The following is a 143331-nucleotide window of genomic DNA, read 5'->3' as shown; positions in this document are numbered from 1 at the left end:
GAGATGGTCATCCTCTGCATGACAATGTCCATGACACGACGCTCGAGGGTTTGCCACTTCTGGCGTGCTGACTTGGAGAAGGTGCTGGCTCTACCTGCCGCTCCAATGCTGCCCAGGCCTGCTGGCTTACGCTGCAACTTCTTCCTGCTTCTGGGAAGAGACAAAGAGATGTGATCAGGGGAGGTGATCAGAGATGGAAACCAGCAGCTATTACTGCCATTGACAAGGATGTGCTTTAAAATGGTTTTGCAATTCACTTGTATGCATTCTACTTTATCATATTGATATTATTTATTCTCTGATTCAATAAAAACTTCACAATGTATTTTTTGCCTGTGATATTGAATGAAACTTTATTCATTAAGTTTAAGGTCAACAAGAGAAGTCCATAGCTCCTATTCTGGCTGACTGGTTAACTGACCAGTGAATACAGTGTGTGATACAGTGTCATTCAATACAGTGTTAATACATGCATCCCAACCCATCTTACCCAATGACCCTGGTTCCATCCATGCTCCCTCGCTCTCTCCCAGGTATCCAAACGTATTGTTCTTGTTGTTCCACTGTCTCACCAGACCGCTCACAGTCCTCGCGGTCTCAGGTTCAGAGCTGCTCGCCGTAGTGCTGGCCGTTAACTCGGCTCCAGAGTCCGTGACCGGAGGAGTCTGGTTCCAGCGGGCAACGCGTCCTGCCACACGGTCGGACATGGGTTTGGCCAGGCGCCGCAGGGCCGTCACCTCCTGGGTCTTCCTGCGCAGCACCAGCTCCTGCTGCCGCTTCTGAGACTCAAGTGCCCGAATCTGGTACTGAAGGACAGAAGGGGGAGAGGGAGGAGAGAGTTCTTTAATCTGTTTATTACTGAGTCTACTCAATCGACATTTGCACAACGATCTTACAAGGTGTTGATCATTAAAGGATTTTAAGACTTAAGATGAAACCTTAAATAAAAGGATTACGAGTGAGGCTCACAGCATGACAGTATAATGTTTTCATGCTCATAAATAAGCTCTCTACACCAGGGGAAACAAATAAAGATGGATATTGATACAAGTATGTGCTGATCTTCCAAAACATAAAAGTGATACCAACAATCTGTGTGCAGTATGTACATAATATATAAATCAGGTTTTAATGTGCCAGGCTGACACACAGATGGTGACCTCACTGCGGATTTATCCACATGTCAGCATTATACGCAGCAGCATAAATCATTCTTTAAATATAGTAGTAAAATTTGAATTTGGACCATGGTCTCAGGGCAAACATATTCCCGCCCAACATCCAGCCTGACCTCCTGTCGTCGCTGCTCCTTCTTGAGCTGGGCGATCTCACGGTTCCTCTTCGCTTCCACCATCCTCCTCCTCTGCTGCTCCTCCTTCATTTGCTTCATCAGCGTCACCTGGAAAACAGCATTGAGTTCAAGCCTACCTACACGGCACCAGCGCTCCCGCTCAAAAAGTTACGTTTTATCCACAGTCTCCTTTCTCATCCCTTTACCTTGGCTTTCTTCATCTCGTTGACCTCAGCCTGGAAGTTTCTTCAGCTCCCGTTCGTACCTCCCCTGGTTTTTGAGAAGACGTGCGTGCTCCTTCTGTGCTGCCTGTAGCTTCAGCAGGTCACGGTTCATCTCCTTAAGACGCTTCTCGTACTCCTGCTTGATCCGGTTTGCCTTCTCCTCTGTGTAGTTCTCCATAGACACTGTGGAGCCATGCATAAAAATTAATGATACTTCACCTTAAATGACACCTTTTGCTTTTTCATTCGACCAACTGCTGTGTTTTCAACAACCCCAACTCGTATCTGTAAACTACAAATCCCATGGTGCTCACTGAGGTTCTGCAGCACGCGGTCTCTCTCCAGCTGAGTGTCTCTGATCTTGTTCTGCAGCAGGATGAGCTTCTCCTCGTACTGTAGCTTCAGCATCAGCAGCCTCCGCTGGCTGTTCTCCAGCTCGTCTATCAGCTTCTGTTTGATCTCGATCTCACAGGTCAGGTCAGCCAGGTCCGCCTGGAAGTTAGCTGCAGGTTGGGGGACAAAGGTCAGAAACACCCTCTACATTTTTATGTGTCAAAATGTCAAAAATGGCTTGCCGTCAGGCTGAAACTGACTTGTGTTTCTCTTAAAAGGTTGAAAAGGTGCCCAGACAGAAAAAGATGCAGAAAAGTATGACAAGCTGTCAGAAAACAGGACTTAAAAGGGAAAGATGCCTGATTCTGTTGAAGCAGCAGCTGTCAGAAACACACCTTTCTCATCCGAATCCGAGTCTGAATCCACCAGGCTCTCGTCACTGTCAAACTCGTCGTCCTCCTCCCTGCCCTCTTCCTCGTCCTCCCCCTCATCTTCATCACAACCACTCTCCTCCTGCAGCGGAGACATGATGTCCTACACACAAAACACAAACGCCAACATTAGACTTAAATCTGACCGCTTTGGGCTTTAACCGCTTGTGAATGTCGACAAAGTTGCACCTTACCTCAGTGTAATTGTCGTCTGAATCGATCTCTCCATTCTGTCCGTTTTGGCCATTTTCACCGTTCTGCCTGTGCTCCCCATTCTCGTGAGTGTGCAGCTTCACTCGTTTCTTCAAACCTTTCTCCAGCTCTGGACTGCAGGGGGGAGAGAAGCATGTTGGTCAAGCCAGATTAGAGTTGGTGGTGAAAAAAATGCACAAACCTTACCAGTTGTTACAGTGGGTTAGTATGGTTATGGGTATGTATGGGTATCCAGTTCACCTGCTGTACCATTCCAAATGGCTTTAGTCCATTACCCTGCAGAAACTCTCTCCATTATGCAAGTGAGGTGTCACACACTCCTAACAACCTGCCATTAGGGTTTTGGGAGTGTTGCCAAGTGATGTGCTCACAGTAAAATCAGCCTTCTAAAGTCATTAGCAAAGTCTTCCTCAGCTCATCTCACCCTTTTAGCTCTTTACATTTTATAACCAACTTTAAACTCCCCTTTGCTCCCTCCTTTACAACCTTCCTGCTCATCACCCATCCCATCTCTAAAATTCCCGTCCACCTCCATCACTATCCCATTAAACCTCAATTAGCCTGTTAGGCTGTGTACTCTTCTCTCTCATGACCCACTGGCCGACTGAATTAGACCTTTTTGTGTCCAAGCCAGCATTACTACTCAGCACTGGCTGCAACCCAATTCTGTTCTGAAGCTGGCCGTCCCAAAGCCCTAATCGACTATGTGATGAGCCTCTTAAGCTGGAGGAAAGAAGCAATGAGGAGCAAAGAGTACATGGGCAGGAACAATAATGAGCTCATAGTGGCTTGGAGGGAGCAATGAGGAATTAAAGTTACATAAAGCTGAGATGTTTGGAGACCTGAAGACATGACAGGTTCCTAGACATCTGTGAACACAACTTTTTTTGAGGGACTTGTGTTGTGATTTGTTTGCTATTGTAAATACTTTTTGGAATTAGCATTACCTCATCCTCCGCTGCCTCCTCTCCTTCTTCTTGAGCCTCTCGATGTCCAGCTTGGCTCGGCGCAACACGTCCGTCATCTCGGCCTCCATGGACATGGGGGCGGGGGAGGAGCCGGGTGGGTGGCCCGGGGCAGGGCTGAGAGAGGAGGAAGGGAACGGGGAACGGGAGGAAACCCGGGCCAACTGCCGTCGCAACGACTCGTTCATGGCCTCGCTCTCAAGAAGCTTGGTTCTGACAGAATAGGGAGAAAGAGACAGAGAAAGAAAAAATAACTAAAACAATAAATTCTATTAATTTATTCATGTTTTGATTTTGAGAAGAGGAAAAAAATTATTGAGAAATAAAAAATGCAAACAGACTTATCGCAAACTAACTAAAGGCACTAATTCTGATTATTTTGAATGTGTAAGATTATTTAATAGAAAGAAAATACACATTCTGTCTTTAACAAAAAAAGTTATTTGATATTGTTGATATTTGATTGGTTGCTGTGTAACTGACCTACCTCTGACCAAAACACCATTCTGACATGTTGGTTTTTGCACAGATTAAACCAACAAGATATAACATGTTAATTGTTATATTCCAGTATGTGGAATTTTTACCTACAGGCCTACCTGGTTCCCCCTGCTTACAGTCTTTTTGCTAAGCTTAGCTAACCGGCTTCAGCTACATACTGAACGGATATGAGAGTGGTATTGATTTTATTTTTTATTTCCCAAAATGTAAAACTAATGCCTTAAAAGCCAAAGAATGTCCTCAGTCAAGTCAAAAGAGTTTGTAAAGTAAGCTGATGCAGTTTCAGACTGACATTTGATTATTTCAGTGACAGCGTTTTTGAGTCCTTACCTAAGTTCTTCAACCTCTCGGATGTAGTTCTGGATTAAAGCCCCGATCTCTTCATTGCCCTCACCTAGAGGTCAAAGGTAAAAGGAGACTCACAGGTCACAGAAAGCTTTCAGTGAAATAAGGATGCAGTACTCATAATAATTTATCTTTGAAACAACAAACTGAAGAACAATTCAAGTAAAGGTAAACTTAAGAGACAGTTGTGTGGGGGGCGTTTCGACATTTAAAGTAATTCCACATCTCTCTCACGTACTTGACTTGGTCAGCAGAGCACTGATCTCATTGGCCAGCAGATGTGTCACACGGGTGTTGAGGTGGTCAATGGTCTCCTGCATGGCTTTCACCCTGAGGCGCAGGGTGTCATTTTCTCTCTGCAGCATGGCGTTCTCCTGATACAGGTCACTGAATCCCTCTGAACCATCCTCACATGCCACACGCTTCCCCTGCATGGAGAAGCAAACAGTCAGCATGTGTAAGGACAACCAGGCCACTGAAAACCACAAACATTTGGGGGGGGGAACTATTTTAGGGCCAAAAGTCAGACAAGAATAACAAACTAAATCTACACTCTTACATATACTTGATGTTGATGGTGCAGTCCAGCCAAACACAATGCCATTGTTTAAAATGAGCTGGTCAGTGTGTGGCTCTTCAAGTAACTATTGTTGCACTCTGAATGATTAACACTGAAAACATCCCATTGTGTAAGCCTCGAAACAGACAGCCACTATGAAATCCAGTCACGGCTCGCAGACATCATTACCTCCACCAGTCCAACACGCCATTACTTCCAGACTCCAGTCACATCACATCCCTTATTACCACATCGAGGTCAGCCCGCAGTCCCTCGTCACAGTCATACATTCACTTCCCTCTAGTAACCGTGGTTACACTCTTAATCGCATAATAGGCTGACAATTCCGCTAAACGACTGCTCATGTCTTGTAGCCCACAGAAGTAAAATATGATGAAAAAGTGGAGACTTTGCAAAGTTGCTTTGCATTTTTCCTCCTATTTCATGCCACTTTTTCTTGTGTCATACTTCCCTCAGTGTTTTTACTGTCTAATGGTCCACATTAGGTGATGAGCACATGCAGCACAATGAGCTGAAGGATCAGTTTATCCTTGTATTACAGTGTAAAATGCTGAGGTTGCAAAGATTAATCTCCTTCATGCTCAGGTTCTGTTTGCACTATAGTAAAAGACATAAATGGATGTGTATTCCACTAATGATCTTTAATTTGATATAGTAATAAGTTGCTGCTGCGGGCATGGCCTCTGCTTTTCCTTTAATGCCATCTTCTCTTACTCCAATTACTGTTGTCTTTTATCTTCTTGTGCTCAGTTACTATTCTCAGTTTCATCCATCTTGTCGCTCCATTTATCCCCCTCTTACGGGCTCATTGCATCAGTTACACTGACAGCCACGTGTTAGCTCCCCTCTTCAACCTGCCACATTTCATTCCTCATCTCTTCCCCCCCTTTCATTCATCCCCTCTTATCTTTTTCTCTGAGCTCCTCCCTGTCTATATTTTTGTCAAATCTTTTTTTTTTTTTTTTTTTTGCATTTCTGACTCCCTTCCACCACTTCGTCTCTCACCGCCTTGTACTCCATCAGCTCCATCTGAAGTCGGGCTATCTCAGCGCGCAGGGCGCTGATCTGCTGGCTGGTCTTGTCTTGGTTCACCACCACCTTGTTCTTGATGTTTCGGGCGCGGTTGGCGTACTTGAGCGTGTTCAGTGTCTCCATAAAGTCTCGGTCTGATGGACTGACGCAGGCTATCATCACTGTGCGGCTGGAGAGGAAGGAAAGATGGAGGTTGCAGGGAACTGATCGTGTTGGACAAGGAGAATGTTGAGGTTGTGCCTGAGTGTGAATGTCCTGTTGTTACCATGAGCGTAACAGAAGCACATTTAATGCTCATTGTGTATGCGTCTTATAACACTGAGGGCTTGAGAAAAAATTGTCACCAACTATTGCACATAACTAAACCTAAAAACTAGGGCTCATTTTCTTCATCAACTAACTGTCTTGTCAGTAAAATGTCCTGAAAACTCCTCCGTCACTTTGGAGGACTCTGGCACTTTGCTTGGAAAAATAAACATTTAATCGACTGTAGAAATAGTGTGCACATGTATGTGTGTATGTGTGTGTGTGTGTGTGTGTGTGTGTGTGTGTGTGTGTGTACCTGTTGCCTCCCAGTGAATCCTGCAGCAGACGAGTGAGTTTGGAGTCTCTGTAGGGGACGTGCCCCCCCTTCTTGGTCTGATCTCCTAAAGCACTGATCACATTTCCCAGGGCCAGCTACGACACACGCAAACACACATTCAGAAATTGATCAGTATTATTAACATGCTGACATTTAAAAAAGCAGAACAGAGTTCTGTGTGCAAGTGGCGTGTGTCATACAGGAGGACATACTGGAGGAACTGATGTATACTTTTTTTTAACATTTTCTTTCACACCGCTCACTTATAGACACAAATACACGCACTCACACAATCTATGTGTGTCTGTCTGTCTGTCTCACCAGTCCACAGTTAATAGAGATTCCCTCGCGGGCTCTGTCTCCGGTGGCTCCTGTGCGTTTGAGCCTCTCAGAGCCAGCCAGATCCACAAAATGAAACTTCGCCATTCAGCGTCTCATACTCTGGCTGGGCGATGGGGTTGGAATCCACACCATTCACCTCCCCATTCTCCCCTCCTCCGTTCTGCTAGCGGGGGATGGACAAAAAAATAAAAAAATAAAATAAAAACAAATATTACTTGAAAATTGCAATTATTTCATCACCTTGAATGCTGCTATGTTTCTAATACAAAATTAATTTTCTTTCCATTTCATGCTTGCTCCATCATCTGACATTTTCTTCTTGTTTTTCCCAAAATATATGTGTTTCTTTTTCACATTTTGACAGACTTTTGCTCAAAACGAGTTGTTAATGAAACTGTGATAACACCCACTTCACCCAACCTCCATCCTCAACCCCAGTCTCACCATTTGCAGCTGCTGGCAGACTCTCATCTGACAGAGGTGGATGGTGAAGATGGCGTGCGAACGGGAGCTTTGGGCATTCATCTGGGTGCTGGCTGTGGTGCGGGACAGAGCGCCGAGCTTCAGGCACTGCAGCAGCTGCAGTGCGCACGCACGCACACACACACACACACACACACACACACACACACACACACACACACACACACACACACACACACACACACACATACAGAAAACATGGAGGACATTTTGTCATGACTTTTGGCTTTGAACTGAAGAAGAGAATCAAAAAAAGATGTAGACTCAGTGACAAAAACAAGCAATAACTGTGGACACAAAGCTTTTTTTTTTTTTTTTGCATCATCCACAGCTGACCACATGCTGGTTTCTGAGAAGAACTTAATACCAGTGTCAGTGTATTTTATGAAGGTGAGAAACCACTCATTTAGATGACATGTTTTGAACTGCTTGTTCAAAAAGCTGTCCACCATTTAATTTCCTTCCCCCTCCTCTCCCCTTCCTCTCTCTCCCCTCTGTATCCATCACCTCCATACCTCTATCTCCTCCCTCACCCTCATTTGACATTTTCTCTCTTCTCTCCCACAGGAGTGTCCATCTGTCTCCACTTGTCTCTCAGCTGTCTGAAGTGCTGGGAACGTGACGCACCAGGCTTAATGCAGCTGAGAGGAGAGAGGCACAACCTGCCTTGAATCTCGCAGTTTCTTCTCCTCCCTCTCTGCTTCCATTCAACAATTTACACGCATCCTTCTCTCTACTCTGTCGCCTGTTTTAAAAAGAAATCTGATAGTACCTCAAAGTTGTCACTGTATCGCCACCTGTCTCCTCTGTTAACCTCTTTGCCACTGGCTCGTCACATCTCCACTAACAGACGTTCCTCCTGCCCTCTTGACCCTGTCACATCCTCCTCCTTCCACACTGTCACTGATGATCAGTTCCCCTTATTGACAACCATTACTCACCCCTGGTACGTGCCTGCATTTAAAGCCAAACTTCATGCATATGATGTCAAAAAGCAAACTGGCCTCATCATGTAGCAATGACAACTACAGATGTCATACATAACGGCACAAAGGCCAGCACATGAACAGACACCCACCTCTTCCTCTGAGTGTACCAGTCTGGATGTGACTCCAGTGGTGTAGATGCTGCCACTAGCATCCTCGTGGATCTTGATGTTGGACTTCCTGCTCCGGCTTTCTGGATCTCTGGCTCCATCGAATAAGTCCAGGATCTCTTCATTATACAACTATAATAAACAAGAGACACAATGCACATTAACAAATATACAATTTATACATCCCCAGCAACTGGGGCAATACTCAACTTTACTCACACCATCAACTTTTGAGCAGATTCTTATGTTCTCTGTTTCTCACAGTGCTGTGTCTTATTTACACACAGCTCTGTAGCCTGAGAGGTCAGCGAATGACCTCTCAAAAACCAATGAGGGCAAGGGTCACAGAGGTCAGCTGAAAGCTCAGCTGTTCCCACCTATTGCCAAACATACACAAACACACACAACCTCTCATACACACACATACACGCACACCCATCTGTTTACCATCAACAGAGATAACCTTTTGACCTGAAATTGTACAAAAACACACTAATAATAGAGACCAGGACAGACAGAAAAAAAGAGATAAAGCTAGAAAGAAAAATGACATTGGTTTTTGTATTAGAATTATTATAAAAGAATAATTTATTTAAGTAATCATATCTTACATACACCCACATATACAATCGCCTTCCCTCTAAAGACAGCCCAAACATTCGCCTGCCAGAAACCTCTGGAGGAAATCATTACTTGTCATATTATCTTATTGCTCCTACACAAGTATCCCACCCTCCCTCTTCCTCCCTCACTCTTATCCATCTTCTACCCCACAGTGATGAGGAATAATGTCAGAGGTAATGGCCAACATTAATCAGGTCCAACAAAGCACAAGCAGACATTCCTGCCCATCTGTCATCAGGTTGTCACTTCCTGTTTGTGGAAGAGGGGGCTGATCCCCTCGTCTCCCTGTTTTGCCCCATCTGGTTAGTGTTAATATGGACCAACATCCCAGCATACACACATGCGCGCACACACACACACACACACACACACACACACACACACACACACACACACATATACATACAGATGCACATTTGCAAGCAAGAATATCAATACAGTGCTGCAAAAACATGAGAACAAGCGAGAATATGTTGTAGCGTGGTTGTACATGTGCTGTACATCCCTACATATGTGTATGTTGCCCACCTCTAGAAACTGGGCGCTGACTTTGAACTCGGGTGGCTGGGTACCAGCCTCCTGGGCGCGGACCCTCTTGTTCTTGATTCCTTCAAACAGCTGGTGGACAGCCCGCGGGATGATACCCTGCTCCTGCTGGGTCAGGCTAACGTCGAAGCCTGTCCCCATGGTGTAGGTCTTTCCAGAACCCGTCTGCAACACATTTCATCTACCACAATCAGATCTTTGAACCTCTAAAGACTGTAAACTTAATAAACAAGAAGTAGTAAAGCTTATATATGCATATGAAAATTGCTTTGTCACAATCAGTTTTCCAGTAAGGACTAGACACACAGATGGCCAGCCTCCGAAAGGATAAGAGCTCACAACAAATGTAAAAACAGCAAATACAGCCACACAATATTTTACACAATTCTTAGAAAAGATTCAAGATGCATTACTAGAGTCAGGAACTACATCGATATGTGTTTTAATTTACTCTATTTATTTGTATTTTGAAGCTCCAAGCTTGACATCAGGAATAAAGAAAACATATATTGTTGTTTTTCCAAGATAGCTCTGGAAGTCTGGATTAAATGCCCACTGGGACTATCTTAACTGTTATGTTTACCATCTGTCAGATTCATCCAAATAATTTAGCATATACAGTATATCCCCTACAGCAGTGAGAGGGGAATTCAGGCTGCTTCTATGTTTGTCCGCCCCCCCCCAACCTCACTGTAAGCTTAAGCGTTTGTCTGCATTGCCCATGCTAACAGTGGCTGTGTAGTAACAGCAAAAACATACATATAGCACATTTAGAAAAAAAACAACAGATAAATAACCACAAAAACTATGCAACTCGATTTCATTAATTCATCATAAAGAAATCCCTTGTATTAGGATCCAAGCAACACTGTCATACCTGACCATAGGCAAACACAGTGGCGTTGTAGCCCTCGAAGCAGCCCTCGATGAGCTTGTACACACAGGCCTGGTAGATGTTGTGCTGCTCTGAGTCGATGTCAAACACAAAGTCATAGGTGAAGGCTTTGTCCTTTCCCAGCAGGACCTGTGGTTCTCCAGGTGTGACCATCGTGCACACGTGGCAGCCTTCTATCTTCTCCTTGGCCATCTGAGGACGAATCCTGTGAGGAGACGACAGAAGACGCAGACGTAAATGATACAATTATAAATTAAAATGTGTAAAATGAGTGCTGTCACACAACTCAGCAGATAAGCCACTAACTGTGACTGCCTGAAGTGTTTTAAGTTTATGCACTGTGTATATGAAGCATGACAATCTGATAATCTGATAATCTGATCCACAGGCTACACATGTTCCCCTTTGACCTCAACCAAGACTATGAAATAATAAATCTAAACATCTAAACATAACCTTAAAAAAAACACCATTTGCTTTATTCTAATAGACATTTAACCAAAAACAGCTCAGGAAAATTAAATCTCAACTAAACTGTATTGTGTTTTCTGACATCAAGGACATTCTGACATTCTTTCACTTCACCATGAAACTGGGTTGCCATGCCATTGTAGTTGTTGTGAAACCAAGCTTCCTACATGCTTTGAAAGTGTGATCCTCAAAACAGACATACCCTGCAAATTTAGCATGGCACTAATGCTGTTTAACACTATAAGACCATTTTTAAATAAGGAACAGAACAAAAGATTCTATCCTCTGTATTTCACGCATTCTTCTTATTCTTCTTCATATCAAAACCTGGAAAATGACATGATTTCTCTTTATTATTTGGTGAGCCTTAAAAACGTCTTCAGGATGGCTGAAATTAAAAGAAAATTAAGTGTCTCTGCCACTAAGAGGAGCAGAATGTGTGTGGTTGAGATGGCTAAAACTTCTACTTATTTTGATGATATATATTTTTTTCTTTTTGCCTTTATTAGATAGTAGACAGTAAAGAGGTAGACAGGAGGGGAGGGGGGTCCGGCCAGTTGGGAGTCAAACCGCAGACCTACTGTTTAAGGCATATGCACCCTAACCATTCTGCCATCGGGTTGCCCCCAATGCACACTTATTTCATAGTAACCCTATAATATTCTACATTTACTACAGTCAAGCATGAAAATATAAGTCATATAATGCACCACCCTCAGTCATGGGTTTATGCCAAGCCACCGAAAGGGTCAATAAAATGAAGCTTCCCTTTGACTGACTGGTAGAGGAAAGTGAAGCAGACTTGCTCAAATTTGTGGCCTGATACACAAAAGGCAAACAAAGCATTCAGACTACTTTGTGGGATGGAACTAAACAGAAATCTGTTAACAGAAGAACAGGCCCCGAGGACAAAACACATACATCAACAGCACCACACTTGTTTGTGCTACTGATTTAAAAAGTCACAGAACGTGTAGAAAATGAGCAATGAGGCATAAAAGGGGCAGTTCTGAGAAAAAGTAGTTCAAGTGCAAGTAGGGCCACTGATGATGATAAGGCAGGCTGTAGCTCATAAGTCATCATTACAGTGGCTGGTAATCCTGCTGCATGGGACTCACAGTTCTGATGGGCTTTCCATCCTGACAGGTAGTTCACTGCAGTTAATTGCTTTTCACCTGACATCCCAGTTGTAAAATAATCCCTGATTAGATGACTCCAAAGGAAAGCAGCCACTGCGCAACATCTCTGAACTCACTGACAGAATGAGGGCCAAGTGTTTAAATTTAGGATCATTTTAACTTGTTTGCCAGCAGAGAGGCAAAGCCTCGCAGGCAAGACGGATGGCTGATTAATGGAGATGTGGCTGTTAAAGAGGTGACACTTTTTACTTTGCTTGTGCTGCAGTGCTGGTTAATTGCGTGAAGACTGAGGGTCTGACGTTGCTCCCCCATAAAGCAATGTACATAAAGTAGAAGAACTGTCGCACAGCCCTGTGTTAATCTTAGGCTTTCAGAGGGACAATGTGGACATAGCGGGGAGGTAATCACTTTAAGCTGCGGAAAAAGCCATGAGCAAGCAGTATTGGAGCACCGGGTCCACCTCTCCACATGCTCAACCCCCCCCTGGTTCAATCTTCAGGGGATGCAAATCAACTCCCCCGCACACTGAGACCATAGTAGAAACTCCCTTTGGGATGCTGCAACAAAGACACACACAAGCATACTGAATAAAGCCATTACAAAGCAAGAGAAATCCCCAACAACCCCATACAGCTGCTGAAGGGATAGTGGGCACGCCACAAAGACACACACACAGTTCAAAAACAACCTACTGTACTATCTTCAATACACACATGGTTCCTCTCTCAAGCGTGCATTGAAAACCACACCCACCACAAACACTCACAGTAATCCCGTCACCACACATTGTTACGGTGCTACAGACACACACACACACACACACACACACACACACACTCACAGAACTGACGACAGCACTTTTTTTTACCCCTCTTTCAGGCCTTGATGGGGTCTTCCAGGAAAGAATTAAAAGACATTAGAGTAGTGCAATTCAGCAGCAGCACACACTAACACAGACCACCTAATGACAGACGGTGTGACACAGAAAGCAGCTTGCAGACAGATGACTCCCAGGTGTGACCCTGACACTGAGGTTAATGTATCTAAAACCACAGGTCCCATATGAGTGCTGTTTAAGCCAATTATTAACATAAATTTGATGTGGCAGAGGAGGAGTGTGTTGGCTCTGCACAATGGACTGTGTGTGTGTGTGTATGAGCTGCAGCTGTACCATGAAAAGGGTTCATGGTCATTCTTCTGTCCTTTTTTCTCTGTTTACACTCAACTTTCGAGAGCAATATTTATAGGTCAGATATGTCAGCTGTAACACCTGACAAGGGACATTGAAAAGCTTGAAAGAAAGAAAGAAAGAAAAACACTTATATACAGTATGTAGATTACATTAAGGGATGGCAATGGGTCAAATATACAGACTGGGAATATATAACACATTCATCACCTCCACTTATTCAGAACCTCTGGCTCTGAGACAACACATTTTTGCAATAGTCAGTGCTTCCCCCATTAAGATAATTAACTTTTCATCATCACTTACATTTAAAAAAAGAACATCCAAGCAAAACTTTGTATATTTCATCTTGCCAGGTCATCAGAGTACAGTAAGTGCATTTCTGTCTCTACCTCCCATTGTCTCACATTGACCAGTCACTCACTGACTCACTGGGCAGACACGTCTCTGCTGAGCCCGTCAGGATTAGTCTCTGCTGTCCAACCTCTGATAGAGTACACTCATTGTGCATTGTTTGTCAAATAACGTGTGGTTTACATTTGGTTTTATTTCTCAAGCACTCCATATAGAGAAGGACAAGGTCATTTTGGCGGCTTTGGTTTGGCTGTGATCACTTATTTTTGGTTTGTTTGCCGTGGTAGCCGTGGTAAACAGGGGTTATTAAGTGTCTTTCTTTGTATATTAAGAATTTGATGAAAACATTTCATGTGTGGTGCCTCTGGTAAGATTTTGTTCACTTTGCCATATTTCAACTTCTTCGGAAGAATCCACACATCCCATCTATATAAAGAAATATTTCTAGGGCTGATGAGCTGAACAACACAAATGGTAGCAAATCAACAAGTCTGATAATCAATTATTCTTTGAGGTAGTTTATCAAGAAACTTCCGAGCTTTAGTTGGTTACAATTTCTCAAATCTACAAAACTGTGATGGCACATTTTTCACAGTTTTCTAACATCTTATACATTAACAAATGAATCAATCAGTCAAAAGAGTTATAGAACGATTAAACAGTAATGAGGATACTTAATGGCTGCTGCCCAAAATGTTATATAACTGAACATCTGTGTTGAGATTTTATGCTCGACACGTTTCCTCTCAGTGTCCTCTCTGTCTTTTCCTCTACCGTCAGATAGAAGGAATAAACACTGCCAGAAAAAGACCAGTGTGGGTGAATGCAGGAAAGTCTTGACGAGATCCGCATCAAATGAGAAAAGATAAACATGTCTGACACACACAAGCAACACACACATATATACAAAGAGGACACAAAAACAACAATGACAGCCTATCACCATGGGGGGAAGAAATGGAACAGCTATAAATAATCAATCCACACACACACACACACACACACACACACACACATAATCACACCACAGCTCAGCTGGATGAACATTTAAGCCAGCTGCACCAACAAAAGATCAGATCTATAACATTGATCGGAGAAGCAAACACACACACACACACACACACACACACACACACTAAAAGACATTTAGCAGCTATAAATAGACCATGACACCATGATTAAATGTTTGAATGGGACAGAGGCATAGAGACAAACACAGAGGAGCAGGTTGTGGATCCCTGATGCGGCAAATTAAGGCGTCTATCTCTTCTCATCTTTGCACACTAATAGGAAAGTGGTTTAGATACCCTGGGGACTAAACACAGACTCTCATAGAACCAATACACACACACATACACACACACACACACTCTCTCTCACGCACCTGTACCACTAACCCTCTACACATAAATTCTTTATACACAGATAAATGTGAGGTACAAACATGAGGTCTTCAATGTTTTGTCAGAATCCCCAAACCTAGTTCTGTCAGACACAAACAAACAACGCCCAGAAACTCAGAAAACTCATTATCCACAAGCTCTGAGGGGATTCACTAAGTACAATAATTATCAGACCCAATAATACTAATTAGAACCAGACTCAGAAAAAAATAAAAAAAGCAAACAAACACACACGAGCGCAGAGCAATTGCCATATCAAACCCTGATAGCAGCAAAAGTCATTGATGCGTGACTTGAGAGTGAAGTAATCTGCAACACGAGGGAGGCAGAGGACAGAATACTGAGCACTGTCCTCAAGACCTTTCTGACATTTACAGCATCCTTCGTCAGATTCCTGCCTTTGAAATCATAAAAGGCTTTCATACTTATTTCAAAATGATTAAGAAGTGAACAAACAAAAGATGGATGGTGAAATCATCTGTTAGCCTCTGAAAGCTTAGTACACTGAAATGTGTAAAATGTGTCATATCAAGTGTAAAAAACTGTCACGCATCAAATGTTGGCATCAGATGCATCACATTTTGAAATGATCTAAATTCTTGTATGGTTGCTTACATCAATACAGTCTTAAAATTTTTGAGAAAAAAAGTTGTGTTATAATGAGAAAACCCATTATATTACAAATAAGTCAAAATCTTGTCTTTATGGAAAAAGTAACTGTAAGACATCAGTGTAAGTCATCTTAAAAAAAAAAAAAGTCCACACAAAATCTGAATTGTAAGATAAGAGTCCTAAAATTTTAAGAAACAAGTCATAAGAGAGGACAAAAAGCCTTGTGCTTAACAGCTTTGTCATGGTGCTCTCTCGCCATACAGTAAAAAAGTCTTTTGTGCAACAATATTTTCACTTTTCACACACTCTCTCACCCACAAACACACACACACTATGAATGCTCACAGAAATAGAGAGTCTTAGTCTAGGTTCCAGGTTTTTTCCCCCTCAGCTGGCACACTTTAGGAGGGCCCAGTTTCCTTGGGAACTGCACAAACTGCTCAGAGACTCCTAATGTGCAGTGACTGCATGTGTGTGTGAGCATATGTTTGTATTTACAACAGTATAATGGTATTCTTCTCTTGGAGTTCAAATGGCAGATTACAAATGCTAATACCCAATCATTATACAGTAATCTTCACCTGAAACCCAACTGCTGACCTGTTATCCAATCACGGACCAGGAAATAGCCTGGACCAAATGCCAAGTCTGTTACCAACGAGCCCAGAGAAGCAATAAAATCAGGCCGTTGTGATTGTTGCCAATGACAGTGAGAGCCAGTAATGCCTGTATGTGTGGGTGTGTGTGCATTAATGTGTGTTTGTGTGCATGTTCATGTTCAGTCAACCTTCAAAGAAAAGGCCGGTGATAGCCAAAGAGCTCATTTCCCTAATGTAAACACTTGAGTAAAGACACAGTGCACACATACACACACAGAGACACACATAAAGAGACAGAGTTAATCGTATTCTCTTGAGCTGCGAGTGTTTCAGAGCTCTGTTGTCTCTCCTCTGGCACCGAGCCAGTGGAGGAAGCCAGCCACTGCCTCCATGTTTCCTTTAACTCTCTCCATTTATCAGCAGGCAACATCTACTCTCATCAAATTTCTCAATCATTTGAACAAGACCTCCTTTCCATCATCACTCCTCCGTCTTTCCCTGTTATTTGTTATCTTTTTAGCTTCATCATCACTGCACAGGAAAACATCATTTAGGCTCCTCTTTTGTTTTGTGAGCTCTTGTTCTCATCCTCACACCTCTGCCTGTTTTGCAGCCCTCCCTCGGTTTGCTGCCAGTGAAAACAGACTAGCGGGACAAAAGCTTGAATGACAGAAGCAGTGGAGGGGGCCTGTTCCATTTCCTTTTTTTTCTTCCTGATAACAGCAGAGACTAATCGCCACTGTGGACTTTTCCTCGTTGCCGCACTTCCTCCCCCCTCTGGCTCTCTTTCTTTCTATCAATCAAATATCGCCTCCATAATGGAAAAACAAATATCCATCATTTGGTGTGAGACACCCACATATTGTGTCTGTTCCTTAACAACTGTTTTAACTGCAAACACACAGTCACCCCACCCCATCACAAAGCAGATCCAATAGGTGTTGAAAGACGACTCAACAATCAGTCTGCCATCCAGGAGAGGCGTGCTGACAGGTAGAAAACAGAAGCTCTACAGGTGACTTACGGTGCTGTAAAGACACTGATCAGTGGAAAAGGACAGAACATACTGTAGGAAACCATGTCACATACATATGGATGTGTGAAGCAGATGAATGCAATCAAGCAGCACTCTGTGTTGACGTAAGTGTGTCTGCATACAAAAGACTGATTTGCCAAAGCCAACTGCAGCGAGGATGACGGCATCGACATGTTTTTAAGCATTAAAGCTGCACATATTTTTTTTAAATTAGCATCCTTGTGGGTTTCCTCTGGTCTACATAGTGCTTTAGGGTCTTTCAGGTCATTGATTTAGTTTAACTGCCTACACCTTTATTGTTTTGGGTCAGTCTCTCAGCTGTCATCGGCATTGCTTCCATATTACAAACAGAACAAGCTATGACAAACCCACTGCACGCTACCTGCCAAGCACCAAAAAGCAAACGGTTTGTGACTAGCTAGTTAACATACTGGAGCATTTAGTAGCAAAAGACCCAAATGTTTCCCTCAGGAGCTAGCGGAGACTGAAAATACAGCTAAACAGTTTCGCCAAGTGAATAGACACATAACTATAAGTGAATTTTATTATTTACCCACATCTGCTGGGTGAATACAGGACTGACTGTTTGCCAAAATGTTAGCCATATGATAATTTTAGGGTGAAAATACTGTATGTCAGTGCTTGTTGCACTGCCCTCTACAAAAATCAATGAATTAAAGATTGTATGTACGATCTTTGTTTAAAAAGAATCTTGTTTGTTTAATCTCAAAAAGGCAAACTGCAGCCAAATGTTTGCATGAATTCAAAACAGATCTCTGTACCACTGCTTACAGGAATAACATTGTTTTGGTTCAAACATGTGTGGAACCAATGGTTTTTTTTCCCAGATTCACAGATGCACTGCTCCTGTAACCTAAAATCAAACCCTGCCCCATGTTGATGCCCTCCTCTACCCTGTCTTCTCCACATGGGCTGACAAAATAGGAGGTGGTAAGACTGATTGTAATATCCCCCTATTGTCATCACACTCATTAATAACCACTCAGGAGAGAGACCAGTGTAAAACCTGTCATCACATCCTCTGCTACTCTGCCTCTCACACACACCTCATTTCCTTTGTATAATGAGTGTTGGTTTGACGAGGTGCTCAAGCGGTGACCACTCTCTTCTAAATACAGAAGCTGCAGCAACCATTACACAATGCTGTCAGACAACTTATCATTGCTGCAAAACAAGGGAGGCAGAATGGACGACAAGCAGGAAAAAACTATGTACTTTGTATAGTCATCATTAAGTTAATGGATGTCAGCCTCAAGCACTTATGTTATTAAGTCCTCATGATTGAGGATCTTGATTGTCAGAGGAAAAAAATATTCTATTTCTCCACAAATACTTCTGAGAAAATGTGTTATGCGAGTTAAACAAGGATATCAAAGTCATCTTTAATTATTCTTCTAAAGAACATTAACTGAGCTAAAAGGTGTTGCCCTCTAATTCCAAGCCTGCCGGTGCATGTCAGTGGTATCCAAGTGGTTTTCCGAACTGCTTCAGGATGCATTCCCGCTGATTCCTCTACACAACAGCCCCACCACACTATGAGCTACCAGGGTGTTGTCTCCACAAACACGCACCACAGGCTCGATTTCTTGTAAAACCCTAACAGCACTTTGCCACGAAATAATGCACAAACATTTACAGCAGCCTCCTCCATTTATCAAACGAGCCACTCAAATTGATCCTACGATTAACGAGAATATGAAATTGCTGCTTGAGCTGCTGCCAAATTAAAAGCTGTGCATATTTCTAGGCGTTCAGCTCACTGTGCCCAGTTGTACATGAAAGCCATCTTAACAGACATTTAAAAGAGAAATTCTTGAATTAGTTTTTATCTGTTTTACCCCGATTTTTCATAATTTTCCCAGTTTTCTCTCAGTTTGAAATGCCTTGTTCAGCTTCTGTCACAACTAACTGCACCACTTGCCTGTTAAGCTTACAGACATGAGCTACCTCTGTGAACCATGGTGCCGCCAGCTGCATCTTTTCACCTGGGAGGACAGATCTCATCAGAGGTAAAACTATCAAGAATCGAAAAACAATACTAAAGTGATTAAATCACAATCATATTACACACAGCCAAATCATGTTAAATGCCAGTGGGTCATTGATTACCATCGTTTTTTTGTGATAAATACCAAAGTTCCTCTTATTTTACTTCTGTTTTCCAAACACACATAATGTTTACAACCTGATAAATACCAAATACAAGCCACACCTGTCAGAAACTTAATACAATAACAGCCTTGTAGCAGTATTTACTGAGCAGAACAAGCAGAAATGCCTTTCCCTTTCTGAGAGAGATTAACTTCACGCAATCAGCCCAACAGAGATTACATAAACAGGAGCACAGTGTCTCCATCTGGTTCTGTTCAGTTTGCTTGTACCAAACCTCCGATTAGTGCTTTGTCATTGTCGGAGTTCAGATTAGGATTAACCCAACTGACTCAGCCGAGCGTGCTTGCATGTGTGAGCTCACACAACAGACAGGGCTTTACCTAGCATCACCAGGTATGAGAATATGTCCTTTTCCTTACAGACAGAGGGAAACTGAAGCTAAAAATATGAGTAATACAAGCTGTCATAAAAAGAAGATAGAAAGGCGCACTGTCCTTGAAAGCATTTTATTCATTTCCAAGATTAGAAAGAGAAGGCAAATAGTCCAACTGAACTAAATGTCTAGTGCGTGTGTGTGTAACACACACACACTGTGCAGAGACAAACCCAGCTGTACTCTTATCACTGTCAGTGTGTGAGCACGTCCAGGTCATGTTCCCATAGCAACTGGGACAAGATAACTCAAGGCAGATCCCCAGAAAGAAGTTTACACCCATGAGGAAAATAATACTGTAAAAATAAAGAAACAGGAGCCATTTTTTTCCGTCTTTTTTTATCGGGAAACTACAGTTGCACTTCTTACTGGAAATGACCCCCAGTCTGGATCAATGGGCTAGAACCACTTTAGGACTCCCTTTATAATTTGCATTGTAGCAAATATCTTCTCTGTTAATGTAAGATAAGCCAGTAATTGAGGTGACTTTGCTGTCAGCAACAAATTTAAAGATCTCCTAATTCATTCAAGAGTTATGTTTTATTCTTTCAAATCCCTCATACATTTGGGAAAAGTGTAAGTGTTTGGTAGCTTTTGGAAGTGTCCTGGCAACACGTGATAGCAGCCTTTGTCGTACTATACACCTGATACACAACTTCTGAAAAGCTGTCGAGGTGGAGCTGATTAACGCTCTTTGAACCATTTATCTCTGGGTTTATCTCTCTTACTTTATCTGCCTTTTTCTTGTTCAGCTCTTAAAAGAGTCAAACAGAAAGACAGAGGGAGCAAGGGGGAAAGGGAAAATGAGAACAAGAACAAGAGAGGGGGGATAAAATGGCAATTCATGAAGATTGTCGCATGTTTGACATGAAAAGCCCTGAGAACTCAGGAAATTGGCTTGGCCTATTTTGGGTTAGGAGCTCTGGGCATATCAGTGACTGTGGGATGAAACGAGAGAGGCCCCCCCGAGGTGCAGCAGTATGGATGGAGGGGCAGCAGACCACTGGCTGCTAAGTTCAAAATTGGAAGAAAACCCACTTGACAAAATGAGTAACAAAAAAAAGTATGAACAAGAAGTGAAGAATGGAAGCACATTTTTTTGTGAAGATTATATGGCCAGTAGCACTCAAGAAAGGCTGATATTCACCCCTAGTTGACGATAATTTATCTTGTGGGAAACTCAAATATCTGAACCAAATTTCATGGCTGTAGTTGTGGAGACATTTCACAAATGTCAAAATGTCAACCTTCTGGTGGCATTAGTGGAAAATTCAGGATATCACCAAAGTCAGCAGAATTCATCCTCTGGAGACCATGAATTTCAGTACAAAATGGGAACCCATCTAATAATTACTGAGATATTAAAGTTATGAGCATGGCTTTAGGACACAAGCCCTATTGTGGCAAAGTCAAATCATAGTCTCTCCAACATTTTAAAATATCCCACCTAATTTATGTAATCACATACATCAAAAACAATTTTAGTACATAGTTAAGTGGTGCTTTGCATCCTAATTAGTCAGTGTACAGTAGTTTTGATGACATAGAGCTATCTTAAAACTCTCATTAAGCCTGTTAGTCAAAGTTATAATATTACCAACCACCTCTAATAAACAGAAGCACAATGCAACTGAAAGACACCACTTCTGATTATTGAGCTACATAGGCATTTCTGTCCTGCTGCCCATTTAATCAGTGCTCCCACTGATTCCCTGGATCAGCTGTCTGCACTGATTCCGCACATAAAACCGTCAACTGTCTCTCTCCCTCCGATCGATCTCATCTCTCCGTCTCCCTGTCCGCCCATCGCTCCATCCGTCACAATCTATCTAAGACACCTTTCCCATAACATCTATGCTCTTATAGTAATCAGCTGAGTATCTGTGCATGAGTGTTGTAACAACAGACACTCTCTCATAATGGGTTATGGAAGCAGGCCATTCCCTGCAAAATCTGTCTCTCGCTTCAGTCTCCAGTCCTCCACATGGGTCCGATATCACAGCAGGCTGACAGGCTGGTAGCCAAACACATACACACACACACATTCAGAAGGTCATATACTGGTCCAACACTCTCTAAGGGGATGGCAGGGATTAGCAACTGGCACCTGACTGTGCCTTGTCCCTGGCAAGGTAAGGTCATGTTAGCTCTGAATGAAATAATCTGGCATCATATAAAAGTGAATGAGGGGTAAGAAATGCCATTTAGCTAGCCCTGACCTTGGCATCTGAGGTAGGGCAGCAGAATAAAAAAAGAGACAAGTGGAGACAAAAGCAGCATGGTTATGACAGTAAGTGACTCAGGTGGGAGCACAGGAGGAGAAAGCACTAATATGGACCACTTGGAGAAGCTTGAGCAGTGATGCATGAAGTACAAGGGGGAGAGAGCTGACTAAATGTGGAATAAGTAGATGCGGAAAGCAAGGAAGACATCAAGCATTTCGAGCAAACATTCGTAAGCATGTGTAGAGGAAGTGGGGCAGTGGTCACAAGAGGATGGCGCTGGGCGTGGACAGCTGGCTCGCCCAGGTGGCAGCCCAGGCAGACTCAGAGCAGAAACCTTCTGCCACTCCCATTTGGCGCCTGCTTTGTCGCACTGATACACATGCTGATTCTCCCAGAGCACCATGCCTGGTGTGATTCAATGCCTCCACAAGGCCACTGTAAAGAAAATTTTGTCATGTGGGAATGAGCCTCATGTAGGTTTACCTATTTGCAAACTGCAGCTCAAACAATTAGTCAATTAGCAATCGCAAACTACTTTGATTCAGTGTTCGACATTTTTCAGTTCAAACATCCACCAGTTCATTCAGCTGCACATATCAGTCTGATAAACTGAAAGTATTCAATTGAGCTGCCCTGGAGCTTTCAATCATATCACATGTCCTTCATCAGAATGATATTGCAGATATTCAAATTTCGACTGGAAGCTGAGGTTAAAATATCTTTTAAGACTTTGGCCTTTAGAAAATATTGATGGGCATTTTTCACTTTTTTTCTGACATTTTGTAGACCACATAATGTAAATAATCGCTAGTTGTAAGGTGCATACATACATTCTGAACTCGCATGTAGTGTTGAAACAGTCAGCTTGAAGTAAATTAATCATTTAATGAATTTTTCATTTATCAAGCAAAAATGCCCAACATTAATGGATTCCACATTCTCAAATGTGAGGATTTATTATAATTATTATTACAGGGAAAATATACAAACTTTGAGGTTGTGAATATTACTGATCCCGTGCGACATGGAAACACAAATGAAACATCTTTCTCTTGTGGCACCATGGAGAACCAGAACTGAAAGCATACATGAAAAAAAAAAAATCTGATTTCTGAGCCTTTTTTTTTTTTTTAACCCAATCTTCCACTGTTTTACTGGTACTTTATTCATCACCACACCCAGACATGCAATACATGCAAGCCACTGTTTATAGCCTTCATATTAACCCTATCCATCGAACTAGCCCCAGAGACTGGCAACCCTGTAGCCCGAGGCACTGCTGCCAATTGGTAACCGGCGATAGGGGAGAGCAGGGCTCACATACTCTGTGCTCATTGGTTTGACTGGTTGTGTTAGCATGCAATGTCGCAGGCTGGAGCACGAATGAGCGAACTGGTTCATCGATGTTAACATGAGCGTTTTCTTAACCGAGCCAGACTTCAAGGACAGAGTTGTCCTACATTGTCTAGAGAGAGCGAGGTTGACTGTTCAAGAAAGATCAACTTACTGAGCTGTAATCTCTCACTTTGTCCATCAGGAATTTATTTTCAAAAGACACACACTGTCGTCCTAAGTTTAAGGCCTGTCTAAATACACCACTGTGGCCTCATTGCTTTCCGTTTGTCTATTGTCCTTTTAATTGATGGAATGAACAGATACCCTTGTCCCCTGACAACAGACCAGCACATCAAAGAGTTCAGAGTGGGATCTTTGGCAGTCTTAAAGGTTTCAAATATCACATTTTTATTCTGATAATATGAGGTAACATGGGACAGAGCAGTGTGGAAAGCTGAGCAGGCTATTCATGAAAAAGCATACGCCATCACAGACTGCATTTATTTGCCCTGCCCTCAGGCTTTTCACACAGACAAAACACTCCTCATTCTTAAAGGTGCTTGATGTACAAGGTCAGTCATTTACCTGAATATATGTATAATGCTATTACTGATAATAGTATTAATGCTATAAGGTTAAGAGAGGAATTATACAGTTATTGTAAAAATCAATGTCATTTCTTTATTGTTGATCAAAAAGCAATCAGCAAACTGTGCCACTCAATAAGATACTAACTTCACATCACTGTCAAAGATAACCAACCATCATTCAATTTCAGATGAGCATCTCTCATTGTTACAGGAGCACATCAGTCCGCATCATCGGAGATGATTCTGGGTCAATCCCCACCCCATTTCCTCATCATCCACCCCCTCCTCATTTCCCCTTCCTCCCTCCCCCTCCTTCGTCTGCTCTGTCTGCTGCTCCATGGGGGGAGGTGGAGGCACGAGAAAGAATCAAATTAGCTTCCTTTCCTACATTTTCATGACAGACGGCCTTGTCAAGGTCACAGAGGTGCTGCTTGATTCCAATTAACTTCAGCTGTCTGAAACAGGAAGCACAGGCCATTAAGATAACATTTGTTATTGTTGGGTTTTTTGTTTTGTTTTTTGATTAATACTAGATGCTTTTAGCCAAAGTGCTTCTTAGAACCATAACTGTGTACAATCTTAGTATGGGCCTCCATGTGAATATCTACAATCTAGACAGTGTTAGGGACATACTCAACTGGCTGACCACAAACTATGTCAGAAATTGATCTGGTGTGTCACTAAATTACCACTGTGGCTCAGTGGGGAGCTCATAAAAACAAGATATATAACCTATGTGTCTGTAACATGTGATTTGTTTAAATGTGAAATGCTGTTTTGCATGTGATAAACCACATGTCCTCATATGTAAATTTTTTCACATGTGAAACTGATGATTTCCCATGTGAGTTTCACATTGTTTTACATTTTCTTACCTCTAATGGTTTGGATTAAGAGGCTTAGAAAAGTTAAAAAGGACACCGCCTGCAGCATGCACAACCACAAAAAATATTAGGAAGCATACTCTGTATGTAGAAGTGGTATTATTTCAAGTATATAAAGGCCACAAGACAAACCTATACACAGCTGCCAAAATACATGTCTGTGTTCACCTTTTTCTTTCTCACACAGTGTACAACTAACACTGCTGAGCTGCAGACTGCTGCCATGACTCTGCTTGTCTGTCTGCCTCCCTGGAGGGCTGGTTAACATTACCACCAACCCAACCTCCCACTCTGTCAGATAGCATTTTAGCATGAGTGCTAATGTGGCCAGCCACCATGTCTGTCTGTCTGTAAGTGCAGGTACACATACATACACACATTTTCCTTAATGTATGAGCAGAGGTGTATGATATTAGGTGATATATCAAAAATAGCTTATAACCATGAGATGATCATTAGTATGATGAGGCAAATGGTGATGATGACAAGATAATGAGCTACAGCAAAGCTGTTGCTAGTGCCTCTTTCCTACCAGAAATGATGTTTAAGGCTAGTTTATCCTGCAACAGTTGTTTTAGCGACACTGCTCTTAGTCAGTCATTTTCCCTGAATACAATTTTTTATGTGACAGCATAGCACTGGCAACACAACCGGCCAGTGTTTCCAGGTGCTTGGTCCTTGCACTTAGTGCTTTTGTGCCTATTACAAACATCAGTCTGAGCTAATCAGTAAAATCAGATGATGCAATGTTGAGTTAGTTTTAAAAAACCTGCTGACACATGACTGATGTAAATGAACACTAAGTGCCAGTACTTTCTAAATAGCAGTGTGGCGTCAATTAGCAAATGCAGTTAATTAGCTTCTCAGCAACAGTGCACAGGGTTGGCAAATAGCTGGCGGCCTTACACAGTCGGTCAACTGTATCTCGCCACTGTCCAACTCCACCATCTCCACCATCAATTTTTAAAATTCATCATTAAAAACAAAGTCTTATTTCTATCTATCTTATTTTTTAAACAGAGTATCAACAAGACTAAGAGGCTACAGCTATGATAGAAGCTCTGCAGGGCTGTATTTGGCACAGTGGCACTGTGAGCTAAATGCTAACACAGTCACAATGACAATGCAAACATGCTGATATTCATTTCATTTTGTCTCATGTTTACCATCGTAGTTTAGTGTGTTAGCATACCAACACATGCAAATAAGCACTAAACGCAAAGTACAGCTGATGCTGATGAGAATGTCAGTAGTTTTGCAGGTGTCTGGTCTTAAACCAAAGTACTTGAGAAATTAAAATTATACTGAATCAGATAAATTACAGAGTAGATAAATTAGGTTCATCAGTTAGTTATTTCGTGCTGAATTCAGCAGTTTTAAAGCCTCGCCCTGCTGTCATCTCTCCCCATTCACACACAACAAAACAAACTCAGAGACACAAACTCTAGCAGTAATTAAGCTACTTAGCGCTGAAGGTGATTATGGGCCAGCTGGCTCTCAAACACACACACACACACACACACACACACACACACACACACACACACACACACTAACACCACTTCAGACACTGACTGCAGCTTGACTGAAGCATGGAAGCAAACACAAACACCCAGCACATATCTGGCACACATTCAGAGAACTACACATCTTTTGTTAAAGTCTACATTATCTATACTTCTTTACCGGGCAAAATCCAATTCTGCAGTTCATGAACAGCACACAAGGCTTAATAAAATTCACTGAAATTAATTCAGAGGGAAAACCACTGTGAATCTGAATAAATCCTTTTTAGATGGACAAAGACAGAAAGAGCACAGCAAAGCTCCTCCACAGAAATGCTGACCTGCTTACAATGTGCGGTGCTTCTGGAGACATTTCAGAGGCGGAGGAAAGATGTGTGCATTTAAGTGTATGTTTTAAAAACTGTAACACAGAAAGGTGATTAATGAGAATAGGAGGAAGTACAGTTCTTGAACTTCACACTGCCCTAGCTGATACATACTGGCAAGCCAGGTCATATTTCTAGTTCACTGATTAAAAAAGCAGAAGAGAATATCATTTTAGAACATTTAGGAGAACATTCATGATTAACATAGAGAAGTAAATAAACTCTTTACAGTCTAGACATGACCTGAGGCCTCATCTCTCTGCCTCTTCCCTCCGCGGGAATATGGCTAGCACATGCAGCTGCGCCCAAATTATTCATATACACAATGCTCTGACGTACACATGCACATGCGCCTGTACGCGCACATGGATGCACCCATGCAGATGCACACTGATTGCATGTTCAACTAAGAGCTCATATTTGCACGCTACAGTAGCCCTTTTGACAACAGACGAAAGACACTTGCTCCTTTTTTCCACCCCCTCCCACCCCCTTTCTGTCCACTACCCTCCTCTGTCTCTTTATCTTCTTTGATTTTTCTTTGTATTTGTTACGCTGAATTGCAGGAAGCATCAGTCTTTTCAAAACAAGGAGAGCAGTTTATAAAACAAAGACGACATCGGTATTTGACTCAACAAACCTCTCTCTCCTCTGTTTTTAGCCCCTTCCTCTCCACCACACTCTCTAAAAATATAGCCTGGACTTCATCCCCATTTACCCTCCAATTCTTTGCCCTTGCTTAGTGTGTCTTTAACTATGTGTGTGTGTGTGTGTGTGTGCAAGCTCAGCACAGAGCACAAAGACCTGCAGTGACATCAGACTCATTCACACTGTGTCCTCTGTCTACGCTCACCCGAGAGGTGCTCTGTTTAAAGGCCCTCTGCTACGCCTCATCCCCCCTCTCTCTCTCACACACACACACACACACACACACACACACACACTCAGAGATCCCCTGTGATTTCTGAGTGACCACAACAGTGTCAACACACACACACACAAATAGGTTATATGGTGTCAGTCAAACTATGCAGACTACAGAAGGTTTGAAGAGAAATGTATTTAATAATAAAGCCTGAGGAAATTAATTATTTTCTCTACAGCACATTCAGTTTGAAACAGTGGTTTTCTTGTGTCTATGCAGCATAAATGATAATAGGACTGTTTAGAAGGCCTGCTCCAGCTGATATATGATGAGACCCTGATAACAGAGAAATGCAAATGTTCAGACTGAAGCGCCTTTCATTCCTTACTGGATTCAAATGGATGAATTCAAATAAAAACAGATCTATGTGTGTGTGTGTGTGTGTGTGTCTATGTCTGTGTGTCTACATTGCGAGAGTGGGCGAAGAGGAGGTGGAAGGAGCTGGAGGGGGAGCTGGTGACATTCCAGCATTTTGGTCACAGTTCCACACTTTATTTTGCTCACAGTGCGGACGAGCTTGAGCAAGAGAAAATAAAAGGATGAGGCAAATATCTAGAGGGAAGTTTGAGATGACGTGTCGCGATCAGAGAACGCAGTTAGCACACTCTGGATCAATGTGAATTTTCCATTTTTTCAGCGGCCCTCTTGGTCACAGAGGACCAGCAGAAAAACGTTTTTTTCATAAAGCAGGACTTCAGTCGATGCTGCAACTCAGGCTACAGAGACTGATTCCTGGAAGGTAGGCAAATATAGGCCAGAGGCTAAACTCTTGAGTCGATTTTCTTCCAGATTCATGCTTTTGCCGAGAATCCAGTCTTAACTTAATCATGTCAACGGGCTCATCAGCAGCTCACGAAGCAGGAAGTGAACAGGAAGTGTGGACAGTCCAGCAGCAACCCCACAGGAAGTCATTCTGCAACGGCAGCACACCATTCGGGAGTGCTGATGCACTTCACAGGGAGAAGTTCATCAACAGACCAGTTGCACAACGCGTGTTAACACCAAATATTCAGGACGCCCATGCCCCATCCTGAATATTTTCTCATCTATTTGTTTAAACACATAATCTGGGGGGTAATAAATCCAACTCTGTCGGGACCCAAACACTCATCTCAGCATCTCAGAAACACAATCAAACTGCTCTACTATTCACCTGTCATAAGATGTGTCATTAAGAAGAGTTCTATTGTTTGGAAACCAGGATTAAGAAGTGCAGCTTGGCAACCTAACCAACTTTTTTCACCTCCTCAGGCAACTACAGTCTGCTGGTAAAGCCCTTGAGCCTGATTATGCAATAGGTCTACTGATAGAGAACAAATCATGAACAAAACCCTTTTTAAGTCTGTTATGGCCATGAAATGTTCTGATGCCACAATGTCATACTGTTTAAACATTTATCCATGTTGTTACCACCGACGTCCTTCTTCTTCACAGCTTTGGCAGAGGCACACACACACACACTGCTGAGAAATGTTAGACAGGCAGCACCTTTAGCACTCCTGCCACAAAAGACATTCACACAGAACTGTTAGGGCTAATAGGTTCATAGGGCAACAACAACAAAAAAAATAATAAAAAGCATGTGACCAGCGAGCCAGCGTGAGGAGGAAACGGTGCACGGCTGTGGACGGCCAGCTTGGGCGTGTGCTCTGTCACACTTCCTGCTCCTCTGCCCTCGGTTGAAGCCAAATCAGTGATCAGAAAGAACTTCAGCGGCGACTCCCACCAACAAAGCAAAACTGCACTTTCACTTGAAGGGTAGATGAATGTTGAGACCAAGTGTAAGAATGCACTCATGAGGAGATTACAATGCAACACTACTCCATGACCAGTACGTACAGAACCATATAAACTGCTGTAGCTGCACACACGCAAACAAACACACAGTTTCCCACCAAAGTCCAGCCATTTTAAAGGCAACCCCCTAGGGAGGTGTGTAACCCAGACAGAGCCTGTGTGGCAAACTATTAACACACACAGGAAACAGGCGAGACTGGTAGCCTACACAGGACATACGTCCAACAACAAAACACCACTTTTTTTTACTCCCATTTAAAGCCTTTGTGTATCAGCTGTGAGGGGCCTCTTCCGCAGTTGTATTCCGCTTACTCCTGTTTTGTTTTGAAGCCAGTGTTTTGGTCATATTGTGGCAGATTTCTGCAGTGCATTTATGTATCTGTGAGAAACTTTGTGTGTTCTGCACTGTTTTGGAATTTCTTGATCAACACATCAGCAGAGGACCAAAGAGATGAAAGCTTATATTTTTCTCAGCTGAGCTCTCGTCACCCTTAAGCCAAAACGCCCTGCGTCACAACTGTTAAAAATACCCCCAATCATCCACCTGTGGGGTCTGTGACAGAACATTGAATATATTGTGCTCTATTTGAAGAGCTTTTTTTCCCATTCAACCATATTAGTGTCATCATCTTTAACCGCAAACGCATGAAACACGGAGGACTGGAAAAATCACCGCAGTGGTGAATCCTCAGGTCATTGTTCTGGCGACACAACTGAAATTAACAGAGAGGGAAGCCTTGAGGAGAAGTCTGTTATGATGAGAACATCTAACGGCAATCACAAGGTCAAAGACCACCACAGCACTAAACAGATTTGCCTTTGTGTCTATTTATAAACAGCGATGGAGGCTGACTTAGCACTTAGGTGCGAGACAAGTCACTTGCTAGTCTGAGATGAGTAAGTGGCAGAGCCGCAGAGAGGGAGCGGGATCGATATGCAAATGGAACATTTACACACTGCTCATAACTCTCATGTCAAGTTACACCCCGCATGCATGCATACACACAAAAGGTGAATTATTGACATTTATAGTATCTCAGAGGCAGCACCAAACATAAAGCTATCAGTCTGTGGCAAATGCAGCACTCAACATGAGATCAACGGAGGAGGAGGAGGAAGAGGCAACCTCGTGGTGAAGTGAAACTGCATGTATGTCTAAGTGTGATTGTGATTGTGTGTGTGGGGGGGTTCAAATGGGTCAAATGTAGGACTCGACTTATAGCCGGTTTGCATCAGACTAAGCTTATCTCATAAGTTAATGCAGCTGTATAAAGATGCAACTGCCAGGCCAGAAGCAATTTAACTAGGGCCACTTAGTAGAGAGTTACATTACATGCATCTCGTCGTGTTTGGCTTAGGTAGGTGTGTGTATGTGTGTGTGTGCATGTGCGTGCATGCGTGTCCAATCCATTCTTCAGGCAGTCAGGTCTGGGTGCAGGATTGTAGGTCATGTCACTATGTGGACATTGTTTAGGGGAGGCAGCACAGACATTCAGGAAATGGATGCTGGCGACTCAGACTACGTGTGTGTTGGTTGGCCCTCACTGCAACCTCATTGCCCTCTAAATGCATACTCACACACGCGCACGCTCATACTACTTAGAGAGGGGCGCTTTGTGCAGCCTGCCCGAGAGGGCAGCACAACATGGGAGCAATTAAACACCATCCTCTCTTATCAGCGGCTGACTTTCTCTGGGAAAAAAGAAAAAAAAAAGGCGGTCATTGGGAAAAGCGCTGCTGTACGGCAGGAAGTTATCCCTCTCTGTGCGTTTATTTGTGTGTTTCCCATTTCCTGTCAAACACACAGACACTTTAGGTGACACTCACAGGGCATGTAAATACACACAGACACACACACACAAATCATGCATGATGAAAAGAAGTAGTGCGAGCTCGCCCACCAACATAGCCATGTAATTAGACAAACTCTGTTTCACTGTAATGTGAAGTTCAAGCTAATAAAACTGGATTAAACTGTTACTGTTGATCTGACCCTCTTTAAATGTGAGTTTAGCAGGTGATAACACACACACACATGCTCAGTGTAGAGATATCTGTCACCTTCACTCACTCAGTTACACCCCATCAAAGAGCCCCTGAGCTGCTCTCCAGACTTAAATAAATCAATAACTTCAGTTGAGCAGCAGCCACCAGCTGTCTCTCTGTGGCTTCTCTTTTCACCTTTTTTTTTCTTTTTTGTCAACACCCTCCTGCCCCACTTCCTGTTACAGTTGTCGCTGTGAACAAGCACAAAAGAGATTCACTCAGCGGCTGATTGACAAGTCACTCTGAAACCTCCCCTGAGGAAATGAGGCCATCGGTTGCAAGGTACTCTACTGGGCCAACCCCCCATCCTCAACCCCCACTAAGTTCAATCAATGGATGCCAAAGTGGGGTCTGAGGACCTAAAAGGAGTCCGTGGTGAAGAATGGTTCAATTTTACTATTACTTTGTCACAACTGCTTATCATTTGCACAATAAGAGAGGGTGTAAAGATGCCCAGTTTGATCCAAGTGTCAACCTTTGCACGACAATCTCTATAGAGGACTCTCATACAGGACACAGTGCGGCCAATTGGGATTCATTAGCTGATGGGACTGAGTTTGGGTGGTGCTGAGTTAAACAAACAGTGGGTCTGTCGGACCACCGCCTCAGCTCAGCGCACTGTAAAATAAGCATGATTACAGACGCAGCCCCAGCCACACTCAACTCATGCCTTCCAATTTCAGAGGCTGCCACCCAGCAAGTGTCAGCACATGCAATTTTACACGCCCTCTTTACACGATCTGCATTTAGTCTTGCCTCACACAATCGATACAGGCTGCTTATGTCTCCTCATATGAATCCAAAAAGCTGCTGTGCTGTGCCTGAGCTTTGTAGGGTGCATTTCCAACAAAGGCAGTGAATGACACAGCTCTGAAGGAGAGCATCTCTTTGTGCTCGATTCATTTGCAGAGGAAGGATGAAAAAAAAAACCATCCCAACCCTGTGCTTTCAAAACCTGTTAATATACATCCACCTCGGCCGTGCACATGTGAGGTGTTGACTAGACTCTGTTAGATTAGGATAAGGTGAGACTGCAGGTAGCTGCAAGTGAGAATAATGATACAAAAATTGATTTGGGGAGAAACGCCCATTCCCCTCCCTGCACCTGGCTGCAGCTGTCCTTGTCACTTCACCCAATGTTAAATCCTGATTGCAAACCGCTGCTTCTCATAAAGCAGACTACTGCTGTGAAGAACTTGTGCCCCCCCACTCCAGCATGTAAAGAGTCATATGGAGATAGCGTGGCACAGACACACATGCTTTGCCTTATCAAGACTGTGCAGAGCACCACCCATGCATTACAAAACAAGGTGAATACTCTGCTCTGCAGCTCTACAACCAACTGAGGCTCACAATGAGCAGAGACATTAAGGAGCGTTAATGGTAAAATTAGGCTCTAAGTGTGCAGGATGCATTTAATTGATCGCCAGGAGGCACAGACACAATGTGGTCTGCTAAGGTCGGCAGATTTCCAGCAGACAGACGTCGGAGGCTTACCTCAACGCAACCTTCACACAGCAGTCGCCCTGGCTCGCCATTATCGCTTTCAAGGTTTGCCGGCGGGATGTAGAGTATTTCGGCTATGTTGGGTTTTCAGAGTGTGTAAAACCGTGCGGTACTGCAGCTGGTGCTGGGCGTCTCAGGTCAGCGGGAGCAGCCGTCAAGACCTGCCGGCGGTGAGCTGCCTCATCGGGACTCCTCCTGTCTTCTCCTTCTTCTTCTTCTTTACCTCCACTGTGGCGGTCATTTCTTGCTCACCGGTATTTGTCACATCGCAGTGTTACAGCCTCTTTTTCTCTTTCCGTAGTCTGTCTCAGTCGCTACATCCTGTTTAAAGTGCGTATGAGCGAAGCGTATGAGCGCTGCCCAGAAACCACAGCGCTGCTCTGAGAGAGACGCGATCACGCTGAATGAGCCGAGACCGTAAACTGTAGGGGGTGGTGCTGCCTTCAGGGACCGTCGGAAACTTTACATGCACAGCTGAGGCTGTGTTGCAGTAGGCTATGGACCCTCCCACACCAGTATTTGCCCTCTAGCTATTCACTCCAAAGATGTATAAAGGATAATTCTACCCATAAATAATATAAAAAGATAAAATGGTGAGTGAAAACATTTTACCACTGGCTGCACTCAACCGCAAACTTGTTACCATGGATACTAATGGATGCAGTGCTTGCTCTGCAAATGAGATGTCTTATGCACCCAACCCTCAACAATTTTTTTTTTTTAAAAGATCCATCCTTCCATATTGGCACAAAAAGGTAGTGATGAAAGAAGTATTCATATCCTTTACTTAAAAATGTATTGCAATGATTTAGTGTGTCACGTTCATAAAGACATGGTCAAAAGCGATGCAGCAGAGACTAAGATATCCTGACTTTTTGTCCCCAGGTGCAAGTCAAGCTCCACAGACACCAAATCCAACAGGCAGGCAACTGTGAGAGTCATACTCCTTGTATGCATAATATTTGGCCAGCAAAGCTTATTGAAGTTCTATAGCAGACAAATAAATGTAGAGGAGCACTAAAAAGTATAATGTTTGCATTTGAAAAGTAGTGGAGTAGAAATAACACGAAGTGGAAATAGTTAAGTAAAGCACAAGTACCCTAAAATTTTACTTAAACACATTACTTCACAAAGTTCAAATGAACGAGAAACGAAGTGTTGTTTCATAACTTAACTGCACTTTCTGTGATAATACCTTAATACGAGCAGTCCCTGAAGGCAGCATAATCGCATCCGATTGACAGGGGCGAAGGCCAACAGCTAAATCAGCCCCGCCTTCATTGTATATTACAGACCAATCAGGGGGCTCAATGGGCCTGTGTGGCCCCGCCTAGCGACACACCCACACCGGGCTGTAAAGATCACAAACCTATAGCACCCCGACTGCCAACGGCGACATCTGAGGTCCGTTAAACCGCCATAAACAGAGGCCGGTTGTTCCCATGACGGAGAGGAGGGGCCACCGTTTGAACACCTTGAGGTCAAAGGTTGAAACTAATTCACAGGTTATAATGTTCCGGCAGAGGAGGCAGTGGATTTGCTCTGGTTTAGATGGGAAGTTACATTCTGTTCACTTCCCCCTCCTGCTGAGAAACTGAAACCATAGTTCTAGTAGCTGACTCAGACATGATGCTCCTTCAGTGTTCCTCCTCAGTTTGACTCTCTCTCCCTTTGTCTTCATGTCTATATTTATTCTGTATCTATATCACCATCTTTTGTCAATCCCATTTCCTCGAACATGCTGATACAGCCAGACTACTTAAAATGCTGTATGCAGAGACTTCACCACATGTCCACTGCCACTACAGCTGTCAGTGATGTTGGCAGTGTTTTTTATTGGCAGGCTTCAGATCTACAGTTGCAGGGGAAAAACTCCAATCTTTCCAAACCCTCATCCTCAACATTAACTATGACTCATGTTCCTATGTGAACGGATACAAACTTACAAACAGTTTGCCAGCAACAGTCATGCCTGAACTGCACTGTTATTTCCCAATAATATAGCACAAACATAGCAGTTAACTATTTCCCAATTCCACATACATGCAGCTTTATCTAGGCAGCTTTGCAGGGTAATTATATCAGTACTGCACTGCTTGACCATGTAGAAACTCTCCCTGCCTTTTGTATACTAGTTAAAACAAACAGTTTTCTATTTGAATACAGAAAAAAAGTCCCTGCACAGTCACAGACAACAATCGCTTTCATGTTATGAAACGCAGTGCGCAAATGGTTGCACAAACTATAAACCCATTCTGTGTGTGTGTGTAGTACTCTGTACAGAGGAGCTTATGACTCTAACCATGTGTGTGTGTGTGTGTGTGTGTGTGTGTGTGTGTGTGTGTGTGTGTGTTGGTATCCCGAGAACCAGGTGGCGATGTTAGTGCTGCGCAGGCTACGTTCCCCAGAAGCAGTGCTGGATTCCACACAAGATTATCATCCAGTTTTGAGGATAAAGCTAAAATCCTCCTAGATCTGCTGGGAACGGGCCACCAGCCGCTGCAACTGGGGCGACAAAACACACAAACAAGGGTGGTGTACACGCAAGAACACACACCGGCAAACTTATAAGACCATCACATATGAGCGATTACATAATTAGGCTGCACTGTTTTCCAAAGCATATGTTAAGACCATAGCATTCCTCTTCAGGCATGTTTACAGTCTTCAAATCCACTCTTGCTGATTTGCACCCCTGTGTGCCACCTCCTCCTCAGCACTTTCCAATGTTAAAAAGCCTATTTTATAATCAGACTGTGTGGGTTATAAAACCCTGAAGATATTTTAATATTGCAATTGCCAAACTGCAGCATAATCCCTATATTTAGGGCCATGTATTCAAAATAACAGCACCCTAATTGCATAAGAGGTATTCAAATACAATCACGCCAGCCTCCCTCAGGTTCTGTCAGTCAGCAATTCATTCTCCTACTTGGATTTGACACTTTGCTTCTTCCAGGAAAACACACACACTCTTGCACGCATACCAACACACACAGTCTTGTCCCCATTACTTCAGGGGACATTACATTGACTTACATTAATTTCTTGGAGACTTACTCTAACCATAACTACTACTTGCCTTACCCTAACCCTTATACACAACCTTATCCTGACCTTAAACATTTCATCTTACAGTTTAATGAATTCAGTAATGGGGACTTACTTTTGTCCTCATAAGGAAGACGAGTCACCATAATGTGTAAACAGATTTAGGTTCCCACAACATAAGGAATACATAGACCACACACAAATCTTCTTCATGATGGTCCCTCTTCTCATTTCTGCAGAATGTGTTTATATCCATTTGGCACAATCTTTTTGAGGTTATTTTTGTCCTAAGTTTAATATAGTGTTTTGAAATAAAACATATTTTATTGCCACAGTGATTGAAAATAATATAAGAAACACTCATATGCATGGAAACAAATATCATCCACTGCCAAATTTCCAACACATATGCTACCACATATATTGCATATTAAATTAAGCAAACATTAAAACTGGATTTAACACCAAAGGAGTTCAATGTCCTATTTAACTGTTCCAACCTAAATATCATATGGCTTCCCTCAGTGAAAAAGAGTAGAAGCAAGACGGAGTGTGTGAGATGGAAAATGAAGCCGTGTCTTAATGTATTCTCCATCCTTATTCTTTGATGTGTCTATAATCCCTCACATGCATTTTCTATATTTGGCTTTGAAGCTCCATAAGATAATCCTCCATTCTTTACCGTAACAAAACTGTTTGAATTGGCCAGGATTACGCAAGCATACATTTGACGAATCACTGGCTGGCAGAGAAAGAGGTGCCGCGCCAAAAGGAAAAGTCAGGCATTTGAATTTTGCACAGCTCTTTCACGTTTATTTATTTGTTTATTTGTGCACCCCACCCCCCATTTCTTAATCAATGGGAATACATAGCTAGCTCTAATAAGTGTGCATGGATGTTTTGATGGTGTCTGTGTTTTATGTTTGCATGTGTGTGACAAAGGAGCTGCTTATGTGCTATAGATTTATGTGTGTCAGGCAGTGGCATACAGCAGAGCAGGTCCTTGCCAGTTCTTGGCAGTGCAGGACCCCCCATAGCGCTTTGTCCCATCACCCCTGCAGAGCTCAGCTCTCACCACTAACAGTGGAGGTATTGAAAGGATGCCTTTACTGCCAGCTGAGTGATATTAAAAATGTAATTCTTGATTCTTGATGTTGATAACATGATGACAGTTTGGATATACTTTGTGAGGCCTGCACACATGCAGTATTTATAGGAACAGTTTTTAGAATCAGGGGAAAATGGCTTCGTCTGAAGGTAACAAAATCCAGATATTGGCACCCCTACGACTTTTAACATTTTATATCCTATTTGTTTAATCCTGGAGTGTAGCTGAGGTTAACAGGCAACCAGAGGAGACTTTAGCCAGGACAACAAATAGTCCCACAGAAAGCATGCCGGAAAATCACAAATTGTTAGTTTTACACTACAGGTTTTGAACAGATTTACTGTACAACTATACATATACATATAGAAAGTGGTGTCGATCTTTTCATCTTACACTTGGCAAGAAAGCAAATAAGTCAATTTCCTAACATTTCTTGTTTTGTTTTTTTGTTTGTGGGGAGAGAAAGTGGTATGACATGCAATAAAGTTCTGAACTGTGGATGTTGATGTTAGACCATTGTTTTAATCTAAAGTTCTTAAGAAAAATTTGTATGTTCACTGCTGTTTTTGTTTGTTTGTTTATTTGTCTTTTTTGTTTTGTTTTTATAGGCACAACAATTCAGTTAGAGGAGCACTCAACCAGTTTGGTGTTGCACCTCAACAACATTGTTGAACTCACAATGGAAAGTTTGTAAAAAAGTTCAAATTTCAAAATTGCATTGAGCAATCAGAAATAATGTCTTTTTCATTCCACAGATTCAGGTGTGTTATGCTAGTGGCGGCTAATGTAGCCTCAAACAGAGGAATGAGCTACAGTGGTCTTGTTGCTCACTTCTTTCTAACTCCAAACCACCAGATCTTTTTCACTTTCAGGCTTGAAGTCTTCAGGCCCTGATACCTCAAGTGATGCGACAATTATGGGCTTTTTTCACATATGCAGTAGTGCTCCCCACTGGCAAACTTCACCTTTAAAAATTTTATCACTTAAAGGAAGCAAACAATAACTATGTCGAGATTTTCCAGGTTTACCAACCCTTCATGTGACTTTTGTGCTTAACACATTAGGGAAAGCAATGTACTGTACTTTAAGGATGAATATTCTTGAGCCTAGAGGAGGCTGACTATTGATCATATACTGTATGTATTCACACAAAGATCACCAGTCATCGAGGGATGTATCAGTGGTGAGCGATCAGTGATTAGTCATGAACACAATCCACTGTAGAGCAGACCTACATTCCAGCTTCCATCCTCAGGGCACATACTGACCCACACTTTGCTCGATCCTTACCCAGGCTCTGATGCTTCCTGCTGGGCTGTGACCAGGCAGCAGCAGGGGTGGAGGCTGGAGGGTGGCTCACAGTGGCTGCTGCAGCCCTGGGGTGTTTCAGAGAGGTAGTGACTCTCATTGACAGAGTTACTACTGCTTCAGAGGGCATGACAGGCCGGAGTGTGTGTGAGAGAGTGGGAGAGAGAGAAAGATGAGAGAGGAGGTCAACAAGGAGTGGTTGTTCTGTGGTCCCCTGCCCCAAGCTCATTGCATGCTTTTACTCACACACACACACACATTCACAAAAGACTAATAGAGTCCATCTGTGTCAGCTGAGAAGAGAGGAGGTAGAGACCTCCCCTCCACCCCCTCACTCACCCCCAGCTCCAGGAACAACTTGCCTTGACTTCTGTAGTAAGTAACAATTAAATATTTAGAGGATACTACATCCATTCTGTAAGTCCATTCTCTAAGTGTATCAGGGTGGAGCATATTACCCATAATACCTGTGTGTGGATGCTTGTGATGATGCACACTGGTATAAATAGTCAAAATAATAATAATAATAATAATTCAGGAAGAAAAAAAGACTGTTCCTGAAATAAAACTAAACAAAATTTGAATTGAATCCAGTTGTGATTTTAATAGTTCATAAAATTAAGATCACCAGTTAGTTTTACTGACTCATCATAGTAATCTGTCAATAAATTAGTGTAAGTGCTCATCTTCTCTGTCATCTTACCCCATCACCTACCTTCTCTTCTCTCTAGGGGCATCCAGCACCTTGTTTCTATGGAAACAGCCTCTGAAGAAGGCAGACAGAAAGGGACAGGAAGAGATGCTGAAATAGCAGAAAAGCTTCTTTGTGCTCTCTGAGGCTCACAGAGTAAATAGGCCTAAAGAGAGGATAAAGGGTTAATCACACACACACTCACACAAATTTGCGCAGCTATCCTTGTTAGGACACTGCATTGATCTCCATTCACTGTGGGCAGCCTAACCCAAACCCTAACCCCATGCATAACCAAGGACCTCAGAAATGACATTTGGTCTCATTAGGACCAGGTTTTGGTCCCCATGAAGACTACTTATCCCGACAAAGTTGGTGTTTATACTGGAAAACGTCCCGAGAGGTTACAAAAATATGTATACACACACACAAACTGATCTCAATTACTTTAGGGGACAAAATATAGACCTAACCCTAACCCTAAACCTTAACTACTGACCCACAAATTTGCTTTTTTCCAATTGGTGGCACTACTTTTGTCTCTAGTTGGAAAAACCGTCCACAATTAACTGGTCTTGAGTTTGAAATTTGCCCCCAAAAGAAGGCTATGGCAGACACACACACACACACACACACACACACACACACACACTCACAACTTCCACCATAGGCAAAATGGGAGATAAGGAGCATCATCAGATTCTTGAATTCCTCTTGAAGCCATACAATCTGTTCTCTATAGATAACTTTAACTAGGACACTGTCTTGTTTTTAATTCAGCACTTTTTGACTGCAGCTTCTGTGTGAGTCTCCATTAAAATAGATTCATTTCTTTTATTTACAGCATTTACTATGCATTAAAAGTCTGTCTGTGAGGTGTTGTTTATGATTTGCTGTCTGTTCGCTTTTTGGACTATTATAGTTGGTGTATCCACTTACAGAGCTGCGACTAACATGTTAGATCATATTATGTATTCACAGAGCAAATGCAGGCATGCGTGCACACAATAACATCCTCACACACACAGGCTATAAAAACACACATGCAAAGAAAGCATGAAATCCTGAGCTTTTTCTTGTCTGCCAACATCGCACTAAAACACACACACACACATATGCACACACAAACACATGAAATCTCACTCCATTCTGTATCTGAAAATTGGATTTCTGCTCCCAACTAACTTGATTATAATGAGCCTCCCTCTCACACTGGGGCAGTATCACTTAATAAACCTAAGTGCTTTGACACGCCTGTGCCCACACTTGTACACACAGAGACACATGTACACGCACACACACACATACCACTGGAGATCTATATATCAATCTATAAATGTGCCAGTCTCATTGAAAGATCAACAGTAGAGATGAAGAGTGAACAAACACCACAGAGTCAGACCCTAGGTCAAAAATCAGGCTTCAATAACCCATTACTTATTCATCTAAGTCCTTTGTGCATACAGTTATTGGCTTATTAGGACCTGAAAGTTACCAAAAGCTCAAATATGTCAGCAATAGGAAAGCTTGAAAGGGCTCCTTTAAGTCAATACATTAATGTGTTTTCACAGCACAGCGGTATGCAGGTCAATACTGAGAACAAACACTAGAAACACTAAATGATGATGGAATGTGTTACATTACATACAACACAACTTTTATTGTAGATATGCATTGTGGAAATTACAACCCACATGTGACTGTACATAAGCATGACTTTTCACACTATTTTTTCTTGACACAATAATTCAGCTTTGTTTAAATAAAAGCAGTTTATGTGCGATATCATGTGTTTTTATGATTGATGACGAAGATCATTTTTGTGAGAAGGACACCAAACACATCTTATACAAATAATGGGTGAATACACAGCATCAAAAAAGTGTACCATCCCCTACCAAAACATATGATCCACTTATAAAATATAATTCATTCTTATATATTGAACTACCCCACCCTACTACTACGGTTCAAATCCCACCAGTTTCTTCTGAATTTATAACACTGCTCTTTTTATTTTGTCTCAGGATGTGTTACCAATAACGTATGAACAGACTAATAGTTTGGTGATCTACAGTAGTTAGACTACAGCTCTGTAGCACCATCTAGTGTTTAACTGTATAACATGCAAGTATGTTACTCTGAACTCTATAGTGTCTTTCCATCAGTGACCCAGCAGCCTCTTAAAATGACCACATCCCTAGCTAATCTGTCATCATTCATCTCAAGGAATCTGTGTCAACTTCAGAATATTTATCATAAATATTCAGGGTAATTATAAATAGATTTGATATCTAGGACTCTATACATCTGGATCTGTATAATCACAGTCTTTACTTTTAACTTAGAGGATAAGTTCATTTAAAAGAAAATCAATTATTACCTGCCTGTATGTACATTTTAAAAAAAGAATTAATGTTTAGATTGTTCCACCAGTTTATACTGGCTATCAAAGAGACCACTTCTTTACAAGATGAAAGTGAAAGTAATGGGGAACAAAATCTGTAGCCTGTAATTCTGAGCAAAAATGCATTTTGAAGTCCAGTAAAAGTTCATACGAGGGTGTAGCTGTATGAATTAAATAAATCAAGTGGGTATTTATCAAGGATACAGTCTTTTCGATATAAAATTCCCTCTGTTTTTTCACAGACAGGGTTTCTGTAGTGAGCCACTGCAGAGGGACAGTGACACAAAGAGGGAATTTCCTATCAAAAAGACAGCAAGTTCAGAAGATATCCACTTGATTTGATGAACTCAGAAGACTCCAGCATCATATTAAATTCAGCTGAACTTCATAATTCATGTCAGCACAGAACAAGGACAGTGCCCCACCACACTGAAGCCACAAGTCTCAATATACATTTGGGCAGATACTGATTTGAGACGTACTTGAAAAATGTGAAGCTCTCTTTTAAAGCCTTATTCTGAATTAAACACTGAACTTGATTTACATTTTCAGAAGTAATGTAATGTAATGAAACCATGAAGTAGGATTGACAGAATACCTGACTCAATTTACTGCCTTCTAATTTATCTGAATGACAATATTTGAACATTTTGAAAAGACATAAAGGAAAATCTGAAATAATATAACTCAGTGTGAATAAGTAGGCTAACCTATGCCCTTAAAAGTGAGAGTGGAACAGACTTGCTTGCCATCTGGAAGGCCCAGCACTGTGTTACTCTATTCTGTGGATCTTTTAACCATTAATCATTCATTATCTGCAGACCACAGCCTTCCCCTGGAGAGGAAACACTCTGCCAGTTGATAAAGAGAGGAGAGATAAGCATCCACAATATAAACACGCTGGAGAAAAAAACATACCGCTGCTGCTATAATATCCAAGTATAGAGACGATTGACTTCTGTGAGGCAGTGACAGGTGCGCCACATTGTTCCAACAGGTGTGTTTTCATCAGTGGAGGCTGAGAAACGTCTTGATCCAGCACTCGGTAAAGAGGATTTAGAGAAATGTGTACTTTGGCAGCAGATCTTTTTAAAGAGGAAAGTAAAGGCTGTCACTTGTTCACGCTTTAACAGCCACACAGAAGAAAGGAAATCACTTTTGAAACAGCAGAGAAGGCCTCCCCCTCTCCGCCATGCTTCCCGCTCAGGAGGCAGCCAAAATCTACCACACCAACTACGTGCGTAACGCCCGGGCCGTGGGCGTGCTGTGGACGGTGTTCACCATCACCTTCGCCGTCATCACCGTGGTGGTATTCATCCAGCCGTACTGGATCGGGGACAGCGTCAACACGCCGCAGGCCGGATACTTCGGCCTCTTCCACTACTGCATCGGGAACGCGCTCACCTCGGAGCTCACCTGCAAAGGGAGCGCGCTGGACTTCGGCTCCATCCCGTCCGGCGCCTTCAAGACGGCCATGTTCTTCGTGGGGATCTCCATGCTGCTCGTGGTGGGCAGCATCGTCTGCTTCAGCCTCTTCTTCTTCTGCAACGCGGGGAGCGTGTACAAGATCTGCGCCTGGATGCAGCTGGCCTCCAGTGAGCACCTGGGTTTGACCACAGTTTGTCAAAAGCTGCGCATAGAGAAGTTACTGTGAAAAGTTTAGATGATTCACATTAAATACATGCATTTTCTCACCCATATTACCTCACAATCACATGCACAATATATTGGCATCAAGTGCATACTTACCCCTGATGACCTTTTATGCCACATTAGTTTACTTAACCTTTGCCATTTGACATATTTTACACCCAAAAGCATGAGCCCAAGCAGATTTCAGCTTCTGGGTTCAAAGTGATTTTTATTTTTCATGTTAATTTTATATATTTATTTTTGTATTTACCAGCTCTTTATTATTTAAGCAAGTCTTGACCTCACTCAGTCCAACAAAAATTGGGGTAGGGTTTCCTTAACAATGTATCATTATAAAAAAACAGGTTTTCTGTGTAAAAGTAACTATAGCTGTTATAGGTGGAGTAAAAAGTACAATATTTTCCTCTGAAATGTTGTGAATTTGAAGTATGAAGTAGCATAAAATGGAAATACTCAGGTAAAGCACATAATTACTACTTTGGTAAATACACTCAGTTACTTTCCACCACTAACTAGAAAGATACAACAGCAAAACAAGCTGATCTCAGGACAGCTGACACCAAGTATGATTGCCAATAGAAAAAAGATGAGTACATCTGGGCCTCATACACAAAGTAGACTGTCAGGGCAGACCAGGATATCTCTTAAAGGTCATGTTTAAATGAAAAATTTAAGCTGGTTAATTATAATGAATGATTATAAACAGCATCATAGATTCAGCAGCTCTTTGCAGCACACAGACAGAAGTGAAACACGATTCTGTTTTTGCAACATGAAGCAGCCTGTGAAGCGATGTAGCTGCAAGTGAGAGAACAAGCCGGTAATGAAGGAAATAATGAGATTAACCTGGAGGTGTGCTGTTACACTTTCTCCTCTCCCTCTCCATGCCCGACACACCTGCCGTTCAGTGTCAGAGTGTGTGTGTGTGTGTGTGTGTGTGTGTGTGGTGCGTGCGTGCGTGCATGCGTGCTTATACTTCTACCTTTGTGAGGTCCTTTGTAGAGTTACGGATTGTACATTTTAAGTTTTATTAACACTTAACTTGCAGATGTGTTAGTAAGCCAATGAGAAGTTGCAGTTTAAAATTCTTGGCATTGAGACTTGAGAAAGTGAAAGAAATGTGAGAGTCAGTGAAAGTGTGTGTGTGTGAGCCTCAGAAAGTGAAAGTGAGGTGTGTGTGTGTGTGCGTGCTAATGTTTCACCTCGTCACCTGATAGTCCACATAGCTCCTCAAGCAGAGGCAGGGACGACATGAAGCCGCCTTTCCATCTGCAGAGTCAATAATGAATGAGCGTGTTCATCTTTCTAGAGCTGAGATGCTCTGGAGTTGCTAGGCAACTCAACCTGTGCACATGTGTGTATGGGCATGTATACCTGAATGAACGGAGGGTATACACTTAATTTCTCTGGTGGCTTCTCTGTCTTCTTGTTTGTTGTTTCAGTTCTGGAGGTGGAGAAGGTGGTTTGTGATACTGCCCGTCAACAGCAGCAAGATGCTCTTTTCCCAGTGAACATGTCATATAAAAATACATACTGCCCACAGATATCCCACATTAGAACCATTTAAAGTTTGTGTATTTGAATCAATCAGCGACTAAGAAATGTCAAAATGAACCAGATTTTTCCCAAAAAAGCACCCATACCCTCCTGTGCCTCCCTCCTCTCTCTCTCTCTCAGGTACATGCATGGTGATTGGCTGTATGATCTATCCTGACGGCTGGGATTCAGAGGAGGTGAAGCGCATGTGTGGCCAGCGGACCGACAAATACACCCTGGGCAACTGCACGGTGCGCTGGGCCTACATTCTGGCCATCATCAGCATCATGGACTCACTCATCCTCTCCTTCCTGGCCTTCAGCCTGGGCAGCCGGCAGGACAAGCTGCTGCCCGAGGACTTCCAGGTGGAGGAGAAAGGTACTGGGGCGAAGGGAGGGTGGAGAGACACTAGGATGGGGGCGGGAGGAAAGAAGACGATGATGATATTCAGCTGGAGAGAAGAAGAAGAGGAGATAGATATTTAGATGAGAGGACAAGATGCAGGACAAAGGAAAATACTGGAGTTAACAGGTAGAAAGTTGAAGGTGGTGAAGGGTTAGATGCTTTGCCTGGAGGGAAAATGGAAAGAGGTGAAGCAGAGGCTGGGCAGCCATGAAACTTGAAGGATGTCTGTGTTAAGTGTTGAATCACTGAGGTCTGAATAAGCACAAGGTGATAAAGAATTTCACCATGTCCTTGCTTTCCTTTCAATCTTAACTGAGATTCATATTTGTGGCTTTTGTCATTTCTTCCCACTCTCTATTTGCCATCAGAAGAATCAGAAAAACTTTTGCTATTCACACTGCTATTGTATTTTTGTACCAATGGTTTTTTAACTTGGTTGATATGTGTGATTCAGAGTGAAATATCTTGACATCAGTGGGATTGCTGTGAAACTTGCTACAGATATTCAAGGTCCCATGAAGAAATGTATCTCCATGTGTCTGATGGATTGATACCATATTTTGCTGATTTGTTTCCTAAATGATGAAGTTGACATTTTTGTTTCCTTATTTAAAACTCAACAGCTATTGGATGGATTCCTCCAAAATGGCATTCATGGCCCCCCAGAGGATAAATTGTAAAAACCCTTCATCTAACACTACATCAATGTTTTTTATTTCTTTTAACACAACACTGGACTCCTCGTCTTGTTACATGTACATTAGCTATGAGCTGAAAACCCAGCTGAGCTGCTGACATATTGACACAATGTTATGTCATTGTCTGAACTGATGATTTCATCTCATCTTTTCAGTAACGCTGCCTCTCTCTCAACTACAGATAACGCATAGACCCGCCTGAGGAAAACAGGGACCAGAAATGGACAGGAACTGAAAAGGAGCACTGCTGACTCGGGGGGATTCAAATGTATCCTAAGGCTTCAGGACTGTTAATTAAAATCAAAAATTAACTAAGGAGGAGCTCATCTTGTCCTCAAAATTGCCACAGCTTATCAACAGACATTTTAAAACATGGGAGAGTCACTGGCCATCTCTCCCTCTAACCTTATCGCTTTAGGTTTTCCACATTAAGTGCTACTTTTGGTTAAAGTCATTTCAATGAATATGTGGACTGTGCTCTCAAGATTACAGGTAAATGTAAAGCTGCACATAACTTACTTATGGATTCTCCAAAGTGCTGAGTTTTCTAAGCTACAACATTAATCCATTTGAAATGTTAAAATGAACATCTTGTGGTACTGAAAATAAAATACACATCTTGCTTCTGGATGTCAGTGTAATGTAATTCATATGGATCATTGTGGAGTCTTAAGAGACACGTTGATACAAATCTGTTTCATAACAGTAAAATCAATGACTGCTATCCTCATCACAGTGGTGATGCATGAGGAAAAGCAGGCAAGGTAGATTTTGAAAAATGTTTATTCTTATTACCTACAGAAAAAACTGACAACAAAATGAAGAGGGAAGACATGGACAGAAGAGATTTTGTAGAAAAATAAGCAAAATGGTTCTGAGGAGATTCAAAGCATTATTACAGCATCTGTATTTAGTACAATCCAACACCTCCACGCACAGTGGAAACACTTGAAACAAAACTTTCAAACAACTGGAAATCGTGAACATTCTTTGAGACATTTCTAAAAAGTGTAAAAAGAAAAAAAAAAAAGCTCAACCCTTAGAGCTTCTGCCTTCAATCTTACGGAAACTGTGCAAAGCTAATGTTGCAGAGAGGGAGAGATAGAAGGCCAACTCTTTGGTACACTGTACTGTACACACAGGAAGTGGATTCACATATACTTTGACTGTTAATATGGGCGATGGTGTATGAGGCCATTAACAGGTAAAAAGTGATCCAGGTATGAAACAGCATTCAATAAGAATCTTTTGCCAACTTGCACATGAAGTAAAGGAATCTGAAATATTGTTCACATTATATTGTACCAAGTGCTTTTTTTCAAGACAACATGAAACAATGCTTAAACTTAATATAATAACTATAACACGAAAAATCTGAGATCACACAGTTTGGTTCTCCTGAAAACAAATCAAAAATACAAAAACAACAGTGTGATTTTGGATGAAAGACTTGGTGCACAATGCTGAGATGTACGACGCATATGTTTCCTAATCCCGTAGTGCTGTCTGTATACAAATGTACAAAAGTTTTTATGGATAAAGCTATAAAGCTAAACTTAACAGTGCTAAGAAGGTTACTACTTGCTCTTCATGCCTGTTAGCATTATGCAGTTATTAATTCTGAGCACTTTGCAAACAGCCAAAGGCATAAAAGTTGGCACAGCTAATATGATGACTGGCAAACAGACAGGTTTGGCTAATCACTGACTGAAATGAACAGTATGTTGTTTTGATGGCAATCTTAACATTTCTATTAACATCCTGCCTTTTTCTGCATTTGTACACGAGTGCAATTTCCTTTTAAATCTGACAGAGTCCATTGTCTATAGCTAAAGGTACAGAGAGTAATGTGCTGCAGAGAAAGAGCTGGAGTCAGAGGGGAAAAAAGAGAAAGCAAAATCACTAAGTTCTATGCAGCAAATAAAAAAGAGCCAGAAATACAGGGAGAAGACCTTGAGTTCCTTCTATAACCAGTGTAATCCATAAAAGGACAAAGACTCAGCAGCAGTCTCTCTTTTTATTGTTGAGATGTTTGCGAGTGTGTGTAGGTAGCCTCACAGAGCCATGATAGGAGGATGCAGGCACAATGCAGTCATGGGCTCTTTGCAGACATGAATGTGTATGTTTTCAAGCCCAGGATCTTCAAAACTAATGTATCCCTTTCACAAAATGAGGGTGGGGTGAGGTGCACGAGTGGCCTCTAGGATGCAAGCCATGGGTGGGACAGGCACTGGGCCGCTGTGGCCCTCCTTTCAGGCACCAGGTCCAGCATGGGCAGGAGGAAGGTGCTGAAGCAGTGGGCCTCCTCTTTGGACCACTCATACTTTTCTACCAAGACGTCAAACAGACCCCATGGCTTCAGCTTGGTGATGTGACGCAAGTCACCTGGGAGAAAATAACAAGAGGAAATCATTAGTATTACATTAGTTAAAGGTATTGCATAGGACATGAAATTATGGTACACTTAAGTTTAACAGTGGTTGGGATAAATCCACTGCATCATTTCTATGATCTTGAAATAGCTGCATTGAATTTAATTTGCATGTTCTGCCCTCAACCGAGCAGATGGCTGTTCCCTTGAGCCATTAGGTGCTCTATCTGAAATAGTAACTTTTGCACCAGATACCTGAGCATATTTTAAGGATGAACTGGATTTAGCTACAGCAGGCAGCTGGCGGCAGGGGTGGGTGTGTTTACCTTTCTTGGTGAAAAACTCCTTGGAGTATTTGCCCGCTAAGATCAGCTTCCGTGGAACTTTACCTAGCAGCTCGATGATCAGGGCTATGTGATCTACAGGGACGTGGAGAAACAAACACAAACACAGATGATGAAACACCAAGGTAAACACAATTACTGGACTGGACTAGATTTTCAAATTTCACCACATAAGTAGGAGAACTTAATTACAAAACAGCTTCTCTCTGTAGATTTCACAGTCTCCCTTTCCTCAAATAGGTCTGGCATTCACACTTTAGCCTGTCTCATGCAGTTGATTTAACCCGTAATTAATTAAACCCTGATGTCTCACATTTTGTGGACAGACATCTCAGGGGAATTGGATACTAACCTTCATCTCTGGAGTAGTCCTCTCCAGAGTGGGGTTCAAACAAATAATCTCCAGTGGCAAGTTCAAAGGCCTACAGAAACAATAAATCAAATATAAGCAGATGGATGGGTTTAATTTAATACAAAGACATCTGAACCCTCCCTTGCTTATTTTGCTTTGCTTTGTTTAAAGTGCATCTTCTCTGTGGATTCATTAAGCAACCTCTGTTCTTTAAAACCAATGGCTTCTCTTTTGTGTTGGTGTATTTCTCTCCAGCAATAGCTGTGTAGGCTGTCTTTTAAAAAGAGGTTTATTGTAGTGTTAGAAATAGATAGCAATGAGCCGATAAAAGAACAGGAGGAGGCTGAGTAATAAAAACCACCGCCACAGCCACCAACAACAACAACAAACGCTGTGCCAATATTTTTTGGTGTAGGACATGCATTCAACCTGCCTGAAATGAACCGAGGATACACAAACACAGGCTTGATAATGACTGCATTTGATTATAATAAAACTCTACAGACATAATTTTACAGTTTGATTTTCACTCAGTGTTTGTGGTATCAATGCTTTACAGTTTTACTGGGCACTTTTTGTTTCAAAGGGTGTTTTTGTGTGTTTTACCATGCAGGCTGTGCTCCAGATGTCTGCTGGTGTGCTGTAGCCGGCTCCTATCAGCACCTCAAGAGAACGATACTGCCTTGTCTGGATGTCATCTGTGAAATGTTTATGCTGTGAGAAGAAGAGAGAAACTGTGAATGTTAACACTTAAAATAACAATTGAGCTGGTGTTTATAATTTTAGTTAAATTCTCCAGTCTGTTTTTGACTCTTAAGAAGTCAGATTTAAAACACAGGGAAACTTTACAGCAGACAAATCTTTCAAGTACCCAATAAGAGTCCTCTACTGAAACATTAAAAAAGCGTTGTATATTTTCACTCACCACCCAGCAGGCGTTGCCAAGGTCAGCGATCTTAACCTGCAGCTTGTCAGCATTGTGAGGCTCTAGGGGGTTTACTAACATATTGCCTGATGCTCCTGTTAAAGAGAGGAGAGAAGGATGAAGAGAAGACAGAGAAAGAATAACCAAAAAAAAAAAAAAAAAAAAGGAAAGAGGAAGAATTAGTTGAATTGAAGATTGAAGAATTTTTTGGATAACAGACTCAAACTCAGAGAGGAGTATTAACTATATGTTACATTACATGGCCTCACCCAGGTAATTGTTTATTAGACGTGGTTATTGTTGTGCTGGGATTAAAAAAAAAAAAGCATCCATATGTGTCAGCTGGCCCACCATGACCTTTTTTTCTGCAGCCTGCTCAAATCCAGCTCTCACTGAAAACCGTGAAGCCCACGCTCCCTGAGCCACTCCAGCTAAAGCTATACTGAAGTTTCTCTTCCCTTGCCATAATACATGTTGCATTAATGTGTGTGTTAAAGCAAATTCTGACTACAATTACAGATCCTTGCGTAAGTTTGAGAACATATACATTTTAACAAAACAATTGGCATCAAAAAAGTGCTGGAGCAAGAGGATACAAAATTTATAATGGGGGCATTCTGGGTTTCAGTTTTTACTAACCATTCTGGCTGTCGTCTTCTTCATCCCCTCTTTTGGACTCCCCTTGAGTGTCCATCTCCTCCTCCTTCTTCTCCTCCCTATCTCCCTCTCCCTTTAGCTCGACAGTGACAGAGTCTGGGCTGAGGGAGGTGGGCAGCTGCTGCCGGTCGGTGTCTGGGTCCCCAGTCGAACCGTTACAGGTCTGACTTTGCTCTTCTTTGTTATTTAATGTGTTGTGGCTGTCTGTGTTGTTTTCTGGTTGGTTTGCATTCTGTTGGTCCTCCTGCTCCTCTTTTGACTGCATGGTCCTGTGTACCAGGCTCTCCGGGCTGGCCTCGCTCTCCGGTGTAGAGGCGTGGCCATTGAAGTTCACCTCCATCGTGTTCTCCTCCTCGGCTGCCTCCTTCCTTCCTTCGTTTCCTTCTGGCATCTGCTGAGGCTGCTCGTCAGGAGATGTATCTGTGGAAAATGTTGATTATTCAACTATATATCAAATTTCTGAAACCATAAATTCAATAACATTTTTTAATTATCTACTGTCCTCCATCTGAATAGGGAATAGGATCTGGTTGTTCACCTGTGATAGTATGGTTAGCGATGTCTTGCAGCGTGGCGGACATAGACAGGGTGGTAGAGGAAGTTGTATCCTCAGTGGTTTCTGTTGTCGTCTCTTCGTCATCTTCGTCTTCACCTCCTTCTGGTGTCGCTCCGCCCTCCATCTCCTGGATCCTCTTCTCCAACAGCTCTGCCTGCTTCTTTTGCTTCTTCTTCATCTTCTTCTTTTTGTTCTTTGACATTTTGGCCATCTGAGGAAAGAGGACAAGACCAAAGTTTGTCCTGTGACTTGACTCAAAAAGTATATTGCACAAAGCCTCATATTACAAAATCTAATTCAAAAACATAACTTACTGGTTTGGGTGGTGGAGCCGTACTCACTGCGGGAAACAGGAAAAATCAGAGGATTACACTGGTGAACGACATATGTGGCATATCACTCGCCTCGCTATAATTAGTATTCTGTTCAAATGGCTGAGTTGTTTCACACCAAGCTGTACTAATAGACTGTCTCTGCAGAGGCACCCGGCTCAGCAGTAGTCACACACTCCTCTGAGCAAGCTGGTAATTTCCATAACCAATCCAGTGGTGACTCATTCTGACACACAGCTAAGCGCTCCTCTTTTATTAGAAACTTCCACATGCTTTAAAATCAAAAGCTTTTAGTTTTTGAACACTTGCATCACACACACACTGATGAAAAATCATCTCACTCCCAAAACGCAGCTTGTCTGTGACTCTAATAATACAGATGTGAAATCAAGTCCAGTTAATTGACCCATTTAAGTAGTGTCACATTTAGTTATATTAAGTAGCACATCAATCAAAAACCAAAAGGCATCTGACATGCTGAGAAATCTAAACGGCAAATCTCTTGGTTGTCAGCAACATGCCCATCAAACCCACAAAAGTTGCTTAGTGGAGAGCTGAGGAAAAGAAAGGTTGTGACCTGCAGAGCCCGAGGGAGGTGCAGCGCCAGTCCTCTGCCACTGCGTAGCTTCGGCAGCCATTTTCTTGACGTAGGGCTCGTTGACAGTCAGCAGAATGTTCTCTGGTTTGATGTCTGTGTGGATGATCTTACACTTGGTGTGGAGGTAGTCTAAACCTTGTAGAACCTGCAGTACAGCAGAGAAAGCATTATCAGTTTACACCAGAATGAGCCAAAGCTTTTGTTCACTGTTTCAATAGTACTGTCCAGAATCTAACTGACAGTGTATCCAAAAAAATATGGACAGATATTATTCCTAAAACAATATTTTAAAGACAATTTGTTTTCGTGTTGCTATGCAGTACCTGTCGTATGATGCTTTTAACACAGGGCAAGGGCAGACCTTGATAATTTGATTTGATAATCCACTTCAGCAGGTGATATCCCAGCACCTCGAATACCATGCACACATCTGAGAGGATGCATGGTTAAGGACTAATATGAATCACAAATGAGTTATCATACACATAACTACACATTCTTCTTGATCAAAAACCAAATAATTTCCATTTTCTGAGGGACAGTGGTTACAAAAGTACACAACCTTGTATTTGAGACACATAACTAGATTTCCCAGCAGCCGAGCCTGGCACCGACAGCACCTTAATGAGTCTCAATGGACACAAATCATGGCCCACACCTTCTCCAGGCACATGCTTTGACTTCCATGACCTTTCAGGGTTTTCTATGACTGGAGACATGCTTTCCACATACACCACAAAAGTTAACTTTAGTTTCTAGAGGATGTCTGGGCATGCTGCTTGAATGCACAGCTGCAGACTGGATGGCGTGGGAGAGAAAGGGATGAGACGAGTGTCACTGCATCAGAGACTCTGACACTTTAAGACGGGCCACAGCACACAGCCCAGTGTCAGATGAACATCTGTGAACCATGAATAGCAGTGCAAAGTGTGAATCTGGGGGTGTGATAAAATTGCCGGAGAATTCAAACTGCCAAATGACTGGCACTCAAACTGTATCTTGTCACTACTGTTTGCACTCAAACACAATGATTCTGCTAGACCTGAGACGTGTTCATCTTTGGAAATGACGCAGAGAAACACAGGCTTTTCGAGCACAATAACAAGGATGAGCTAAATTAATGCGTAGCCTGAGGTGATGTGGTCTTGCCCTTGGATGTTCAACACTAAAGTAGCTATTTGGCCCTGAATAAGTGTAATTAGTACGTCCAAGCCATCAAACTGAGACAGCAACAGTAGGGAAGGGAAAATGGAAGAACGCCAAGCAATTAAGTTGACAGTTGTTGCTGTGCTCCCTTCCTTCAAAGAATGACAGCACCGGAAACAGCTGGCACACTCAGAAAACTGGTCAGCAGGCACCACTTTAGCAACACTTAATTTTATATATATATTTTTAAAACACTGTAAATGTAATTTTTGTTCACTTGAACACATGAACTGTTACTCCTTAGAAAGTTTCTTTCTCAACAGAGGATACGAGTGCCATTCATGCCAGAAATTTTGAAGTCATCTAGAAGCTGCACCACTTTCTCTCTGCTGGGGTCGCTGGGATCTGTGTTTCTCACCTGGAACACATACACACAGCAGCAATAGGAGTTACAGGCATTGGCATAACTGGAGTATGAGCCAGGGTGAAAATATTTATGCCATGATGACTGCGGGCCTCACAGATTTGAGCAGCTTGATCTCATCCAGAGCCGTCTCTGTGTAATGCTCAGCACTTTTTACAACCTTCATGGCCACAAAACGCTTCTCCCTGAAAAACACAGTCATTTTACTCATCACAACATGTAAGACAAACCTTATCACTACATAATCCATATGATACTCAGTGTCCTCTTGGCTACTGTTCGAGATGAAGACACTATTACAATATTATGAAAGCAAACTTAAGTGAAAAGTAGCAGCAGCTGTGGCTTGGTGAAATCCACTCATGACTCATGACCTCTGTAAATCTGTACATGACCGTCTCAGTTTCACATAGTGAAAGGTGTAGAGCCAACTTACTGGATGTCCCAGGCCAGCCACACCGTGGAGAAGTGGCCCCAGCCCAGCTTACGGATGACATGGTACCTCCCATTGAACAGATCTCCAATTTTAACATGGTGATATCCACCTATCCACAGACAAACACAGAGTATGTATGCAGACAATTTGAAGCAATGTTGCTTTAATATTGCATGATGAGATATTAAGGTCTGATATCTGAAGAATGAGCAAGAGTGAGAGAAGGCCTACCCCTGCAGTAGTCATTGGGGTCCTCCTGCTCGTCGTCATCAGAGCCCAGGATCTCCTCATCCTGCTCTGGGAGGGGAGAGTCTGCCTGACCCGGCTGAGAACCGCCTCCACGACCATGAGGCTCTGGTCTGAGGATTGGAGAAGAGAAACAGAGAGATGGGGATGGTAAGAGAGAGATGAAAATTCAAAATGACAGACAGGGAGGAGGGAAGTGACTCTGAAACGAAGGAGTTAACATATAAATCTGTAGTTTCTGTAATAACTCACTTCCGCAGGCAAGACATTTGATCACAGCGCTTACAGCGTGCTGTAATCCAGAAAAAAAGAACTCACAAGTTGTAATAGTAGATGAGGATAAATTCTTAGTTCATCAAAAAGTACAAGCAAGCAAAGATCAGGAGCCCGTTTAATATTTCTGTAACAACAGAACAGTGGCATAAGCACTAAGGGACAGAGAGGAAAGCAGGGAGATTTGCTTTTTTAAAAGACTGCAGTATAAAGAGTGTGACACATACAAAAGATGCTTTTAAGGATATGAGGTGACTCTGAGCTTTGTTTAGGAAGCAAAATATCACTCTTAAGTTATAGTGACACTTTTTGCATTTCTAGTGTTGTTACCTCAAGATATTTCAAGCAGCTGACCAACCAACTAACAAACCTGACTGGAGCATCTCTATTTAGCCACTTTTACAAACGAATCAGCATTTAGGGTAAATGTGTTACAATGACGCATTAGTCGATGTATATTTTAAAAACAGAACTGAAGCGTCAACATGGGTGCATGGTTTAAAAAATATATTGGTACAACAATGGTGTACATTATGCACTGCAGTGTACAGGCTGATAAAGAGACATTGGTCGTCTGTGAAGGACACAGAAACACGGGAGTACGAAAGTGGATCAGACCAGCCAAGTGGCCTGGTTAGAAGAACTGCTGCAGAACTACTCATAAATGCTCTGCAGCTCTTCGCCTGTCCAAACTTGAGATCCATACTCATGAAACCATATATTAAAACACTAGCTCTCTTCTTCTATATGTTTGCTTAAAGAAGTATTTTTCCTTTATTATGGTTCTGAATTATTTAGGATCTTAGTATTTCCATCTGAGTCACACCTCTCCATTACAGCACATTTCTGGAGTGGAACTGAATTCAGCTAAAACAGCACAACTGCATAGGACAGTGTCTATAACAAAGATTTAAGTCAATTCTGAACCCTGAGGCTTGTGAATCTGTGTTGTCAATTAGCTACACAATAAGTACTAATGGTAGGGTAGGAAAGGAAGAAAAGAGTGCCTCATTTTTCTTCAAATTCCTCTCCAGAGGTTGGAGCATCACCACAAAACCAAACAGCATTAAACAGTGAGTCTCCTTCAACCAAGACCTTATATCATTAAACATTAAATGTATTGTTGAATAACTGATGTTGATTCTACAGGGCTTAAATGAGCAGGCTGTGTTGTGTGAATCCGAACATGGCGGAATAAATTATTAAAACCAATCCTCCGTTTGCTCATACAGGACAGCTCATTGGAGAGTTGACAGGAGACCATGTTTGTTTCCATGAAAAGAACACACACAGGAACTCAAACAAGTAAAAACAAGCAGGCCTCCACGGCTGGTGAAGGTGCAGCATGTAAAAACAGACAATACCTTTGGAGGACAGCATCTCTTGGTGCTGACCGTGGTGCTGAAAGAAGAGACAGCACTGTCACTACTGTCTCTTGCTACATCTACACATCAAGCGGTCACAGACACATATCACCAATAAACGCTGACACCCTTCAACCTGTCAGTAACAGCTAAGGAAATTCACCAACATCCTCTGTAGGCAAGTCAGTCCATCATATAGTCATACTGTGCAGTCCCTACACAAGATACTGTACTGGTGCCAGTACAGTATCTTGTTTTGGTACTAATACCTAATATACACAGTTTAAAACACCTCGCTCTTCTAATTTTTACAAATTTCTTTTAGGAGAAATATCTGTTTGGCTAGTTGCTTGCTCTGTAACACTGCCTTAACATAGAAAACTGTACAAACTAAATAAAGCCTAAATAAAATTCAAATTCCTGTGCAAAAGCTCAGAGCATTATTATCTAATCATTGTAATTCATTACAATGTTCTTATAATGTGTTACTGTAATACTGCAAAGAGCTGATCATGGTACACTGTGGAGGTAAGTAAGGTAACAGCCTACAGCTTCCAGCAAGAAAAATCCTGTTCTCTGCATGCAGCGCAGACACACAAGCAACACTGTTTTTCCTTCCACCGCTACATGCCTCATATAAACACACAGTGGTCTCGTATACAAAGTCATTTACAAAGCACAGCAGTCCTGCGTGCTTTGCATTTGGACATGGCGTTTCAGCTTAAGCTACTGAGTCAAACAGAAACCACTGGTGATGGTGGTGAGAAGGATTGGGAGCTAATTAAAGCAAGTCACATATTATCTCCTGAGCTATGAGAGCGTCTAAGCAGCTGACTTTGCCTCATATCCTCTGAGAAAAAGAGTTTACTGGGAACTGTTATGGCTTCTATAATTATAATTTGATGGTGGAGGCTAATAAAAAAACAAAAAATAAAAACCAACTGATTTGATCTTGATTGCTATGGTTGATGGTACTTTATTGTGATCTGCTTGCAAACAATGTTAAAGTCATTAGGATTAGCATGCCTAGCTAATCAGTTCATTGGCTTAGGTCTGAGCAGGAGGACCACTTTGGTTGCATCTTAGTGAAACCATATTTAGCCACTTGATGAACTCAGCTGTTTCTTACTGCTCGGGGGGGGGGGGGGGCAATTACAATGTTGAACTGAAGTCAGAGGTGCAGAGATTAATTAATAAATTAGGTCCTTCTGCTTCTGTGACATCAGTGGACCAGGAGTTTTCAAATTATCATCAGATTCTAGTAATTTATTTTACTTTGTGTCTGACTGATACAGGAATGTATCAACAATATTAACATTTGAGAGTAAAATAGTATCGGCCTGCTGATATATCTGTCTGGCTCATGTGAGTAGGAGGCATCCTCCTAGGAGAAAAAGCTGAGACAAAAAAGATTTTGATTATGCTTCTACATCTTCACCCATCTGCTGTGAAAATCTTCTCTCAGTTGTTCAAAAGGAAAAGGTGTCACTGGAGTGAGCATACTCACAATTCTTCATTCTGCTCTTCTTGCTCAGACTGTTTTCAACCACAAAAAATGTTTGAGTGTCTTTATGTTTGACTGCAGAGTTAAAGTGAGTAGACATCAATACTGCTTTATGTTTTTAGGTTTGAAAAATATAAATATGTTGTCATTACTTAGGTTATTACGATCACTTAAAGACGAATGTGCTGCCTCAGTTTGTCTGGTTCGACAGCGACTGTGGCTCAACCAATTTCGGCACTTGCAAGAATTTTGTCAGCCCACACACAGTGCAGCAAAGGCAAAACAACACTACACCTCTTCAATTACTTGCATTGAAATATAGTGTGCAGGTTTATCAGAACATTACCTGGGTCTATCTCTTCTCATCTCTCACCCCTAGTGTTTAAGAAGTCAAAGCACAGTAACACCGCTTTGAAGTAACAATAACTGCTATGAACAATACGAGACAGTGGCTTCAGTATAGTTGTAATTTGGAGAGGTGAAATGATGCCAAGATGAAATTAATATAAGTAAACAAAAACTGATCTCTTTGTGTTACAGATGAGAAGACATAAAAAGTTTTGAAAAACTGAAGACAAAAACTGACAAACTTTCTTCACATTACTGTCCTTTCTGTAGAACCCATGTGAGTGAGAGAACATGGCTTTTATGACCTTCCTAGACTAGAGCAGAACACGCTGGGTCTTGAGTAAAACTAGACCAAAATGTCCAGAAAGTTTTTATTTATCAAAACAAGACTAAAACTATTTCACTGACTATAAACAGACTGAATTTTCATGATTTTGTCAGTTATTATTTATTACAAAATATGAAGCATGAAGTTTAAAAACCTGACACACAGACCTTTAATCCAAGGACAAGGACTAGATCTAAATATCATTCCCAAAATTACCACTACATTGGGTGAGTGGAGAGCAGGAAATGAAATGGAAAGACAGAATGGTGGGGGTTAGAGGAGCAAATGTTTACATGAGAGAAAAAATGAGAAATGCAGGAATATTTAGCAAACATGCATGACATAAAAATGACATAATTTGAACCCAACAAGAGCCTTTCCACATTTAATGCCAAAGGAAAGCAGATGATTGTGCTTTTCAAAATCAGTGTGCGCAAGTTTTTTTTCTCCTCACTGCAGTACATCGAGACAGTTCAATGCCCTCTGATCACCAGACAAGAACGTGAACAACAGCCGGGTTACTTCAAGGACTTCTGCAACACGCGAGACACCTGGACCTGTTCTCAAGATACCTCAAACTGTCTACGGTTGTAGCCTGCACACACACACACACACACACACACACACACACAAACACACATATCCTGCTCTTACCTGCAAGATGCACGGATGCCCATGGGATGTGATGCAGGGAGGAGGACAGGAGAGGAGAGGAGAGTGTGCAGGTGTTAAAAGAACCTCTCACTCCATCCGCGAGGAGAAAAAGGACAAAAAGAGGGAGATGGAGAGGGATGAAAAGTGAAAAGTATAGTGGAGGAGAAGAGGAGAGCAATCCGATGTTGATAACTGAAAAGCAGAGATTATAGAGGAAGTGGGGCAGTGAGAATGAGGAGGGAGAGAGAAGAGGATGAAAGGGAGCAGAGTTTTTGGGGGGGAGAGAGAGAGATGAGCGCAGAGAGGAGAGGAAGAAGAGGAAGAGGAGGAGAAATGTAGAGTCTCTGCTACAAGCTGAGCACTGAGGCTTAGTCCTGGAGCACAGGGCACCGCTGCACGCTCGCCGGCTCTCTCGCTCACTTTCTCTCACACGTTCGTTCACTTGCTCTCTCTTTCTCTCTCCCTCTCGCTCTATCTCACTCTCTCTGTCTGACCGAGAACTCTCCTTGGCTGTCGTCAGCCTCTGGCCCGGCCCCCTTCACTGACAGCTGGGACATGATTGGGTGATGCAGCCTAGCACTGCATTGCAGGTGAGGGACGACATCAGCACCCCTCTCCTCCTCCTCCTCCTCCTCCTCCTTGTCTAACCAAAACAACACCTCTTTCTCCTCTTCCTCTGTCCATCATCATCATCATCACCACCACCACCACCCCCACCCCCATCTCGTATGCCTGCCATTCCAACAATGTTTCAGTCATCTTTTTTTCTTCTTTTTTTTGCACTGAAACAGCACTGCTACTGAGACTGATTGTTGTGCATCCACGATGCCCTCGTGTCTGCAAGGTTTGATCTTCAAACTGTGAGATGGCCCGTGTTATAAACCCTTAAATGTAGGTGAGAAACCAGCAGGACACCCACAAAAAGAAAGATTTCCTCAATCCTACTCTATTTCTTCTTACCCCCTGCTTAAAACCCCCAAAAAATAAAAATAAATAAATAAATAAATAAATAAATCAAGAATGAATCATTTATCAGGTCAAAAACCAGTGAAACTCTGAAAAACAAGGCTCCAGTCATTTTTTTTAACAAACATGTGCCAGATGTGTCTTGTTTTTCAATCTGTACTCCATCCCTAACTGACAAATTAAGCTGCAGAGAAGCCAGAGGCCTGTGCCCAAATGTTCGACTGGCCTCGCCACTGAATCACTCTGATGTCTCTCATGGCTTCATTTACACAGTGATTTATTACATAAAACATTCATTTTTGCCCCTATATTTATCATTTGGCCTTTAAACAACTGGAAAGAGTTTGTGACTTCCCTCTTCAGCAATGACCTAGACTTACCCTCGTTTTAGTTTTCCCATCAGTGATTTAGCAATGTAATCCTTTTTAGTGATCATATTCCTACTCTGATGATTACACAGAGCCCCCCCCCCCCTTTTTTAAACAATGATGAATGATGCTCTGGTCTGCTGATCAGTATGTCCATTGATCCAACATTTTAGTTCATAGCATTGAATATAATTAACTTTGGTGTTGTCAAGAATATCCAAGACAGCAAATTAGACACACCCATGAAATAATAAATCAATTCATCAGATTGAATTTTTATGGTGTTAAACACCCGATCTGGACTGGACTGCTCTGAGTGTCCTCAGCTCTGTAGATAAGCAACACCTGAGCACCAAATGACCCGGGGCGCAGGTGCAAACATGATCTGGCACACTCTGGGAACTACAGTGCTTAGTTAATGCAGTCCCCTTTTTGGATATTCTGACATGTCACAGTAGGAAAAGCATAGGTGTAAATAAATAAATAAATAAATAAATGAAAATAATGACACACAATGATACACATGTTCACAGTGTCACAACACTTTTGCAGCATTTTTTTTTTCTGGTTACTTTCCAAAAACTACATGGAAAATTTGTAAGCCTACGTTCCAATTTTATCTCAACTGATTTGTTTCTTAATTGAGTTGACATATTTGCACGGCACCCCTGAACACGTCTTTAAAGGCTGTTCATTTTTATCATTTACTATCAATACTATGTGACAGCAACAGAAGTGCATCAGAGCACCTGTTAATGTTAATTTTTTTAACATCGCATTTCTTTTGGCTTATATTTTGTTAAGAGGAAAGACAAAAACAAAACATCAATTTAAAGACAGCATAAAAAGTGGAGCAGTTTCAAGGTCCTGCTATTGTGCATGCTGGCTCACTAGAGTGGCTTATTGAGATGCTGCACATAACTGAGCCTTCACTAATGTGATTAGTAACATCTGAGCTTTTCCTGGTGTGACAACTCAAAATGTCTGCTGTGAAGAAGGTATAACTGGTATCAGATGGAAGGTTTTTTTCCCCCCGTCAGAGAATGGAAGCAGTTTTTATCATTTTCAAATAGTGACATGAAGTACTGAAATTAACTATGTGCTGTTTTAACAGGCTCACAAGCTAATTCCTCACCCAGTGTTAACTGTCTTCATCAGACTACTGAGACACAATTAACAGAGGAGAATTTTTGTAATTTAGTATTTTCATATGCACTAAGATATTAACTGCAGCCTCACAGAGTCCAAAAATGACTCAACTGCCAAAATTTCACATAGCCCCTGCTTTATTTTAACATAACTGATCAAACATTTACACCCCTTTAAAACCTTTTTCATTAGCTGATGCTTAAAACTGTCTTGCCCACAGAGAGCTTCATAAATGGCCCGTCTAAGTGAGGCCTGGACCACATTTCCCTACAGGCATGAGTGATTGTGCCACTGAGGGCTGAAATGTAATATAGAACCGCCGCCGCCACGGCCGCTAGACATCTCCATCACTCCTGCGCACACATCTGACATGACAGAGTGTGTCAGTGTCCCCTGGTTTCTCTTGGCTGTGTTGTTTCCACCCATCCAGCCCTATCAGATCTCTGAAGCAAAATAAACAAGGATGCAGAGGAAAAAAGAAAGAAGGCTCTTGGGCATGGAGTGCAGCCAAAAAGTTTAGAGTCTTCCCCTCCCTCCAGATAAAAATCAATGCAAAGTGCCTGGGCAGCACAATGAAACAGCAGCACTAGGTAACTGTACTGAGGGTGCAATGCACACAAAGTGTAAGATGAGTGTGCTGCAGTGCTTTGAGTGCTCCGACACCTGCTGACAGCATGCATATTAATGTATGCACTCAAATGTGTTGCTGATGTCTTATTTACATGTTAGATAAAGTCATTAAGATATTAAATTAGTAATGTTCTTTTAATAGGGTTTCATGGTTCATATTAGGATACTGAGAGAAAGAGACACTCAGAGAGGGGATACTACAGCTTTGTATACTACACCACCAGTTAAGCCACTGCAGGTTTCCTTAGTTCACAAATCAAATCTTTCTGCACAAAAAGCTGAAAACCCAACATTTTCATGGCTCACTATCAACAAACAGAAACACACACATATTTACATAATTCTGCCATTGATGTGATTTGGGGGGGGGGGTGTTTATAACCTGCAGGGTGAGGACAAAGAGCAAGAGAGAGAAATAGAGGCACACAGAGCTGTAATGGGCTGCAGATGATAAAAGATTTGATGGGTTATGTAATGAGCTGCAGCAATGGCTGTGAGAAAAGAGGGAGAGATGAAAGCAAACAGAACAGAGAGCAGTGGAGCTGGTAAATACTCCACAACACTGACTATTCCCATTCCCCTGAGTGCACGTGTAGTCCTAAAAATTTCATCTGAGGCGCAGAAAGTTACAGAAACAAGTGGTTTCATGTCTGAAGTGATTGCAATGTAAAGCAGAAATAAACTGAAGGAAAAAAAATGGGAGTGGGCAATGAGCTCTTTCAAAAGCTGGCAGCAAAAACCCACCAGGGACATCATCAGTCCCGTTTCTCGCTTGCTTGCACACAGGCAAGGCAAAGCACATAAGCAGGTAGTCAGGTACCTGGGAGTCAGCATCTGCTTCTTAATGAAAAAATGGATCAGCCCATCAATAAGTCAGCCAAGCTCTGTGCAAGCACTACTACCCCTGACTCTCAACACCACCCATTCAACAAGCAGTGCAGACATGAGCACAAGACTTTTCACAGCTCTTTCCCTTAATCTTGCCTCCCTCAAACACACACAGAAATCGCTGCGCTACTCACTTGCATGTGAGACCGCTGGCAAGCTTCACCACAGCTGTATTGATGGAGAAGATCCAGTCCAGGAGCCACATGACCCAGAGGACACTAGGGCTGAAGCTACGTTACACCAGTCTGTGCTGCGGGAAACTTAGTGAGTTTAAAGCGAGACCTAAGTCTGCTGTGACCTGGAACCAGGTCTGCTTTCCTCCTCTCTCCTGGCTCTACAACTGCACAGTGGCTGCTCCGTCCTCTCAGCACAGCAGCCACAACAGAGCGACTGACACAAGAAAGTGGGAGGGAAGGAGCATGTTAGGTGCAAGGGCAGAGAGAGAGAGAGAGAGAGAGAGAGAGAGAGTTGAGGAGTTGATTTATGCTTGGATGCTTGCCACTTGCTTGACAGTTACAGACAGAAATGATGCATTTTCTACTGAAAGCCGTGGCACTGCATCACTGCCACTGTTGTTAAATGTGTAGAATTTTGTAGTGTTGCAGAAAATGTCAGTGACTGTCGCATAGGAAAGTTTGCTGAGTAGGGCAATAATCCAAAAATGGGCCATACTGTTACAGAACATTTATACTTTATATGTCAAAACTCGTTGCATTGATGCTCTGAGTCAGGCCACGGCGGGGAGGGAGGGATGTGAGGCAAAGAAACTAGAGAAGAGGAAAGGGACAGGTGATAAAGGAGTGCTGACGGATGAAATAAGGGAAGAGGACTAATGAAATGGAGGAGATATTGTAATCTCACAAAACAAAATCACATCATAACCTGCAGGTCGTGTCAAATATGTGCAGATGTAGAACATGTAGGTGACTTCGGGACACACACCACAGTGACTTTATATTAATTCTGTTTATCTGGTACTTGGATATTTCTCACCACATTTATCCTTGGGTTACAGTGACACATCAATAATGAGTAACCATACAACAGAATGTCAAAAGATAAATAAACAGGTTAAAAAGTATATTGTTGGGTTTTTTTTTACTGTAATTTAATCATCCATACTGTCTGTTGAAAACATTTAAGCAAGCAAAGAGCTCCAAAGCTCCAAAGATGGAGTGGAATACTGCTCTATGGGGTGCTGCATCAGCATGGTCACCTCTGATGTCTAACCAATACATGTTTATTCTAAAAAGCTACTTCAAGTTGAGAGAATGGCAAATTGCTGACCTTAACAATGCAATGACTGTTACGGAAGAAACTTGTTCATTTTTTTACCACAGAAATTCCAAGCAACTATAGTGAAGAAGAAAAAGACCGTTTTTGACATTTCCTACAGTTCTCGAACACAGCCCAGGGTGTTTTGTTTAACTGACATTTCAGACAGGTAAACAAAGCACCCTGTCCTTGTTAAGTGACTTTGCACATGATGCAGTATGTCAACTGGTGATGCAGAAATTAACAAAATGACCTCTGCCTCAAATACATACTGTGCATGAAGTGATTTGCATTATTTACATCTGTTTCTTTCATTTAATTTGTAACAGAGAGGCTCCTGTCATCATGGTGTAAAAGTCAGAATTAAGTATTAGTTGATGGGTTATAGCGCTTCAGATGATTTTCACAGTACATTATGTTTTAAAAAATTAATTCACAGTGCATTTTTCCTTTAAGTGCTCACGTCATAAATGTCAAGCCCACTTCAGAGACCCATCATGAAGAATTTGTACTGAAACTACTTGCATTATAGTACTCTCAAATAGACTTAAATGACTCTTTTACTTCGCTCCAGTGCTTGAATGTCAAAGTCCTCTCTGTGTATTTGTGTAGTTATTTTTATCATCACTTAAATGTCAAAGTAGCAGGTACACTGTGATGCAGCATCCACCAAAACATCTGTTCTTACAACACACAATGACAGTTACCTGCTTTGCCACAACTCAATATCACGTCATTTCCAGTTAGGCAAATAATGAATAAAAAATACCAAAGTTTTACTTCAAAGTGAGAAAAGGCAGCTTAACAGATCTCATGAGACCTCCTGTTCTGTGAAAGAAAGTAAAGTGCAGGGTGCTTTTTCAACTTACTTCTTGCCAGGTTTCCTGGGCTTTGCCCTCTTCTTCCTTGCTTGCATTGCGAGCACTAAAGGGCAGAGAGAAAACATTAAGTAACACAAAAACTCAACTCCAAACCTCGCAGCTGTGGTCCTAACACGGCACTGCTTTGTTATTCAAATTGTATTACGGCTACATCGTGAGAAAAAGAGTACCTGCGTGCCACCCGGGCTGTAGGTGTAGTAACAGGTTATATTAGCAGCTCTAAGTGGCTAAAAGTTAGCAGGTCTCTAAGCTGAAATAAATAGCTTGGTAAACCGGCCTCGGTGGTGTGTTGCCACATACAAGAGGCATTTTAAGTTAGCTGCTAACAGTAACTTGGTGCTTCCCATTGCGAATATCACACGTGTTTTGTTCGTGTATCACGCGGAGTCCTGGTAAATCTGTTAATAATTCTGGGGACTCTGTGGCTCACTTTTTACTCTAAGCTGGATCAACATTTTGGCGCATACTTGTCTACAACCAGATGCTAGTCTAAAGGCTATAGCTAGCTTACTGTTAACAGCCACATACACACACAGCAGAGCGCATGGTCCACTTTTACTTTTCATCAACTGTTACGTGACTTATTATAACGTTACTTATTACAATCCTCATGACAATTAATTGGTCAAATAAACAACCAGACGAAAAGTGTGCGTGTCACATGTGCTGGGTGTAAAAAGCGTTTTGGTTAAGTTAGCGACGTTACCTTTTCTTTCCATGCTGGTTACCAGTCAAGGGATAAGCGGTGTTCAGGGACTGTCGGAAATGTCGTAACTCTAAAGTGCGCGAAATTGAACAAACAGATTGAGTGGTACGACCTGGGGTGCGTGGGTGGAGGGAGGGAGAGTGTAAAGAAAATGTTTGCGGTATGTAAGGCATCTTGTAAGAAGTAAATCGAAACATTTACCAAACGAATATAACTAATTTTGAGGCTGCAGCACATCATACAGGCTCTGAGACATTCACGTCCCAAAAGAGGATGTAGGAATTGGCATGGCCAGAGTGATCAGTGAATGGGCGCCAAGGCAAAAATCTGCTGTTGGGACTCCAGTGAGTTTCTTGACAACATAAACTTAAATATTAAACATCTTGCAACTACATGTTAACAATGTGCCACACGATTTGCTGCTCCTGCGGTAGTTGATTTTGTGTTGACTGGCTTGTGGTGGGCCCCAGGACAATATTAACATTCATTGTTGTCACAGGGGCTATTTCTCTGTTATTGCAAGTTAAAGTACTAGCTAAATCTGGACCATTTCTGAGACAAGTCCAGAGGGTAAAATCAATAGATAATCCAGAACTCCAGAAGATCAACTCACAGTTTTTCATGTAGATTATTCAGATTTGTGTCTAATTTCTATCAGAATCTGTTGTCACGCAGGTGAAATTAAAGTGTAACAGAGACCTCTACCACAAACACAAGATGCACAAACCATACGCTACTGATCATACCAGACCAAGGTAACAGACACAACCCCTGCTCATACTCAACTGAACAAAGGTGCATTTTGTTGATTATGAATCAAACTTTCCATTAATTATTATTTCATCTTTCAACAGACTCACTTTAATAATTTCAATTTATGAAATTTTTTGAAATCTTTTTTTTGACCACAAGAGGCCTGCTGTTTTCATTTCTGAAGTGTGCAGAGACATAATGGACAATTTTGTCACATAAATAAACTGAAGTTGAAATATTACTTAGATCAGTAAGATCTTTACTTCGGATTTGTTTCACCGTCTTTCCCCTCAGTTTTGGTCATCCTCGTCGTTTCCCTTTATGGGGCTATGCTGCCGCCCAGTGGTGATATACTGACAACTAAAACTCACCACAATATGCAGTACACTGTTACAGGTTTGAAAAATAGTAGTCTTTATTTTCTAATGGTGGTATTTACAGGTGGCGTGGCCTGCTGTCTAGGTACATGTGATAAAGAACAAAGTAAAAAGATATGAACACATCTCAGGCAAAGAAAGCATAACCAATAACCAAATTAACTGCTGACAATGGGATATGGAGAGGATAAGATAAACATCCTATCCAACAGATGCAGTTGTTTTAAAATGACATGACAAAGTATGAGGCTTCAGCATCCAGTGAGTAAACGTACACTCTTTTCCACAAACATGTGCCCTACTAAATTATTCAAATGCATGACAAATATGGTTCTAGCATTGCTCATAAAAACAATCAATATTACAGAATTACCAAATAACATCAAATCTTGATTTAACACACAAAATAATAAAATAATACATTAGAAAAAGGACTACATGAAAACGCAGTTACATGAAAGTTGTTGCGAATGAAATTGTGAAGACACTGATAACATTTGGTTGATATTAGCCAGAGCAACTGTGGATATAGCTTGTATGTCACATGTGAGTGTTGTTTGATTTCTAAAATGGTTCACACAGAGGAAATTATATTTTGTTAAGTCTACAGTTGAATGGTTTGTCAGTCAATTTATGCTGACTTACTTATAATACTTAATTTTCTTGGATTTCTGGATGCATTTTCTATTGCCTTTTTTTTAAATAGGATAATTTTGGAAGGCAGTACCTTAGGGAACACAATAAGATAAATACATTTTCAGCAAGTCTTTAAAAAGTCAGAACTAAAGAGAAACGAGATGATCAGAGTTTGACAAATTGATTTAAACTGATATGGTCACCAACAACAAGTTAATAACATTGTTGGCTCTGATACACAAGCTGTAACTGCAGTCACCGTGGCTCGACTGACGTATGAGATTATTGATGATACATTTGGTTTCTGATACAGTAAGCTGTCCATAAATAATAAAAAGAACCTTAAATTCTGACAAATAATATTCTCTTTTACATTGATATACAAACAACATAACAAAAGATCATAAATACAGGGCAAACCAATGCCCCAAACATTCAATAAACATTAATAGTACTGTGTTTTATAAATGCAATATGATTAAATTACATTGTCAGTTGATGTTGTAATGGAAAACATCAAATTTCAATAAACTACTAAGCCTAATCTGGCTTCATCATGCTGAAGTGGTCCTGTAGGTGACTATCTTGCTAAAACATTCTTCTGAAACAACAAAACAGAAGTGCTAAAAGAAGATATGGAGGAAAGGAGTGGAAATCAAACAAAATGTTAAATGGGTGATACATAAGCCATACTCCTCACACTCATATTTCTGGCAATTCTGGACACAAAGTTTCATATTTCAATAAGAAACACGAAGCTTTGAATGTTCCTTTAGAGGTGAATATTTTACATTTGATAGTCTATTCTGTACATACTTGTAATAATTTACATATTGTATCTTTTTATACGCCATTTCAGGCTAAATTATAGTAATAAAATTTATACTGTCAGAGGGGTCAACTGAGGTGTGTCTCAGCAAATGATGACTATTACACACATATGGTAACTGTTTTGCCTAAAGTTCTTCTATACAAATACTGTTTTCTGCCATATTTACACAGTTCTGTGCACCGATAGAAATAACATTTAATTTAATGTGTGGAGAAAAGATTAACTTTGGACACATCATGGTTTCAGACTTTTCCTATAGTACTAATTACTGCTAAGTAATAGAATTTTATAAAATACATATCAGCAGTTCAGTTTCTCCAATTTGCTTTAAGATACTGACATGTAATTTCTAGTTTTCTGAATGACAGAAGGGGCACAATATAAACAATAAATGTCTGTAGAGGTAAAAACTCACTAAAAATAAAAGGAGGAATAAAGTCTGCCTCAGCACATTTGGGTTGCAAGGTAACAAAAACAGCAAAGTGGGGGGACGGGATGAACAGGATGTAGACTTTTCTCCCTGATATCAAAGCGTCCCCCAGAGATGAATGACGGCAGGCACTTGAATGTCATGGTTGTGCGCGTGTGTGAGGATAGTGGAGGATAGTCACATTAGACTGATAGTCCTTAAAGAGTGTCTCTTGGAAAACAAAAGATGGAAGAAAAGGTGCCTTCTCCTCAGGACTCCATCTCGTCTCCGTCAAACGATGGCGGCACAAAGCTGAGTACCTCCTCGTAGGTTAATTCTGAGAAAAATAAAGGGGCATTTATATTAATTATTTACCAATATATTAAAAACATAACTTAAATCCACCTGTTTTCTACCCAATGAGCCAACTCACTCTTCCACTCCTCAATCTCCAGCTCACGGCTTTCAAAGCTCTGGTCATACGGCTCTGCTTCGGGTTCGTCGTCTGGATCGTGGTACTGGGCAAAATACGGGTGGGCGAGAGCCTCAGATGCTGTGATCCGCTTGTCTGTGTCCAACACCAGCATTTTCTCCAGCAAGTCCACCGCTTAAACACAGCAGCAATGACATGAACAATGGTGAGTATAGGAGAAAGTACCAGACAAAGCAAAAAAAAAAAGAAAAAAAAAAAGAAAGGAAATAAAAAGTTGTTCAGTGGGTGAGCAAATTTTGTTTAATCATCCAAAAATATCCACTGTCAATCAAACCCTGGTGGAGACAAAACAATCAGAAGATCTGAGCCCACTTTCAAGGTAACGTGGTTTTAACATGATTCAAAAACCTCAACTATATACAAATCCATCTGATGATTAAATGATCATATAATCAATCTGTATAAACCATGTGTATATTTATTAATGTAAAACCTCCTCTATGTAAAACCTCCTCTAACATTGCACAGTGCCTCTTTTTCATCCTGTTTCTACCTAGTTGTCATTATTCACAACTAGGTGTGTAATGTTTCTCCAAATCCATATCACATTACCAAATTGTGGACGTTTGTATTGTGGTGTCAGTCTCGGTTTCAGAATCGTCACACCCCTATTCATGACACACTGTCACGTTGCAGCCTGGTGACATCAGTGGTACTTACAATTAAAGTATTAAAAGTATTTAAAGCATTAAGTGCTGCATAACCTGCTGCCAGTCATCTAAATGTGATTTCCCCACAAAGGTCCTGATGATGCAGGATGACACAACAAAACTGACCAGCCAGTGATTTACCGTCTGTATGACTTCACGTTAACGCCTCTTGATCCGTTTGTAAAAAGTGAGCGTGAACATAAACGGAACTAAAATCCATCGATATATAATTTTTTCCCCATGGTTTGGGCCAGAATGCATAAATGATACATATGATACCACTAGAGGGACTCAGTAAGCCAGGAGTAGTGTAAGCCAGAACCTGGTAGTGAAAAGGGAACTTACCAAGAGGGTTGGCACCAATAAACACATCAGCAAAGTTTCTCTTGGGCATGTGTTGAAGTGAATTTATGTAGTTCCTCGCCTGTGAGAAATGATGAACAAAATTCATGAAAGGTCTTACAGAAACCAGGATAGTTAAAGGCTTTTATAACACCACAGCGGATTTGAATTTGAAATTGAATTTGGAATTGAAATCCCCTAACACACATTGACAATGAATTACTAAATCTACCTGAGGCAAGCATGGCCTTTACTTGTACATCCTTCCATGCCTCCAGTGTTTAATTAGCACCTAAATCACACACATTAACAAACATCGTGCCCTATTTTTCAGAATCAAGATGTGTTACCAATGCAACAGACAGCTCATCAGAATACACTGGCTGCACTGGCAAAGCACTCTCGGAAGCCTTGCTGTGACAAGCACGGTGAGTCAGAGAGGAAACAGGGAATAAGTGAAGTGAGAGCAGAGGCTAATATGCAGAAAAGGACTGCTAGGAAATATTTTCACACATCGATTCTAACGGTGTTTGTCTGTAAACAGGAATGTAGGTATAGGCTGATGGACAGCTGCTGCTGGGCCCCGATTCCAGCTGTTGAGAGGGGAGGGGGGAGACGGAGGGCATGTGTCTCACCTCATGGCTGGGCATCCTGCTTATGAGGGAGGCTGGGGGTGTCCCCGTCAGGCGCATTATCTGCTGCAGCTGGTTTATATCTACAGCTTCTGAGTCAAGGGGCATCATAACATGGAGGTCAGCAGGTCAAAGAGCATGGGCAGTTAGGGTAAGTGTGTGTATAGTGGGGTGGAAAGGGGAGGGGGGACACACAAGGAGTGAGAATGAAGAGGAAGGAAGAGGGAGGAAAACAGTTTCTGAGCGTTGATATGCAGCAACCCTTGACTGATTATAACCTAATAAGAGATTTATGGAAATTGTAACCCAGCGCTGCTACCAGAGGCCTCTTACTCTGTCATATAAAGAGATTAGTAGACTGTAAGAAGTCACAGTACATGCCAGAAACAAGTGGGAATCAAAGCCTTGTGCTAAAGTGCAAATGAAGCCATCAAGAAAAACACACACTTTCAGAGTGCAGCTTAGAGGTGGGAGCATCAATAAAAAGTAGTAGAGTAGACTGTCTTTTATCTCTTGCCAGGGCAACACGGAGGCAACACAAACACAGGCAGGAGGGGCAGTGCAACAACAACAACAACAAAAAAAAAAAACTGGGTGGGATGATGCTTGACACTCACTGACTCCGAAGAGATTTTCATCAAGAGCTCGGGCCCTGGGGTTCCGACGAGCATCATTATAAGCTTCAACTGATCAATGTCTACCACACTCACATGAAGGAAAACAGGAGGGATGGAGGGTGTTGGATAAGGAGAGAGGAGCGAGAGGCACAACAGTCAAAGCCGTCATCTGTGCCGGATGCGGCCTTTTCATTCATTCGACATTCAAAAGAACGAAAATGTTAACAAAAGTATTAACAACTAAAATGTATCGTATACTGTGATGCACGACTGATGATTACAATGGTGAATTTTGAATTAAGACTGAAAAAACAAAAATTCAAAACAAGAAGTTTGCAAGCACTATATAATTTATCACTTGGGCTTAGATTGTGCTGTTTTATTAGGAAAAACTAAGTCGTATGACATGCAACATTAGGTCATTTTGCAGGGTTTCGGGGGGGAAAATAGCAAAATGCAACAAAAGATGCAATTAATGATTTTTGTTTTTTAACATTGGGACTATTAAATATCAAAAGCAGTAAAAAAAATCTAAACCCAAAGATATTTTATCTATCAATGATATACTGTGAAAAGCAGCAAGCCCTTACATTAGAGAAGCTGAGACCAGAGAAAACTCCTTAAACTATTAATGGATTATCAGAACAGTTGCCTAATAACTTTCTGTCAACTGACTAATCGATTAATCAATTGTTTTCAGAGTCAGTGAACTGCTCACTAACAATTTGAAGTCATCTGGTCTTACTAGTGTGTCTGCTTCTCACATATACCATACCAAACCAGATGAAAAGTATCAGCAATCATTAGTTAATTAATATAGGTGTGTTTTTTTTAGTACCTTGATTATCTTTAATACTACAAGACACATAACACTATGTACAGCTCCTGCACGCTGTACCTGTAATAACACTGTGTGGGAGCTTATACGATGCCAGAGCTCATTTTGGATTTCTTGCTCTGTCAGAATTTCCTCCAACGTACCTGTAAAAAGCTCACCTTTCATTGAAGCAGGTAAAATGAGATGGATCAGAAAGACTACTGCATAGTCAAGTAAGCTTTGTAGGTGTGTAGCTCCAACACCTCTCTCAGAAACTCAGATTTGCTGAGGGGGCACACATTAAAAAAAAACACACACACACACATGCACGCATGCACGCACACATCCACCCACCCAACCACCCACAGGGCACGCAGTGAAGGAGTGAAGGTTTGATTGATCATTTAGAGCGGGAATCACAAACACATTATGTAACAGCCGGCTCATGATTCTTCTTTTTAACAAGACCACAGCAGTGTGTGTGCCAACTTGTGCAAATTTAAAATGTGTGTGTGTGTCCTAGTTACACTGTGTCTTCCTGTGAGTTTTTTTTTTTCTGTTAAAACATCTGAATGCTCTGCTGCTGTGCATGGGAAGCTTTGTGGGAGGGAAACAGGAAGGTGTACTGTATCGTGGAGAAACAGCAGAGACAACAGTGGGCAGCGCTGAATCATAATCCACAGGGGACTCTAACTTCGATCTCTCACACACACACACACACACAAACACATACATATACACACACACACACACACACACACACACACTTCCTTGACTATTCTGGTATGCAGCTCACAAAATTCGATACTCAGCAATGCTTTTGGGTCAGCTTAAAGTGGGTAAAATTGTGTGTGTGTGTGTGGTGTGTGTGTGTGTGTGTGTGTGTGTGTGTGTGTGTGTGTGTGTGTGTGTGTGTGTGTGTGTTCAAAACCTTGCTGTGTTCGCAACAAAGCAACAGCTTGTGTGAGAGCCCGGTAGTGCAGTACACAATGCAACTTCTGTAAATCTAATCACAAGTACATACAGAGGAGAGCACATTGCATCCATCTACTGCATCTTCAAGATCTACACAATACATACAAGTTGACTCCAAAAAGCCATTTTAATTTTTGCATGGCTGTGACAGCGGTGGAAGGATACGGTCTGTACCAGGGAAGAGCGTCCGTCCAGTGAGTAGTTCAGCCATGATGCAGCCCACTGACCAGATATCCACTGTTAAAAAGAAAAAAACCACACACAGCATGGTGAATACTTTAGTGCAAGATACGTAAGTAGTTAAGTTCCTGCTTCATATTCAGTATGAGTTGCATGACATTTATCTGTCACTTTTGCTGTTGATAAAAGTGCTTCTCCTGCTAATGGGAAGTATTATATTCTTATAATTATGCGGTTGAGTAAAAACAGGTAGTCCATCAACCGACTCTTACAGCTCTCGGCACAGCAAAAGGCAACATAACTAATTTATTTGACCATTTATGCCAACGCCACAATGCCATGTAAGACAAGTGCAAAGCAGAATCAAATGCCATCCACCAAGGTAAATTTCTGCTTTGGGTGCTTTGGCCAGTGTTGCAACTTAATGTCATGTCGAGTCAATCAGAAAAACTGAAAAGCTGTCCTAGTTCCTCTAAAAATCACCCTCATCATTTCTTGTGTAATAAATAGTTAACAAGCGACACCAGAAAAGAAAAAGCTACATATACCCGCTGAAATTGTGTGTTTTTTTAGCAACAGTGTGCTACTGCAAACAACCATACAGGATGTTATCTTGCATTCAGTTACTTTATGACTCAAAGTATGTGTGTGTGTACCTGTCATGTTGTAGTGCATCCAGTTGAGCATGATTTCTGGGGCTCGGTACCACCGAGTGGCTACGTAGCCTGTCATCTCATCATCTGTGTGCCGTGCCAAACCGAAAGTCCAGGATCTGACAGACAAAGGGACGTGTTCATAAAAGAGTAAGAGAATTAAAGGAACAACATACTTTAATGAGCACCTAACTAAATCATATACAGTGAACATTGTTTTAAGTTGACTACTTCTCACCTTGAGCTCACAGTCTTCATTCACAGCCAGATTACTGGGCTTCAAGTCCTGAGAAGAAAGACAAAATCGGAGAAGTAAACACTGGAGCGTCCTCCTGACATATCCTGATATCATGCACATCAATTTCTCCCTGTCCATGTTTGTCAAACACGTTAGAACTGATTTCAAGATGTTTGATCAGAAAAGGACATGTATTCTCAGGGCAAAATATAATTTGTTCAACTTCAAGGCCATGCAACAAGCCGATCACTTACTCTGTGGATGATATCTGCAGAATGGATGTACTGTGGGAGAGAAGAAGAAAATAATTTGGATTTCATTATGTAATACAACCATGTGACACAGATACAGGAGTTAACAAAACCATAAAATGTGCTGTATAAAATGTTGGACAGTTCATTACTTATTCTTCAATATGTTTCCCCATCTACTCAATGAAATTTGAAAAAAAAAGAAAAAAGAAAGAAGAATATTCAAATTTTTTTACTATACTGACAAAAGGAGAAGTTAATATCTTAACTTAGAATCAGGCAAAGTAAAACAGCATAAGGGTGTCAGGGAGTCATCTGAGGGGCCAGTGTCGAAAGTGTCTGAAAAAGTGTGTTACGCTGGGAACTTCACTGACCTTTAAGCCTCTGAGAATCTGGTAGATGAGGAACTGAACGTGGTCGTCGGTCAGCTTCTGACACTTGACAATGTTGTTGAGGTCTGCCCCCATTAGGTGGGTCACCAAGTACCTGCAAATCATACAGCCAATCAGATGTGGTTTCCAAATGCCAGCATGTCTGTCTCTGTCTTCTGTAGCTTTCATGTTTGGTGCTCTCACTGTCCCTATTACAGACTATTATTACTTGTGTGACTTACAAAGCACTTTCTTTGGTGTTGATAAAACAACTTACTGTTTTCTGCTATAATAATGTAACTTGTTTTAAGTTGTTTACATCACTATCTTGTGCAACTTTTTATTTAAAGAAAAGTTGGTGGTTCATGCATAATTCATGAACTTTAAGAAAGCAAGAAAGGAATGGTGAAGGAAGGAACATAAAAAGGGTGGGAACAGCAGAATTGTTTCACTTATCTTCTCCTGATAGTGGAATGTTTATACAGCCAACAGATCAGCTACAGAAGGCCAATTACGGCAGAAGTGTATGAGTGAAGTGTGTGCATTATATATCTGCTTGATCTGACCTCAATCCACAAAGAGGGATTGGCCTGTGAGCGTTGTGCATGCATCTGCCTCTTGCAGTTCACTATAAGGATTCATGTCAGCATATTTCTGATTGTATAACTGGTAACTGGAAAGAGAAATGCCAGTCTTTATTGTGCCACTTCAGTGCTGGGTATCTGTGTGTATGCATGTGTAGGTACATCTCACATTTCCACAAATGTGCAACATGCTGATGACGCCACACCATGCAGAGAATTCAAGGACACTGATTGAGTATTCTGCGCGCGCACACCACACACACACACACACACACACACACACACACACTGTACCCCCAGAGACTGCCAGATGGCTGTTACCATGGAGACTAGCTGTGATGTGCATAGCGCACATGTTCACCCTACATTCACCTTGGTACGACCCACCACATGCTGGACTCACACGAAGTTATTAGCTGCACGATCATAATGTGTTTGTGACTCTAGTTTCAGGAGTGTGTTAATCTTACAATCATCTGCTGATGTGAATGGTTTCATTGTGTGGGAATGAGGGAAACTAAAGCTATAGAAGCGGGGACAGGAGGGAGGCAGACAAATAGACAAAGGAAAAGTAAAAGACAGGCGTGAAGAGGAGAGGAAAAAAGTGACTTACACATCATTGAACTCTTCTAAGCTTGTTGCCGGTGTGAAAACATCTAATAGGCCGATCACCTGAAGGCAAAAAGAGAGGTTAAAAAACATTTACAAAACTGTGATAGTGACACAAATTTCTCATGAACAAAAATGCAGTTTCCATTAAGTGTTCAACAAACAACTGCTAGAGTACTTGGAATATCAGCCTGCATGACTTCATTGTAAAAACAAGTGTTGTTTCCTTTTTGATACCAGTCACCACAGTTGCTGTTTGCTGGTGAGGACAACAAACTCACAGTGGACAAGTGTGTGACATTTCTACCATTTCTATATAATTAAAGTACATGACATTATCCTGCTCTGCAATATCTCAAATTTAATTTAATTTGGTCATAGCCATGATAAATTACTCAAGTGTCAAGGACTTATACCAGCTTTTATATTTAGTGACGTATATTAGGTTATCCTTGCACCCTGTTTTGGTTGCCGAGAGGTTGAATCACATAAATGGGGCTGATAACAACCACAACAGATATGATTTCAGAGGAAGTAGCAAACATTATCTGATAAAGTCTGTGCATCGAGCTGACAGGACAGACAGGACTAAGTGTGAACAAAGGAAAAAAAAAAAAAAAAAAAAAAAAAAAAATATATATATATATATATATATATATATATATATGAGGTTTGCACAAAAGGAATGTGTCTTATTAGACTGAGTTAAAACAAACCTAACTGGTTTAACATGTTTGTTCCAACAATGGTTTCTAATATCAGTTAAATTCTGAATGTGTTGTACCTGTTTTTATTCACAGACATGATAAAGGATTTGGATATTATAGGTATTGGTGTGACTTTCAATTGCTGTACATGCCATTTGCAGGATATGCGAGTTGGTGACTGCATGACAGGAAAACCAAAAATAAAGTATAAGAGACAGAAAATACGATAGGCTGCACATAAATCACACTCAATTATCAATGATTATATGGACATAGCAGCTACTTTTAAGCAATGTCCCAGTTTGAACAAAGCACAGGAGAAAAAGAACAAAGAGAGAACCAATTAGAGGATAATCATACGTGTTTGTGTGTGTTTCTCTACAGTAATTGCATATGCACACGTTCATGCATGCACGTATGCATGCAGGCACAGTGGCAGAGAACAGCCCTGAATGCCAACCCTGCCCCCACCCCCTGGAGAGAGAGACTGAGGTGGATATAGGTAATGTAAAAACACAGGAGCAGCCCACCCACACAGGGCACAAACCCACAGCTGATTGGTGAACCAGAGCCACAACAAACAGCTGATTGGTCCACTCAGGCTTTCCAAAAACTCCAAACCCGGGGAGTCTCCTGGCAACAGCGTGAGCAAAACACAGAATCCCTCTCTATGTAAAGCATAGGTAGGATCAAAACACTTTGATGCTTTAAGAGCAAAAAATTACAGCCTTATGCAATTTTTCCTGTTACGAAGAAACAGAGTCTTACATCACCATACTCATTAACGATCACAAATGGCAAAATAAATTAAGCTTTCTGGGCCACTACAACACAAACAAAGAAGATTATATTCTGATTTTGTAACAAAAACTGACATCTTGCATTGAGCACAATGATACAGGCACTGATTCTGAATAATCCTGAGTAATCCTTGTGCCATGTAAAACCTGTTTGTCAAATTAATGCGCTGAGGTATTTTACCAGTGGTACCAGTGCACCATGCAACACTGACTCCCAAACCACCAAACAAGAGCATTCAAGCTGTTCCAGCAGTGAACTAAGGGCTTGTACAGAAAACAAGATCCAGGAAAACATAATTTTGTGTGAGTGTTGAGCTGAGCATGCAAGGACTGAACCACAGCTAGTTTAAATTATGTTTTGGCAGGAGATGTACTGTTGCATATGGAAGTTTTTCACAACAAAAGGAGGCCTGGGTTTTTTTTCTGTATGTCTTGGCTTCGTTTCATATAATGTGCGTTACGTAAATTCCTTCCTCTTGGCCATTTACCTAAACACATGCAAGCAAGCAAAACACTGTTCATTTAAATAACAACACAGCATGCAGAAGTAGTTATAAAGTTACTTCTGCATGCTATGAATAGCAGCTATCCCAAAACAGGTCTTTTGTTAATAACTTCTCAGTCATTTATTGGGCTTATGAGACACCAGCATATGTTGCAATGGCATCTAAAGTCACTGAATAGTCTATGCATGAATTCCAGGGTGGGTGTGTGTAATGAGTTCTTCAAGGCAATTAAACCATGTAAAATAATGCTCATATGAAATTGAATTAACTTCCACGGTGAGACCTGCTGTACTGTTGGTCTGTAACTGCTGCTGGTGGGTTTTCCCCTTTGAGACTTTCCAGAATTCTTCAAGCTGCAGTTTCTTTTTTCCTCTGCGAGTGCGTCATCATAAACTGCTTCATTTCACTGTGCCTGCGGGCAGATGACACCGGAGAGAGCAGCAGTCCACCCTGTCACTCATCAGTAAGCTCTGATAACAAGTCATTTCTGCCTATTACAATAGCTAACAGGAAACCACAGAGCAAACTTTCTACAATGCAAATCCCCCTTTTTCTCCCGCTAAAAAGACCCCAGCACCAACAGAAACCTCAAGTCTTACTCACGCACTATTACACACCATTCACCAGCTGACTCGCTCCCACACGGCAAACAGAAACCCATCACTCCCACTTCAGATTGAGGAATTATAACGACTGCCATTACATAACACATAAGGATCCACTTTATGTTTGCTGGATGCAGTAGTAGCAAACAGGAACTGGGAACTGTGTTTGTGTTTGGTATGTGCGCATGTGTGTGTGTGTATGTATGGTAACCTTAACATGCATACAAAGTCAGAAAACCAAAACCATAGCAGTGATTGCTGGAGAGTAACTAAAGCGACTACCCCAAATAATTAAAAGCAAAATGGCAGAAATCTAAACTGCTGCAGCAACAAAATGAGATGAAACCACAGGAGGTGATGGGACTGCAGCTGTTAACCTGACTGGTGACTTGCCTCTCACTGAGTGGTGCAAGTTGCTTTGATCACTTGCAGGGAAAACCTCCTGCCCTAACAGGACATCACATCAACCACAGCAGCAACCCCCACCCCATGTTATTATGTGTGTGTTTACACTGTCACACATGAAACTTAGACAAGAAACCACTTTATGCTTCCTAACAGGTTGTTGTTGTTTCATAAATCCACCTATACTGTTCAGCTCCTGTTGTTTGTGGCAGGAGCAGGAGGGCTTTTACAGTAAGCTGGAGGGAGAGTGAAGGGCAAAAACCCAGCGCTGCTCTACAGTTTACCCCTCTGTTCATGTATACATTACATTAAACTGTCTTCAAATGGGATTTCTTTTCAACTTTGTTCACAAAAGGAGTCTGCAATTACATGTGTTTACCAGTTTTAGTTTCTAGTTTTAGTTCCCTGTCAACTGCCATGTCATGTGGGTGTCCGTACACAAAGCCACATTCTTGGGAGTTGAGCTAAATAAGCTTCAACAATCATTACACATTGCAAGTCAACAAGGACACACAACATAACATTATAAGCAGCTGGGAGAAGTTTGTACTCATTCTGCAAACCCCCATGTGCAAGTTCATGTGCACAAACATGCAGTCTTTTGTTCAGATTTAGACTACAGAACAACGCGTATATGTAAGAGTCAGACTCTGGCCAGAGATTTAAGGCTGGAGGGTAGACGACACAGTGGAGGTGGGTTGATTGCAGGTGACTTACATTCTCGTGCTTCATGTGCTTGAGCAGCCGCAGCTCTCTGTAGGTTCTCTTTGCGTGGATGATGGACTGGAAGGGTCTGGACAACTTCTTCACTGCTACCTTCAGGCCCGTCTTCACATCATACGCTGAACTGAAAGAAAAGTATTAGAAAGTGGTTAACTGTAAAAAGTAAACTCATTACATCAGGCTAATAACAACCGTCATTCAAAACCTGAATAAAGAGGCACTTCACTAGACTGTGTAGGTGGCCATAACCCAGTAAACAAAGCAAATAATTGCATAAGACTGAGCTCTTGGTTTCACTTCTTATTATACTCTGGGCTGTATGGGGAACATGACTGAACGTGTTGCAAAATCAACAACAGCCTTGTGTAGAACACAGGAGTGTGAAAACCCACCAGTCATTTATGGAAAAATTAACAGGGCAACATGTTGATCAGTGAATATTTGCTTACGCAAATCAGTGTTCAGCCAGAGTTAGACAATCTTTTTTTATATTGATGTTGTTTACATGTTCATGGCCGTTGGCTCCGTAAATGTGACCCAACGTCAACTGTCTGGCTTAGTACATGATGTCCGAGACCACTCGACACTGAGTACTGAAAACCTGTTATTACAGCTCCATTTGAGAACTTCCTATTCTTAATTCATTCAATAAATGCCCTGCTGACTGCTACAAGTGTGCCTGTAAACCAATCCATCAAAACATTGGTATTAGTGATTTTACAACAGGAACACCAAGGACATAACAACTGAGGTATGACATCATATTGAAACAGGAACAAACAAATGCATAAAAAACTTGTCAGGTAATTAGTTGTGTGACCCAGTTTGCCCCTGGTAACTAAATAACTGCTAACATCTTGTAAATGCAATAAGTGATTTTAACACCCTGGTTTAATGAGAACCACATTGAAGTTAACTTCAATCACAGTCAGCACCCGCCCTGTGATTCTGCTACAGCTGTCCACTGTGAGTGTGCATGGCGGTGTTTGCTCTGGTCCTCATTCATCCCTTCATTCATTATTTTACTCATTCCATTATAACGGTGTAACATAATACCTCATTGTCGGCAAAGAACTGGTGCAAAAGAAAGAAAAAATTAGGTGTGGCAAAAAAGAACATAGACAAAGAAAGCGTTACGTAAAAGCTGAGGGCGAAATACGCTCCTGGTGTATTGCGGTAAATTAAGCCTCAAGTGAGCACTGTTACTAAAAACTGCAGGAGATGTTCTAAGGATAGATAGTCACCATGCTTTTGCCAGGATATAAAAAATAAAAAATTCAAGACACAGACAGACACAAAGACGCTGTGAGGGTGGTAGAGAGAGAGGCAGATGGGCCTTGCCTCCCCGAGAAGCGTGACATTGCTGCATTTCCTGTACTGTGAGGGAACACAACCCACTTACAATAAACCACATTCCTTCCAGGTCAATCACTTAAGCTGCATCACAAATGGATGATTGCAAAATCAGAAAGAAAAAAAAAATCTGAGCACAGTTTTTGTGCAGACACATATTGTTTCCTCACTGTGGTCTGACCTTGTGGGGAGTGAAAACTTAAAATGGGGGCGCAGGGTTTCATTCTGCAGGGAGTAGTTAAGACTTCTTCACACAAAGAAGCAAGCCTGTATCTGAACTATGTGAACTACTGACCCAGTCTGAGTTTAGTTCAAAGTCATGTCAACACTACTTGTTAAGAGTGATGAGAATCATTTCCTCTGGAGATATATCACAAACTGATTAAGAGATCTGTACTGTTGACCTTTTCAACGCACATAACTGGGAGCTCCTACGTTACAGCGTATAATTCCATATAGTAGCCTTAAAGTCGTGTTTCTGAATTCCACGCATCCATAATAAGAACATTAAGATAAGCAGTGTGTTTTTTCCAGTAAGTCAGAGATAATCTCCCACACCCAATGTACTCTGTGTTCCTGGCTTGCAGAGCAACTTTTATGTGTGTCACTTGCGAGGGAAAACCCAGACTCAGTAAACATGGAGTATACCAAAGCAAAAATGGCAAAACAAAGACACATGCACACTGTCTTTAAAACTGCTGCTAATCTGCAGGACAAACAACAGCGGCTCTAAGCATACACCATCCAATTAGTCTGTAATAAATGGAAGCGCAATAACAAATGGCCATAAACATGTGGGCTGTAAAAGAAGCATGGGTTTGAGGCCGGCATGATGGGGAAGTAGCGATCATCGACAGAATGTTGAGGAACAGAAAGAGGGTGAGTGCATGGGCAGATGTGTACTGTAAATGACTGGTTGAGATGGTCCACAAGACATTCAAGAAAGGAGTGGATAAAATGCTGTTACATAAAACAGTCATCAATTACCTACAGCTGGAGAAGTACACTTTATCAGAGTGACGAGTTAAGATTAACCAGTGCATGAATGCTGTTTTTCTCTACCTTGTCTAATCTGCACACACTTATATACATAACCTTCCTTAAAAGAGTCTGACACATCATTATGCGGATGAGTATGAGTGGCGCTATAAAATCTCAGCACACACGCCACAACATCAAAGTGTTACCATGAGCCTATGACTTATGTCATATGTCATCTGCACACTGATGAGTAATGTTAAAAAAAAAAAAAACTCAGTGAACTGCATTTTTTTATCCATTTAATCATCATCACTCTTTTCGCAATTAAGTCATAGGTCAAAGTCAGGACCATATTGCGAGTACGCACCGGACTGATGATGAAGACATGCAGCACTACAGGGAGAAAATGTAACTGAAACATCTGCATGCATGCTAAAATGATTAATAGTGAGATGAAGCAGTGATCAGTTCCACATTCTCTGTAGTCATCTCGCTTTCCTGTAGCTGGGGACACTTCATGATGATGCACTCTGTGAGATCAAAATCTTCAACAGTAAACATTTTGTTATGCACACAATGACCCGGAGCATGGTAATGCTTCTTACATGACCTCATTTGATCGGTGCCACTGACTCATTAATGTTAAATGGGTTTTACTGATCTCTTGTCAACGTACATACAGTATAACAGACAAATACTGATTTAATAATCCACTTCTAATAAAGCAACCATGCTTACAGTGATTATGACCTTAGTGCAAGTAAGATAACCTGGTTAAAGTGTTTACATGGCAGAAGCAATAATCTCAGTATTTCCATACTCCAGCTGTAATCTAATTATTACAGGGCATGTAAACACACTAATTTTCCAATCTGCTCTGCTAATAGAGCTACCAATTAAAGTAAACCCCTCAACCATACATCCTTCATTTCCCGGATAAATTGGTTCCCAGAACCATGTGGTCTTGGCAGTTCTGGTAAGTCTTTTAATGCAGTGTCCACCTGATCTTCAAAACTAAGTTGACTGACAACAAGTTACCTCTGCCCGACGTAACCTCTGACGTAACTAAAACATGAATTTCCTCTTTTTTCTGCGACTAGTTCAGATGCAGAGGTTAAACTTTTACACAACACTTAAATCATTTATTTATTAAATAAGAACGAGTCCTCCAGTTTAACCACATTAGATGTGTTTTTTAAATCTTCTTTAAATCTTTAATATTTTATGCAATAAAACTACATATAACTGCATGTTCCCCCTCACTTTATATTATACCTGTGAGGCTGATACCAATATCCATATTTGAGAGTTTGAAACCTCAGTTGATTATTTATCAGCTGATAGCTTTTTTTGAAAAAACACATACACACACACACATTCATATGTGCAATATACTACAATCAGCCAATAAATCAGTCTAGCTCTGTGTTTTATGTCAAAACGCAGGATTCAATGAGAACAATCATGTTTTGGACACAACAGGCTGGATGATGTTGCATGCATGCCAATTTTGAGGCTCAAAAACCTGATCCATGACTTTATACCAAATGAATGGTTTTACTTCTCTGACATCACACGTGCATTCAGTCATGTATGTCATATGACTGAATGCTGGTGCTAAAGTCGTGTAAAATTGCTGGTTTCAAGCGTAAGCCTCCTGTTTGTTTGGAGAGCTGACAAGTCAGTGCACATTTCTCTGAGGTTAAAACCAAGTGCATCAGCTACAGCGTGCCTCAATATTGCAACTTCTCAACAAATAAGTTTCATTATACAATCCTTTCTTAATATGCAAAATATGTAAAGTTGCATATGATCTCTAAAGGCAACACGTAAAGTGGGCTATGGGACATGCAGGCATGAGACCGAGAAAAAAAGCTTCAAAGCTTAGACTAACTGGTGAAGAAATGCATGTGCTGCTGGGTGCTGAAACCACTGAGGGAGACCTCAGAGCAAACTGAGCGTAAGCACCAAACACACCCTGAAAGCTTGCAAAACAAACACTTGCTGGACATGTAGCAAAAAAAAGGGTAGAATCACTTACAAGTCATAGTCAAGTACAAGTAATTTAAGTATACAGAGCACTTAAGCACTGCACCTGTTTTTACCAGGGTGCCTTCAGCTGGGGCTGCGGACAGAGAACTTTCTGTGCTCTAAAATTGCAGAAAACTGCTGTCTACAAAAATCAATAGCAGTTTTAAATGTCACTGTGCTCTGAGAATGAGGGAACACCAAAAGCAAAACAATTATATGAATGTCTGATGGAAAGCAGGAAAATATCATGTTCCTATATGAGTTCCATATTCTAGTTATCAATAACAGCTTTTGATGCAGAAAACAAAGTTTATCAATTGCTTGACTGGAGCGTTTCCCTGCTGAATATGGACAATAAACACTGATTTTTAATGACTTCTACTACACTTCTACTTTCTACTTTCACTAACTGATCTACAGTTTGGCATTACTCTTTAAGTTGCTGGGCCGGATTCCAGCTGTTTAATCTGCTACCTGTTGCTCAGTTAGCAGGAGATGGTACCCATTGCACCCGGTTGCATAGTGCAAGAAAAGGCATGACATGATTTTGAAGCTGTTATTTTAAAGTAAACTAGCTGCATTATGTTGTTTTATTATAGAACCAGACAAGTTAGAATTAAAGGAGAATGTGAATAAACGAGAGCAGAAAGGAATGAATGCATATGCTTCCATACAGGGCACAAGTGTGTCTAAATGGATTGAATGATATGAATCATGTGCTGTGGCCTTCACAGTCACCAGATCTCAACCCAACTGATGGCCTGTGGTTGATTTTGAGGACTGATGCCACCCCCCCACCCCCCAGAGGTGCTGAAGCCACCCTGGAGGCTCGTGGTGGCACTTTGGTTTTTCCTTTAATCTGTCACCCATCTGTGCATGTCCTGCGGGCCTGCATGGTCTTTCATGCTTGTTTTTGCTAGGTTGAGAAACCTAAACTAAAAAACATGAGGCACTCATACACACAGTCCATGCAGTAAGCCCCACCAGCAGCATTCACACTCAGCTCTCTTTCCACACACTAACCCTGGCTGTCCTCCAAGTCCCATTTAGAAAAATAGAACAAAGGTCAGAAATAAAGAGAAAGTGGATGGGTATTTTTCTTAGAAGTGCTGTATCAGAGTGACAGGTTTGATGAGGAAAATAATTTAAAACCCCATATAGTGCATGCTTTCCATATTTAAACATTGGGAAGAATTCAAGCTGAGAATCTGAAGATCATTATGGCACCAACAACAAAGACTCTGCCGGCTGTGCGACTCAGAGCATGTGCCCAGCTGACCAACAGCCGTGACATGCTGGAGTAGGTGCTGCATGGTTATTTATACTTCACAGATACCTTCTGAAGGGTTTTAATGACACCCTGCTGTTTGGACCACTTTGCCTGCAGATTTTATTGTAAGCTACAGCACTCACAAAGGCTTTGTGACCACGTTTCCACGAGATAAGCTGACAGCTCCTGGCTCTGGACGGGGAAATACAGAGGAAAACAGAGGAATTTCCTCAAAGGCAACTTCAGAGCAGAGAAAGAATGATGCAGTCGACATTTGTTGTGCAAACTCTGAAGCATAGAGGCCAGACATGAAGTTAATAACCAACAGTGAACTTATTTAAGAGAAGATAAACACAGCATTATCATTCTGAAGCAGGCTATTGGGCCTCACACATATTATTCTTACACTTCAGAGTCTCATACAGATTTCTATTATGAGTATATTGTATATATTAGTGCTTTTCATTTGCACTCCAGTGATTGTCTTAAGGACCAAATGACGCCATGGTTTACCTTTTATCTACCAGTAACTAACTGCAAAAAAAAACCCTCGAGAACACAGCAGCTGAAGGTGTGAAAGTGCCATCCATGACTTTGAGATGACTAAAAAGGCGTCACAGCTGAGGCCACTACCTAACCTCGGGACTGTGAGTCATGGGTGTACCACAACGGGAGAAAGGGTGACATCATTCTAGAGTCATCATCGTCGTTGGATGGGCTCCTATAGAAAAGCTCTCACTATGCACGAGGGGGGCCTACTTTCTGAAAACCACGTGACCTTCTGGTACTCTGCAGGCTGCACCCAACTGGAAAAATGCATAATGCATGCAATGTGCGGATGTGCAAAGAGCCAGGTCGTATGTGCAGGATCACGGTACTATTCCTGTGGAAGGCGATTGTTTCACTAACCCTGTGTGTATCATAAGCCCGGATCACTTCTCCATGAGGAGCCACCACTTTGGCAGATGATGCAAGCATGGACATGCCACTCATCAGCCTTCTTCCACAAGAAAGACTGATAAACCATTTTTAAAAAGCAGTTCGCCTGCACATTTAATGCTGGGGATGTAGTTAAACTTGCTTCTTGAGCTGCCAGCGTGTTTACTGAAAGCTAGCTGTATGTACAGGTGTTTACAGGACAGGAGAAAAGTAAAGGCAGCAAGGCGAAAATGTGCACAAAAACAAAAATAATCCCCACCCGCCCGCCCGCCGAAGAAATGCGAGCCTCCCCGAAGCGTGCACGGTGTGCCCTCAATTCATACCAGCCAAAGTATGAAAATGTAAACAAGTCATATTTTCCCCTTCTACCGCTGGCACCCCTCGACTGATAAGCGGCCCGTGGGGAGACAGCTCTGATGGGCCTCAGTGGGTGGTGGGAACCCGTTTTACTGTTGTGCAATCGTGCTGTGTACAGTGCTCTCTCGGTAGTACTCTGCAACAACTGCTTACCATACGGATCCGTAAGCGCCGGAGCCGACGGGAGATAAGTTCTGGTACCGCTCCGGGACCTCCCACACGGTTTTGTTGAGCTCCTGTCGATAGAAAGTGGGTCTCTCCTTCTGCGACATTCCTGCGGATTTAACCAGCCCCGCAGTGACAAAACAAGCCAGCGGAAACTTCTGCCCTCTCTCCTCTCCTCCCCGTGTGGCACGACGTGGTGTGGTTACTGCTGCTCCCCGCTGCAACTCACAACGGAGACGGTCCCGAATTACACAAAACTTCAGCCGCCTAGCCGTGCAAATACGGTGCAGTTGTGCAAAAAAAGAAAAAAAAATCCCACCTCTCCGTGCACGTCGGTCTGTTAGGAGACAACTTCCTCTACTAAATGCGTTCGGGTCAGGAAGCTCAGTCTGGACTAGCTTTCGCTGGATTTTTCGCCCTGCTCTGTTCTCGCTGTGCTGGGTGCGCGGCAGCGCGAACGCGCACGTCGCTGCCCGCTCTCGGCAATAATTATTATATCGCGAGAGTTGAGTCGGTCGGTGTTGGGAAACCAGGGAATGTCCCGTCCTTTACGTGGACGCTAAGTGGGAATCACCCTTTGTCAGTGACTGACTATGTTTTACCTGTTTACATGTACCTGAGGTATTATGACGCAATGGCAGTTTATAATCACACAAGTGAAAGATCTGATCTGACTGGAAAGTGATTCTGTCGTCACAATACAGCGTTAATACACTGAAATTACACTAATGTACAGATCCTTAAATATTAACCACAGTGGAGTTTATGTTTTACTTCTAACTTACAATGATGCAATTAGAGATTTTTCATTCTGATCAACAGATAAGCCTCTTAAGTGTCAAGGTAAAAAAAAAAAAAGCAATAAAAATAGAATGAATTTTAATGATTGCACAAGTGCAACCTTCATCCATTGGTTATTGCATACACCTACGTGTGGCAAGAGTCATCTTTTCTTCATATCAGATGCATTATTAGTTGAACAGAAATCACGTGTGATCAAGGTGTGACAAGTTACTGTAAGGTGATCACACTGGAAGGTCCAAGTAGTTGATGAGTCAATTTGTAAAACTACATCAGGAAAAAGAAACAATAAACAATAGAGTTAATGATGGCTGCTTTAGCTGCTTCGGTTCAATGGTCCCGGGATTGTTCATGCTGGCTTTCTGTCACACTGTCATGGTCGATTGGGACACTTGTGCTTTTCCGTACTATGGCAGGTCAAAATGTCTGCTGTGGAAAAAGGCCTATCCCAAAACAGTGACATGGCAGAGAACCAGTCAGGGGATGGATACAAGACAATTTCCAGACTACAGTAAGGTTGATTATAGACAATGGAAATATGGCATAGTTGTAAATCTGCTCAGAGTATGTTGTTTTCCAAAACTGAGAATGTTTGTGTAAAGGGCGCAAGTAGCAGAAGACACCAGAAGGCTTACACGTATAAAGGAGGTACAAGGTTCACTGGGTAAGATGGGAGACATGCATACTAATACTCTTGGTGCTTCACCAGTCGCAGCCTAATAAAAAATGACTTGCATGACTTGATGATCTGCAGGTGGGAGAATGAAAAAACCTTTTCTGTGCTTATAGCTCAAAAATAACAATTTTGACCTTTATGCTACATGCTGTGTTTGTTGGAGGTCCAACACTGCACATCAGCAGAAATACAAAATGCCCACTATGATGCATGGTGGGGGGGAATTCTCGGGGATTTTTCTGAAACAAGCATGTGAGGGGAGAGCAAATGCAGCAAAATACAGAGACATCTTGGAGGAAAACCTGAGATGAGATGATGAGAGATTATTTATTTTACATCAGGACAATGCCAAACATGAAGTCAAAGCTGCACATGGATGACTGTAAAAAGAACTACATTAATGTCCAGGAATGACCACTGGTTGGTGGCAGACTTGAAACCTGCTGTTCATTCAGCTCTAATGTGACTTGACATACATCTATCCATGTACGACAGACTCAAGACAATTACTTTTGATCTGTACTTCATTTGAATTGACTTGGAGGATGTTTTGTGTGTTTTGTTGATTAGTACCAAAAGAAAGGAATTACATCCACTGTGATTGAGGGTGGAAAGGGACTAAGGTGAATGCATCATATAGGCACTGTGCGTCACTTGAAAAGTAACATTTGTTTTATGAAGACAACAAACACAGAAATTGTCTGATCAAGGTTTTACTGAAAATTGCATTGTATCCCCTCCCAAAACATTTTCCTCTATTAGTAATAAAAAATAAGGTGGCAGAATTAAACAGAGTAACAGTATGCAGTTAAGATGGCATGAGAAGCACCATCTCTATTTGGCATTGCATTTAAATCTTCAGGCAAGTCTGATATAGCCATCCAATTTTTTACAACATGTTGAGATATGCCTGCTGTCTGCAACAGTCTACCATTGTGACAGAACTTTGACTCCTAAGTGACTTAAAGTCCAACTATTTATGACAGTCAAAACAACATACACCAGTGTAAAATGTGTAATTCAAACCTAAAAAAGAAGCAGGAGATGCCAAACAGCACAGTTAGGAAAAGATAAGAGATCCAAAAAGTCAAATATAGTGTATACAAGAACATCTTTATATATTAACTTTGTTTATCTTCCCCTCCACCCTTGACAGAAGAAGTGATAAAGAAAAAATGGCATAGCTGGAAGCAAGCAGAATCATCATTTTCAGTTTGATCAGACATAACCTCTGATGAATCTCTACTGGTCATATGTTTTTCCAAATATATACAGCTAGGTTAATTTTAGGTTGTGCACAGGTATAAGGTAGAACGCACACACTGTCATTTGATCCTGCATCCTTCATATATAAATAATTATGTGGTGTGGATGGAGACAACAAACAGCGTTACCCGACAACAGCATGACACCATGTGACCAAATAGGCTCTCTCCTCTGTAATAACTGTGGAGTAGATTCAGGATGCCTTTAATGTCTGTAGTGCACACATATTATTAAGGGAGGAGTTATGTACCCAGTCACCAGAAGAGGGCACCACTGGCTATTTTTCACATGGGTCCACAGGGCAATGGGGTCTCATCGGTCACTTAATCCCAGAAGTGTCCGGCAACAAGGATTAGCAGGTGACCACTGAGGTGAGTCTGTCCCCATCCTGTCCAGTCCTTTCCAATCCGGTCCGACTCTTATCATTTCAAGAAGACAACGTAGAAAGCCATGGCCAGACAGGAAATTGCCACAGCAATGTGAAGCCGCGTCCCAATTACTGCAGCTGAGAAAAGAGACGGAGGATCAAGAGGATGATTTAAGACAACTGCAGGTCAAGTACAAACATAAAGAACAAGGAAGGCATAGTAAACAATATAAACAGATGTGTATCAAAGGTACTGTAAGTGGTGATGAGTAACTCTCCCCAAGTGACACATTTCCTTTTGTTTTGACACAACACTCGGCATATCAAATTAGAAAAAAAAAAACAAAACAAAACAAAAAAAAAAACGCAGAGGTTAAAGTTTACATCCATACAGTATCAAATTTTCTTCACTAGCAAAGTCAATCATCTGACATTAAATAAATTGACGAGGTGTTTAAATGCTGAACATAGACTTAAGACACCAGTCCCAAATGCAAGCAATAAGTGAAGACAGCTCCAGTACAGGGCTAGCAGGGCATCACCAGAGAAGATCATTGGTCACTGACTGTAAAGGACCAACCAAATATTGAATAGTACATCTTTATCTAGGATTATGTTAAATGATTTCTGGTTGACTATGAGTTCGACACTCTTCACTGAGTACGAATGTACATGCTCAAATTGAGGGTGGGTGAGCAATAGACATAAAATTGTCTATCATGGTGTACATAAAAGGATTTCTGTCAAAATATCACTATATATATACCAACAAATCTTAGATTTGTTGTGTCTACTTTACAGGGATATTTTGTGTGCTGAATCAGCACATTGTTTATTCATTATATATCTACCTTTGTAGAAGACGCCCCACACTCCTTTCTTTTCTGACAGTAACCAGCTGTTGAGGCGAGGCACCTTTTTGAGGTATGCACAAGTGCAGATGAACAGCAGCCCAAACACCAGGATGCCGTCGAAAGAGTACACTGCAGAGGAAGAGAGGATAACATCACAGAGTCTGCCTAACATGCCGGTTAGTTGGATGCTGAGCTTAATAAACTTATTCATGCAGTATTCCTCTTGATCATGAAAATGTCATGTGAAAGTTTTCATCCACGTTATCTTAGCATCTACAAATCTAAACACTTCCTGACTACAGTCAGTGATGAAAAAATAGTATGTAGAAACCACTACTGCTACTGCAGTAGTGACGATACTGCTAAAGGACACTATAAGGACACTGAAGAATTTACAAGGATATTGGTGCCGATCATCATGAGTAAGTTTAGTAAATGCAGTTTTAATGAACCATCTCCACAACTTGTCACCTAATGGCATGATCTTCAGTATAAAAGGTATTTACTGCTTTATATGTAATACTGCTTTTAACATTTGAAGTCATTCAAACAGCAACATAAACTCTTTATCTGTAGTGTTGTTTTTCCCTTTAAACTACATGTGCAAGCTGTGTTGCTGACTTTAAGTCCAGAGTTTCCTGCAGTTTCGTCAACGTTAATGACCTTTGTTTGTGCATCTAGCAATGGACGAGCACACAGAAAAAGGTTAAGTTAGGAAATAAAACGAGTTCATATTTCCATGTTTTTCTTGCCTGGTGGGTTATTGTAGTAGTCTTGCTAGCTCTCTGGATTTTTAAGAATTAGCCAGATACATTGCTGGTTAGCAAGTTGCTTAGTAGCCAAACAAAAATACGATGTTTCCGGCACTGAGAGGTTTGAGGACAAGGACTTTTTCACTAAAGACAGTAAACTGAGTACTGAATCTATAAATGTCATAAACTAGCGATGCAACATAGTTAAAATGAGAAAAGAAGAATCCGTTTTGGTGCTAACAGACTGACAGTGCTGCCCAGGGCCACGTCTACAGCTAACCTAGCTTTAGCCTCCTTTCCTACAAGTAGCCTAACTTACATGACCCGTTCTGCTGCCGACACCTCTTAGCTAGTTTAACAGCACAGTGGACTTACCATTTGTCATATTCGCAGTTTGCTCTTTGACGATGTTATATGACTGTTTCTTCCTATAAATTAGCAATCCATCATGTATTATAAAGTGGAGATATGAAGCAGTCTACTTCGCAGTCACTGGGTTGACATTTCCGGTTTCACTAAATTCTTTTTCTACATTTTATGTTTGTTGTTGTCGAGCCAGTGTTACTGCCACCTACTGGTGTGTATGAGTTACAGCACCCACCCACCTCACCCATAAAATTGAATTCCATCCATAGAATAGCTTCTTTGATATATACAATAAATCTTCACATTTCAAATCTCAAACATCTGGTACGTAATACTTAAACTAACTACTTAAAAATCTGTTCTTCTCATTCTTTTATTTTACCAGCAGGACAACCTTCATTTCAGCCTTTAGGCTACACATGGACGAAGTATGAGGAAATGAGCCCCTGGGCACAGACATGTAAAAGGGCCCTCACTCAAAGACTGAGAGTGTCTTTTTGTGGACATTTTCCATCTCTTTCTAGTTGTTTTGCATATCTGTGTAGTTATTCTGTATCTGTTTGTGGTTGTTTTGTGTCTTTTTGTGGTTGTTTTGCATATCATTTTGTCTTTTTGTGTCTTTTAACTGAGCTCTCTGACTTGCAAACAAGTAATATTGATGGAAGAATGTGTCACTAACAAATAAACAGGCCTGGAAATACAGACATAGTGCACATGAGAAGGCACAAAACATATATGTGGCACTCAGGTCCGTCATTGCTCACAACAACATTTCTTACAGGAGGTGGCTGCTGCATTTCTCTCTGAAGTAGGGTGACATGGAGGCAGCATCTACAGTAGAAGACAGGATTAACAAACTGGTGAAAAATGCTGGCTCTGCTGCAGCTCTGAACCTGGACACACCTCGGGCAGCATGGCAGAGGAAAGTAGGAGGATTAAACTGAGCTTCTACCCACACTACTGTGAGCTGACACCACAAAAAAAAATAGAACAGTTTTTGCAGGATAGCCACCTGCCACCCCAGAGTGCAGTCTGTCCAAAACAACCTCAGTCTCAGTCAGTCAAGAGGGAACTGAGTCAGGGAAACCGCACTGTACTTAAGATCCACTCAAACCACCTTTTGTTGTACAACTTCCTCCAAAAAAATAAGTCTATACAGTTTATTGCATGTTTCAGTAAATATCTTAATATCTGTTATATTGTGTGCATGTGTGCTTTAGTTATTACTGGAGAGAAAACTCATGTAACAGTTTCTATGCTCTTTTGTGGTTTAACAAAAAGTAACACCTCTTACACAGCGTCTCAAACCCATTAGTCTATGTGCAGGCTTAAAAATCAACAGTTTCTATGACAACATGATACCTGCAAGCACAAAAAGACTATAACAAACACCTGGTTAACCTTTGTCACACTTAGTTGTGTAATGCTTAAACTGACACATTCTGCTCATTTTTAACTACATTTATATTTCTTACATTACATGTCTGTTATACCGTATATCACATATGTACTGATTACTCCTAGATTAATATTTTCATTACTGCTCCGCATCACAGTCAAATTCACTGTTAATATTTGGAGTATCTTCTAACCACTGTCATTTGCACTTTGTTCATACTTAATTCCTTCACTTCAATTTAATTTGTTGCTGTAGGGTTGAAATTGTCAGCTCAGTGTCTTCATATAGTGTTCAGTTGTTTGATATTGCTGCACTGAAATGTTATCTTATCCCTGAAGACAACTGAACTACACTGGAGAAAACATATACATGATTCATAGAATGTGCACAGTGAAATTCAGTGAATTTGATGTGAATCTGGACCATACTTATCTCCCCTCCGTGCCCCTGGTAACAACTGGATTCACAAAGTGGTTATACAAAGCTGTACTTGTTTTGTTATTTTTTCCCACAATGCATTATCTTAATCCCGACGTTACATTATCCTAATCCCTCCATATGTTGTTCGTGCCTCTGAGACAACAGAGGTTTCTCTTCTGAAGGGAACAAGGGTGGAACAAAGGCTGATAAGACAGTTAATAAGATTTGATGACTGGACAGTGGGGCACACCTGTTCAGGTCAGCCTCACTGTAACTTGCATCCTGACAACAGCAGTCAGCTTCTTCTTCTCCTGTACTTTCCAACAATGCGTCTCTACCACTGCACTCAGGTAAGATTGATTTTATAACTTTTATGTGTGAATGACTAAAATTAATATTTGTTTAATCATAAATATAGAGGCAAAAACATGTTCCAGGTTTGAATTTCCCAGGTCTCTGTTTGGGCAATGGATAGTGTTTGTTCTGGGTTCAGATCAACATTGGGCCTCTTTTAAAAATGCCTTACTTCCTGCTAGTAAACTGGAAATCTTACACAAAGTTACAACAATCTTAAAAATGTTTTCAACTCAGACCTTTTAACTGCAGCAGTTTATCACTGGGCCAAAGGACAGACGAATGAGACATTTACATTTACATTTTCAAAAACCACGCTCAATTTTTATTTTCAAAAACAGGAAGCAAAGTAAGTGGGATTTTATCTGTGGGATTGAAGAAAATCTCACATGGTTAATTTATTTTACAAATCCCAGGATCCAGGGAAATACAACAATGAACGATCCGGTTTTTGAGAAGATTTATCGGTAGATGTATCTTTTAATGTAATTTACAGATCATTTCAGCTGCAAAATATGTGAGTGATGTGAGTTTATAAATATTCAAGACCAACTTGATTGTTGGTGGGTAGACAGAATGGTCCATGTGGAATTGTGTGTTTAAGCTCTAAAAGCACGTAAGATATCTTTACATCATTTCAATTTTCCGAAGACTTACTTGCCTTTTGTTCATTCAGGCGTCACAAAAAATGGGACTTCGGAATAGAAGAGGTAAGATACAATCAAATAATAATCAAGTTTATATTGCTTTAGTCAATCTTAACAAACATGGTATTCACATTTGGTTAGAAGTCATAGTCCATCACTTTAAAAGCTACTTTCTGAACAGTTTGCTGCCAGCGCAAGTTCTACCCTTGCTGTGTGTACTGGATAATATGCTGGCAGCAATACAGTATGTGACTGTGTGTACTGGCCTTTGCTTATGTGTGTCAGAGAGACATCACTGCTGGATGGTCCAACCTCGCCAGGTGACTGGGAGTCAACAACAGGAGGATGGTGACCTCGTCAGGAAGCTGCCAAATCCCGTCCTGGCCTCCCACCAACACAGAAACCTTCACCAAGAACTGCTCCTCTGCCACAGACGGTGAGAAAACACAGAGCTCTGTACCCACTGCTGCGTATGATCAGGTCACACAGGCAGCAGCTGTATGCTGATCCATGTATACGTAAATGTTATGTCAGTCAAGGAGCATCTAATAATATCAAGACTCTGCAGAGGAGCTTGTTTTCCAGTGTTTTTGTTTTCAGGTGGACTGTTGTTTCTGCATGCCTGTGTCAGCTCTTAGTGGCCCAATTTTAGTTATCTGAGCTTTCCAAGCTTTCTGGTTTTTCAATGTGACATCCTCTGGGACTGGTGTGTAGGGCAAGTTGGAACTGCTATCAGAAGGCAGCAATAGTTCCCCAGATCTGCATTTTTTTTATTTGTCTCCTGCCTCAGTCAGAGAATCCTCTTACTCTTCCTCAGTTCAGGTGACCAGGGCTGTGGCCCAGGGATAAGCACCATGCTTAGGTGGTGTTTAACACTGATCAAGTCAAAGGTACAACACCTCCCCAGAGATCACAGCTAATCTCTCAACAGGGGGCAAGTGCTCTCACTCTCTTGCTCTGAGGAAGCAAAACGAACCACAAATACACTTTTTAATCTGTAATCTGTGCTGATAGATAAATTGACGTCCAGAGAAGACGTTTAAAGGTATATTTTGGTTGCTTATCTTTGTATAGAGATCCACCCTTTCATTAGTATTGTTGTTCATGTGTCCTCAGAGGTCTCCTGCCGAGAGTAAAGCCAGAGCTGCAACGTGTGCTGGAGCACAAAGTAAGAGAGCAGCACAAGCAGAGGGAGGTGGCCCTCCATTCTCCCTCCGACTTAGAGGCGAAGCTACGCACATGGCGGGAGAGAATACAAGTCGTAAGTTTGTTAGCTGAGGAGCAGGAAACAGTATTTGTAATTATCCAGTCACTCTTTGAGTAAGTCTGTGAGCATGTCTACAGATTAAGATGTCTAAACTACAGATAGACCGACAGATGTTTCCTGTGTTGCAGTGTGAGCTAGAGGAGAAGAAAAGGAACGAGAGCCTGCAGGACATACCAGAGTTTGTCCGTGTGAGAGGAACCTTGAAGCCCGTCCAAACTTCTTCATCATGACAGCCCGAGCTACAGGAGCACAGGTTCCTATGCTATTGTTAGCCTTCAGGAGGATCATCTTGAGTTGACAACTGACAGATACTGATAACATGCTGCCAAATCAATGCCAGAAAATGTAGAATATGCAGTACAAGAGATTTGTGTTTCAGCTTGGAAAAGTCTGAATATATCAGTCTTATTTTGTGTCATTTCCAATACCACAAAGCAAACCTGATGGATCATGGTAGCTCAGATAGGAGTGGACTTCTTTTGTAAAGTACCATAGTGTAAAAGGCTTCAAGTATCATAATATCTGACATTTACATTATGAGCTGTGGAAAGACACAAACGTGCACAAAAAAACAGCTGTTCTTATACTAGAAATATTCCTAAATTTTCTTGCCATAGAAAGTTACTGTATTTTGCAGTATTTTTAAAAAGGGCATTTTTATCAGGGTTGTAATTGACTATGCAAATACAGCTCAGTGGATAGAGTTTCCTTCAGAAACATCAAATGAGAATACAAGCGACAGGAATACATTTAAAAATTTTAATAAAACATCCAGGGAGGCTGACCATGTATGTAAAAACAAACACTGAAACTTAAGCTGGACTGAATCAGAATTGGCTCGCGACGACAGTGACAAAATAGTCTTGTCATTATTCACATAAAGGTAACAGCAGTCATAGGAATGAACTTGGATGTAGCTCTTTTTGCAGGATTCCTCAACCGTTTGCACTTCAGTGTGTTGTACCCTTTCACGCGTTTTGGGACTCAGCTGCTGACATCACAGGGCGAGTTAGGTTCAGAGAGCCTAACATCCGAAAAAAAAAAAAGCAATCATTGAATAATGATTATGGATTTTTGTTTAAAAAGTGACCAAGTGCCAGCTGGTAGTCTATATCAAGTTTCTCAGTCTGAATCTGAGGCATGCTGCAAACATTCACAAATAACTTGATATCTCTGCAAAGTAAATGCACGGACCAAACTTTAAAGAGTGACTGTTGAATAAGAAGGCCTGCTGAATAAAACACATTCACTCATTTTCTCTTGCGCATTCTGTGTAGCAACCTTAAACCTTGTGTACCGTTGACTGTAAACAAAAGTTTTACATTTGAAAGTGAACATTTCTTGTCCATTCATTCTGTGATTTACGTGATTTTGTTCCCCAAAACATGTTTATAAATACAAATTCTACTCACAAGCAGCAACCACATTCACCGTGTTTCTTATAACTCACCACCAGTGTGTTGTATTTGCTGCAGAATAAATTAGTAATAAATAAAATACAAAAAAATTGCTTTCACAAAAAAATGTAGACATAATGGCAGGGTGAGAATCTCTCGTCTGTGTTTCCCTGTGCCATCTACTACACTTTAAACATCTCATGGTGTTTGACAATATTTAGCAAGAGGTACAGCAGAAGAAGCACAGACAGAGGAGAGCAGGAGGCCACCGACGTGGTAAACTGGTGGTAAGGAGAGCACTGACATTATACTGGGCCCAAATAACAAGGCCAAGGAGTTTTACAGGTCAAAAAGGACAAATGGTGAAAGCTGGCTTCCAATTCGAGAGTTAAGGGGAAATATTTCCTAGCCAATTGTCCATTGGTACTGGTACACCATTTTAAGTTATATATTTTGTACTTGACTTCAAAATAAAAGCTATGGCACTGTTTGAAACCCCATTCTTTTTGTGAAAACAGATAAAAAGGAGTGATTTGATTACTTCTTGACCCACATTAAATGTGGTCTAACCTGGACTAAATTAAGATGGAGATACCAAAGACCATTTAAGATTTATAAAACCTTTAAGAAAACAAGGGCAATTCAATGTCTAGCTCAAAGACCACTCTGCTATAATTTGGGCTAAATTCCTTCTAGATCCTCTGGTCTGAATGGAAAAAAATCTGTAAAACTGCCCTTTATTTGTCAGTAAACAGAGTAAAAGGTTTTACAGATTTGAGATGGGGTTTCTGACAGCATTCAGGTTTTTACTAAGGTGTCTAGTACCTGCTACACAACTTTAAATCATGTAACAATGGCAAATTGATTGAAAAACATTATTCCCCAATTTTTAATACTCAAATGACACAAATCAAAAGCCAACTTCAACTGTGTAAAAAACAATTAAGGAATGCCATCCTTCCTTTGGCAGCACTGTGAGGGTGGCACACCCCAGTCATACACATAGGACAATCGCAGTTTGACTTCCTCTTTGCAGAGCCTGCCATCACGCTGGAGAGTTTGATGTTTTTCCAACATGTCCTCCAAGCTCTGCTTATGTGTGACCAAATATTTGTTGTTGCAACCACGTGATTTATACTCTGTGTCAAAGCGTGGATCATGCGTCCGCCGAACATCCACTGGTGCCAGCCAGGCACCCAGTGACACATCCTCACTCTGCCACGTCTTGAAGTAACCTGCATTCAGATGTACATAATGCACCAGGTCGGCTGAGAGGATGTAGCCCCCACCCAGTGCATAAGGCAGGTAGTAGTCACAGAGCTCCCAAGAGCTTTCCCGCCATTTGCCAGCTGTTTTCACTCGTCCTCTCCCTGAGAAGAAGCCCCAGTACAACCGGTTGGGCTCTTTCCCCTTCAGCTCCTCTTTAAGGAGGTCCAAGCGAGCAAATGTGTCATCATCTGCTTTGAGTAACAAACTTGAACTCCACATTCTGGTCCAGCCAGGAGTACATGTGGAGCAGCTTGAGTGTTAAGTTCTCGTAAGAATCTCGTAAGTCAGGCAGTAAGAGCAGGTCTTTGTGCCGCCCTTGCTCTGTGTTAAGGTTCTGTAGGTCCTCGCTGGAAAGCCCCTGAGTTCCAACCACAAACATGGCCAGAACATCAGAGTCCCGCTTGGCGAGCCAGGTGCTGCGGATGATACTCCTCCGTTCTGTGTACTTAGGTCCAGTTGTGATGAGGACCACAAGGAATGCTGACTTCTCTTTGGATGTGGAGGGGGGGTTGTGCTGCTCTGGACGGGACTGCAAAGCACTGGCATGGGGAGCTAAGCCTGGAGGATCCTGGTGACCCTGTTTCAGGGTTTCTGAGGTACATTTGGCCAAGAAGACAAGAACTACAGCAAAGCTGCAAACAGTGCCGATGACCAGGGCTGTCTTGTGGCGGCACACTAGACGTATAAGATTCATGCTGCTGACTCTGGGACAAAAAAACACAAAAGACACATAAATTGACACATAAATTCAACTCTGTACTCATACATTTCTGCAAGCATTATCAGAAAACTTGCATCAGGTGGCTACGACATGAGTTTAACTTAAAGAAGTCAAATTAGCATTTTGTGTTTCTCATCTTATGATAAATAGAATATTGCTAAGCTTGTTTTACTGCTGTGTTTACAGGCATTACAGATGAAAACAATAACTTTTAAGCATCAGCATTGACTAAGTCTGTAGTATCACATGACATTCAATCGGCAGTAGCACCTTTAAATCTTGTATTTTTAATTATAGCACTAATGCGCATGTGAATCACAGATTTTGTTTTGGATGACGGTAGCCACCGTTTAAGTTAGCAAACTAACGTCGCCTCAGCAGCACACCCATGACACCGTACACTGCATAGACGCGTCACAACAATGTTGTACGTAGTGTTAAAATAAATAGAATTTAGTTGGTTACCTTAGCCAAGTGACAAGTGCCTGTCCCGTGGGTGATACAGCCAGAGCGGGCCACAGAAAGCAGCTTTGTGGGGCTAACGTTAGCTACCAAGATAAGACCCTCTGCGCAATTTGCGAGCTCACTCCTACTGATTGTAAACACACGCAGGCTGCTCATATTGATCCAAACCGGTGATAAAACCACTAACTTTTGTGGGGTCGACCAGGAAGGCTACAGTGAGCAGGTTAAGTGGTAGGCTGAGTGAGCAGAGCCAGGTATCGCTGTACTTATTCCCTGTCTCGTAGAGTTAACCAAATTGGTTCTGTGTGGCTGTGACGAAGAGGAACCGGAAGTGAAGCCCCTGGAAGAGGAGGATAAAATAACACACAGTAAACATTCACGTGGACAAACATTTTGTTTTCTTTGTATGGATTTTATTAGTAATAAAAAAAATCGTACAACCTAGACACGAGGAAATGGCCTAACTCCAAGTTTAGCTTTAGACATGTTTGCACCATAATTACATGTTTATAAAAATAACACCAGTTAAAAAACTTGTTAAATTTTACATGTGTGTTTAGAAAGTCATTTGAAAAAGGACAATAAAATCAATGAGGGGCAGTTCGAGAACAGCTGCTCACTGGCGCACGCGCATTAGTCAGTTTCCAGTGTCTGCAGATATCAAGAAGAAGTTTGGAGAGATCAAGACCGGATGGTATGTATGTTTGCGTCAAAATAAAAGCATAGACATACCCATTTGGAATTCTCTGACAAGTCTATTTTAATCCATCGGAGTCTAATGGATTAAAATAGACTTGATGGGGATAATCACCTTGATATGTTGTTTCATACACGTGGCACATATTTGTTGGGCCTCGACTGAACCCTACAACAGGCTATAGGGCAGCTTCATTATCTACACAGGCACCCAAAACCCGAAGCCATGGATAGATTAAAGATATTATCTAATGCCTCAAGTTATATTTATTAATGAACAGATCAAATTAACTACTAAAAATATTACAGATGTCGCCATTAATTTGCTTCCAATATGATTGCAGTTATCAACTCTCACTCTGTATCTGCAGTCAAAAACTGCCAAAGACAATCATGCTCACAATTGCTGACACAAATATTAGGCACTTCACATATGCATGCAACACTCCGTAGTTCCAGATTGTGTGTCTTTGAGCAATGTGTATGTTCTTTTACACATGTCGAGATGTCATGGCAATTTTATTTTTGATCAAATTAATTATTTTACATAATTTTCACCGTGTAGTTTAAGATTCGTCTTGGGTGTAGTGATATTTTATTTTGAAATTTATAACCGGATGCTTAATGTTTCAATGCGGCAATGACAAGCAAGGAAAAAATGGCCTCATCGTAGTAAAAACTAGTATGTCGTCTATATCTAAACAACGTTCAGGATTTCAACAGGCTTGGTCATGTAAATGCATAACTTGATGTATTTGTCCGTTTCAGAATAGCTCTGAAGCATTACGTTACCGGGCAGCAGTTAACTGACGTTAACGTTGGACGAGGACAGCGGCAAGCGATGACGGTCAGGAGAACCAGCCGATACCCTGGGACATGTCCAGTCATACTCGCCATCTTTCTGCTAAATTTGACTGTGCAGTTGGTGAAAACATCTTCTGACTATGACCCTTATAAAATCCTGGGTGTCAGCAGGAGTGCCAGTCAAGCAGAAATCAAAAAGGCGTACAAGAGCCTTGCCAGGGAATGGTGAGTGACTGACACCACCATCACATCTTGGCTGTAGCAGATCAGCCCTGTTCAGTTTAGTAGGGCTGTGTGCATCTGGCACCTGAATTGATGCTTGTTATCACTTAACCCATCATATTGTGATCTAATTAAAAATGATAAACAGTAAACCCTCTGCTAACCCAGTATGAACCTAGCAGTGATATATGGTGTCATGTGCTTTTTTGTAGGCATCCAGACAAGAATAAGGACCCAAAAGCTGAGGACATGTTCATCAAGATTTCTAAGTCATATGAGGTGGGTAAAAATGGATTACATCATGTCATGTACAATATTTGATACATGCTCCAGCTGACACCTCTGACAGTATGTTTCACTTTCTGTATCAGGGTCTCTCTCTGTTTTATAATGCCCTCCTCTCACTTCTGCCTTCCCTTCTCTCTTGCACACAGATTTTGTCCAATGAAGAGCGGAGGTCCAACTTTGACCGCTATGGGCAGATGGATGATAACCAGCCCTTTGGCCAGTCACAACATCACGGTTTCCGCAGCTTCCACAACAGTTTCTACTTTGATGAGTCCTTTTTCCATTTTCCCAGGTATTCTATTTTCAGTATTGCCTTATTCATTCTGATAGGAGTCAGAAATATTTTTATTCAGATTCAGATTTGTAAAGACACCACTGGTAGAGGTGTACATGAGGTGCAGCTGATAGTTAACTTGATGTTATACTGTCACAGCTGTTTTCAAAAGTACCAGCATGCTTGGGATCAAATCCTGTTTCATAAGGGAACATGTCTGTTCTTTTGTCTTTGTCCATGTTCCCATAAATGTGCTAATAAATATTGATATTCTAGTAAGCACTTGTGGTCAGAGTAGTGGCTTAGCTTCTCAGATGTGATTCTCCAATTCTCCATATGAAACTGATTGAAAAAATATGTTTTTTAATTAATTTATTTTTTTCCTGTTGGTCAAACAAAATAAGGAATTTAAAGCCATCACATTGGAGATTGCTAACCTTAGATGGAAATTTGTCATTTTTAAAAATTATATTCATTGTTTGATGGAAAAAAAGATTGATCAATAATGCAGGATCAAATCAGAGCACTTTTTTCTTTGATTAACAAGCTAAAGTTCCCAGTTAGTGGAATTTGATTAGTTGTTTTGTTTTTGATTAGTTGTTCTGCCTCCTCTCAGCATGTGCGCCAAATTAAGAATGAGTGAACAAATTGAAGTTATAGACAGTTTTCTCTCAGGTCATGTCCCTGACAGCACCCTGAAGGCTGAAGCTAAAAAAAGACTCACTGTCTTGCTTTCGACCCTCCTCCAGGTCCAGGGACTTTGCAGACAGCAAGTACCTGCTTCACCACGCACAGTTTAACAGCGATGTCCTTCCAGACAGCCACAAGAGGCCTTACCTAATCAAAGTGACCTATGAGTGGTGCTTTGCATGCATCCATATTGAGCCTGTGTGGAAAGAGACGGTGCAGGAGCTGGAGCCGCTGGGTAAGTCTGCCGTCACTGGACCATCAGTCTGCCCCCAACGCCCCCTCAGGATCGAGGCTGGTTTTCCTAAAAGCATCATAACACAAGACTGATGTTCACTCAGTTGCAGGCCATTAGGACAAATGTAATTTGTGTGTTAAGATCCTGTGCAGAGAGCTGGCCATTTCTTTAATTATTCATTAGGGTTTATTTGTTCTTCTCAGCTCCCTGGTACAGAGTGTAAAGCCAAGGGAGAAATTCAGCCCAGAGTAATGGCTGTCTTGCACTGGAGATGAGTTTAAAGTTGTTGTGTTAATTCTGCCAATTAAAAGTACAGTGTTCTCAGTACCCTTTAGATGAAGTCTGAAAGCGTTATACGTTATACAGCCTGCCCTGGAAATACAGTATATCCTGCATGTTAGTGTAACCCATTGCTCTTAACTGTGCTCAAGGCACCACTTATAAACAGTAGAATTTCCATTCCGTATGGGTCGACGGATGCTCGATGGATTTTAACTGGATGTAGCCTAAAGTTTAGTCTGTATATAAGGCCATCTTTATTTGACATAATGTTTTTGACAAAAAGCTATTGAACAATATGTTTGTTAAATTATAGGTTCTGCTTTAAAGCAGCATGTAAATGTGCAGCACATGCATATGAGAAATATATTTGGGTCTGAAGTTGCTAAATGTTTCACTATGGTCACCAGCTAGTCGGTAACTTTGTCTGATGTTTGGTGCTTGACAGGAAGGAGGAAGCTTTGTTTTCTCTGTTGCTGTGCTGTACAGATTTCTTTTAGGTGGTATTTTTCCATCACTACCAGAGAGCTTGTGTTTTTCGTTATTGTATCAGGAACAATAGCAGTCTGTTTTTTTTTTTTTTTTTTCTTTCACCCCAGGTGTGGGCATTGGCATCGTGGACCTGGGTTATGAGCGTCGCCTTGCCAACCAGCTGGGAGCTCACCGCGCTCCCTCCATCATCGGGCTGGTGAACGGCAGGGTGACCTTCTTCCATCAGGCTGTGGTGCGAGAACACCTGCGACAGTTCATTGAAGACCTGCTGCCCCACAAACTGGTGGAAAGGGTAACTACCACTGACGCAAATATACCACTACTGCTGCTTTTTGTAGACTTTATAAACCCAATCTGTAATTACCTGCCGAGCATATGATTTTTTTTTTTTTTTACATAAACGAAATAGGAAACGTTGTCTCTTAACTAATTGTAATCAAATATATAGGCATGATTCAAGTTCTAAGTTTTTGAACTAATTTCCTTTGTTTCTCTAGATCACAGATAATAACTACCTGGCTTTTCTGGATAACTGGCACGTGGAAAATAAGCCCAGTGTTCTCTTGTTTGACCAAGTCCCCATTGTTCCCCTGCTCTACAAAGTAAGCTATGTATTTAAACGTGTGCACACACACGCACACACACACACTGACACACAATTAGTTGTGGGATGTTAATTAGACTAAATATTATTGTGGACAGTTCATTCTGCTTCTTCAAGCTGGCTAATATTCTGAGATCTGGTGCTGAGGAGTTGTTTGCTCTAACACACAAGAGAGCAGATAAATTAGACCCCAACAGCAACTACAGAGGCATCTGTCTGAGCAGCTGTTTCTGCTTGAGCTAATTTTTCTTTTCACAAATGATTTTGTAGCTCCTCCATTGTTAAACCCTTTTATAGTTATCATAACTTAATGTCAATAAGTGAGTTGGATTGAGACAGGGAGAGAGAATAGAAAGTTAGAGAGTGTCTACAGATATGAGTTTATATAAAAGCAGATTTCAGTTTGCTTTGAACTCTCCTCCTCCTGCACGCTGATCTCTCTTTCATTTTAATGTGTTTATTTGAGGTGCTCTAATCTTCCCACTCCACTCTCCAGTTAACAGCGTTCGCCTTCAGAGACTATGTGCGCTTCGGCTACGTGGACCAGGGCGACACTCACTGCACTCGGCTCCTGCGGCAGTTCAACATAAACACATACGCCCCCACCATGCTTCTGTTTAAGGAGGACACAGAGAAGCCCGTCGACATCATCCAGGTACACCCCACTCTCTTAGTTTAACAGCACTAATTCGTTCCCCTCTGCAATATCCGAACAGCTTCCTACAGGGTGAAGCTTGAATCTGAGCTTTGATATTTCTGTCAAAAATAAAACACTCCACTCACATTTTTTCTTACTTTGTGCCTCTCACACCCCTTGAACTTAATCTCTCTCTCAGGCCAGAGGGATGAAGCGACAGATCATGGATGAGTTTGTCTCCAACAACAAGTTCCTGCAGGTGCCACGACTCGTAAACCAGCAGCTTTTTGATGAGCTGTGTCCCGTCAAGCAGTTCCACCGCAGGAAGGAAGTAAGACTTTTTATAAGCAGAGTTACAACCTGTATTCTCGTATTTTGACCCCTTGTTGACCCCTTGACTAGTAATCAAAGGAGGCGTCTTCCTTGCCTCTCCCTTTATTGTCTACTCCTGTTGAATTACTGTAGAAGGGAAAGAAAAAGCCAAAACTAACTAGGAGTCAAATTTGACGTTTAACACAATAGAGACAACTGTAAGAAGCCGAGATCCAAATGGAATAGTTGGGCAAGCATTACAGCAGTTGTCAGGGTGTGTGGGTAAGCAAGACTTTGTGGACTGATGTGAGTGAACCTTTCGCAGGTACTGTGTGCTGCTGATCACTGGGGAGGACCAAGCCTTTCTTCCAGGCAACAAGGCTTTCCTGGACTTTGCCTCAGCTAACAGAAAAGAGGTGCTGCGCTTTGCATACGTCTACCAGCGTCACCAGCAGCCCCTCTGTCAGGCGCTGCTCCACAGTCAAGGCTTCACTCTCAGCTCAGGTCAGTGGCAGAAACACACAGTAAGCACACACCCCCCCCTCGGAATGCACTGAAACGCACATTGTATCAGTTAAATACTAAATGCTCAGAATCTGATATGTGTCAGATTACAGATGAAGCCTCACTTTACAGTGTAAGTGCTCTCTGACACCGCTGACAGGTGGTGATACTCGAGAGGCGGAGCCAGGCTGGTAAGGTCCTGTACCGCTCTGTGAGTGGAGGCTGGAACGGCAGCGAAGAGGACAAGTACCACCTTCACGAACAGCTGGAGCTCCTTCAGAAAGACCCCACCTACCTCACCTCGGACGCCACCCTGCCAGAGCTCAACAACGAGATGGCCCCTGTAAGTCACACACCAGATAATGAACAAATCAATCTGACAATTGTATTTTTTTTCTGATCACTGTTGCCGTTTTTTCTCTTTTGTGTTTGATCCCTCATTAGATTTTTATAATTCAGTGGATGAACGCTGCCTATGATTACATCCTTCAAATATACGATGACCTTCTCTACTCAAACTGGTAAGACAACACTCACCCCGGAAAGTCAGTGCTAAGACAGACAGTGTGTCGCACTTTTGCTGTTATTTTTGAAATGTATCAGAAGCTGAGTCACGCTTCTGCATCAGGATGTTGTGATACCCACCTGATGGGGGCTCTGTAGGTAGGAATTTATTGTGCCCCATCATAGCTGTGATGCACCTTCTCTGCATGTTTCACTAATGATATGTGTCCCTCCTCAAGGCGAGAGATGATGCCCATCCTGTCCTTGATCTTCTCAGCTCTCTTCATTCTTTTTGGCACCGTCATCATCCAGGCCTTCAGGTGAGAAGCACGACTCAGTCTGAGACTTCACATGCCTGATCATTTGACTTGAAATGATTTGAATTTAAAAAAGTCATTTACTTGATAAGTTACTGATTAGCTATGCTGTTATTTAGCATTTGTATGTGTCAGTTGTCTTTTTCAGTTCTACACAATTATTCCTGCTTTTGACTCCAGTTGAGCCAAATACTGGATGGGTAGTGTCAGAGTCTGAGCTTTTATTATACTGATTTTCCATTTCCATTTCCATTCCACTTTCCATTCTGTGGTCTGATTTCAGTGAGCCAGGCGAGAACAAACCCCGGAAACCAAAGCCAAAGGAGCAACCACAGACTGAGGACGACGCATCAAGTAGAGCGAGCACCTCAAGGTAACATAGTGACATTAAGCAAACACAAGATAGACACAGAATACTCTGAGCAAAGGTCACTGCAGATCCATAACCAAATGCCTGTTTCGACATGAACAACCTGCTCTGCTCGCGGACTCAGAAAGATGCTTTTTAAAACTTATTTCGTAATGCAATGTCTGTCCAACAGGCTTTCATTATTAATTGAATATAATAATAATTGATCGTAGAGTATTGTGGTAATGAATTCATATGTTATTCAGTCCAGTAGTGAGAGAGTTAGAAAAAGAGAGCTAAAAGGTAAAGAAGCATGTGAAAGGTCAAATTGAAACTCTTTAAAAATAAACTGTCCCTGTTAATCTACAACTGACTGATGGTTAATCCACATGCTTTTCCGTGGGGTTTAGGGTTTTATTCCACATATACTACTTTACCAGAATTTTGCTCTTTTACCTATTCTCCGATTTTAGTTCTAGCCAACCATTTAATAAAATCACGGTCACCTTTACACATCATTGTTTGTGGACATGTAGCTGAGATTTTCCAGCCTCTTTTTCAAGTGTTATGTCAGGTATGTTAATTATAGCACACAGCAGTGATTAACATGCTCAGCTATCTTTTAACATCTGAATTCTTAACAAGAGGAACTGACACAATTATTTTAAAATCTCTCCTACGGCCATTGTTGTACTTATGAGATAGATTCTTTTTTTTTTACAATGTTCACATGCCACATGTACATTCAGAAAGTCACTGGTAGCTTTGATTGTTCCCCCCTCGCCATACAAGGCCATGAATTTCCACTTTTCTACCCCTGTCTGTGAACTTAACATTCAGTCTTCTGAGTCTGTCTTGCTCATTGGTCAATGCAGTCGTCCTCCCAAGAAGGACTTTGTGGAGGTGACGGAGCTGACAGACATCACGTACACCAGCAACCTGGTCAAGCTGAGGCCTGGCCACATCAATGTTGTACTAGTGCTCACCAATGCCTCCAAGAATGCCTTGCTCAGGAAATTTGCCAAGGAGGTTTTCTCTTTCTCTGGGTAAGTCTCAGCATTCAGTATTGTGGAGGTTTTAGTTTCTATTACTTTTTATTATTTTAATGTTTTATTTTATTGTTTATCTATGAATAACACCTATTAATCCCAAACCCCTCTGCCATTACAGGACTCAGACCCTCCACTTCTCTTTCCTTAACGCGGACAAGCACCGCCACTGGATGCCTTCACTCCTGCGCTCAGCCTCTGATGCTACAGACAGAGAGGGCCACTCAGATGAAGACGAGGAGCCTTCCGACTACGCCGGACATGTTCCTGGCCCTCAACGGCCACAAGAAGTACTTTTGCCTCTTCAGACCTGTCTTCACAGGGGACGATCCCAACGACTCCTCAACCGAGACCTCATTTTCCTCTGACAGCAGGAGAAAGTCACGGTCCAGATCCAGATCCAGCTCACACTCTCGATCCCGGTCCCATTCCAGGGAGGATGGGGCTGGCCCCAAGAGAGGCTCCAGTAGGGCCACCACTATAGAAGTCCACCATAAGCTTGACAGGTTGGGACTGTGGATGGAAAGGCTAATGGAGGGCACGCTGCCCAGATTACAGGTCCCTGTGTGGCCCTCTCTTGATGAAACGGCAAACAGCTCCTCCACAGACAGCTGAGGTCAAAGTAAGATCAGTACAAATGGTAGCAGATACACTTTATGGTCTTGCCTCCTGATTAAGTTCTTTAACAAGAAAACTGCAGAGTGTTGCAGCTTTCAAATTATTATTTAAGTCTTCTTTTGCAGAGTTAAGTTGCTGCGCGGTACGGTTGCAACCAATTTACAGAATGTCTTATTTTGTGTGGAGCAGTTGGAAATCAATGGCTTAGAGTAGCAGGCAGCAGCAAACCTTTAAAATACACCTGTGTCCATCTATCGCATGCTGAGGCAAAGGCAAATCTGAGCTGTTTGACTCCACTTTATGTCTCCAGTACAGAGACAGAAGGAACAAAAACAGGGTTTCTCTTGTTGTCTTCTTAAAAATGTCTAAAGTGAGTCAGAGCACACACAGTCAAGCTTCACACACACACAGTGTGTGTTGTGTTATTTTCGTCTCCTTCACTTTGTCTCTTTACATTCATAAGGTGAAGTCACTCAGCACAGGATAAGTACATTTTTTTTGCTGAAGTACAATAGAGCCTTTAAAACATGCTTCAAGCCTGAGCATGTCTTTATTGACTAGCCTCTGTCGTGACTTTGACCTTTGGCATTATGTCCCCTGTGATGGAGAATTCAGCTGTATGGCGTCAGTTCTCTGCGGTTAGTAGGCTAATAAGAGTAAAGGCTTGCAAACTGAGCCTGTTGCGCTGAATTTACAGATAAATAATTTGTTTTTGTGAATTTGTAGGAGTTGAACTTGATTCTTGACCTTTTGTGCGCTATTATAGATCTGACGCAACCCTTTTGATTCCAGGTATAAAGACAAACAGAACTTTACAGCATGGTAAACAGCAATAATCGACTTACTCTCACAACATTGTTTACATTTCAGTATGTTTTTAGAGAAGGACTGAGGATTGAATAGGGTTTTTTTTCTGCACAGACTAGGTTGCCATGTCCTGCAGCTGTTTTGTTTAGGGATTTAACATGAATATGCTACCAGCCAAGTTTGAACACTGATGATGTTAAACGTCATTTTTGATAAGTGGTACCCAGAATGTTGAGGTTTGCCTTTTTGTCTTGACAGTTGCTGTTTATTTGGGGCTTATTCCACTTATTTTGTAAGTCAGGTGTCTGAATCAGGGAGAACCGACAAATCCTACCATATTATTCCCGCCCTCTTTTAAGTCTGCGCCCTCCAACCACTGTAAATGTTACTGCATGGAATAAGTAGACCTAAAATCACTAATAAGTGTTTAATGAATTTGCACTGGCAATTTAAATGTTTCACCCGTCTCCTCCTTTTACTCTGTAATTGAATCATTTGCTGCTCAAGAAATAATATTTGCGGTAAACTGTAACTTCATTTAAGTCCATATCCAGCTGTAGTGTAACTTATTCAAAGAAACTCCTTTTAAAACAGTTTATTTATTAAAATGTGTGGATAAGTTTGACCTGTTTTGATGTCACTTTCCTCCATGCTTCTTGAAACTAATAAATATTTTTATCTACAACAACACAGCATTCAATATGTTAATGTAGGTAAATCAATAAGTGAATTGTCTAAGCTACAGTACATAGGGTAAATTTAAATATGACAAATTACAATCAGAAGATAATACAACAACAAATATTGACCATAAATATAACTACTGCTAAACATGTATGTATATTCGGCATGTGCGTTTAAACACAGTACATTTCATGGCAATTTAAAGAACCAACAGTTGTGTGTGTTTTTCCTCAGTACTCATTAGAAATATCAAACACTTTCTTCATGGAAAGGTCTTCAGGGCCGAAGGAGAGTGGCAGCAGCTCGTCCACAGCCACCTTCAGGCATGTGCCGTCAGGCTTGGACAGATACACTTCCCAGTTTGATCCAAACTGTAAAGGAAAGAAGAAAGAAAGAATTGCTAGCAGCTCAATCCATGCACACGGCACTAGACTGCGCACACAGTGTCCAAAAACACTGCAGCTGTTATGCGTTAACCATGCCAGTACAAGGCAGTGTAAGTGTTGCCAGTCTCTTAGAAACAAAAACTCAAGATTATTCTAAAAGGAGAGCTTGATACTGTTCAACCTCATGGACTGGAAAATAAAAGTTCTGTTAAAAAAAAAAAAAAAAAAAAAAAAAATTGCAATTTATTTACTCAACCAAGATGTGCAGAAATAATACCTCTCTCATGAACTGCCTACAGCCACCACATGGGGAGATGAACTGGTCATTCAAGTCACTGCAAAGAGCAAATGAGAAAAAATGTAGATGAGAAACAAAAGTATTTTCAACTATGACAAACAAGCTCTTGATTATGAAAAGTATTCATGCTGTTGAAGCTTGTGTTTGATGTGTAGGACTGATGACGGTGAGTCACAGTGTTGACTTAATTAATCTCATCATATTGTAGTTTCCCTAGTTCTTCCAAACATCCTCCAATGACTAATGATGCACAACTACATATTTTCTTATGCTTTAGGTACAGGATGTTGACGTGCTGTTTAATACTCATTTACACATTTACTTACTACTCATCTGTCTTGTTTTTGGCTCAGCAGCTGGTCAGTTGGTTCAACATTACGTAAGACAGAATTTCGTTCGGAGACGCAATGAGGGGAAGTTTGGCAGGGTTTGATTACGTGTAAAACGAAACAGAACTCCAGTAAAGTGAGTCATGGTGTGACAACACCGCAATAATGATGGTGCAAGGGAAAAGACAGATGCTGGTGCATCAGAAAATGCAGATAATTTTCCAGAGAGTAGTCTGTATTACTGAGAAAGGGAGGTTACCTGGCAATTGCAATAGCCTTGAAAGTTTTGTAACCCTCAGACACTGCCTTCGAGATGGCATTCCTCTCAGCACACACACCCAGATTGTAGCAGGCGTTCTCCACATTGCAACCTGTGGGAAACACAGATGTTGTCACCAGCTAATAGAAAGAAATAGTTAGTTATATCAAGTTAATAGTTAACTTCTTCTGTACCAGTTAAATAGTTACTCAGTGGGTCTTTGCACTCACAAGCTGTTTGCCCCCCAGACATTTCTGCTGGGGGACACGTGATTTGCTAAGCTTTGCACAGTCCAGCACCATGGACAGGACAGTTGTATCTTTGCCTTACAGTGACATTTGACATCCCTGTTAGCATGTACAGTGCTGTTGAGGCAAGTGACGCAATGGCAAAAAGTCACCTTAGTTCATGGGAAAATTTTTATAAATTTGTCAGTCCTGAGAAATGAGATTTTACTCAGCCAGCTGGGATGAGTAAAGACTGACCCTGGTGAGGATTTAAAAATGGTATGCTGTAAGAAGACATGTTAAAATTAAACCTTTACTCTGAGCATGTCTCATTGAGCTCAGTCATTTGAACTGTCTGTTGTCAGGTAATCATTAACATAGAGTTACATAATGAAACTTCTATCAAGCAAATGATCAATTTCCATGTACTTTAATTTTGGAAAAATAAAATCAGAAAGGTCAGGCAAATGATATTCTGCCACTTCTCCCGCATATTAGCTTATCTCAAACAACAACACAGCAGCAAGAGTAGACACAACTCAAACACAAGTTGCATAATCCTGTAGTTCTGATAACAGCAAAGAACTTGACAGATACATTTTAGTGAACCATTCAGTAAGACTATGCCTGACTATCAAGTAAAATGCAGATGGTTAATTCCTGTTCCATCCTAAACCTAAATGTCAAACCTCATACCAAATATTCACTCTGACCCAACAATCCAGAGGCCACATTTCACATGTACTTTACCTGTGAACACACTGTTGTCAAGTGTCAGGACAGCAGCTCCAACTCTGAATTTGCTGTAAGGACAATACGCTTGCTTCTTAGCCTCCTGAGACTGGTGGATCAGGTTTTTGACTGTGTCCTGGGACAAGTGCCTGGAGCCCTGGTCCTTAATATGCATCACTTCCCTGTTGAATTTGACTCTGTCCATTCTTGCTCTTGGGGTTTGTATGGCTGTTTTTGAGTCAGTGAATGAGTCTGTTGTTGCTCAGCTTTAAATGTGAATGGGACAGAGGGAAGGGGGAGAGGGTGCAGTCACAGCCAATCACTCGCTAGGATGTCAAAATGATGTCACGAGGAAATGGTAGGTGGCTGAGTTCCTGCCATTACTCATCTGTATTTTTGAGCAATCATAATAGTAAACGTGATGTTTGGCAGGTTGCATGCCTGTATGCCTGCCTTCCTGATTGTTTTTGTTCCTCATTTATTTCGTCTTACAGTGTGTCAGTTAACCAAAAACAGAGGAGACAGTTTGTGAAAATATGTATCTTTATTGTTAAGTCCAGTTTCTCTTTAAGCTCTAAGTCAGTGGTGATGTGGAGGATTCAAAGACCAGAATGATCCCTGAAATGGATGTGACATCGCTTCAGGAAAACACTAAAAACACAATAGAATAACTATAAAGTACAAAGTGCATTCAGCTGCATTTATATGTGAGACTTGGTTTGTTTTTACAGTAACCTGAGTCTTCTTTCTCAGACGATATTCACTAAGTGGGGAAAAAGTGTGTTTTTTTTTATCCGTGTGTGTTTTAATGAGTTCACACTTGGATGTTTGTTACAGATAATTTCATATCAGCAAATATATTCATTTTTATATAAAAGTACTGTATAAAAGACAGCAACAACAAAAATATCCATTAGCCTTTGGGTCCATTAGGATCCATTCAAATCTTCCTCATAGCAGAGTCTTAGGTGAGCTTGCCATTAAGAGTCTCATTAGCGGTTCTGGATGACCCAGTTGATCCATCCGAGGTAGTTTCTGACCTTAGTGTAGACGCCAGGGTAGTAAGCATAGGCACAGCCAATGCCCCAGGATACAATACCCTCAAATTTACCGTTACAGACAAGGGGTCCTCCTGAGTCACCCTGAGGATGGAAAAGTGAACAGTTAAAAGTTTTTGTAAAGGGAGTGTGACACTTTTTAATGTAAAATAAAAGCTTGACAGACAAAAAATCTTAATCTTTGAAGCTGCAATAATCAATATTTTCATATTCGCAGTGGATCAAGGGACTATGAGTAATTTGAAGGCCGTCGCTTGTTGTGACAAGAGAGAGAATTATTGCCCCAGTTGAGTTTCTCATAGGTATAGGGAGCATTTTTTTTTTATATTTTGGATCATTGTTTTGGTTTTCTGGCCTGCCACTCCACTTTTATTCACTCTTTTTTTTCCTCTAAGGAGTCGGTGAGGATCAAATCATAACTATAAGGAGATTGAATGTCTGACTTAAATTTGTCAGGTGATCAGAAATATCTCTCCAAAAAAAAAAAAAAAAAATGCTTCTACTGTTTGCCAACATTTGTGAACTTCATAAAGTGATAATATGTCAGTGTTGTGTTTACAGCTTGTTCCACTGCTCCCAAGTGGCCCAAAATGTATTAATGCAGCTTTAATAATATTTAACTGAAATGAATTGTTCTTGCTGTCAATCAGTTTGAGTCTAATAACAAGTTTCAGTCCTGTGTTTTGAATTTTGGATAGTGAATCTGTGTCTCCTATACAATATTGTGGAACATTATACAACAGCTCTCATCATTACAGTACATATTTTCAGTATTACATTATTACAGCATCATCATTCATCACTGAGTGGAGTTTAGTTCTATTATGTTAACTGCATTTGTATTTCATTGCAGTACCTGGAAGTATTTTATCACCAGTTGCTATGCTAATCAAAAAGAAATCTCTCCCTCTTGATCACACACACATACACACACTCGCACAACTTTGTGGCTCACCTGACAAGAATCTTTCCCACCATAGATCGAGCCAGCGCAGATCATGTTATTTGTGATCCTAAAGTAGTAATAGTTCCAGCAATTAGAGAAGATGTCCACATCTACAGACCTCAGTACAGGTGACAGGCTGTAGCTGTTGAGCCATGTCACACCCCAGCCACTGACTGTGCATCGGGCAAGGTCAGCCAATGGAGGTGCATCCGGATCTGGCAAAGTGGCCGGGGCAACCATGTCATTGATGACAGCTGGCCGGTCCAACTGACCCACAGAGAACAGAGTAGGCATTCAATCAGTCAACATAATATGCTGTTACTGAAGGTAGCATTGTAGATTTTTTATTCACATCACAAAAGGAGTTTCTACAGCGTGAGTAAAGAAGGTTGTTGCTCTTCAAATTGACCTACTCTGCTGGCTGTTTAACTCATTGATGACTCATTAAAAGAATGTATAAAAACACTGTATAAAACAGACTATATTGAATTAAACATGAACAGGTTAGGGACATAAAAGGGTGAATAAGCACCTGAATGTGAAGCATGTTATTCAATAAAGGGGTTGAATATAACAGTATCTCAAACAGGACTCTAGAGCACTCTGCTACTTCAGCTCCATCAGACATCCCCTACGTTCACAATAAAAAGCAGTGAGTCGGTGGTCTAATTGACTGGAAGTGAATTCACGAGACTTCTAATAGGCCTTTTCCACTCTGTCATAGGAAACTTATTAAAATAAATAATGGGTAAAGGGATGTTCTACTAATTCTACACGTGAAGATCTAGTTGTGAGTACTATCATACTGGGGCTGTGAAAGTAATTGTATACTGTAGTCTTTTGTAGCTCTGTGAAAATAACCCTGACAAAACCATAAGGGTTATCATATATATATATATATATTATATATATATATATATATATATATATTCACTTTTGCACTGCAAATAACTCTGTAGAACTCTGAACTCTGCTGCTCACATGTTGTTGTTTTTTTGTTTTTTTTAATTTAAGCAATACTACTAACTGAAACTTAAAATCTGTCTCTTGTGAGCCCCCCAACTTTATGAAAAGGCAATACTAAGGTGGCAGTAGGAGTAATTTAGTTGTGCCAAATAGTAAGCATTTAAAATACAATGCTTGCTCATTGGTCCTACATTGTGTTTCAGATTTCATGAATGGCACCCATGTTAGCTATGATATGAAGCGTCCCTTGAGGAGCAGTGCAAATGTGTAACATGACAGAACATACATCATTTGCAATTGTAAATATTGCTACAGGTATATATATTTATAGGTCAAATTACATTTTCACCAATGTCTGATTCACAGTTGTGTTGCAGGTTACTGACTGTGTTTTATCAAATCTGCATCAACACACAGCTGCTATTTAATATTCCTGAGCTACCTCTTACCTTAAGCAGCATGATATCATTGTCAAATGTCCAGTGTTGGTACTGGTAGTGCCTGAGGACTAAGGAAACATTGAAAAACTGCTCAAAACCCTCCTTCTTGTGGATGCTGTGCTCACTCAGGACCACTTGGATCAGGTGACCCCTACAAATGCACAGTAAAAGGCAAAGGTCAAGATTTGCTCGTCAAACACTAATCAGACAATCCTTCATTTTGAGATTCAACTCCAGGGGGCAATCAGGTTTAAATGCCACAGGTGCAAAACTGCAATGACTTACGGCCTCCAGCAGTGGGCAGCAGACACCACCCACTGTGCGTGGAATGAGGGTGCCTCCACAGAAGTGGTAGTCCATGAACAGGAGGGAGGCTTGATACTTGATGGAGTAGGGATTTACCTCTGTGCCCCCAATGATTCTGTTCCCGTTCGCACCTAAAATCCGAGGTGCACAGAGACACAAAGGCTTATGTCAAAGATCCTATTCATCAATGAAAAGTACCTCATAACTTTTAGTTTTTGCTCACATATGAAGTCAGCTGTTGTCAGTTTGAAATACAGTATATAATTATATTCCCAGATGCCGTTGTTTCTCACCTGTTAGGTTTGCAACAAGCAGAAGGAGCAGTGAGAGGTGACAGGATGGAACGAGGTTCATCTTAGAAACTAGCAGAAAAAGAAAAAAAAGGTGGATGAGAGAAAAACTTGGAAAAGAGCCTTTCTTGTCCCACATTCACATTCATTCATTCCATTGCACTCTTTATGAACTGAAATGAGAAGTGTAATATTATCACTTTGCTTGAGAACATCCCGCATTATCAACCACTATGGACAAAAGCAGTGAATGCAGATCACTGCTGTAGTTCACCGCACACCAAATATCTGTATGTTATTCTTTACGACTATTACTTTAAGTGTAACTGAAACTTACAATCTTAGAAGACTGTGGCCAGATTTACTGCCATTCTGAGGAGTATAGAGAGTCCAGAAAACTTTTTTTCTAGTAGTCTTAAAGGAATTTGTTGTGTACAGAGACTTCAGCTGCTACTACTAGGCTCATGTTAATTTAGTGGTTTGAAGTTTATAACCACAAGTAAAGGGGAGGCTCTTCACTTACATGCTGTTGCTGTTTTATTTTGAAGTTCCTCTCAAATCAAATTATCGAGTTTCAAGTGTTTTATTTTAACTTTAAGTTTTAAAAAATGACGCAGTGACTCTTCATCACCTAACCAACTAGCGCTCTGTATTGCAGCATTTGATCCACAGTCCCACAGCTGATCAAAAATAATACATAAAATACATTCTTTACAAAGTTGTCTCACCTTATCAAGAGTCAAGTAAGAAAACAGTCCAAGTCCAGCATCCACACACTGGCACACACACTCTTACACGCTCCTCTCATACCGGGGACATACAGTAAAGCTTGAGAACCCTCAGGCCTCTTTTATACTGTAACCATGCCTGTCACTCTCATTGTTCCCCCTGCCATTGTCCACCAAATATCTAAGTGTCTCTCTCTCTCTTGCTCTCTCTCTCTTTCACACACACACACACACACACACACAAAAAGCAGAGAATCTGACCTAGTACAGGGGGAAAAAAACCCAACAAAAACAAAAACCGCAGCCCTCTCTTTCTTTACGCTTGTCTTTGTTCTCACAGATTCAGGCTATTGTCCAGTGGTGGAGACAAAGTGAAGCTTAACAGAGATGAAACCCAACAAGCCAGAGAAATGATAGAATATACTTGCCAGACATGTTGTTGCTGTATCCAGTGATGTTACAGAGGTCAGGACAAAAGCTGCTATGATGTCTGAGTATGATATCAACGTGACACCTAGCAGAACATGACAGCATTTATTCTTTTCTTGAACAAGGAAAAAGTTTTTCTCGGAAATCCTATATAATCAAACTGGGATTAAGAATGAGCATGTCTATTACTCATATGTCTTTATGTCTCTTGTTCCTCTGTTTTCCCCTCAGTCTCAGGGTTAACATAAAACAATCATTTTTACAGTAAGATGGGTAACACCGGTGCTACAGCCCGGCCTGTGTTCATGTTGATAAGTCTTATCCAGCAGAGATGCACTGTGTTGTCTTTAGTATCCTTGCCCTCCTCTCCCGGCCTCTTCCATCTCCCCAGGTGTCGCTCTCATTTAGGTTCCCAGCATGTGTTTTTTTTCCACGCGGTGGGGCATTTGGTTTGTAACTCATAGCCTCCATACAACCTACGTTCCCCAAGGTGTCATTCCAACTGTGAGGGTGAAAGGCGATAGCATGCTCCCCTCTCACTCAGGTGCAAAACTGAGGTGACAAACAGGATGCCGCTGTGTGTGTGTGTGTGTGAGAGTAAGAGAGAGAGAGAGAGAGAGAGAGAGAGAGAGAGAGAGAGAGAGAGAGAGAGGCCTTAGACAAAACTGCATGTGCTGTATATACGTATCTGTGGTGGGTCTGAGAGGTGCACGTGTCACTGAAACGTAGTCAGAACATGGAGACTTGTTTTGCCCCAGGCAGGTCTTTGTGTTGATATAAAAAGACTGAATATGTCCACTCCATATGTCCACTGATTTGTCTGTCATCTGATCTGTCATTACATTATATTGACACTCTTCATTGACTCTACATTGGCCACACCAGATTATTGTTGCATGTTAATAAAACAGCTGGATATTGAAAAATCTTGTTGGCAATAAAATATAGCTCCAGCTGTGCATTTAAAAGGTCAGTCTACAATCTATGTGTCTATAGGATTTCTGCCTCATACGTATAAAATAACCAGAAAGAGATGTCTGTTTCTGCGTAATCCAGCAAATTAGATACCTGACACCTGATACTGTAAGGCAATGGGTTTTTGATTTGTAGCATTTCCCATTTTGACTGAATCCATTCAGAGATATTAAAGATACAGATACCTTTGTATAAACGGTATGGCACTTCTCTGATGGTTGATAAATTTATATCGTCTCATGGTATACTGCATGTCATCATATCAGCCAACCCTAGGTCAAGGCATAAGTAAAGTAAGCAAGGTACATGAGAAAATGTGTTTTGTTTTGTTTTTTTAAAGTATGGCTGAACTGTTCCTTTAAAAATGTCTTGATATTATAAAGACCAACTGCAGGTTAGATGTTTGCATTACTTCCAAAATATTTGCTTGAGTCATCTTTGCTTTGTCTGTATTTATGAAAGAGAGGAAATAACCTTATGCTTGAAGGTGAGCGTTGGTCCAGGAAACACCTGACAGTGGGAGGCCACACAAAGCCGTCTCTCCCATTCTACTGGGTGAGGCATCAATTATTCAGCTCGCTCTAAATGTGGGACAAGAGGAGGTCAGGCAAGATTCTCCACCCATGCTGTGGATGATGCTGACTTGCCAGAGGGCTGATGATGATGATGATGATGATGATGATGATGATGATGATGATGATCAGGCTGATGATAATGAGTTATTACCGTAGCCAGCGTGGATTCGATGATGACCGATGATTCATACTCATGCAGAGCAACACTAGTGTGTCACTGCCTGCATAGAATACCTCTGTGTTGTCTTGACTGCAGATGTGAATTTTTTCCCCACAGCTACAAAACAAAACCGTGCACACATACACACACACACACACACAGACCCACAGACCCACACAGTAGGCCATTGAAACATTTCAGCACGGATAAGCCTGGATGATGACACAGACAGAGCGTGCTGATACAGTATAGATGAACCCGCTCAGCACAGTACCTTGTGTTGCCATGGCAACGATGTAAGGCCTTTCGACAAGTCAGGAGGGGTCAGGAAAAGGAGTTCTGATAGTGCTGGGATGGGGGGGGGGGGTTGCAGGGCAGTTTTTGAAGGTGAACTTTGCTGCTCTCTCTCAATGCTACAGTGTTGGACCCTGGTGCTACATGATGAACGATGAAATTAAAATCTTTTTTTTCCCCCACAAGAAACTGACTCCTCCTGTTTCCAGAAAGGAGTGGATGTTCAAGCTGGACCAGCAGAAAAGGAGCAAAGGACACTGGTTATCTGGCTGCAGTGGTTTAGCTGCTGGTATGGTGTAGGATAATATCCTAAAACCTCTACAGCTATGATGAACCTGCTCATGTCTTTTTGTGTTGTGCTGCTGGACCTCATGACAGTTCACAGTGAGTAGACTACATGTTTTTCAGTTTTGTGAACAAAATATGTGACGCTTTTTTCAGTTTTAATGCTGGATTCTGATTTTAAAGGTCTTAGCTTAAGTGGTTAGTAACAGTAGTAATACTAAGACATTTCTTTTGATTTAAACTATTTCCTAATTTGAAGGGACAAGAGATTATGCTCATTTAGAGTTAGATGAGAAAATTTATTTCACTTTCACGCTGTACGTTAAATATGAAGCTGCTGCCAGCACCTGGTTAGCTTATGTTTGCATAAAGACTGAAAACAGGGAGAACAGTTAACTCTGTTGAGAGGTATAGATAATGGATGGATGGGTGGACCTCCAAAGCTCACTAATGAACATGTTATATCTTGTTTGTTTAATCTATACAAAAACAAAAGTGTGAAAAAAATAACTCATTCTTTTACAGGGGGTTATTTGCCAGACTGTTTCTTGGCTGAGAGCAGGACCCTCCAGAGTTTCTGCTGGTTGCCTGGCAACTGGTCCCAACCAAAATAATCCAGCACATAACTCCCCATTAAACAGCAAACTATCATTTTAATACTCAAGTGTTTGTACAGATTAAACTAATAAAATGTAAGGCTGTAATTTGTGACCTTCAGAGGTGTTGGTAGATTTGCCACCTTCACACAGGCTAGCCATTTCCTGCTGTTTTTAGTGTTGCGTTGTGCTATGCTAAGCTAAGCTAACCAGCTTCTGGCTGTGCCGTCATATTTAAGATAAAAGCAAAGTAAATAACCGCATTCCTTTAAATTACTTTCCTCTTCTTTACAGGGTCAACAGGTTAGCTTGTGATCGCTCCTCATTAAAAATTCTAATATACTTACGCACATGCGGTTAAAGTAAGGTATTGTAGATCTTTCCAGGAAACAGTCCCAACTATTCCCATCACGTCTACAACTGTATGGCCTGAAGCCAATGTACAGTAGTTGAGCTGTTGCATAAGGCAGGTAGGGAGAGCCCCCACTCTAATATTTCAGAGCCCAGAGTGAGGCGGTGACACTAGAAGGTCAGGTTATATTGGATTACATTCATTACGCAGTGGCCTCCCAGGTGACAGAAAACCACTAATTGTTAGGCCGGGACTTGAAGCCGGGATTAGAGGGGCCTCACTCTTCATGTTTCTCTTTTGTTCACTGAAAGCCCTCCATGTTTTTTAAGATGGACCTTTTAAGCTTGACTGAAATCCATACCTGGGGAGTTACTGTATATGCAGGATGCTTTGGATATTTAGCATGAAAGAACAATTTCATTCTCTGATATGAAAATGTCGTTTTTTGAAGGGTGGGAGTGGTTTTAATGTCCACTCTCCATCAGTTTTGTGAGTTCTAACTTACAACAATTTCAACTACTGTCAGTCCCCACCAGTCAGTCAGAACTGAAGAGGCTTTTGGGATGAGAGGCCTTGATATAGGACTAGAAATCCTATGACTTGGATGATAGAGAATCTTCACAGACCTATTAAACAATTGCAAGTTAATCTGCAACAGCTCTTTTGTTCTCCTTTCCTTGACAATTTTTGTGTTTCCACACAGGCCACATGCACAAGCAGGGCCGTATAGTAGGTGGTTACACCGCTGCACCAAACTCCATCAAATACATTGTGTCACTGCAGAGCACCAGGGGCCAACACTTCTGTGGTGGATCATTGGTTCACAGGTACTGGGTGGTGACTGCAGCGCACTGTAACATTGGGTAAGAATGCCATCAATAAACTGTAGGGTGAAAACTCACAATTATATTTTCATGATTTCCTTGTTGGGAAGGTTACATGCCTCTTTATGTTTTAATATTATAAGTCATGCTAGAATTTTAGCTCTATGGATGGAAATGTTGGTCAGTCTGTTGGTCCACCACTTTGGTTCAGAAATATCTATAACAACTATTGAATGGATTGCCATGAAATTTGATATATGCATTCATGTTCCCCAGATGATGAATCATAATGACTTTCCTGTAGTACCACCATCAGGGTTGTAATTTTAGTACATCACAAAATACCAATGACCTCAGCTTTGTGTTTAATGCTAATCAGCAATTTTAGAATGATTTTTAAACATTTTAACATGCCAAACTAAGATTGTGAACATGGTAAACATGTCACCTGCTAAACTACATCATGTTTGTCTTTCATATTACCATGCTGACATTAACATTTAGTTCAAAGGACTGCTGTGCCCATTAGCTACCAGCATGTCTCCAGCAACCTTTGGTTTTATGAACCAAAAACTAGCTGTTAAAGGAGGGGCCATTAAACAAGAATCAAGGTTGTTTTTTCTGCCTCTTGAATAGATTATTTTCAAATGCTACTTCCCTCATAAATCTAAAATGTGACCTGACGGTTGTGTTTGAACTTTGCTCAAGGTAAAGATCTGTTTCTGAAACACTTGCATAGGCAATGACATTCTTCTGGTATTTTTTCAATAGACTCTGTAGAAGTCACTGTGTAGAGGCTAACTTGGCATGATTTTATATTGTGAGCAGATGGCCCTAACAGATGCCTAAAAGCAAACATCCATTCAGCTACGGGTAGGTAACGGTCAAAACGATGCCGCTTGATCATGATGCAAAGTAAACCTGTATACAGGCCATTGGGAAGTCAAACAGCACACAGATGCGGTCGAGTCAGCTGACCTTGACACATCATCAGTGTGTGTGCTAGTGTGTGCATGTGTGTGTGTGTGTGTGTGAGAGAGAGAGAGAGAAAAGTGTGATCTTGTCTGGATCCAGGAAATTGGCTGTATTTCTGTTATACTGTCCCAGCCCTGTCTGCACACAGAAAACCATTGTTCCCTGGCAGACAAATACTTCTGGCTTCACAGCGATCATGGTCAACCTGTGTGCACACTCTGTGACTTTGAATACTGGTCATGGTTTTTAATGTATGTCATTCAGTATCACTCCCAGCCTCCCCGCTTCAATACAAAAAAGATGAGAAAATGAGAAGCTAAAATATCACAAGCATAATCATAATTGCTTCAATTGTGGTGTTGAAAATAGACCTGTGCTGATTTTCTCTCCTCTTTTTCCCTCTTTAAGTGGTCAGCAGTGATCAAGTCTCAAGGCCATGATCCACTTTGTGTCACATTTGCTGATGAATGTGATGTGAAATTAAAATACCTTGTCTTTTAGGGCAGAGCACATGATGATCGTGGCGGGCGACTATATTGTAAATACCTTTGAGGGTACTGAGCAGTATGCTAAACCCCACAGGCTGGTCACCCATCCCCTCTACAACAGTAGCACCAACAATGCTGACATCATGCTCATTAAGGTACTGCAGAAACTGCAGAGATTTAGGCGTACAGTGCTGTCATTGTTATCAGTTTATCTCACGTTTATCTTTTCGTGCTTTTCTTGGTGTCTTTCATTGTCAACCTAAAAGCTGTCCATCAGTCAGTAGTCTCTGCAACAGTGGGCAAAACGACATAATCCATGCTTCAAAATATTTAATGTTCTACAAACATCTTTTATTTTAAAAATGTATTATTCAAAAATGAAATAAGAACAGTATCGTTATTTTGACAGCAGCATTAGTTGCTCTCTTTTTTGGCCTGCAGGGAAAGCAGAACAAACTGCACACAAAACACATATTATCACCTTATAAACACAAACATTAGCAAATAGTTGCCTATTTACTCATCCAGCTAACATAGAGAAACTTTAGCACTGATTTGTGATTGTGTCTCTGGTGACCTCAGAAATGTAAGTGCAATATTCACTTTCCTCTTTTATCTGTTTTGGTCTCCACCAGCTCCTGACAAAAATATCTGGCTATTACGCTGCTAAATGTTCCAGTATGTTCAGCAGCTAGTTGCTAACTTTGTCTGGCTGCTATTTGATGCTAAGTAGTTTAGAGTGACTTCATCAGAGCTGCTTGCTGTAGCAGGAAATGGTGTTGAGAGCAGAGTTATGGGCATTTGATCTATTGTCAATAAAGAAAATATAGATTAGTGCAGCTTTAATAACTATCAAGATAATATGTATTCTGATAATGTTGAACAAGATAACCCAAGATACTGTAATTTTCATACTGTCACATGCCCACATGGAAACTCTCCGCTGATTTTCTGTCCAGTTGCGGGCCCCCATGGTGCTGAACAAATACGTGTCACTGGCGCCTCTTCCCAGACAGGGGACAGGTGTGGTCGAAGGCCAGGTGTGTCGGGTGTCTGGGTGGGGCTATAGCAGTCTTGGTGGAGGTCAGGCCCGCTTCACCCTGAGGACGGTCACATTGCCCATTGTTTCGACTGCGAGATGTAACAGCAGCGAGTCCTTCAACGGAAACATCACAGTAAACATGATCTGTGCCGGCTACAGGACTGGAGGGAAAGATGCATGCAAGGTACAGGGAACAAATGCTATTATACCTTCTTTCATTAAACTCAAGCAATTATTCAGAACAGTCTCAGCTTTTAGGTAAGTGGGCGTTGCACATTAATGGCTGTCCAATCTGGCCCATGGTGAAAAAAGCCATTAAAATTGTTTTTGAAATAATAAATTCTCTAAGGCACTGGCCTGAGTTCCCAGTGTATATCAAATAGCACAAGGTCATCCTCTTTTCATCAGCTCACATTATAGCAAAACAATAACACAGTTTTGGGAAGCTTATCCCCATGACAGTTTGAGGATAGAGTTCATCATGTCAGTGTTGGTTCAGCTACAAGCTTTTATTAAGCAGACGTGGCAATCCACCCTCAGGAATTGTATTAGTTATGATGGTTGCAGAAGAGGTATAAAAGCAACCTTGAAATAGCATCAGGATGGAATACCTGTGCTGTGATATTGAGATACAGTCATTTGCAATCGCAGACAACTGCATGCTCAGATGTGATTATTTGGATCATATAAGAATCTCTGCCCCAGCTTTTGGTGTGAGAAGGAAATTACATGAAATTCAATGTGTGATATACCAGTAGGCTGTATTTTGCCTTAGGTAAGGAACTGAATGACTAATTAAAAAGTGCTATATTTAACGCTACAGTAGGCAACTTTGTGTGTTGGCATTTCCAAGTAGCAGCAAGAGCTTACCTTATGAAATAACGATGGTTTAAAATCCTTCTTTATCACAGTAATCCTGGAAAGTGGCATCAATAAACTGGGGGCTTCTCTCAGACTGTGTTGACGGCCAGCCACATTTTGTCAGTTTTAAATCTTATAGTCTGTTGGCCACTTCAAATGTGCCATAAAGATCTCCCTTTAGTCACAAAAAAGTCACAGGGTAAAGTCACAGGCTTTCTCTTCCAGTTCATTTACATTTACATGAAACACCATGATTTTATATAGATTTTTCAGAATGGAGATTGTGCTTTAAACTAAAACTGACCGTAACATTCTTCAGTGATATTTCCTAATCTACCTCAAAGAGGTGACCTGACATGACTGAGACATTTGAGCCACTGGAGTAGTAAAAACCTCTTGATGGTTGCCTTCAAGGCCCCACAGCTCAGACTCTTTGTATAATTCAGTGTATCCTGTAACACCAATCAAGGACTATCCAAGAAGGGTTGAATCAAGGGCAACTGGACTTGCTTATACTCCTGGATGAGCACTGAAACGTCTTCAGGTATCTTCAACCCAGTCCAGTTGCCCTTGATTCAATCCCTCTTGGGTAACCATGACTGCAAATCTCCACAGACAGCAGTCAAAAAAAGGAGCTTCACAGCAACACCTGTGTGAGACTGGTTTTCCATGAGGCATATTGTGACATGGTAACTGATGGAGAATATGGTCTTGTCCTGGTCCTGCAGGGTGACTCCGGCGGACCACTGGTGTGCAGGGGCCGCGTCTATGGCTTGGTCTCCTGGGGAAACGGCTGCGGAGATGCTAAATTTCCAGGAGTCTACACAGCTGTGTCCAAATTTCGCCGGTGGATAGACCAAACCATCTATGGGTCCCATTTGCGCTGCACCAAATACTGAAAAAAAAAAAAATGAAACTAAGACCATTTCATGTCTAAAAATGTTTGAGCTGGCATAGAACAAAGGTGATTCTTTGGAAAATATGCAGAGCTTCCCCTGAACCACTGATAAACAGATAGATAGTCTTTATTGTCCCAAAGGCAGATTTGTTTTCATAGTCAGTTCTGCTCTTATTGTTCTGATAATCTTTTGAATAATGGTGATCCATCTCGTATTCTCAGAGTATTTAGCTGTGAACATTGATCTCTGCCAGCTACAGTAATTGTGGGATCCACTACATGGGACAAACCTATAGTTCATTAAAAAAAAGACAAATTTAGACAATGTGTGAAATATGTTGTCTCAAAATGAAATGGTGAATATCTAGAATGAACTTTAGTTTGACTTTTACACACGTACTCAGCTGAAAAAAAATCTGTGCCGTTATTTTTTCCGCATATATTTTGAATTCGTGCATCACCAATCTATTTTTTTCCAGTCAGCTTATTATTTTGAGCAGTGGGGTACATACATGAACACACACACACACACCAAAAATTTTTTTGGTCATTTCACACGAGAGGTTTCTCAGGCCTATTTGTCTTGTAAAAGCGCTTGATACGGCACAGTCACTCAGCCTTGCTGTCATTTTGCCCCAGTGGACACCTGTAGAATTGCAACGAAAAAAATCCCTTGTGGCTCAAAAAGCATTTTCCCCATAGATGTCTTTTATGATTTTTAAACCATATAAGTTTATATTTTTTTAAACTATCTCAGAACCAAGTAAAACAAGGTTTATTTTTCGCGATGCCATCACGACATGAAGTCTATGGGCCAGCAGGAACACACAAGTGGGGTCAGCAGGGGAATCACTGATGCACATGAGTAGTGCAACTCCTATGTTCATGTGTCCTCCAACTCAACTTCCAAGATCATTGTCATTGTCACCTGTACATGAAACAACATGCACCCAAAAACACACCTCCCTGCACTGTTTAAAGTAGGGCTTTTTTCTGGTGTGAACGCAGCATTGATTTCTGGATAAGGATCATGGGTTTTTGAGTACTACTGATAAATAGTGGCAGGGGGTATTTTTTCCCTGAACTTCAACTTTGTTGCTTTTTTACTCGTAAATATTTAAATACTTGAAACATAGTTTTGCTTTAAAAAGGCACGATAATCGGAAAAAAATACAGAACATAAATCAGCTGTGTTGAAAATACAACCACATACTGTGAAGCAATGTTTGTGAAAGAGTTGTTATTGAGATGTTCTGATATGAAAGGTGAGCCTCTGATAAAATCATGGCTTCTCCAAGTCCACAGGGAGTAGGTGTGTCACGACTGCACCTCCTTTATGAATAGTTGAAGGCATACTAAAGTTAGTTCTGCTGCAGGCTCGGGTATTGCCTTTCATTTCATTGTCTGTGTAACGATATTTGATTAAGTCCCTCTGAGAAAGGATGGTCATAATGTCAAGATTTAATACCTTTCCACTTCTCCATGTACATTACTGTGTATCTGTTTTGTAAGACTTTCCCATTGTGCTGCTGTTAGGGGACAGATTTATGTTAACAGTACAGACAGCTGTGGGTAATAAGCCCAGTGAGAATTTGTTGCAACGTAAAAACAATCCCAGGAGACTTCATCTAACAAAGCCTCCTGTTTTCATACCACCCTCTGATCTGGTAACTTTGCACCTTGTGTGATAACAAAGCACTAAAATGTTCTTAAACTGGATCCTATAAGGTTTGATGATGTTGTCTAGCATGAATCATCATTTTATCCATGAAAATTTAAAGAATAAGGTCACTGTAGGAAAACCAGACTTTATGTCATATCTCTGTGTATGTGTGTGTGTGTGTGTGTGTGTCTGTAATCGATATATTTAGGAATCTGATTAAAGATCAACCTTTTTTGTTTCTTTTAAAAATCTCAGTGTGATGTTTTGTGTAGTTATCTGGTCAATTTACTGAGTAAAACCTGGAACTCCCTCAAGTCTGGAACATGTTTAGTTATGAAAAAAAAAAAAAAAATCTGGTCCAGGTTTTACTCAGCAAATTCCAGATAGTTTCATATCAGTGTATCTTAGGTCAGGTCCTTAATCCCATTTTCCATTCCATGACATCTTCAACCTCCGTCCAACTCTTCCATATTTTTCACTATAGTTCTCTAGAAATCGTGGTGGAAACAGGTGAAAGCAGCGCAGGCCCTCAGGACTGAGCTGGAAGTACGCCATGGGGCCAAAAGTCACATCCCCAGTCTATGAAAATACTGCCATCCTCTGGTGAGGTCTGGCTCGGTGGATGCATGGACTGTATTTAACCACAAAATAACGTTCGTAAAAAAAAAAATTGTAGAAGAAAAAAAAATGGAAGATTTCACATGTCAAACTTGTCGAGTGGTGGCGCGTAAAACGACGTTTTCCTTAAAAAAAAAAAAAAAAAAAAAGATCTCGCATTTACGTGCCATCTTTGAATATACAATCGCCATTTGTTTGATTCCATCTAGATCCCGGAGAGTGGAGCATTTGCACGCCACGACTCCAACTGGAAGCTTCTCTGGGCTGCACCAGAAAACCCCCAGTACAGACAAGCTCCCTCGCCAGGTCTCCCCGGGATCCGTGTTTTGCATCGCTCCCCAATTTGCATTTCTTCCTCAGATTTTCCGTGCGACGGGTTCAGCCGCTCGAAACCAGCGGGCGCTCCACGGCTCTATTGTACGTGCGCCTCCATTTCCAAGCAATACGCGCAGAGAGGGAGAGGGAGAGAGAAAGAGAGAAAGAGAGAGAGGGAGAAAGAAAACCTCTGGAAATTTTGAATAATGTTGCCGAAGCTCCACGAGCGAGGAAACTGAGGACATTTTTTTTGATTTACTGTTATTTCTGTTGCGTACCTACGAAGACAGACACGTGTCTTCGGGGTAAACAGAAAAGGGCTAGATCGTGTCAGCAGATTGCATTGTGTGTGTGTATGTGTGTGTGTGTGCGTGTGTTTTTTTTCTCCCCCCTTTTTTGTTTGTTGAAGACGACCGAGTTCAAGCTTGGCGACGAGCTATACATTTCAGTTTGTGCGCCTTGGTGATAAAGACGCATTTGGAGATGTCGGAAGTGCTGCCTTTCAACGAAGAAAAAATGAGTCATTATGGAAATGAGGGCGACGAGGGACACCTTTCCTTCACCTGTCGTCTTCAAGACACCAACAACTTCTTCAGCGGCTCACAGAATAAACGTCCGCCGAAACTCGGGCAAATAGGCAGGAGCAAACGGGGTAATTATATAATTAAGGCGTGTGTTTTTTTTTCGTGTTTGGTGATTTGTATTGAATGCGCACATAGGTTACTAGTAGAACCATAATTGAGGATGTCACCGTGGTGAAGCCAGATAGGCAACACCGCTGCTTTGACGTGGTGTTCAGTGTAGTGTAAGATCAGAGATGCTGTCTATTGTTTGCATGCGTGTGGGATGTATGGGTTTTTTTAAATATTCTGTTCGCATTGCAACACAAGTTGGATGCGCAGTGCGTGCCGTTAAATGCCTCCTGAATCCCGCTCAACAGAGTTGTGCTGAATGCCCCCTCCCCATATGAATGTTTGGTATAAATGAGATTCAAATGCTGTGTAACTACGATTTTATTTATTTATTTATTTTATGTTTGCATGATAAATTCAGACTGTTTATGTGTTTTGCATGTGTGTGTCCTGATGAAACGCACGAGATGGATCTGTGAGAATTGAGGCTCACTTGTGGTACATACATGCACAGGCAAGCACACACTTGAACGTACAGCGGTGAACAGACACAACATCAATAGACCGTGGTGAAGAGGCAGACGTGCAAGAATTGCATCTGTAAGGTGCACAGAGAGAAGACACGCAGGAATTCAGATTCACAAATGTGCATCACACACAGACTCTCTCTCTCTCTCTCTCTCTCTCTCTCTCTCTCACACACACACACACACACACACAGAGTCAGTTTTCTCCTTTTGCATGCTCTCACTCTTTCATGTGTGCACACACCACTTGTGCTCACACAGTGCAGTGCTAATGGTCCTGGGCTTTAAATGCCCCCCTGTCAAGTCGGTGGTGAATTTTCAAGACGCCACAACAAGATGAGTCCAGTACCCACCCCCCCACCCCTCATTAACTCTCTCCCCCTGTCATCCACAGTTGTGATCGAGGATGAGAATGGCGAAGATGAAGCACTGAAAAATGGAGAGAAGACCCCGGCAGAGGCTTAGAGTGCTCGGCTCACCGACGCCCCCCACCCCCCACCCCCACCTCTCCCTCTCCCCACCTCTCCCCAAAAGACACTCTTGAAATTTTTTATGGCGATATTTACTAGTTTTAATCCAAAGACACTGTATATAAGCACTTTCTCTCATGTGGCAGCAAGCAGCACTTCCACACCCTCCTCTCTCTGTCAGTCATGGCCATCCGGGTGACACGACACTGGCAGGGGCGGGAGATGGCAGCAAAGGAGACCCCCAGGTGGACCCCCCTCCCCAGCACACACACACACACACAGACACACACACACACTCACAACCACACACATACACAAACAAACGCCCTCGATTACAGGGTTTCGCCATAAATCCAGAAGCGGAGAAGACAACGGGGGGGGGGGGGGGAGGAAACGCTGTCGAAATGCAGAAATCAGGGACAGGATACAGAAATAAATCTAATATAAAAACTAAAGCACACACTTCTCCTATATCCTATCAATCAAACCTATGGTACCATTCTTTCTTCTCTTCATTTTGATCGATGGCAAATGAATAACAGAATTTGTAAATATGGAAAGGGTAGCCCATATTTTCTTGCACAAAGTGGGAATCGGTAAACTGGTTTGTTCTCTGTGTTGAAGACTTTATTTATTGATCCTTTGGAATATGTCTTTTGCAGTGACTTACGGCGCGAGGGAGTGTTTTTTTTGTATGTCGAGAAAACTTTGAGCGAGCGAATGAGAGTGATATTTTTTTTCACTTAACAATCCTTGATGTTGCCTGAGTGTTTTTTGTTACCATATTTTGCAGCTAATGAGTCATTTATATACAGTGTACCTCCCACCTGTTTGTAAGCTTCCCAGGCTTTCACCTGGATTGGTTGATACTGTAACTTGACTGTACACACCCTATTGATAAACTATTTATATTGCATTGTGCATTATCGTGTGTGCCAAAATCTCAAGAGGGATATACTGTACCGGATAACTTGTTCTTTTTTTGTGCTTTATACATTTACTCATACAGTTGAGTTGTTTTGTTGGGTTGCCATTTTTTAGGGCTCTTTCTTAAAACACTGAAATACCAACTCATGCATGGCAAATATAAAATCATGCATGCACGGCAGAAGTTCTGAAACTCTTGTGTATTCTTGAAGCACCTCGTATACAGCTTTGAATGACAAACCTCGAGAAACAGTCTTAATTCTGCGTTGTACTGTACGATTCACACTGATTTGTACAGTGGCCTAATATCTTGTAATAAAGATTATGACGAAGTACTATTTACCGTTTAGTGTTGATTGTGGTTTACAATAAGGAATGATGTACTTGATGTTGCTTTTTGTTTTTTAAACTGTTTTAAAACTGTAGCAAAAACACAAAAAATCTAGTTTTGTATCAGAAAGATAAAGACAATAGCAAATAGCTTGGCTGACTTTTGGATATGTTCCTTGTACAGTTCCCCCTGTTGTTATTGGATTGCTCATGTGACTGCCAAGGAAAGTCAAGTCAGCATTTTCCACTGTGAGAAAGTAGCATCCCTTTCCTTGGAAAGATCAGATATGGAAGGAGACAGAAATGGGAAGAAAGATGAGGAAATAATCTCATCAAGAATTTGAAATCTACACTTGATTTGTTTAAAGGAGAGTTGAGACACTCGGCTCGGACAACTGCGCAACAGACTCCGATCTCATAAAGTGCTACAGTATTGCAAATGATTCTGTGGGGAAAATGTACACCACTGCTTCCCAATGCAATAAATGTCTGTTTGCATCTAAAATCTCAGCTCTTCTCTTTAATCAAGTCCTCCCTTTAACTCCATTGCCAGAGATGTAAATGGTGCAGGGGCACCGAGGCATGAGGAACACTGATGAGACGTGACATTTCCAACTCTGCTGTGGTGACTAAATGATTCATGTTATGTGACGAGCCTCTGTCAGCGTACAGCATCTTAAACCTGTGGACTGCTGGGATGTGTGCTGGGAACACATATGTGCGCATACACACAGGCACACACGTGTCCATTTCAGCTCCAACTGCAGGCGAGACTAACATACTGCTAGTCTCTCCCTCCCCAGTCTTGACAGACATGAAAGGGGCTGCCTGGGCCGGGTACCATGGTAACAGATGCACCTTGCACTCGATGGGTGCTGCGGTGGGTTTCAGTGCAGAATAGTCTTCCCTGAGCCTCGGCTTGATACCATCGCTATCTTTAATGGAATGTTCTCCATTCTCTTATCTCTGCCCTCTTCTCTCAAGACCCCCATTCACTCAGTGGCGTGACCGCATTATCCTGCCAAAATAGTCCCTTCTTCCAAGACGGCAGTCAACCATGACGATGGCGCTTACTGCAGTAACAGCCTATCCCCTCACGCAGGATGAGAGGATGTTACATTTAGAGAGTAATGCTTTATGATTGTCTGTGCGGTGGATTCTTTCTTCCACAATGTTGCAGTGAAGGCTTGATATGATTGGACCATGTGTGGCTATGATTAGTCTTAACACAGGGTCACATACTATACCCATACAGTCAAACCTGTAGGACTTGAACGGAAATATGCTGCTGAAAGAGTGAAGAGGAAAAAGACAACCACAGCGCAATAGTCCTGCCGTAAATACCAATTTGGTAAAGCTCATAATGTCCAGGGCATTTTTGAGGCTGCTATCTGCCATGCACACTGCTCATTAAGTGTCTGTGCTTTTTCTGTTTTTTTGGCATTACATCCTCATGATTTTTGAAACTTTTCTCCGTCCTGCATTACATAATTTTGCAGTGATTGCAACAGACACAGCAGCAATCTGGGCAGTGTGCACCTATAGTAAATCACAACTACAAATGCAGCTACTCGTGTGACTCATAAGTAGAGTACTGACTACCAGCATGGGTCTAATTCAGCAGAGGTTTGAAAGGAAGAGTGGATTTTCTTAAGACAGCTAACAGAGTGTCAAAGAGGCTGAAGAGTCACCATCTGAATTGCTGAATTGCAGGTGCATCACTCTCTAACACTGCAAAATTACACTGCATCGTAATAATCATGACAACCAAGCACCAAACACAGAAAAATGGCATTAGCAAAGAGGAACAGGTGTCACATGTGAACTCACACAAACACTGACAGACTACATGTAATACTTTTCTTCTGCCAGTTTGAATGATTTGACCAATATATCAGTTTGATAAAACTAAAGGTGCTATATGTAAGTTTTTGCTATTGCTACATGGCCAAAGTTATCAAGAAGAGCTGTTTACTTACGAGTCTAGAAGAAATCGGGTGCATCAAACTTCATTCCTTTACTAGCAAGGAAGGCAACACCAACATTAACTCCTGTTTTGCCTCTATTTCTATCACTTTGCTTCCAATGAAGTTAGCCCTGGCACATCCTGTCTCATAATACCACTCTGTGCCTGCCCTCAGTCCAACTTGAGAGGAGTAGTGCTGTCCAGAGGATGTATTCTGACTTCTCATATTGTAAAGCAACAATAGCTGAAGCTCATGGTAAGTAAACAGCTGTTAATGCAAATGTTAGCTATATAGCGATGGCTAAATTTACATGTATCACCTTTAATTGATGCACATTTATAAAAAACATACTCAGGAGTTTTTGGAGTCTATCAAATGTCTTCCACGTAATCTCCTTTCCAATCTGTTGGGATATTCTTGGCATTATTTACCAGATTTATTGGGGATGTGCTCAGACTTAACTGTATCTGTATTATAAAAACTGAAATTTTGTCCCACAGACTTCAGACAACAATGCAACAGAATAAACCTCATCCAGCCACAATCTGTAATGTAAAGTTTTTCAAAAAGTCTCCTCTGACTGAATCACATTCTGCTTTATTTTCCTAAATTTCTCTCCAGCATTTGTCCCACACAAATATTTTCATTATTCAGGTATGTCAAAATGCTAAGTAGACTGCAAAGTAGACTTCATGTCTAGGTTCTACCTTCTTACTGTCCATCTCTCTCACAAGTGACAGCCACATTACCTGTTATCACAATAGACACCCAGATTATCAGCTAATTAAGATAACATGGCTTAATATATCCATCTTACATAAGTAACACATATTCCTATTTAAACGTAGGGACTTGTCTCAACTGCAGGTTATTAGTTTATCACAGGCACCCACAAAGCTGCATCCTTAGACTGGTCTTAATGCTGTTATCACTGAGATACAGCAGATGCTGCTCACCTCAGGCTGGCCAGATCAGTTCAGATTCAAGCACACACTTGAGCTGGGTGGCCATTGCTGCTGGAAGAGGCTCAAAATTACACTTTACAACGAATAGATCCTCCATCATTGTCATTAATGTAATGGGAAGCTTTTTATCAACTAACTCAGTCACTATTTGGATAATATTATGGCAAATGGGTTTTGTAGTGAGGACTGATGAGAGGCTAATCACTGGTGCTGTGAAAGGGGGCTGACAGAAGTCAAGCTCTGGATAGCTGTTAGGTTACATAAGCTCTGACAGGTGTAGAAGAAGAGGGAGACAGAAGAAAAAGAGGAGCGACATGAAGGTATAAAGGAGAAAGAAACATTCATGGGAGGAAGAGAGGGAGAACATACATAGGTCACTGATCCCAGGGGGAAGACCACACCCTTCAAGCTCCTTGTAAGCTACACACACACACAAGATAATGCACACTGTACACACACAAACACACAGACACACAGACACACAGACACACACATGCTGGCCAGACTGATTTTCACAGCCGCTGCTCTGGGTTCCTGAATCTGACCTTTGTGTCGTCGCAGGGAAATACCCACGGTGACCTCACATGCTGAAGTGCTCACTGGGAAAATCACCTCCCCCTTTTTCTTGGTGTGAATCAATGGGCTTTATGTGATGCAGTCATAGAATATGTGCGACATGCAAACGGCTGAAGCAACATTTGCATTTCATTCCACTGCATGTGTGCACATGTTGATACATTTATTCAGATCTTTGCTATTTTTGTGTCCATGAATGTGTGTGTGTGTGGTGGCAAAGCTCAATTGGCATTGGGATCAGGTATTCTCTCGGTGATTGAGACCCTGCTGGGAATTCACAAGGACAAGCTCTGATAAGAGGTGGAAAAGGAAAATGCAGTCCTGGTTGGAAAAATAAATAAATATCTCTTTCGACACCACAACAGCATATGCTGCCGTTTCCCACGTGGGGTTTTATGTCAAGTGTGTTTTTTTGGGCAGAACTGAATCAGAGCATTTGACCAAAAAAAAAAACAAAACAACCCTGCCTATGATATGATGGTGAAACCCACTTTGGTTGCAGCTAAATCGTGATTGCAGATGACGTCAATCTTTCAAGCAAGTTCCCTCTCAGATATCAGTCCAAAAACCCTGAATCCCACCCAAATTCTGGCACTGTGGACCTTGTCCTCACGTATTGTGGTTGTCTGAAAAAGGCAAAGAGTCCAGATTTAACAGATGGGAGTGTCAGGACAGAGTCATAACAATGGACAAACAGCCAAAAAGACAGACATGTGAAGGACCACTCCGCATTGACATTAAACACTCTCTCTCTGACTGTTTTCCAAGGGAAGTGAAGAGGAGAGCTGGAGAAGGGATGAGGGAAGAGGAAGGGCGGCAGGCGGGCAGACAGGCAGGCAGATCGGAAGAGAGTGGGAGAGCGGCACGAGAGGGAGATGAGGAGATAAGAGAGATGGAGAGCTAGGAGAGAAGGACGGAAAGAGAGGGATAAACAAAAGTGAGAGTAGAGAGGAAGAGAGAGGAAGAGAGACAGAGGCTCAATATGATGAAATGAATGCCAGGGAGAAACAGTTCAGACCCACCAGATGGTTACTATAGCAACCACATCCCCAGTCTCTCTCTCTCTCTCTCTCTCTCTCTCTCTCTCTCTCCCCCTCTCTCATTCTCCATCTCTCGCTCTCTACCTAGTTGCTTTGTTGCTGCTTTAAGTCTGTGGAGGGAAACCAACGGCTGAGAGAGACAGCTTTTTTACATTTTGGTGCAGTGGCATCGTAAAGCCTCATAACCAACTTTACATGCTCGTGTTCCTACTTGTGTACATTCAGCATGATGTTATTCTCTGCTCGCAGGTTGTGTTTTTGACAGCAGATTTTTGTCGAATGCGCTGTGTCAACCGGATGCAGTTTTTTTTAATCCCTCCTGTGGAACAGTTCTGAACAAAAGCTTAGGTAGTTAGGAGTGATTAGCCATGCTTTACAGTGCAGTGCACCAGCGCGGGGTCATAAACAGTTCAAGGAAGAGTCTCTTGTCACTCTAATAAATGCCTTGTTTTACCTTTGACCCTGCCTCACTTCACCAACACACAAGTGTCTACTGTATGTTCAAATGCGGAAGGTTTGTACTGTGAAGCTGTAAACACCGCAGACAGATTGAGATGCTATAAGCGTTCTCCTCAAGCTCAGCAGCAGTGCACTACAGTTTCATACACAGAATGGGCATCAGATGTCTCCGTCGAGATCGTTTTCTCCCCTGCAACGAGCAAAACCCCCATTAAATACGCACGCACGCACACACACACACAAGAAATATGCATGCTCACAAATGCAGCCAGGCACCATTCTCGCACGCCCTGCACACACACACACACACACATCGTGCACGCAGACACCAGCCGGGAAATAACCAAACTGGGATACACAACAAAGGGAAGAGCTCGTGGGCCCCCCAGCTAATCTCATGCACAGAGATAATTTTCAAAACAGAACAAAATGGTGGGCCCATCTCTCAGTGGCAGAGTGGGTCTCCGCAGGGCCCCCGGGGCGGGATGGCATGTAACTGTGTACGCGTGCCTCCTGAATAAAAGATGCTGACCTAGATGGAAATCCGCCATTGGTCACTTAATTTGTCCTACATGTGTGATTGGCTCGTGCCCAAACATACAATATAGCTGTCCAATCGGCAGAGAACAGAGGTGGTCATGTATGTGGGGAAAATGTTGCTTAAACGTTACCAACAGGTTTACATAGGAATTGATAGAAAAAAACCAAAAAACATTTTAAATGAGCATTTGAGCTGTGTTTGAAAATATAGTGTATATATTGTTAATATATCGCAAGTTTACCAGCTTGCAATTTGTCCTTGTTCTTCATATCAGTCTCTTTGTAGTGTATATATGTTTTTCCTCCCCAGCTTCCCCCCCATAAAAAACCTTTTTTTTTCACCTCTGGGGCTTTATCCTGTGTACATCTTCAAAGACAGAATCATAAAAGAAAACATGAGAAGGAAGGATTTTTAGTTGCTCCATCATCAACTAACATTACACAGTTCACTGATGCAGATTGGATTCATGCAATGTGCCAGTACTGGACCACGTGGGCCTAAACATAGTACATATGTCTCCAGGTCTGTGAGCATGAATGAGCCCGACTGAAGGGGTGTTTTGTATCAACACTGTACTGAGCCCTTCTACATTATTAATATGCAATTTGACTGCCCGCCATCAATAAATTATTAAGGAATTGAAAATTGTTGAGCTGGGGCTTGACAGCCTTGAAGCTCTTTGGCCCCGGTAGATGAATGAGCGCGGCCGCATGATTGTCAATGACTGTTGAACTCCAAACTAAACGAATAAATGAAGAGTCTGCTTAATCTTTTCTCTGTTTTTTTCTTCTTCAAAGAACTCAAGGCTATTTAGCTCCCACCAAGTGTTATGTAATAATCCAGCTGTTTACTGAGTGGATTGGTTGGGTTTAGTGAGAGCTGGGTCTTCCCTGGAGAAAGAAGGGAGGCTGGATCCAGATGCTTGTGGTTGCCTGTCCAACCTTGGGACTAACACTGCGTTGGCTCCTGGAGGCTCAGCACAACATGCTGATACCTCTCCCACACTGTAGTGTTAAATCCAATCACATAAACTGATCTTTAGTGTCAGACATTGTATTTCAGTCATTTGAAATATTCCATTGGATCACTGACTTTTGGGTAAACATTTATTGCAATGGTCTAACATGATGCAATACCTAACCCTCACATTTGATACACTACCTAACATAGTTAAGACCAACAGGTGGATCCACACCTGGGGAGCGATTACAACCCAACAAGGAAGTAGTGATGATGATTTATAACAATAGTCTTTCAGTAAAATAAACTATTCACTGGAAAATAATTATCTTATCCTACCATTAAGACACTGTGAACATACAGTATCTCTGTGACCTTTGTCTAACCTTACTTCCTCAGGACTGATGGTCTGATTGGAAATGTTTTACAAGTTGTATGTGTCATATTCTGAAACTTTGGTTCCTCACTGAATTGAAATAAATAAGAAACAAATAGCAGTGTTTTTTAAATGTCAATTAGAAAAGTAATTTTAGGTCATAGCAAAGGCTCAAGCTGTTTCCAGCAAGTGCCCCCATTGTCTTATGAGACATATAATAGAAAAAATATATATTTTAAAGAGTTAAATATTATATATATATATATATAAATATTGTACTTAAAGTAAGTTCCGTGAACCATCATACACAACATTTTCTGTAGTTTAAAATCTAAACCTGTGCATAAATGTCCATGTGCAATGACTAATATCACTGATCTGAATAGCATTTACTTTATTAAACAGACAGTACTTTGTAAAACAGTCAGGCCTATAATATAAAGGTTAGGGTTCTGACTCTGACAACAGAAAGCCGCTCTATCCACATTGAAATTCCTTGGTGATGTCCACTCTGCACCATCAGCCTCTCTGCCTAAGCCTCAGGAATACCAACCAGCTGTCAGACCCTTCCTCTCTCTCTCTCTCTCTCTCTCTCCTTCTTGCCCTCTCACATACTATCTCACTTTCTCTATCTTTCTCTGTATGCTCTCTCTTGTTGACACAAAACAAGTGCTGCATCACCATTTTAATTCTGGCGTGGGTGTGCAGGTTCTGTTTTTTTTTTTTTTTTTTTTTGTCTTGCTAGAGATGCATGGAGCAAGCAGTGAGGAGCCGGCGCAGAGCAAAGGATCAGGGGTATGAATCTTAATGACTTCTACCAGAAGAAAGTAGGGAGAAGAGGTCTGGGGAGAATCCGCCCTTAATCTCCCTCTTTCTCCCTCTGCTTGTCTCTCTCTCTCTTATGGACCCGTGCACACAGCTTGTCTGTGTTTACAGGATTTGTCTCCCTTTGATTCTGATTAATTGGCTCACGATGGACAACCAAGGACCTGAACACTGCCATGTTAAAGACAGAGAGAACAAGACAGAGGAAACAGACTCCTATTGCTGCATAGTTTCACACAAAGTTTTTCCATCACTACATAGTTGTAGTACCAAAGCCATATCTTATAATGGAATCATACTGGTAGCCATTTTGAGAAAGATGCAGGTACTGATTACCTTGTCAGACTTTTAGACCCCCAGATATCATTATTGAGACAGCTCTGATTAATGGGAATCAGACCAGACAATGATGTTTTAGATACTCAGCGTCCACCTTTAAATAAGTGAGGAGAAGGTCCTTTCCTGTTTCAGAATGACACTGCTCCAATCCACAGAGCGAGGTAAAATAACAGTTTTCCCAGGTTGGTGTAGAAGAACCTAACTGGCTTGCACAGAGCCCTGGCCTCAACCCTGTTAGAATGAACTTGTTGGCCAACAAGGTCCAACATCAGTGGACCTTACTAACATTCTTGTAGCTGAGTGGCAACAAATTCCTGCAGCCAGGATCCAAAATTTTGTGGAAAGCCCTTTGTGAGGCTTTAATAGCAACATATTAATGCCCATGGTTTTGAAATATGGTGCTTAGTGCTGCAACTAATGATTGTGTTCATTATTGATTAATCTGAAGATTATTGTCTTGATTAATTATCACGTCTATAAAAATGTTAGAAAATAGTGGAAAATGCTAGTTTTAATTTCCCACAGCTGCAGGCGACGTCTTCAGATGTATTTTCAGTTTACTATCATGTGTCACAAAAAACAAAATAAAATCATCACAGAACTTTACAGACTAATTTTCTGTCAATGGGCTAATCAATTAATCAATTCATTTCTTGTATATTTTCAATCCTACCACAGTAATGGGAAGAGACTTTTACCCTATGACTACAACACATCTAATCCATCACACAATCAGTCCCGGTATGTATGGAGGGCAGCTAATGCTCATTTTCTATCAGCTCGCCTGTTTCTGAGTTGTCTAAACCTGCTATCTTTTGTTAAGTTCTGCCTGTCTGTACTTGCCAGCACGTTGTCTACTGCCAGTCTGACTTCTTGTCCTTATTGAAAGGGCTGAAATTTTACCTCTCCTTTGTCCTCATGATTTGTGCTATAGACTGTTACATCTTACCTTATATCTAATCTGAACAATCTTTTGTGGTTGGCCACAGAGGGTAAGACTGGATTCCTAATTACGTTTCATTTATTCACTAATTGTCTCTAAGTAGACATTTCTATTTCATATAATGGGGGGCCTTCAGAAATAAAATCAGTTGATGATTATATGACACAATCTAACACTTTCACATTTGCCTCCAAACTAAAAGCACACTGACCACTGGTGAACTGCTTGTTCACCCCCTCACAGTTCAAAATTGCCTTGAGGCAATGTATGAATGATTGAATGAATTACTGAATTAATTTTTTATATTTGTGTCATACCATTGAAATGGACTATCCCACATGGGATTACATGACACATGATAATATCACACAGAAGGAAAGACTTCCGGCAGTTGACATTGATGTTGCAAAGGAAAAAAAATGCTGCATACCATACATTTTACATTTTACAAAGGAAAGTTTTGTATGGATGTAAACATACTACAGGCTACGTATTAAATGCATTTTTTCATAATGTCCATGCATTGACCAGATTATCTGAAAATAGAGTCTTCCACCAAAAACAGAAAACTATTGTCAATACCAACATACCAGTTTTCAGATTAAGTGCTAAAATACAATACTTCAGTGTGGAGCAACTAACTAAAAGATTACAAAAAGGGACTCAAGGGTTTAAATTTCACTCTTGAATATCTGGAAATAAATCTTTTACCTCCTCTGCCTCTTTATTCTCTTTGCTATTCACATTGCCATCTAACATTATTATTTTAACCACAGACAGATAGTCTTTTAGGGAGGCAGGTTCAAGCTCTTGTGTTAACACCTTCATGAAGTGTTCCTCTATAAATCTTTGGAGAGTATAGGAGAGCAGTTATGCAGCTTACATAAATGGTGACATGCAATATATGTAAGAGTATGGAGTAGCGTTTGAGGGATCTTACATTATGTATTCGTGGGCTGGGTGTTTATCTTTCTTTGAATTGTTCACACAGAAAACCGCGACCACACTACTTTGATATCCTTTCTGTCATATTCAGCACTTGAAATGAGTCCTTATGTGGCAATACAAAGTCCTTCTCTCTGTCTCTTCCAAATTCTCTGGAGACCTCAAACCTTACTTTTACTCTTTCAGTTGCCATGGATACCTCCGGCAAGGCAGCTGATTGGAGGCTACAATAAACTCAGTTCTTTCAAGCCTTTGACAAATTTGTCTCCAAACTGACGATCTAAGAGACTCCCTGTATCTTCTCTCACATGCTGACACACACGCCCACTAACGTATGCTCACACATACATGTAGATAAACTCAGACTGACGCGCGCACACACACACACACACACACACACACACACACACACACACACAGAATAGCATTGACCATTGGGATGACAGCGGAACGGAGATCAATGTAATCTCCTTCAACACAATCCAAAGCCACTGTCATCATCTATCTATCTATCCCAGTGGAACAGTCGAAGTGTGTGAAATCAATTCTGCATTCAATTAAGGAGCAGCCAGTTCACAGCAGTCTGGCTCCAGAGGTGACCCCGTGTGCTCCTGCATGGTCCTTAGTGGAGGCCTGCTCTGGTTAATAGCCTGGTTTCCACAAGAACACCAAACTGGGATAGCAGGCTTGCTTGATAACTATGTTCCGGCCTAACTGTGCCAACACATTGAGGTACATGTATCATGACTGAAAAGCTTGGACTGCTGGACTGTTTCTGATGAAGAGTAGAGCTCTCAGCTCTGTCCTGTGCACTTAAAGAAATAGTTTTTTGGGTAATACACTTTTTCATGCCCAGAGTCAGTTGAAAAGATTGATACCACTCTCATGTCTGTATAGTTAATATCCACATGCTGTCCAAAGGCAACAAAATCCACCTACCAGCACTTCTAAAGTTCACTAATGAACATGTTGCACCTCGTTAGTTTGAGCCTTACAAAAACCACAATGTAAAAATAACAAATTGTGGTCTTAAACAGCAGGGTTTTTCTGGTGGATGATTTCTTGCCAAGAGCATTGACTAAAAGAAAGAAAAATTTCCCCACATAACTCTCTTATAAAACCACTAATTTTCATTTTTAGGATCACTGGCACTCTTTAACTGTCTCATTGTTGCTCAAAACATTTTAGAAACAACCACGTTTATTGAATGGCTTTTTTTTCCTCAATTTTTAAGTTTTTTTTTCATGAGCTTCTCTCACTCAGTGCTAGTTAAAGTTGGTTACAGTTTAAAGTTGGTGATATGCTGGTTGCATCACAGGAGTTCATTCACCGTTTTTGTAGTTGGGGTTTTTCCTCTGATTATATCACTGAGACTGCTGCTGATGCAGTCATGTTAAATAAGCCTTTAAAACAGCAATGATTATTCTCTGAAAACATGGTTAAATAATCTTTACCTTAAAATACTTGCTATGACCTCAGTGAATGGCTTCCTCTCAGAAGGTAATGCATGGTTAACAGAGGAAAGCTCTGGTGTGACTCAGTTTGCTACACAGAGGTGAGATAAGGGGAAATTATGTAAACCAGGTCTTTTTTTTTATTGGCAGGAGCTTGGTGTTACTTCTGTTTTTTACTCTTAAGATGCTTGACTGAATTGGATATTTTTAAAGGTAAACTTTTTTTTCTTCTAAAAGTACACTTCAATCCACAGCAGGTATTATGATGACATGAATATATATTTCATGTTCACTTATAAATATCTGTTTTATCCACAAACTGTAAATTCTGATTCAGTGTACAAACATGCACTGATATGAATCATTTGTGCAATAATGCAGCACTTACTGTACAGGCATGAGAGCTGCTATGAAATCTCTGTCCTACTACAAGATGTCAGCCACTTCACTCTAATGCAGCTAA

The 143331-nt window shown here is 41.4% G+C and overlaps 11 protein-coding genes and 1 pseudogene across 15 annotated transcripts in view; 5 read left to right on the top strand and 7 right to left on the bottom strand.

The window, feature by feature from the left end:
- Positions 1 to 33476, bottom strand: part of kif21b (kinesin family member 21B) — a 61143-nt gene extending 27667 nt beyond the window's left edge. The window contains 21 exon segments of the mRNA XM_018677724.1: positions 1 to 150; positions 491 to 515; positions 518 to 806; positions 1292 to 1399; positions 1498 to 1530; positions 1532 to 1698; positions 1830 to 2018; positions 2244 to 2382; positions 2474 to 2606; positions 3440 to 3670; positions 4289 to 4352; positions 4542 to 4731; positions 5889 to 6084; positions 6478 to 6593; positions 6820 to 6921; positions 6923 to 7003; positions 7285 to 7419; positions 8402 to 8551; positions 9572 to 9754; positions 10467 to 10689; positions 33044 to 33476. The exon segment at positions 1 to 150 is cut by the window's left edge and continues 34 nt beyond it. Of these exon segments, the coding sequence (XP_018533240.1) occupies positions 1 to 150; positions 491 to 515; positions 518 to 806; positions 1292 to 1399; positions 1498 to 1530; positions 1532 to 1698; positions 1830 to 2018; positions 2244 to 2382; positions 2474 to 2606; positions 3440 to 3670; positions 4289 to 4352; positions 4542 to 4731; positions 5889 to 6084; positions 6478 to 6593; positions 6820 to 6921; positions 6923 to 7003; positions 7285 to 7419; positions 8402 to 8551; positions 9572 to 9754; positions 10467 to 10689; positions 33044 to 33084 (2945 nt within the window). The 5' untranslated portion in view covers positions 33085 to 33476.
- Positions 33477 to 42053: 8577 nt separating this feature from the next.
- lhfpl5a (LHFPL tetraspan subfamily member 5a) lies at positions 42054 to 46539 on the top strand. 2 transcript variants are annotated; one of them, XM_018677723.2, is made up of 4 exons: positions 42054 to 42662; positions 42751 to 43212; positions 44948 to 45184; positions 46091 to 46539. In XM_018677723.2, the coding sequence occupies exons 2-4, from the start codon at positions 42810 to 42812 to the stop codon at positions 46099 to 46101; spliced, it is 651 nt and encodes a 216-aa protein (XP_018533239.1). In that variant the 5' UTR covers positions 42054 to 42662; positions 42751 to 42809; the 3' UTR covers positions 46102 to 46539. The 2 variants fall into 2 exon arrangements, with proteins under 2 accessions (XP_018533239.1, XP_018533238.1); XM_018677722.2 differs by having other exon boundaries at positions 42054 to 43212.
- A 135-nt stretch (positions 46540 to 46674) lies between these two features.
- On the bottom strand, positions 46675 to 65715 carry srpk1b (SRSF protein kinase 1b). 2 transcript variants are annotated; one of them, XM_018677718.2, is made up of 16 exons: positions 65631 to 65715; positions 64913 to 64967; positions 54282 to 54409; positions 54051 to 54159; positions 53712 to 53799; positions 53521 to 53608; positions 52368 to 52474; positions 52024 to 52189; positions 51429 to 51454; positions 51097 to 51325; positions 50541 to 50978; positions 49902 to 49996; positions 49583 to 49690; positions 48977 to 49046; positions 48607 to 48699; positions 46675 to 48294 (listed from the first exon to the last, which is right to left on the bottom strand). In XM_018677718.2, exons 1-16 carry the CDS (start codon positions 65641 to 65643, stop codon positions 48110 to 48112), a joined length of 1998 nt encoding a protein of 665 aa, XP_018533234.1. In that variant the 5' UTR covers positions 65644 to 65715; the 3' UTR covers positions 46675 to 48109. The 2 variants fall into 2 exon arrangements, with proteins under 2 accessions (XP_018533234.1, XP_018533237.1); XM_018677721.2 differs by lacking the exons at positions 64913 to 64967; positions 65631 to 65715 and adding an exon at positions 58768 to 59228.
- Positions 65716 to 66773: 1058 nt separating this feature from the next.
- Positions 66774 to 87351, bottom strand: mapk14b (mitogen-activated protein kinase 14b). 2 transcript variants are annotated; one of them, XM_051074269.1, is made up of 11 exons: positions 86880 to 87351; positions 79790 to 79919; positions 76054 to 76112; positions 74860 to 74971; positions 74489 to 74518; positions 74000 to 74282; positions 73329 to 73400; positions 71372 to 71451; positions 70126 to 70204; positions 69071 to 69244; positions 66774 to 68974 (listed from the first exon to the last, which is right to left on the bottom strand). In XM_051074269.1, the coding sequence occupies exons 1-11, from the start codon at positions 86996 to 86998 to the stop codon at positions 68907 to 68909; spliced, it is 1206 nt and encodes a 401-aa protein (XP_050930226.1). In that variant the 5' UTR covers positions 86999 to 87351; the 3' UTR covers positions 66774 to 68906. The 2 variants fall into 2 exon arrangements, with proteins under 2 accessions (XP_050930226.1, XP_050930227.1); XM_051074270.1 differs by lacking the exon at positions 71372 to 71451 and adding an exon at positions 70758 to 70837 and having other exon boundaries at positions 86880 to 87349.
- A 1325-nt stretch (positions 87352 to 88676) lies between these two features.
- On the bottom strand, positions 88677 to 92128 carry tmem167b (transmembrane protein 167B). The gene is made up of 3 exons (XM_018677715.1): positions 91983 to 92128; positions 90853 to 90984; positions 88677 to 90139 (listed from the first exon to the last, which is right to left on the bottom strand). The coding sequence occupies exons 1-3, from the start codon at positions 91990 to 91992 to the stop codon at positions 90057 to 90059; spliced, it is 225 nt and encodes a 74-aa protein (XP_018533231.1). The 5' UTR covers positions 91993 to 92128; the 3' UTR covers positions 88677 to 90056.
- Positions 92129 to 95019: 2891 nt separating this feature from the next.
- On the top strand, positions 95020 to 96683 carry si:ch211-160o17.6 (protein FAM107B). The gene is made up of 3 exons (XM_018677714.2): positions 95020 to 95229; positions 95910 to 96054; positions 96189 to 96683. Exons 1-3 carry the CDS (start codon positions 95021 to 95023, stop codon positions 96288 to 96290), a joined length of 456 nt encoding a protein of 151 aa, XP_018533230.2. The 5' UTR covers position 95020; the 3' UTR covers positions 96291 to 96683.
- Positions 96684 to 96805: 122 nt separating this feature from the next.
- On the bottom strand, positions 96806 to 100251 carry b3galt6 (UDP-Gal:betaGal beta 1,3-galactosyltransferase polypeptide 6). Its single transcript, XM_018677713.2, is given in 3 exon segments — positions 96806 to 98924; positions 98926 to 99430; positions 99913 to 100251. Coding segments are annotated over 2 exon segments (1020 nt in total). The 5' UTR covers positions 99421 to 99430; positions 99913 to 100251; the 3' UTR covers positions 96806 to 98399.
- A 958-nt stretch (positions 100252 to 101209) lies between these two features.
- On the top strand, positions 101210 to 110281 carry LOC108884065 (dnaJ homolog subfamily C member 16-like; annotated as a pseudogene).
- Positions 110174 to 112774, bottom strand: cdab (cytidine deaminase b). 2 transcript variants are annotated; one of them, XM_018677710.2, is made up of 4 exons: positions 112527 to 112772; positions 111550 to 111661; positions 110941 to 110998; positions 110174 to 110648 (listed from the first exon to the last, which is right to left on the bottom strand). In XM_018677710.2, exons 1-4 carry the CDS (start codon positions 112711 to 112713, stop codon positions 110508 to 110510), a joined length of 498 nt encoding a protein of 165 aa, XP_018533226.1. In that variant the 5' UTR covers positions 112714 to 112772; the 3' UTR covers positions 110174 to 110507. The 2 variants fall into 2 exon arrangements, with proteins under 2 accessions (XP_018533226.1, XP_050930311.1); XM_051074354.1 differs by having other exon boundaries at positions 110415 to 110648; positions 110915 to 110998; positions 112527 to 112774.
- Positions 112775 to 112920: 146 nt separating this feature from the next.
- LOC108884062 (serine protease 1-like) lies at positions 112921 to 116578 on the bottom strand. Its single transcript, XM_018677709.2, is given in 6 exon segments — positions 112921 to 113650; positions 114522 to 114779; positions 115928 to 116069; positions 116204 to 116244; positions 116246 to 116355; positions 116518 to 116578. Coding segments are annotated over 6 exon segments (762 nt in total). The 3' UTR covers positions 112921 to 113500.
- Positions 116579 to 121573: 4995 nt separating this feature from the next.
- LOC108884060 (trypsin-like) lies at positions 121574 to 128398 on the top strand. The gene is made up of 4 exons (XM_018677708.2): positions 121574 to 121771; positions 123209 to 123350; positions 124155 to 124421; positions 125827 to 128398. The coding sequence occupies exons 1-4, from the start codon at positions 121617 to 121619 to the stop codon at positions 125995 to 125997; spliced, it is 735 nt and encodes a 244-aa protein (XP_018533224.2). The 5' UTR covers positions 121574 to 121616; the 3' UTR covers positions 125998 to 128398.
- A 95-nt stretch (positions 128399 to 128493) lies between these two features.
- Positions 128494 to 131983, top strand: camk2n1 (calcium/calmodulin dependent protein kinase II inhibitor 1). The gene is made up of 2 exons (XM_018677711.2): positions 128494 to 129244; positions 130146 to 131983. Exons 1-2 carry the CDS (start codon positions 129076 to 129078, stop codon positions 130214 to 130216), a joined length of 240 nt encoding a protein of 79 aa, XP_018533227.1. The 5' UTR covers positions 128494 to 129075; the 3' UTR covers positions 130217 to 131983.
- The last annotated feature ends 11348 nt before the right edge of the window (positions 131984 to 143331 follow it).

The sequence above is a fragment of the Lates calcarifer genome, linkage group LG12, assembly GCF_001640805.2.
Source record: "Lates calcarifer isolate ASB-BC8 linkage group LG12, TLL_Latcal_v3, whole genome shotgun sequence".
Classification (NCBI taxonomy): domain Eukaryota; kingdom Metazoa; phylum Chordata; class Actinopteri; family Centropomidae; genus Lates; species Lates calcarifer.
This window is presented reverse-complemented; position numbering and strand designations above follow the sequence as displayed.

Excerpts from the sequence above, each read along its gene's own strand:
- camk2n1 (XM_018677711.2), top strand. The coding sequence starts at position 129,076 with ATGTCGGAAGTGCTGCCTTTCAACGAAGAAAAAATGAGTCATTATGGA. Across the intron at positions 129,245-130,145 it reads AATAGGCAGGAGCAAACGGG|TTGTGATCGAGGATGAGAAT; the intron begins GTAATTATATAA and ends TGTCATCCACAG.
- si:ch211-160o17.6 (XM_018677714.2), top strand. The coding sequence starts at position 95,021 with ATGCTGGCAGCAATACAGTATGTGACTGTGTGTACTGGCCTTTGCTTA. Across the intron at positions 95,230-95,909 it reads CTGCTCCTCTGCCACAGACG|AGGTCTCCTGCCGAGAGTAA; the intron begins GTGAGAAAACAC and ends ATGTGTCCTCAG. Across the intron at positions 96,055-96,188 it reads GGCGGGAGAGAATACAAGTC|TGTGAGCTAGAGGAGAAGAA; the intron begins GTAAGTTTGTTA and ends CCTGTGTTGCAG.
- mapk14b (XM_051074269.1), bottom strand. The coding sequence starts at position 86,998 with ATGTCGCAGAAGGAGAGACCCACTTTCTATCGACAGGAGCTCAACAAA. Across the intron at positions 79,920-86,879 it reads GGCGCTTACGGATCCGTATG|TTCAGCGTATGATGTGAAGA; the intron begins GTAAGCAGTTGT and ends CTTTTCTTTCAG. Across the intron at positions 74,519-74,859 it reads AGATTCTCAGAGGCTTAAAG|TACATCCATTCTGCAGATAT; the intron begins GTCAGTGAAGTT and ends TCTCTCCCACAG.
- LOC108884060 (XM_018677708.2), top strand. The coding sequence starts at position 121,617 with ATGCACAAGCAGGGCCGTATAGTAGGTGGTTACACCGCTGCACCAAAC. Across the intron at positions 121,772-123,208 it reads GCAGCGCACTGTAACATTGG|GGCAGAGCACATGATGATCG; the intron begins GTAAGAATGCCA and ends CTTGTCTTTTAG. Across the intron at positions 123,351-124,154 it reads CTGACATCATGCTCATTAAG|TTGCGGGCCCCCATGGTGCT; the intron begins GTACTGCAGAAA and ends TTTTCTGTCCAG.
- srpk1b (XM_018677718.2), bottom strand. Across the intron at positions 49,691-49,901 it reads TTGGCAACGCCTGCTGGGTG|CATAAACATTTCACAGATGA; the intron begins GTGAGTGAAAAT and ends TTCTTCTCACAG. Across the intron at positions 49,047-49,582 it reads TCTGGAGCACAGCCTGCATG|GCCTTTGAACTTGCCACTGG; the intron begins GTAAAACACACA and ends TTGTTTCTGTAG.
- lhfpl5a (XM_018677723.2), top strand. The coding sequence starts at position 42,810 with ATGCTTCCCGCTCAGGAGGCAGCCAAAATCTACCACACCAACTACGTG. Across the intron at positions 43,213-44,947 it reads CTGGATGCAGCTGGCCTCCA|GTACATGCATGGTGATTGGC; the intron begins GTGAGCACCTGG and ends TCTCTCTCTCAG.
- cdab (XM_018677710.2), bottom strand. The coding sequence starts at position 112,713 with ATGGACAGAGTCAAATTCAACAGGGAAGTGATGCATATTAAGGACCAG. Across the intron at positions 111,662-112,526 it reads TGACAACAGTGTGTTCACAG|GTTGCAATGTGGAGAACGCC; the intron begins GTAAAGTACATG and ends TGTTTCCCACAG. Across the intron at positions 110,999-111,549 it reads AAGGCTATTGCAATTGCCAG|TGACTTGAATGACCAGTTCA; the intron begins GTAACCTCCCTT and ends TGCTCTTTGCAG.
- tmem167b (XM_018677715.1), bottom strand. Across the intron at positions 90,140-90,852 it reads GTGGGGCGTCTTCTACAAAG|CTGCAGTAATTGGGACGCGG; the intron begins GTAGATATATAA and ends CTCTTTTCTCAG.